The sequence below is a fragment of the Echiichthys vipera genome (genome assembly GCF_963691815.1).
Source record: "Echiichthys vipera genome assembly, chromosome: 11".
NCBI lineage: Eukaryota > Metazoa > Chordata > Actinopteri > Perciformes > Trachinidae > Echiichthys > Echiichthys vipera.
In genome coordinates this window covers 21,045,296-21,189,474 of record NC_139836.1, presented here as the reverse complement: position 1 = coordinate 21,189,474, position 144,179 = coordinate 21,045,296, and the positions used below count along the sequence as shown (strand labels likewise).

At 41.0% G+C, this 144,179-nt stretch overlaps 3 protein-coding genes across 3 annotated transcripts; 1 reads left to right on the top strand and 2 right to left on the bottom strand.

Moving 5' to 3' along the window:
* Positions 1-57,537: 57,537 nt before the first annotated feature.
* LOC310954006 (G-protein coupled receptor 26-like) lies at positions 57,538-60,448 on the top strand (the record flags this gene model as incomplete). The annotated part of the gene is made up of 3 exons (XM_083923280.1): positions 57,538-58,208; positions 58,989-59,102; positions 60,169-60,448. The coding sequence occupies 3 exons, from the start codon at positions 57,538-57,540 to the stop codon at positions 60,446-60,448; spliced, it is 1,065 nt and encodes a 354-aa protein (XP_083779406.1).
* Positions 60,449-69,043: 8,595 nt separating this feature from the next.
* On the bottom strand, positions 69,044-84,679 carry LOC310954005 (carbohydrate sulfotransferase 15-like; the record flags this gene model as incomplete). The annotated part of the gene is made up of 8 exons (XM_083923279.1): positions 69,044-69,264; positions 77,553-77,732; positions 77,853-78,000; positions 80,173-80,323; positions 80,516-80,685; positions 81,423-81,520; positions 82,692-83,025; positions 84,299-84,679. The coding sequence occupies 8 exons, from the start codon at positions 84,677-84,679 to the stop codon at positions 69,044-69,046; spliced, it is 1,683 nt and encodes a 560-aa protein (XP_083779405.1).
* Positions 84,680-117,269: 32,590 nt separating this feature from the next.
* On the bottom strand, positions 117,270-119,892 carry nkx1.2la (NK1 transcription factor related 2-like,a; the record flags this gene model as incomplete). Its single annotated transcript, XM_083922501.1, is given in 2 exon segments — positions 117,270-117,863; positions 119,665-119,892. Coding segments are annotated over 2 exon segments (822 nt in total).
* Positions 119,893-144,179: the final 24,287 nt, after the last annotated feature.

Genomic DNA, 144,179 nt, shown 5'->3' with positions numbered 1-144,179 from the left:
CATTTCAATAAGTCTGCCAACCAGACACCATTAAAAAGAGTATTCATGGCAAGATATCAGATAAAGAAACAAAGAAGACACAATATTTTGTGTCGTTCTGCATGTGAATCTGAAGGGTTAGAGGTGAGGTGTACAGCCACAGGTCGGACAGGACCCTGAGGCCTCTTACAGTGATAGACATGCTAATACCCTCCATTCACTCCACTTCACTCCCTTTATTCCCCCCAATTAAAGCAAACGCCAGTGAAACTGTAATTAAGCCATGTCCGGGCAGAAGACTGCCTGCTGCTTTTAATGAAGCCCCATTGATTCTCTCTTTATTTGCTATTGGTCTCCCTATAACATCCACAGGCCTGAAATAAACCGAAGTTAAAAGTGCAGCTTTTTCCGTCTAGGTTGTGCATTGTACTGGACTGTTTAATTAAAAAACGAAGAGACGATTGCTCTAAGCACAAAGCATTAAGATTAATCATAGGTAAGTTTGTGCCGCTCTTGTACATGTGCACATGTGGCTGTGTGTGTGCGTGCATATGTTTGCAAATCACTACCCAGCTGGTCTGAGGGCTAATGAGTAGAACTACGGTTCCTTTCTCACAAATATGAATGGGTGAGAGCTATACAAGTTTCCAAACAAAAGCAAGGCAAACTCTTGTATTTGTGAAACAGAGATGACCTTGTTTAATCAATACCTCACAATTTAACAAAATGCTGAAACAATTAGCCCGATTGAGCCATTGCTAAGGGCAAATTGGTCTGATTGGAAGTCCAATGTGAGCACAATTAAAGATAAAAGGTTTGGTCAGGCAGAAGGGCAGAGACAAACTGTCAATTGACTGATCACAGCTGGAGATACTCAGATACAGCCATTGTTTAACTAAACTGTACATTTAATTTAAATAATTTAAAAAATAAGGCGAAACTAGTATCTGCAACCTTTTATTGTAGTTTAATTGCACAATAATCACACATTTAGCTATCACTTTCAGTCATTTCATTTCCATTTTTCAGAATGTAGCACATGTTGAGCAGCTAAGTTAAGCATCTTACATCAAACAACAAACAGTCAGTCGTTTCTCCATCTCTACCAATAAAACATTGCCTTGTCTACCTTCTGCTTGCTTCCACATGACAGCCTCTGAGACAGCCTTTTGTTGCAGCAGGTAATGGTGTCAACTTGACTTGAAAAATGTAAGTGTAAGACAGGTGTCACAGTGAACTTCAAGCTTAATTTTTTTTTTGTGTGTGAAATTAGATCAGCTTTGCATAGTTCAATTCAATTCAATTCAGTTCAATTTTATTTATAGTGCCAAATCATAACAATATAGTTATTATACTAACACCATCATCATATATATATATATATATATATATATATATATATATATATATATTATAGTGATATAATTAAATGTGTGGATTGATTTGAAGAGCTTGCTCACGCCTAATGCTGCAGTCAAGGGCAGGTGGGAGAATCAGTCAACAGCCAACAAGGTACTGTATATGTTAAATACATGGATTAAATAGGTTAAATAGCAACCTATTTAATACAAGCTACCAAATTCACATAATGTTGTGCTTGCCTATTGTCTAGTGGTTTGGGCAAACAGAAGTGTATTCAAGAACTTTCAACCACCTGGTTTTTATATTGGTCAATTTTTTATTTAAATGACCTTTATTTATGTGGGTATTCTCATTGAGAAACGGGGTCTTATTTTCAAGAGAGATCTGATTAAATAAATAAAATAAACATACACTTACAGTAACTTGCAATGCAGCTCCTGTGTAAAACTCATTTCAGTGTTGAAAAATGGTTTCACTGCAAATATTTATATCACTTTCATTGACATCTTATCATAAATCCCTCCCTCGGCATACATTTGGATATGCAAATCACCCATACAGATTTGCAAATTACCACAACATGTCGTGTCTTTCTATTACTGCCACAGTGTCCGCTGCATGTCTTTGGTGATATTATTATGGGGACATGCTGCTGCATTCAGTTTAAAACTTCACCTAATACTTCTCACCAAAAGAGACTTTCCTCCCAAGAAAAATTACAGCATAAGTAATTTCAGAAAAATGTGATGAGTGACAAAGCCCTGCAGGAATTTTGACTGTTGTCCATCACAAGCAAAGGAGGAAATTGCTGGACATTGTTATAGAGCCACAAAAAAGGAAGGTCTGTCAAACCTAAAGAAGAGGAAGGAAGGTAGGGTGGTTGGTCAGCAAAACGTTGGGACTTTGAACCCAGTAAACCAGTGCTCAATGTCTGTGTCCTACCAACAGTCAATGATGTTTTTCTTAACCATGAGCCATTAGTTTGTAACCTTAACCAAGCCATTAATTTAATGACAACTAAATGGCTAAAACTATGTTGAATATTCACTCACATTCACTCTAAAACACACATGTTCAAATTATGTTTGGATATCTATTTTTGCACATTATGTCCATAAGAGTGCAAACCAATACGAGAGACATAACAACTCATATACATATTTATGTCAACATAAACATGTCTTTTACAAGATCTATATGCCTATATATTACAGATGCTTCTTTTTTTTCTTCTTCTTCTTCTTCTTCTTCTTCTTCTTCTTCTTCTTCTTCTTCTTCTTCATATTTGATATTTGATGATACTTGAGCCCTGGTGACAAAATTCCTGTTAACTTTAGTAAAGTAGTGTTTTAATCCAAATTCATTTTCCCTATACCTTAAAATTAAATTCCAGGGAAAAAAACATTCCAGGGTCTTTTCCGGCAAATACACTCAAACATCAAACATCAAAAAAGCCATCCAGATTTCTTTTTCGTGAAAAAACTATTGCTAACAGCCGAATGTGGCTAACACTGATTTGCTCGTGGCAGCATGGTGACCGCATTAAAACTGTTCATGATAACACCAAACCTCTGCAGTAGCATGATAAGAGTCCCTTTACAATAACCAAAGCATCAATGGGCTCCTTCCTTTTGGATTACATTTCGTAATTGACTTGACTTGAATGGACTTTACTATGAGAGAAGCTTCTACCGGTGCCAGTTGGTAAGTCTTTCAAAACACTCTTTTAAAAAAACTCTGGGTTCACTAACTACATTGTTGGTGCTTCGGTTAATGTGTCAACACTCTTATCATGCTACTGCAGAGGTTTGGTGTTATCATGAGCCGTATTAGTGGTTAAAAAAAAGCAGCTTTAATGCACTCGCCGTGCTGCCTCCAACTGTGATAGTCCCATTACATGACATTTTACTACTGTTAGCATCTGTTAGCGACTGTCTGGGATATCTCAGTTAATAGTTGTTACATGGAAAAAGTTGTCTCGATGGCTTTTTTGATGAGTGTATTTGCCGAAAAAGACCCTGGGATGATTTTATGCCGGAATTTCACTTTATGCAAGTCCTCTTTCTGCTCAAACCTAACCAGACCTTAGGAAAAGCTGTGTAGGATCAGAAAATGTTTTTTTAAGCCAGCTGGATATGAGTTTACTGCGTTGTTTTGGATTTTAATGCATCAGAGACACAGGACCCATACCTAGCAGGGACAGAGCAGACTGTTGTTCCTTTTAGATTTGGATCCTTCAGTGTGTGCAACAGGCCGCTGCAGATATTCTATCAATCTGTAGTAGGCAGTGCTTTGTTTTCGTGGTGGTGTTCTGAGGTGGTGGCATCTAGGTCAGCTAGGCAATCAGGTTGGAACTGGACACTGTGGAGGCAGAACATTGTGATGTTACAAGTTTACCTTTGACCTTTTGGATATAAAATGTCAACACTTCATCATTTTATGCTAATAAACATTTGTGTAAAATTGTCATAATTAGGGTAGGGATTCTTGAGTAATAGCTGAAAAAATGTGTTTTGTGAGGTCACGGTGATGTTAGTCTTACGCTGCCAGACCATGCTCCAGCATTGGAGTGTCTGGCTTGATTGTTCAGTATTCCTTTAAACCAATCACAATCACCTTTGGCGGAGCTAAGCAGACCCACTGTACATCCGGTAAGAAAGACTATAAATCCCAAATTTGAAGAAATTCCCTCAAGGCTTCCCTGAGCTATTGTCTTCACAAGAATGGGAAAGACTGATGACCCGAAAACATAATAAGTGACCAGATTATACACCACACAACTCATTGATGCAGAAACACTCACTGAAGCCCTCCAAAGTTCAGATCTTGCAAGCCAATTACTTTTTTGAATCAAAAGACCACTCTCAATTTTTCTCTGCTTGTACAAAAGTAATGCAGTGTGAATGTGGAAGATACATGCAAAAAGTGCTTTCACCATTCTTTTTCTTCTTTCTTTCATTCAGTCAACTGGCATGTTAACGAGGCCAATATTAAAAACACATTTCTCAATATGCCAGCCTGTGTGTAGCATTGTAATGGGTATCACATCAGAATTGAAGGCACATTAGTTTAAATGCAGTGCAGAAGCTTCTTGCTCATGCCTTGTATGCCTGAAATGTGCACTGAAATTACCCCAAACGAATATCACCCTCTAATGGATTAATAGCAAGATTTGATAAAAAGCTATTATGAAGAGTAAACCAACAACAAAGGAATATCAGGATGGTGGACAGACAGGGAGAAAAACAGATTGGTGCACCAAGCTTAATGGTTTTTCTGGGGGAAAGAGTAATTTAAACACATATATTCTAGTCTTATTGAGTACATTTTATCTCGCTCACCACAGAAAATGGTCCCAACCTTCTCTCTTTTTACCTTAATAAACAAAAGAAACCACACAAAGGAACTGAAGCATCTTAAAACCTGGCATCATATCTACATCTCTCACCTCCTTTTTCACCATTTCCCCAGCTCCTTGTCTCCCCTATCTCTCCACTAAGTAACCACTCTCGTTATATAATTAAAAGCACAAGTAGTTGATGTAACTGTTGTCCTGTAAGCATGTCTGCCTTTACAACACAGTAAACTGGTTTGGGTGCTGGCCAATGTGAAAAATAAGTAAATTAACAAGCTTAATCCAAATGCAAACCCTTGGAGACAGATATGAAATGCATTTTCATAACAAGAGGCTGATAATGTACGTCTATCTCTTGCCAACCCACCCCTCCTCCTCTTCTGTTTTTTCCTCCTTCCCCCGTTTTCATCCTCCCAAACAGATCTTCCGATAAATTAACTGCTTTTTAGTTTGCAGCTCCGGTCCCCATTAATCCATATGGAGAGAAGTGTAGTCAAGTTACACTAGAGAGAAGAGAACTGGTACATTTTAGCGATGCAATTAGGGCCCATTAGTCTTGGCTTTAATTAGAAGACTGGAGCGTTGATATTTCAAGTGCTGGTTTGTGCTGGTGTTGTGTTTCCCTGCAGAGTCGCTCGTCTCCATCCTGGAGTAGGGGTCTGTCTGGCGTGTGTGCCGTTTTCTTCTTTTGTGCCTCTATTTCTATTCTGTATCTTACTTATTGAAGTTTGGACTTTTCAGCTGCCTTTCCTGTGTAATAAGCAGACAGATAACATGTGGGGGAGAAGGCACGGAAAAAGAAAAGGGGAAAAGATGGTTAAGTGTGTGGTGCATTAGAGGAAATTCAATGTGTTATGCACTAAAAGTGAGAATTAAAAAAACTGCAGCAGAGAGGGAGAGATCTGGAGAGGAAAAGAACGTGAGTGAGAGATGAGTGAGGAGTTAAAACCTGAAGCCTCAAAGTCAAATTGATCTGCTTGAGGTGCCACATTTAATTGTTAGCCAACAGACAGACATGACATCTTAGCTCCGCTGCTCTCTCCCCGGCCACATTAGCCGACCGCACCGCTTCATGTTCACAGAGTGGAGGCAGACTGTCTGGAGGAGGAGCAACACTCACTGTCCTTCCATCCTCCTTCCTGACTCATCACTGACTCTCAGCCCACAACAGGAAAGGTCACAGAAGACCAAAATCATGGGGCGGAATTGACATTTCTCCCTTGGTGAATAATTCATGTCAAATTCATATAAGAAAACGTAAAATCTTACTGTACAAATTCAAGGCAGAAAATGCAGTTGCCCTCTACATGATGAAAGATGATATGAAGGCATTTAAACATCAACACGGTTTCTCAACTCAGACTCTGTGCTGTCGTGAAACTCCCAGCACTCCATCCGTTCACTCTGCCAGGAATAGTTTATTAAAAACAACTGAGCTCATTACAGCAAATTACGTCATGATTCATCTGCCTGGAAGAACAAGTGGTGGCATGGTATTAATGTGATAAATAGTTTGTTTGGACTGCATACGCACTTGTTGGCACACAAATACACACACACGCACACTCACACACACACACACACACACGCACACGCACACTACAAACACATTTAACAGTGCATAGTTTCATGATGGCACTTTTCAGTAATAGTTAAAGGTACTAACAGCTTCATTCATATCTCTGGTGTGTGGGTCAGTTAGTCTCCTTACTGCAAGTAAATTGTTTTAAATAGAAGGGTCATAATAGGAGAATGACACATTATAGCTTGTATTAGAATAGTCTGATATTGCAACTGCATAGGCTGTAATAAATTATAACTAAGCATGAGTTACATTGTAGGGGCCAAATGTTTTTTTAAATTAAATAATAAGAACAGTAAATTTATGTATTTTATCTGTAACTACACTTTAGCTGCTATATTTCACTAAAGAGGTATCCTTAAATATAGTTAATTCATTAATTAATATTCATTATGCTAATTAATATAAATGAACTGTGGCTAGCCTACTTCTTTGTTATAAATTAACTGCAATATTAATCTCTTTAAACTCTACTTATACATTGCTATTTATTATCGTCAGGGTTACATTACACTAGTGGTCAATAATGAAATAATAACTCCTACTTTCATTCTTACACTTGGAGTAATCAATACAAATGCCAACTACTGAATAATTAACCACACTATAGGACTTTTGAGCGCTTTTATGTATTTTCTTACATTTTTTGAGAGTTGTTAAGATCCTATAAAAGTACTCAGCAGTCCTTACAAAGCTGTATTGTACTATATATGACATCTCATCACACTGCAGAACCTGTTCAGTCAGCTCAAGGCACCAACTGTAACAGAAGTTATTAGATCCTGCACTCAGACAACAAATCTGTAACCTTTCTAGATTACAACATACCCTTGACACTTCGCTATCGCCCCATCTAAAGCTAACCATTTTCCCATAGTGGTTTTACCTTTCCTCCTGAATATGTTATACAATCTAATCAGACTTCCACTGGTGGCCCAGGCAGCCCCCAGCAATAGGCTGTCAGTCTGTTCACGAACCTGTTGTGGCCCTTGTGTTGACAGGCCAAGAGGAGGCCCCAGGGGATGAGGGAACCCAAACAACAAGAATATATGGTGTCGTAGTGTCTGTGCGTATGACTGTCTGTTTTTTAACCTATGAGGAGAAAAACAGGCTTGTCATTGTGACAGTGACACTAGTGAAGATCATCTGAACACTGTTGATAAGACAACTGGCATTTATGACAATATTCCCTGAATAATAACGACTGTTTTCACAAAGTTTTTGATAACACTTGCAAAACCACCATTTCATTAGCAATCAAATATGGCTATGTAGTGTAAAAAAAAATGTGTCAAGACTCAGGAGGGTGACCATGTCCATTTTTCAGCCGGCGAGTCTTTGGCAGCTCTGACCGAGGCTGAGACCAGAGCTCCTTCATGTCTCTGTCTGTTTACAGGGCAAGCAAATCAAAGATGCGTCTCATTTCAGAGGCTGTAAAAGTGCGCCTGGGGATGGATCAGGTGTCTCTGATACACCCAATCCTCCCTGAGCAGCCTCTACTTACAGGCTACCAATCCATGTATCCTCCAAATGAACACTGCAAACAAGCAGTATAATTAAGTGTTCTCTGGAACAAAGCGTGTTATCTTTTCAACTAATCTTAAGAAATGACTTCACAACTGGATAGTCTGCTTGGAAGAGTGTTGCATTCCTGTCTTATTAAAATCTTAGCTAAATCAGGCTCAACACCAATTTAGATTTTTCAACCAACAACCCTAAACACTGCAAAATCGTAATCGACTGAACCGGGAAGATTTCCGGGTTTACCAGCTATGACATTTTAAACTACAGTAACACAAACAGGGCATATCAGTTTATCATATGCAGCTCTTTTAGTCCTCTCAGTACATCATAGCTATGGGCTTTTTCCCCTCATTCTAAAATCAATGGAGGTTTTCTGTTGAGTTTTCCCTTTCAATATTTTGTTTCTTGTGGTGTATTTGTTTCCTGAGTGGTCACGAATACAGCCCATCTAATCGAAACATCAATTTATTATCTGAAAGTGCTTTGTAAAAAAAAAAAAAATTGTTACACATTTTACTGGAAATTTCACAGTTTCACATCCGCTGCGCCGCTGCTGTACCAGACTGCCTGAAATAAAAATATGACTTAATGTTTTCAATGCACTTTCACTCATCAAAGTTCTCTGGGATTTCATTTCTGTGGCGGTAAGTGAAGGAGCAGTAAGCATGTCTCTAGTTGAGTGATCGAGTGAAGTCGTCGAGTGGACGTGTTGGCTGACTGGATGAGACAGTAGCAGTCCGGGCCAGGCGTCTGGGGCATACTATACACCTCCTGACATTTATCCCTTCTGGTTTGCATTTCTAGCCCTTCAAAGATGGCAGGGTGGGAAACAGCAGCATGGACAGGCCCATTACGGACAGCCGAACGGCCTCCATTTACAAATATTTTTTTGTAAATACCATATCATGTTCTTAACACAGCAGGTCCCCTGGGCTGTGCAAAGAGCCCTGTGAGAGTATGGGTGGATGTCAGTCTTGGGGACTGTATCGAACTGCAAGCATCTGGAGGCTGAAGGTGTCTGTCCCATGTTCATGGGGACAGAGAGCCACCGTGGATAACGTCCTGGGGGATCCTGCCTTCTGCTGCTTTAAGAGATTAAGAGATGCAAGCAAGGCCTCTACTTCCCCCAACACACACACAAACACACACACACACACACACACACACACACACACACACACACACACACACACACACACACACACACACACACACACACACACACACACACATACACACACACACACACACACACACACCCCTGCCACCACATGGACCACTACACACAACACGTGGCGGCCCTGTCTTTTTCCATCCTTTCCTCCCCCTTCTCAATACATACATGGACACACATGGTCACATGCACACAGCCACACACTCCCCCTCCTGATTAGCTCATAATGGACGACTGATGTCCCTGAGACCCTCAGGACCTCCCTAGGGAGCCCTCCAACTCTGACCCCTATCTCCACCCTGCACTCCGCCTTCTTAAAACACACTAAATAATCTTTCATTTGACAGGAGCTTGAATGAAATTCAACTTAGAGCTGCATCATTTGCCCAGGACCATAGAATATTTATAAATGAATCATTGTCATGTTAGATTTCTTTTTTTTCTTTCCTTTTTTATGTATTTAAGAAGACGCAGGCTATTTCGGGCAGATCATGGGATTATTTAACACTTATTATTGCATTTTGGCCCATGATTATGTTGCTGCTGCCTTATTGAGAATTCTAGTGACTAATTATTTCATCATTCTTGGCCATATCGTAACTTGTGCATTAGGCACCAGCTCAGAGTAAAATACTTGAATACCAGTTAAAATTGTGGGCTAAGTCCAACACATTCCATGTTGTTATCGTCCACAAAGGGAGATAATCATGTATTCATAAACCATGTGTGATTGGGCCTGTGCCACCGTGGAGACAACATTCATCAGAGCAGGCAGTTAATCACCTCACTCTAAAATAAACAAAACAGGGATCCTAAACATGTGCCTATTAAATCAGTAAGCGGGGCTGGATGGCTGCTTTTAGATGCAACGTTTACATGTAATTATCTTCTTATATAATTAAGTGCATTCAGTTAACAAGCATCTTGCGTACGGGCCACATTGCTTACCCAAACGAGCGGCGGGCAGCCCAGAACGCTGAGTGAGTGAGTGAGTAATTAGAGCTCAGCATGCCGGTGTTAATGGAAGAGATCTAAAAAAAATCATCGCCAGAGAGAGGGAGGGAAGGGAAGAGGAGGGAAGGAGGAACAGATCAGGAAAGGTGAGGCAGAAAGGAAGCTTCAAAATGTATGATATTAATTGAACTGAGTGGGTGTAGTATAGTCATTGAATTTTTGGTTTGATGACCCCAAATTTCAACACCACTGAAATTAATATCACTCAACATGAAGCTACATTTTTGCAATTAAGTTGTAATACGCTGCACCAACTGCTTCAGAATGGGCAAACATACTGAACCTTAACACTTAATCTCAACTTGCAACACAAACAGACTTTGAGTAGAGATGCCTTTAGCTACATTCACTGTTTGAGTACAAAGTGCTGAAAATAAAACAAATACAAATAAAGACCTAATATGAAGACATGATTTAAGAAGGCATGAGATTGTCTGCCTCAGTCTACTCCTTCAAGAAATAGAAATTACGTGAATTATGTCCCCAATTATGTTGTGGTGACAAACTGAATTGGTTTTCATTTGGTACAGTAGGTGGCTTATTCAAATCGTCAGACAGAGCCACACTACTGTAGCACTGTTTTCCCCTGATTTCAGTTTTTATGCTAAGATAACCATCTCCTGACTCCAGCATTATATTCAGGCTGTTCTCACTCACTGTTCTTATACCTTTGAAAAGCAATGCAATATTTCATTTGTATATGACCCATGTAATTATGTGCAGGGGTGTGCCTAAGGAGGGAGTCAGGTGACGCAGTATAAAAAGTGACAAAGTCTGCCTATAGGGAGGAGGTCGGGGTGGGTGGAAAGGTCAAACAAACACAGGACTTTCACCCAAGAGAAAGTCAAAAGTCAATGTTGACTTATTTTGAGTTATTATTCTTACGCAACTTACTACTTAACTGAGGCCACGTTCACAAGTTATGTAACAAACGTACTTATTTTAACCTAAATCCCGATCATTTCTAAAATCAAGTAGTTTTCTTGTCCAGGCACACTAATTGCTCGTGTTGCTGGACATTCGTAGGATACCACATGAAAAATTGTCCACAATTTTTCTTAAGATATTGCTATTGTATGAGGACACAATATAGTTAAAAGACCGATATGAGAGTAGTATCAAATTTCTCATCTGACTCTCAGTGTGAAAACGAACATGCATATTTTCCCAAAATGTTGAACTATTCCTCTAAGAATTTTAGTGAGCCAGAGGTGTGCTTTACATCGGCTGTTATAGCAATCCAGCCATTCAAAAAAACAATGATGAGTGACGAGTGTGTGCATTTCACTGATGATAGTCGTGACACTGTGACACCGAGGTCCTCCCTCAGTTCAACCAAACACTTTTCTTTGATTCTATACTGCACAGCCATGAGCTCATCCAGCCTGGGGCAACATGGGGGACAAGAGAGTGAACTTTGTCACACTCTACTCTGATATATCACTTACTTATCTGTCTTGGAGAGAAATGTATGGACATGTTTGATTCCAGGTGCATTCCTGATCAACAAAACCCTAGCAGTGCAGGTACATACAGAGTTGAAGATATGGATGCCTGATAATGTTTTATTCAATTCTATTGGCACTATCTACAATGAGTTGGAAATGGTTATATACTAATGCATGCATTATAGTTCAACAGATCAACTTTACAACTATACATATAACTATAAAATCTGTATACTAAAGATTTTTGGTGGCACACAATCTTAATAAATCCAAAACAATCTCTCTAGTTATAGCCTGCAGCTTCAAACCCGTCAAACCCACAACCCTTTCAGTGCTCTGCTCTGTCACAACCCCATCACATTACCTCCTAATTCCACACGTAAAATCCCAAATACCCTCAAAGTCAACACATTGGTTTGGGTTAATATCGGTCTATAAGAGTAACCAGGTGGAACAGACAATACAACCGGGCCAGCTAGGGTTCAAAGAGCCACACTGAATGGCTGCCAGAATTCCTCACACAACACCAATTGCAAGAGCTTATAGTGAAATTATGATACAAACTATGCAGCAAGTGAGTAAGTAATATCAGGTCCCTTTGTCCCGGCGCTTTCTATTGAGTTCAATAAACACTTATGCGCTCTAAAGGACTCAAGCTCAAGAAGGGACAATGGCTCCCTTCAGAACTCGACACCAGACCTTTAACAATACAAAAATACTCTATCCTCCAAAGACTAATTGATGTTATTCGCCTTTTGATAAGTCAGAGGTAGGCAGACGTAATAGTAAAGAATATACGCACTGCTTTTGATGGCCCGTAACCTGAGTAACTGGAGTACAAAAAGCGGGAGACAACAAAAATGCTCCGTTTTTAGTTGCTTATCACTGAAGCCGTGATCATTTGTGTTTTCAAGGCAACAAGAGTGTAATTTGAATAGGGACAGACTTTAAAAGGGGAATCGCCGCTGTGTGCTTATAGGACTTGGAACTGTCCACCATTGGCCTGTGAGCATATTGGGTATTGATATTCTCTCTCTGTTTCACACACACTGCATCTGGCCTCTGAACACAAGGGCTGAAAAAGCCCTCAGAGCCAGAGTGAAACAAATACATTTGCACTTTTTTCTTTGGCAGCTGGAGCTGGCAGGTGAAATTGTTGGCTGTGTAGCCTGATAACTTGGCCGCAGTGCCATCTACTGGAGACAGACGACCGCACTTGGGAAGCAGGAGGTGGATGGAAACAAGAGAAGAAATGGACTTGTACTTTAGGTGAACAAATTTTTATATTTTACAAATGTCTGGCTTTTTTCCCTCTCATTGTCAACCTGCATAAAAAAGTACCACTCATTCAAAAGCAAAAAGCATTTTCTAATGCAAAAATGTCATTTTAGAGTTGTGTGGGCAAGACCATATCTCACCCACACAACTGTGGTTTATTTGCTGAAATAGTGCATATGCCATCAGGGACTAAAAGGAGGGTTTTGGTGGAGACAGGATTACAAAGAGATATAAACTTTGACTTAACCAATAGTTATCCCTCAAGGGAACCAGATGAGTTGATACCTCACCAAACCACAAGACACGGGGAACTTTCACACAAAAGCACCTTTAAAAAGGCCTTTCACTGCGGATGACAAGTCTAATTGAGGCCAGTGATGCACCTGGCAGTAAAAACATCCTTCAGTCATGTGACAGCCCCACTGACACAATTCATGCTCTGTGTATGTGTAATACAACATCTATCACTCAAAGAAAACCCTCACACTTAGCTTCATAGGAAGACTGATGACATATTCCTTGTGCTAAATTAATTAAAATCATCAAGCAAAAGACTCCATGGCTCTGTGTTTGATCTTATTCCTGTATATGCATTTAAAAAAAAAACTTACATCAGTATCTTTATCATCCATCGGCTAAAAAGCCCCAAGAATTTTCTACACAGCGCGCAAAGATCTGCAATACATCACTGACCACCACAATGAAATGGGATTTAAAGACTGCGATGACATCATTCAGCGAGCCTCCAGGACAAATATAGATCATGTTTATCTTTAACAGATGATTCATTCGAGACATGGTAAAATATCTTCACTGACTCTGAAGGAAATGTGCTGGCGTTCAACTGATCTACTATGTTACAGTTAGTTTAAAAAGTATAAAAATTCAACATTAAATGATTCTTTCTTTTTCCGAATATTTCAAATAAATGTTTGCACATGTTCTCCCCCGAGTTGTTGGCAAGGCAAAATTGCGCATTGATTAACAATTAAACAACCGAGCTGAGAAAAGAGATTATTATGAAACTTAAACTACAAAAATAGATGAGGGACAAAAACAAAAGGCATAATGCAATCCCTTTATACTTCAGTTTTTTTTCACATCATGCCTCTCTCCACATCCCCCCAAACCCTTGGGAAGCAGCAGTCCAAGGTCTTTCATTTGAGCTTGTATTATGCCCCTGTATCTCTGCTCATTTTTCATCCGCATTGCATTAAGTATTGATATTGATTTCTTGTAAATGGTGGCGAAATGGATGGCTCGCACTTTTTTGTGTTATTGTTCTGCAGCACTTGTAGGTAATTTATTATGGCTGAGGGTCCAGTGAGGCCTCCCAGTTCTGTGTCCCTCCTCCTGATGGAGCGTGCCAACCTGACTAACAAAACACACTGTGCACTGAAAGGCCACTCATGAGGAGAATGAAGCATGAAGAAAATGTGTAAGCACACTAACACCGGCGTGCACATGCATGCGCATTGTGTCCCTCTCACCCTCAACATCGCTCGCATTCATGGTCCACCATAAACCAGCACACATAAGAGGGTCCCTTGGAAAACACATGGCAATAAACTGAAAAACGCTAACTTTACAGGCATTTCTCAATCTTAACATGAGAGTTGTGCAGTGGGCAACTATTTTATTTCTCCTTTCCTCCTATTTTTGAATATTATTCTTTTTAGTGCTGTAGCAGCACTTGTACTGAAATCCATTCCCAGTTTTGTGACAAAGCGTGGCCTTCTTGACAAACTGGAGTGGTTTACTTGCATTGTCATCCTGGCCAATTTCTTTTCCCTGCTGCCGCGGCCCCAGCAGTCTATTTGCATTTCAATAGCCTCTCTGTCTGCCTCTATATTGCCTGATATTATGTCTGCCTTGTATGAATTCGAATTCAATGTCTGCATCTGCTGTTCCACTCCCAAACAGTCCTCGTAAAAGGTGAAACATGAAATAAGGCTTGCAAGCTAAAGACATTGATGGTGTGAGATGATGTAAACCAAGACAAACACATTACGTGGGGGTGGGGGGTTGTATATGGATTTCCTTTAATAAAAAATCTGTTTACATGCATGTTCTGCCTTTACATAAAACTGCAACAGAACCTTATAGCAAGATGATTGTGTGATTTCCATGATCCTTAATAGAACTATTATTTCCTCCACACCTAGCAATAAGTTTTCACTTTCTCATCTCTTAGCTATAGCTGCAATGTACAGCATGCACTCACAATACAGAGAGTAAGATCTGCTCTGAGGTAAAGACAGGCACTGCGGTAAAACCGATACGTCCTGTTTACCGTCTCTGTCACCACAACACCAGCACTTGGCCACAAACCCTGGCTGGTGCCACGGAGTCGGACACCATGGGTCACATGACCCACACCAGAGTCTCACAGAGGTCCCTCAGGTATCCCAGAATCCCCTCTTCTCTGGCTGGGCTCTCTCTCTCCTACAGGATGGGATACATGGGATATCAGAAGGCCAAAGGCAGCCACTGTTAAAGCTGAGAGGATTTACTGGAATCTCTGTTTTTAAAATACCATATAAAGCACCAATGCCCTGCTGGTATAGAAGGTTTTCCACTATGTGCTGTTTTTTTTACTCTGAATGTGTGTGTGTGTGTGTGTGTGTGTGTGTGTGTGTACACACTAAATAATCTTTGTTCATAGGATATTGGAGAGAAGATGTAAAGAAGAGTATCACTTGAGCTGCACATCCTGTACTCCTTCTAGCAAATTGTGTTTTAGATTTCACCTTGGGACCACAGTGCTGCAAACAATCCTCTCCCAGAACTACAAGATTTTTTGTTGCCCTCTGATAACATTCTCAGTTTTTTGATAAAAAAAGTAAAACAACGTACACATGCTTCATTTTTAGATACAGACATAAAGGCATGTTTCTGCCCCTCCTCTTAATGTTAACCTCTGCCAAATGTAGCTTCTGTTCAGAAACAATTAATGCCAACCAGTGTTCGGGTGCGCAGGCAGGCTAACAGCTGTGTTTGGGCCACTTGTTGTGCCTCCAACACAGATAATTACAGCAATCCAAAAGCAGAGCAGCCGCTCGGGAGTTTAATAATGTACAAGTAGTCGCTATCTCTTTATAGATCATGTTACTGCAGCACTCACTGACGTGTAATTTAGATCAATCAAAAAATATGGCAGGGCTATGAAACCAGTGCCTTTGATAATAGTTGGCAGGTAGTAGTCACCCCCTGTTGTCGAAGCATCTGATATAAAAGGCTTCATTCCGCCCTCCATCAAGGGGCCTGGTGTGCTAGGATGTGTAACCCAGGCAACAGATACATAAAGCATTACGGGATTTGATTTAATTTGTCTAAATGGGAGCTGGAGTATCTTGGTTCTCAGTTCCAATGTCCCTGTTAACCACCACTACAATGTAATGGGCTCCTCAACTTGGAGCTGCTGATTGTGCCCTGCTGGTATAGAAGGTTTCCCACTATATGCTGTTTTGTGTGTGTGTGTGTGTGTGTGTGTGTGTGCGCGTGTGTGCATGTGTGTGTGCGTGTTTGTGTGTGTGTGCGTGTGTGTGTGTGTACACTGTGGCTACAAACAAATGCATGCTGCATGCTTGCACTGTATATGCAATTTTGATTAAAAAAAAAGGTATACTTCAACAAATAACTAAACTTAAATCTTGGCCAAATGTTTCGCTTGGTAACAAATATGTAAGCCATAAGAGTAGCACCATTAACATGCGATAATGTGCCCACCATCAGCCTTTAAAGTATTTTGGGATCAGTAATGTAACTGGAGGCCAAAGCTTTAGTCAACATTATTTAGCTTTCTTTGTACATAAAAGCGATGGAAGTTATCATAGGTCAGGCTTTGTTGTGAGGCATTAGCTCCTGTGCTCAATTTGCTGCATTATGTATTTCCATACCTATGAGCTCCCTGTTTCCAGCCATTTTGAAGAACTATTTCAAGACAATACAATTTAGCCGGTAATACCTGGGTATCATTTTCCACATTTGCAACGGACTCTCCTTGCCTCTGGCTTGTTTTAAACTCTCAGAACAGTTCAAGTAGCTTCCTCTCCTTGTCCTACTTCTAACTTCCCCTTTTCTCCCTCCTCCCTTGCTTTCAACCCATGGGTCTTTGTTTTAAATGGCAATTCATCCCATTCGTCCGCTCAGCCACATTAAACATCAATTTCCTCACCGAGCACACATTACGACCCAATAGAAGAAATAAAATCTCAGCCATTTATTGTGAAACTCCCTCCTCCCTTTTTTGGCACCGCTGTCTACCACTGGCACCCTCATCAAAGCAGCCCACATCCAACAACACGAGAGCAGCTACACAACAATGCCGATGCCATTTGACTTCCTCTTAAGTCGTTTTATACTTACTGCAAAACAGTAACGATTTCAAGGGCCTTTGAATTCCTCCAAGAGCCACCGGGTTTATAAAACATGCATGAGGTGTTCAGTAAACAATGCCCAATGGTCTTATTCCTTTTAAATAAAACTATTTCCATGAGATGTAAGAGAGACTTTAATATTGCCTTAAATATTAAAAGAGAGAACTGAGCCTCATCAATTTTTCATTTATTGGGCCCGCGTGTAAGGAGTCATCAATCTCAAAAGAAATTACTGACATTTTCATTTCAAATAAAAAAGGGTACACTTTATCCAGCAGTAATAGGGATTGCCACTCTTACACAGGGAGCATTAAATGGCTTCTGGAGTGCTGAAAATGAGAAAATTTCTTCTTTTTTTTTTTTTGTCTCAGAACAGATTGTGGATTTTAACCTTGTGAAGCAAACATGCATGAAATTGCTAAATAAAATGCAACATATTACCCTGCCAACACTCTAGCTTTTAAGGGGGGAATGTACTTCATTACAAATCAATAATAGTCTACCTTAACAAGTGCATATTCCCATTTCCAACAAGCCCTGACTCACTGTGAAGTAATAACCACCTGGTTGTTTTGCAGCTCGTTGATATTGATATCCTGTGACATAAATTCATTGTTTGATTCCATTGCTGTTATGATATATTGTTATAAATGTCTCCATCATTAGAGCGCCTCTCTGCCTCTTTGCCGTAAGGCTTGAAGGTTTGTAATTACTGCACAATAAACAAATGGTTTGGGTAATGGGGGGGAAAGGGTCCGGGCCCACAGGCACTGGGAGAGGATTACAAGGAAAGGAGCCCACTTTTCTCCCCCAAAAACCCCTCAACCCTCACAACAAGGCCCGTCCCACGTCCCACCACAACTCCCCCTGTGGAATCACTCTTGTTGAATTATTAATCACTGAGTGCTGTTGATATATCATCAACCGTGTACATACAACGTATGGGGGGGAAAATAAGGGTTACAGTGGGCCAGGATTTATAACAATAGCTTGACATATGCTGTAAATTCACCTTGACATCACTGTCACTTCCTGCTCAGTGAGTAATTATCCAACAGAAGAAGAGTTTGTATGCAGCCTCACTGCCAGGCACTTCCCGACGCACACTACTTCACCCATAATGGATGAATATTTGTTTATAATTTCTGTACACAAGTCTGATTGTCAGTCCCCTGCTCACACCGCATGCTGCTGTCTCATTTGCATAGGTAGATTGAGACGCCGCAAGCGTAACGAGGTCGGCCTGCATGTTGGTGATGGAGGACGCTGATAAATAGAGCTCTCTCCCCATCATGGCACCTTTGTAAATGTTTGATTAGTTTTGAATGGATTACTGTTAGATTATCGGGTTTGGGGCCCAAACCTAGACACAGCTCTGCTACTCTGAGACAGTCCCTTACGGGTGTCCCGTGACAGAATGGCGGCTGCGTGTTGACAAAGAGCAAGAAGGGAGGAGGGCGGAGGCCATGCTCGTTTTACACAGAGTTGTCAAAATGTTTGATAATGCTGTTGTTCATCATTGTTAGAACTTCAATTTCTGGAACACCTTGGGTCTGAAAATTAGGGGTTGACGCATCACAAGGTGGGAAATATCACACATTGAGGGTAGAGTTGACACAGTATAGAAAGACACATTTAAAAAAAAAAGAAGAAAGACATAGAGAAATGCTCACAGTTTTCAAATCTGCAAACTTTTATTGAGTCTTATTCAATATTTCTGGAACCATCCTTGTTCCATTGCTCCCATATCGGCTCAGCATTCCAGGGATATTTAACGGGTTGGTGGGAATCTCATCGTCAGACAGCTATAAATTTCCTGAGGCTGCTGTAAGACGCTCTTATATTGCTTGTGTGGCAATCAGACTGGTGATTATATGGGTAATGAAACATGTGCCTCTTCCCGGTGTCTGCCCCTTCCATTGCTTGTCACTTTCCATCTCTTTCTCTAACTTTTTTTTCTCTCTTTGGTTAAAGCTGATGATAGATGGGCCGCAACTATTAGAGGGAGCAGTAACCCATCAGTTCCAGCTCCTATTATGCACAGTTGGATGCTGGGTAAAGGGGGTATGAGCCGTGAACAGTGACACTGTAGCGGGGCTGCCTCACGGGTTAACGCTAACCCCGCCACCCACCCCTGACGCCCCCCGTTCCAATCCTTTTGCTCGAAAAACCTGTCTTGCATCTTGACAGCGCCGCCGCCATTGTGCTCCCTCTCTCTCAATCTGTTTAGCTTCCTGTTGTGACCTTTCATACAGTCAAATATATTAGCGAGTGGTGCACTCTCATTAAAACAGTGCATTAACCAAAAGACTCTTTGGAGTCTAAATGACAGCCGAAGGAACTGAAAGCTAATAGCCGTGGGCAGTTGGGGAAACTTAACTCATGAATCAATGCGCTAATGCCAGAGCCACAAGCCTGGAGCGCTGTAAGCGTATGGCACAATCTCCATTGCCCCCCTTCACTCTCTCTCTTGCTTCCCTGATCTCCTTCATTTCCTCAGTGACTCCCTTGTTACTCTCACTTTCTCCTTTTCTCTCTAACTGCTACTTATGTCTCATATTCACTTTCACCGCTATATTCACATTCCACTTTTCTCTGACACATTTATTCTTTTCTCTCACTCTTTTACTCGATCATCCCTCCCGTCCTGTTATCTTATTTTTTCATTTTGTTCTGTGTTCCCCTGTTCTCCCGCATTCGTTGGTGCCATCATTTCTACTTTCATCAACCCTGCTCCTATAGTTCTTTCCCCTGAGCTCTCCGTAACTCTTTACCCCCTCTTATTGTTTTCGAAGAGGGGAAAAGACAAGAAAAAAAGAGTATTGAAAAAAAGAAAGAGGTGCAGATAGAGGAAAGAAAAAAAAAGAGCTAAAATACGAGAGAGGAGAGGGAGACGAGTAAAGGAGGAGAGACTAAAAGCTCATTACTTTCGTCCTGATGGGAGAAAATGAGTGAGGGGGCAATAATAAAGCTTGAATTTTTCAATACTGTTAAAAATGGGGCTCTGACAGCTCACCGCCAGTGCAAGGGACAGGCGCCGACAACGCATGGTGAGCCACCGAATTAGCAATACCATACATCATAAAATCTAATTAAATCAAGGAGCAGAATCAAATTAGTTTTCTGTGACTCAAACCGCCCGCCAAAAGGGCTCTATTAAATGAACTGTGGAGAGGGAATTAAATAATTCACAGTGAGGGATTTTGCATTTATACAAAAATTGTGCACTTAATTGTCCGTGCTATATTACAGATTTGGCCTTATGTTAACAATGAGCCTAAAGCACACTTACTTGTGCACTGGGCACACATTAGGGCCTACATGGTCGACAAGGCTTTAAACTAAGGGGATATTAGAGTAACCATTGGCTCGATGGCACTAGCATAGTAGAGCAAAGGGGTCTAGAGCAGGCAAAGGGTATACTGATTATACTCCAATGAGCTATGATAGAATGAAAGACAGTAGTTATAGAAAACAGCGACTGAGATGTCTATATAAGCGAGATATCACATGTCATGATTCAAAACCTGTGTTTGGATCTACAGTATGATGGACTTAATGAGAAATCCACAGGTAGACCATCAAGGTAAACAGGTCAGATGAAGTTCTGTCATGAAAATGGAGCACTTTTGTTACAGTAGCCTGTGAGATTTCAACCATCACAGCTATTCTTTTCGTCTCTCACCCCCATATAGACCATTTCTTTCAATCTCTCCCTCTCCCGTGATTCCCTCCCTGGCATCAAAACAGCACAACTTTATTATAGTTGCTGTCAATACCGTAATAATAAAAGAACGCGGAGGGGAGAGACTACCATATTACACTTTTAACGAGAATATAGCAGATGCACATTGACTGAATATTGAGTTTTAAAACTTGTCGGCATGTGATTTGTGGCCTTGTCAGTACAAATATTTTTCAATGTCATGGCAGCAAGCCGGGGCTGTCACTTCGGCGGTCAGCTGGGATGGGGGGAGGCAAAACACAATGATCTGGCCCTTAATGGAGAACCGCTGGGACTGGCATGGAGGTGATGAAGCACTGTTTAGTTTGCGGCTGCCATATTTCTGCTTGGGGACGCTATTATAAAACACAGTGTTATTTTGTCAGATTTCAATCATGAGCCAGGTTATTTGTCACCTGCTGTCACATTGTTGGGGCAAGTCAGGCTGACGGTGAAATATGACATGTCCCAGCCCAACCCCCCGCTCTGGAGAAGACCAGAGTTTTCTTAAGTCTAGAGGTAAAACTAAAAAAACAACTCTATAGATCTGTTGTTCCACTTCATTGTCTCATTACATCAGTAAAGAGGCGAAAAAATGCTATGAAAATTATACACAACAAGGAATTTTTGTGGTTGTTTTTAGACTGTCCTCTTCTTTCTCTCCATCATTGTCCAATCACTCCTTTCTTCCTTTCTTGTTATTTTCAATTCAGTTATACTGTCATGGGGAGCCATCTTCTAGAGTAATCACAGGTCTTGGTGTGTCTTTGTTTAGCAGGACTGACAGTGTCAAGCATCCTCATGGAGGAAGCCCAGGGAGCCATGGTTTAATTTCCTCCGATAAAAAGTGCTATTTAGTTTGGCTTTAATAAAATATGACCTTATTGTGCTTCCGTATAGGCTGGGAATTAAGATAATAACAGTGTTAGTTCTTTCTTAACACCCCCTGTTGATTATAAGAAGTCATAAATGGCCAGTTGGACCAAAAAAAAAAAGATGCGGGTCAAATTCAAAGGCCCATCTGCCCTCACAATGCACTTCTATTTCCATTCCTAATCTTGAGAGACTCCTTTTTTGCTCATCTCATTTGTACCATACTGTGATCAAACAACACCTTGCTAAATTTTCAGGGAATGCATTCATTTTTGTTTGAGTGGGGATCAAACAGGGATTTAATTAAGTTCAAGCATGCAGTTCAGTGACATATGATGAATATTATGCCCATGCACGCTTATCCCTGACAGACACAATGTAGAATGCCATTTCATTTGCTATTTAATTTTCCTTCTCAGCAGTTACATCTTCTTGGTTTGAGACACAGAAGAAAACAAGAACCTGGCTCCTCAATTTGCTTATTGACATTGAAATCTGCTTTTCAGTTCACTGTACATGTCAGCTACTCAGACACCCATCGGTAACTTCATTTCTAAATGATATCAGTTTTATTTCCTTATCGCCCTTGTGTGTGAACGTCATGGCCTCTACCCAAACATAGAAAAGGTATAATCCCCACTCTTTAAAATCAGCCATTGCCTCGAATTTATGCCGAATGAACTTCCCGTATGCACCATTACGTTAGAGTGTTTGTAAATGCTGTTGAAACCAAACTATCAGACGATAGAAACAGATGCAAATATAATTTGATTTCTAACACTGCCTTCTCTGGGTTGAAAGACAGGGGTGACATTGTGTGCCTTCCCTGAATAAAGCTGTTATTGCCTCTGAAGGTGGGGCTGCTCTTTCTGCATATCTAGTCTACATTATGGGAACATTTAACAAACCGCTTTTATGAATTAACCAAAATATGCAAAGTTAGAGAAACTTTTTCCTTATTGCCTGCTTTCCATTTCTTTCTCCATTTTAAATCATCCATGAATTCATGGATATGGTGGTTCTGACTAAGTACATTTCGCTATCCCATGCACAGGCATGTATAATAAGGTACAAAACACATACACATGAAGCGCAGCACACACATAAGCAAACACACACAACAACCATTAGCTTTGGCTGACACAATAGCCATTAGCACACTGTTTCTAGTTGTGTGTGTTCCATTCCAAAAGAAGAATCATTTACATAATGTGTGTTTTCCCCAAACGGTGTGAACAACCGGCACTCTGTGTAGGTTTCCTGCTGGCAAATGTTTCAATCTGACCTTGGGAAGCGGTCCACCTGCAAACGCTACGCAGTCACATCCATAATAGGCCTTTTACTTGTTTTTTTGTGTATATGTGTGTGTCCAAAAGCATGCAGATGTGTGTTTGAGAGAGTGTGTGTATCTGCATTTGCACACTTATGCATGCCTGTGTGTGTCTGTGTGTGTCTACAGCTGATGACTCTGTGCCAGCCGGACGGCTTTTATACGTATTAATATTAATATGTGCCTGAGCTTCAGCCCATCACGTCCCTGCCCCCTGGTGCAGAGTGTCCAAGGGCGGCCATTATCATCCCGTTCTGACTGTCAGTGAACCTGGAGGAAAGCAAGATAGGCAGGTGGATTACCGTGCCGGGGTCAAACAGTCAGGCCAATACGGCTCAAACCACCGGTAGTGTGGAGGATACTGTAAAATGCGCTTTGAGGACGTGAATCTATTTGTTCTGAAATTTCATATAAAATGCTGCCCCCATATGGATTCGTGCTTAAGGCCTACACACTGCCTTACACATGCATTCACATGCTCAGAAATATACACACCTGCCCTCATATACACACACACTAACATAAAAAGGTACAGCATATGTGTACTGTAATAAAAATTCCTTCATGCTGATGTTTATCAGTATGATAAGTACTATTCTAAGTTGGTGTCTTGGTCCCGAGGGCAGTATTGATGATAATGTTAACCATGTCCCATAAAATCAATCAATCAATGGAATATTAAATGTATATGTCTGCGAGGTTGTCAGTGGAGCGCTCAGGGGTGAATCTCCAATAGCCTGTCAAGGTTTATTGCCTTTTATGGGGGCTCCACCAATGCACTGTTTCCGTGAAAATACACCTGTACAGTATATCAAAAAAGGCTGTGACATCAGAGCTGCAGACAGAAAGGGAAGACAACCAAACACTCCCCATCCCTCTCTCTTTTCCCCCTTTCTTTTATACACACAGAAACACACCCTACCACTACACACCAAAATAGATGAATTTTACTCCAACAAAGGCAGTATGGTAATTAAATGTAAGATAAGGCCATTCAGAATGCCCAAGACTGTGCCCGGCAAATATCCTGATCAGCTTAAAATCAACCAAGTGGGACAGAATAACAAAAATCCAAATTGGTTGGTCTAGATCAGCTTGATAGGGCTTTCAATATAATACACAACAATGGCCAAAATGAATAGGAATCAAATTACAAGAGCTGTGATATGGCATGAAACTGCATGGGGGAATTCAAGCACAATCACTTTTCAATGTGGCTTCCAATATTGCAGCCAATCCTCGCACGATTCATATCCGATCACAAATAATGTTTATCACCCTCATATCTCTCTCCCTAATGGAAAAGGCCTAGTGTTGGGGTTTAAGGAGTGCATTCATTTTTAATGAGGTCTGGGCAATGGCCAGAATGAAATGAACAGGCAGAGAGTTTTGGGCCACAGTAAAGTAACGACTGGTGGTAAAAGGTTGATGCATTCCTTCTAATTTGACAAGGTTATGTGTGACTATAAGTTGCTAAGCTGTTTATTAGAGCCAAGCAGCATTTTCAATATAACGTTACAGAACTATTTAGAAAAAGGTGTAAAAGCTCAGTTGCTCTTGAAGAAGAGTTTTTTTTGCTGTTGTAGGAACTTTCAAAGGGTTGCGCCATGTTAAGATGGAATACTACAACACACAGCGCAGTGGTGTTTTGAAGTGGTTTCAAATCCATAGTGGTTGCTGTGTGCGTTTTTGATTTGTTGTTCGTCGTGAGACTACATATCGTCTTAGAGTTTGGATATCGTATTATAGCAGGTGTTTTCTTTTCCTTGTTTTAAATGCTGCATTACATTTTATTATTATAACCATATAACTGATTTTTACAGTATTTTGCAAATTATTACAGTACTTTTGTATATACTACTATTGTACATTTGATATTATATGTATATATATATATATATATATATATATATATATATAGTTATAGTTATTGTTCACCCACTAATAGGGAACGTGAGCTGGGTTTAGACCGTCGTGAGACAGGTTATATATAGGTTATATATGTATATATATGTATATATTGTTTTATATTTCAGTTTTTCCAAATATATAGTATATTGTATGTATATATTGTTGTTGTTAATATGTTGTTTGCATAGCTGGAGTTTACAACGAATATAATTTACCCCTGGGATTATTAAAGTATTTCTGATTCTGATTCTGTTAATTAATCAAAAATCTCACTGCATAAATATCTTGTGAAAGCACCAATAGTCAACCCTACAATACCGTTGCTATGATATCTAGGTATTTGGTCTAAAATATCTTGATATTTGATTGTCTCCATGTCACCAAGCCCTACTTAAAAGACTTTCATATTCTATATGTTCACCGGATTTTCAACCAACAAAAGTATGTACTTGCAGTCCTAAAAAGGGAAGCTATATCACTTTAACCAAGTCATTCTCTATAGTGTTTATGAGTTCAGAAGGACCATCAAATTTCATGTAAAATAAGCTCTCATGCAGGAGGAGACACTCATATTTTATGTCTAATTCTGGAGGAGAAGATGTATTTCCTGCTTCCCCAGGAAGCATGATTGGTGTGTGACTGCGTGTCGTGACGAGATCACTTGATGGGGCTAAGGATAAAATGTCGCTTAGGATAATGTGATTGCCCTTAAGGTACAAGAAGGTGAATTATATTCCCTGATTTATAATCTGAAAATTAAAGACTCACTCATTTTCTAATTTAATTCCACCTTCAATGGAACAATGTTCACTCTGAGCCAAATTGGCGAATAATGTTACTAATTCAGATGCAGATGTAATTTCTATTCGGGGGGCTGCGGCGCAGGGTGATGAACGAGTCCCGGATGGATCGTTGCCACTCCTATCTCCCCGTCTCGACAATTCCCCAGCAGTTGTGATAATAACCTGAGCAATAAAGGAGGGAGAGGCAGTGTTACCCTGTTCCACTCCTCATACCCCAAGTCATCTGATACTTCATCTAATAGTATTTCTGTCCTTTCCCGTGTCACTCTATCTTAAGGCAGCTGAAAATGCGCTCTTCCACATTGGAAAACAGGGTATGCTGAATATTATCGATGTAAAACTGCATTAACATGAAGACTCTTAATAACCTGCATAATTACTGCTGCCTTCTGCAATACAAAAAAGTCATTGCAATAAATCCGCTGTTAAAAACTTGATTGAATGCAGGGTAAATGTCAAGGTAATTATGAGGCGGTGAGGGTTAAAAGCAACGTTAAATCCTCCCACAGAGTGGTGACATTCAAGCGAAGGAGGAAGAGATAGCGAGGAAGGTAGGAGGAGAGCAACCGAGAGAGGGCCGAGTTTGTAAATGTAGCAGCCAATACGAATCTAACAGTTCCTCCCTTGTCACTGCCCTTTTATTTATGACTGCGAACCATTTGAGATATGACCCCTGTATGACTGGTTTCTTCCTGCACGCTAATGGGTCCATTAAGGACAGAATTGATAATGACACAAACACGTTCAGTCTCCATGTGAGTGTTGAATTACCGATTCCTGACATAGCTATTTCCATGTTAGCTCACTTGACCTGGCTCGGGAGCATTCATCCCTCGACACAAAACTCTCTCCAATCCCAAGAAGGTCGCCAAGAAAAGATGAACGGGGATAAAAGGAAATGTGTACACCCAGTTCTACACGCGTTCTGCACCCTATCCCACCCTGTGCTAGGGATTAGAAAGGAAGTGTGATGCAACTGTTCATCCATCTCAGCATCAAGCAGCCATACAGATGCCATAATACAAGTATTTAACAGAGGGGCTGGTTAGGTCATTTACTCACCGTTCAGGCTTGGTGAGGAGTGGGGGGTTGGGGGTAGCAGCACAGCTGAGAGGTTGTAGCTGCTGTGTCGTGTGCCTCCTCTTCAGAGCCTAATGATCTGCCAAGCATAATGACCCCAAGACGACAGGGCCTCTACAAGCCTTGACTAGGCCTCCTCCAGCCCCTGCTCACACTCACTTCACTTCAGAAATAATGTGAAAGAAGGGATTTTCTTTCTTGCTGTTTTGTTCTCCTCCGATCTCTCCCCCTCTGCCATCCACCCCCGGCCACTGTACAAGCCAAGGCTGCATGACAAAAAGCCAATAGAGTTAGCTGCCAAGGCTTGGAGCTCTGAGAGGGATAACTGGCGCAGAAGGTTAAAGCAACAATGTGCTCAGCCCCATTGAGCTGCTCCTTCTGTGTTGCTGTTGAATGTCTGTGTGTGAGTGTGCCCATCTCAAAATCAGTGTGTATATAAGGTGTCAAGGGTTGTTAAAATGTATATACCCTGATATATCTAAAAGAACACCTGTTCACTTGTGTGTTTTGCAGCTACCTGAATAAAAAGGGGCCTCGTTTGATTTCAATCAAACCTTAGTTATGAGTTTAAGAGTTTAGGAGAAACTCAATGCATGCATTGTGTAAAATGAAAGAACATGGAGAGTAAAGCCTCATAATTGTCTCAGTTGAAATGCTAATTATTTGCTTCTTTCATTTCAAAATCAACCACAATGCAGTCATTTGACAGACTGAAGTGAAAAGCAAATGTCTGGGTTTTCAGATTACAAATGGCTTTCTCTCACAGGTAACAATTTCAAGGCTACTGCTTTTCCACAGAAGGGACACAGCTACAATGAAAGGTGTGATATCCCCTCTCTGCAAACCATAATGGTGCCTTGTTTGAAAATGACAGGTGTACGAATGAGGCCCTCTCTTTTCCTAAGTACGGCAAACCGCGGTCATTCACTCTGCTTTGTTTTTAGCGTAATAGCCCCATTTACAAAATGTCGGTGAAATTAATGTGGGACAAACGCGGCGGTAACTGAGCCAACTAATTTTTGCTCATTCAACTTGAATTATTAATAGGTGAGAAATATACCATATGCTTTCAGAGGAACGGCATACATTCATTTTATACAGAATTGCTGCTGTTTTGTGAAAAGTATAAGTAGCTTAACTGCTCTTTTCAAAAGGGGTGACTTATATGGAGGCCTTAATGATGTATAAATCAGCCCGTGTAATTACGCTTCCAGCTGCTGCCTTGGGCCGGGCTGAAACTATAGGCCCTCAGCTCCAAGACTGAGCCTTCATCACCTGAATCTGTTTTAATCAACCAGCACTAGTTTTCTCTCCACAGATCACATTATTATGAGTTATTGAGAGAGAGGGTGGGGGGTGGGGTGGTGGGGCAGAGAGAGTGTTCAGAGCCGTATATACTTATATTTGAGTGTGTTAGTCTGCGTATGTATGTATTAGGGCTGCAGACACTGATTATTTTAGTAATGGAGTAATTGTGAAATACTTTTACTTAATTAAAGTGTGATAGTAAAAAAAAAGGAAATATGAAAATAAGGCCGGTCTCTTAAAATCAACAACTAACTGGCAACGTTATCATTGCTCAAATTGCATACAATATCTATTCGTCTAAAAAATGTGCCAATTTAGTACATTTAAGTGGCATATTCAACTAATATACAAGTGCCGTATACAAGTCCACCGCGTTCGACTTTCAGTGAGTGGAGCTTTGTGTGTGCCGTATCCTCTGCATGCGCTGCCAGGCTGCAGTGAGGGGGAGCCGGTTGATGCTGCTCAGTGTCTGCTGAGATGCTGATGCATTCACATTGTGCTGTTGTGGTAAACTAGTTGGGTCTTACATAACACACTGTACAGAGTTTTCATTTAGTTTCAGCTTGAAAGGAAACTTTGAACACTGTCATTTTTTTCTGACCTGTGTCCTCTCTTCCACCCTGGCTATTTTCTATCTCTTCCTCCAATTTGTAATCTGAGCCATCACATCTTCTTTACAACACATACTGTATATACCATGGATGTGGATCAAAAGTGTAAGCCCACTGTGTGAACGTATATACTGTACATCCGTGCAGAAACAGTGCGCTGTATATAGTAGTTACATTAAATTAATTAAATGAACAAAGTTTCAGTAATCGAATTTCTCAAGGAATCATTTCAGCCCAAATGTGTATAAAATAAGCATGAAAGTGTGTGTTTATTTGTACGAAGCTCTGCTCGTGTGCTCACATGTGGCATATATGTAAACTACTTTTTTATACTGTCACATCAGTCGCCTATTGTACATATTTACTTTACTTACAAACTGACAGACAAACATCATCCATCAGTTGATATTCTGTCACTCGTAACTAAAGCTTTATCCCTACTTGCATGCACAGCTCAGTCATTACAGGTTTAGTGTTGGGTTTAGCAGAAAAGTACCACCATCTGGTTTTGTCTTGGTGAAGAGATGGGGCACCACCTAGTGCATAGTCACTGCCACAGCTTCAAGCCATCTTTCTTTACACTGAAGCATTTTTACACACAATACATTCAACATACATGTAGATACCTGCAACAAATTTACTTTTTGAAGACTTTTTGTGTGCCTCTCTGTTCATGCAAGCTGTAACACACCCAGGTCTGCTGTGACTGTGCTATAGATGATGGAGTGTGTGTTAAACATCTGCATTAAACAGGAATTAAACCCTCCAAACTGATCTACTTCCCTGTCTCTCCCCTCACATCCAAAAGTGGTGAAAATTCTTAGAGATGCTTTTCTTCATGTCAGGGATTTCAGCTGTCAAAATCTGTTCAAGAATCAGATTAAAAAAAGAATTGCAGGAACAATACTGATGTTGAGGAAAATGAGTGATGTCTTTGTGTGAGTTCTTTGGAAAGCCCTATGCTTTGCATGTATACACTCTATTTGTTTGGCAGAGCTGAGGAAGATGCAAAGTGCTGTGGTGACACTGACCTGCTGTCAAAAACAAAATGTCAACCAATGATTTACTGGAAATGTACAACAATGTGTTTTGGAATGATCCCCTTGTTGTGTCACACACTGCATCAGTTATCATTTACATGAGGTCCTCATTCTGAGGTCACTAAGGACATTTTCATGCAAATGAGTTCTGTATAACCCTGTCACACAGTCACCACTGTTCCAGTAATTGAAAACAATGCTTATGAGTCTATGAGCAAATATCAAGAACTTATGACCGCCCTGAGTTCGGATCATAATTTGTGACTAACAAGTGTCTGTCTAAACAAAGCGTACAGCTCTATTTACATATATATGCAGGGCTCATGTTCAATAAAACTACTAATTTGCTCATTTTGAGGAAGTAAACAATTCAAAACAAATAATCTAAATACTCACAAAGAGAAGCTACCACAAGGTAAGCTAATGGAAAATAGCATCTCCTCTTACCTTAAACATACTAGACGTTTGTAACAAAGGTGGACATCGTAATAGTGAGCGGAGTGAAACCATATTGGGATTAATGACCAAGCGCCTCCTTGTTAATTGGCACATCAAACAAACAGGTCCTAATTGGCAAAGGTTCCAGCTTGGTGCTAAGTGGACACAGAGTGGGCGCTGCCTCTAGATCGGTCTCTTTGTCCGCTTTCATTAGTTGGTCAAGCCGCTACATTAAGAAGCCCACACTGGAGTCGTGTTTTCTTTGGTGGGTAATGAAACACACACCTGCTACTCTCAGCCAATGAATAGAAACTTGAATCTAATATCACCGTCATGTGGCTTCTATTAGTGCTTACAATGCCTATGTTTTGTGTTGAGTTTGTGTTTGCCTGTGTTGTTTTGTGCTTGCTTGTTCCTCTACTGGTGCTGCAGTTTTAAGAGGAGAAAAATAGAGACAGAAAAGTGAGCTATGTAGTGAGAGAGAGAGGGATGAAAGTGCAAAAAGGACTGGAGGGAGACCAAGGGAGGAAACTTACATTCAAGCAGAGAGGTCAGTCCTCAGTTCAACTTTTCTCACAGTCTGCGGTGCATCCCCTCTGGCCTGCAGCTGCCTGAGGGAAAATAACATTGAGAGCAACTTTTTGAGTTTAACATTTTATATCAGAAACATTCAAACAGTTTGGGATCTTTAGACTTCAGTGAATACATTTGCTCAACAAAATCATTGGATTGATTGTAGTTTATAACTGCAAGAATGTGACATGATCAGAAAAAAAAAGGCTATATGATTATTTGTCTTCTGATACTCTGAAATTAAATTTAGATTGGTTCTATTTACTTTGCCACCTTGATACACGCACACACACACACACACACACACACACACACACACACACACACAAACACACACACACACACACACACACAAGCAGCTCCATCTTGAAATGCTAATTTATGATTAGCATCATTATGCAGTAGTGTAATTTCACAAAAGCCTTCCCACAGTGGTGCACAAAAGACTCATTCACCGCCAGAGCTGCTCTGTGTAGAGAAGAATTATGGCACGCAGATGAATTCATTCATGTGGGAAAGGATTTATTCGATAATTATAGACCTTCACAGTTTTAATGCCACTTAATGAGGAGCTTGCATAGTGTGATTCCTACTTGGGCTGACGAATGGGTGTTGGTTTTTATTCTGGTGTTTTTTGTTTTGCTCCGTGCAACATCTGTTAGCCTTTCTATGCTGAGAGCTAACTGAGGCAGTGCTTGAGGGGTCGGATTTTTCTCTCTATGTATTCCACAATAAGTCACATTAAGTGGGCAATTAATTAATATGCTGGTGGTCAGGTATGAATACATATTGTAATAACACTGTTAATACAAATAAATACACACCCACTTCCTTTCGACCTTCCCCTACTATATAACCTATATATTCACTATTATAAATGTAATACTAATAATTCAGACTTTTTTTTAACCTTATTAAATTAATGTAACATAAAAGTAACATTACTCTGTTAGTTTTCACCTGACATAAATGTGCTTTGTTTACCTCTGCTGGCAGCTGGCGATAAACACAGACTCATATATCATCCAGTTCAAGGCTGTCGCTCTCTGACAATGTTTACCATAAAGCCTGTCTTAATGCCTCATAGCCATGTTGTTGTGGAGAGGTAATTAAGTTGCCAAAGTTGAATTGCTCTATCACCAGCAGTTAACAAAGAGGCGTCAGCCCCCCCCCTATACTTTTAACATACTATATTTATAATGGCTAACAATTATAGCAAGGGCCCTTTAGCTGGGATAGCACTAGTAATAGCTGCCGGCACTAATGAAAAGCTATAATCACTCCGCCCACAGCAGTTATTAGTAGCAAATTATGGGTCAGTTGAAGGGCTAGCAGTTATATGCATTAAGATAAATAACGCTGCTGCTTGTAGCAAGTGCAGAAAATGAATGAGTAGCATATGTACCTCTACTTCTAGCCATGATGTGTATAATGACTTTTATTCTTAGGTTTTAAACTAGTGTCACTTGTTCATATTGCTTTCTCTTAATGCTCGTAATTTAATGTGTTTTTTGCATGAACAAAAATCTGTTTACGGGTTAAATTTAGCCGAAAAACCTTAAGACATGGTCACTGACGCTTTTCAAAAGAAAAAAAATAAATACACACGTTCAAATAAGAAAAGGAATCCACATGCATTCTGTATTCACCCTTGCCCAGTCTATGACCATTAAAACACCAACCTTTTTTCTCAAGCACTTTTTAAATTCTGATGGCCAGACTTCCGAATCAATGGATTTTCTTTTGCCAGAGGAAATATGCTTTGAAAACTCTCTAATTGCAGCATTACTATGCAGAGTGGACTATAACCCATATCTCCTATCGCCACATCTCTCTTTCTACTCCTTTCTCTCCTTGTCTTTCTTTCAGTCCTTCTCTCTGCCCTGCTCCCTCATCCTGTCCGGTTGCTCAGCCAGGCCCAGTGGAATGCTACGTGTCTTTGATCATTTCTTCATTATCAGTGACTCTGTGATGCTCAGGCTGTCTGAGGCTACAGAGGCTAGATGAGGGAGAAGCGTGGCCTCCATGTGCAGGAGGCCTCTCCACACAAGACTGAACAATCGCCAGGCATCTCGCCTCCATTAATGAGAAGCATCCCCATCCACCGCAGTCCCCAGGCAGCCTCCACCAGGTGGAATGCTTGGCCCCTGTCACTCATTGCATTGCTGAGGGCTATTAGCAATTCATTAAGTGACTGACTGACTGCCTAGTTGTATCAATTAGGAGATAGTTGATATGTCTGTTATTGTCAGACTCTGCTAGCGATTGCACTGCATTTCATTCAATGTCTACTTTTGGTTTTGTGCTGAGGCAGAGCTGTTACATTTGTCATTTGTGTGTGTGTGTGTGTGTGTGTGTGTGTGTGTGTGTGTGTGTGTGTGTGTGTGTGTGTGTGTGTGTGTGTGTGTGTGTGTGTGTGGTCTTGGCATGGCAATAGTGGGCAATAACCCCAAGATAATACGGCCTCAAATGAAAGAATAAACACTGATTAACAGATTATATTATGTTATGAATCAAGATATTTGCTGCATAGATACAATCTTAAAAAAACAACAACAAAGCTGTGTTTGTCCTATTTGCTTTGGTCTCTGAAATCATGCTCTCAAAAACTGGAAAAAGGAAAATTGTTGCCATCTGGAGGTAAAATGAAGTATTGTCAGAATCAAAAGTCTTTGGCATCATGGAGCCTCGGTTGATGCAGATGAGCAATGGTTGCATTTGTTTTAATCTCAAACTGCCTTTGTCTTGTTAAAAAACAAGCCTATCCCTGTAACTGACCATTTCAACTGTCATTTGAGGTAAACAAGTAAATTGGGCCTTCCATGGTATCAACTGACACCCTCCTGCCAGTAAATCGGTTCTTTCATTTATTCATGGTTTAACAGGAACAAAAAAACACAAAGTATGCCAACACCTAAATCATTACTGTTAATATTTTAACAAGGAGTACCAGTAATACAGTATATATAAAAATTTGTTTAACAGCCAACATCCTCGGAGCTAAAATGTCCCCAAAGAGTCGACCGTTGTTTAGAGCCAGCTAGGCAAATATCAGGCAAATTTCCCTTGTTGTTCACAAACACGATTCCTCATTTCACTCCATGCATTAAGATAAGAACATCCTTTTTTGCATGCATATCTGATCATTCCTTATTAAGATTAAACCTTTGATGACCTACATCACTGTTGTTACACACGTACAGAGGCACTTCATAAAACAAGTAATATAAAAGCAATGTATGAAACTAGCCCTGCACATGTCTATTTACTCACCTAGGCCTTATTTGCATTAAAAACTGCAGAGTCTCATTTACGCTTGGTTGACACCGCCTCACAATTATTCTCCTTTATGTCACTATCAGCTCTGACTGCAGCTTTCAGCGTTCAGTGTCAACCTGCCTCTGACTTTGCATGTTGTGAACTCTGGCAGTAAGACCTTGTGTAACCCTTGCTCAATGACTAACACTCATGTAAAAAGTACACCAATGAATGCTTTTAAACTTGGAATATGTGCTAAATGTACTATTAAATGCTATACACACACACACACACACACACACACACACACACACACACACACACATATATATATATACAGTATATATATATATATATATATATGTGTGTGTGTGTGTGTGTTTATAAGTGTTTTCCCTGAATTGTAGCTAGTTTTTGAAAGTTGTTCCTCATCTTATGGTGATGATGCTACTGGATATACATTAATACTTTAGATTATAAGTGTGCAATGTGAGGGAAAATCAAGTTCCATAATCTTTTGAATTTGTTGAAACAACTTAGAAGATTATAGATAGTCATGCAGTCCTCTGCATACCAATAAAAGATGCAGACAAAGCATGCCACACTCCTTTGGGTCTGCAGTGTAAAAAACACTTAGGTAGGTGACAACAGTACACAATCAAATACTGCAATCTGACCACAATGATACATGAAAAAGCCACAAAAGATATGCTGATGAAAAAAAAACCGCCAATTATCACATTTTGCTCAGGGTTCAGAAGCAACAGCATTAAACCAAGTCACCATTACATGATGACTGGCTGAACAAAACTCTTTTCTCTCCTGTGAAATTGTTTGGCAGCCATTAGCAATGCAGTGTAATGCCAATGATTGACGTTGCTGTCTACTTAGCATTGACAAGGGATGTAGGCTGGTGGGGGGCAGTGCAGGGGATTGATCGGGGTCTGCATTGTTGCCAAACGGGGGGTGAGGGTGTATTGGCGCGTAGACAATGAGCCTGGGCCAGCGTTGAAAGGCCCATTCTGCGGATCCCTGTTAGCTGTCTATTATACGCGGTCTCCAGGGGGCTGCTAAATAGAGGGCATGTGTTAGGCAGACATTTATCATGTAATTACAGCACTAGGATCCGTTTCTGATGGTGTGTGATGATTACTAATAATTACTGTGCATTTCACGCCTCCGAAGGGCCCAGATGGGGTCCCAGGGCGTCAATACAAAGGGAGGGAGGGGAGCAGGAAAAAAAGAGGGCTGAGTGAGGAAAATGTGAAGAAATGGAAAGATAGATGAAGAGAAAGTGAGGAGGGATAGTGTCTCGCGTTAACCATTTAGAGGTGCTCATTAGCTAAATGAATTGAACCATATGTGTCCGATTCCTAATTAACTGGACGAAAAGAAAGGAAAATAACGGAAACAGAAAAAAAATCTAACTGAACACACTTTATATACGTATATGATTGTTTCACACCACAATCTCAATATGCACAATGTCCTAACCACAATCCTTAGTAATCTTGATCTCTTTCAAAGCAGTTATATCGTTATATTATATTATCTAGTTATATCTATTTTTATATTGTATTGTGCAAATTGTAAAAATGTGCAGGAAATCAAATCAAACAGAAAACTCAGCAACAATAACGGAGCTAACAGCATTGTTTGATATGTGATTTCCAATAGGCACCCACCTAAAACCATGTCATTTTGTTTCATAAGCAGTATACACATTTACACTGCACAAAAATAATAGCAAGGTTTCGCGTCGCTTGATTTGTAGTATCATGACAGATATACAATCATACTGAAAATGTTTCATATCTGTAGCAGGGACTAAACGAATGGGTTGGGGCTGGGGTTTAAATAAAAAAGAGAAACACCCTCTTGTGAAAGCAGCCATCTTGCCTCTGTCAAGGAGGGGGAATGGATCTGTGTGGTATTGGAACCAATGCAGGTGAAATACAGTGGCTCACTGTTGTATTTCTGCCCTCTACAGGAATCCGGATAAATCAAAGAGGTCAAGTTGTCACTGATATGATGTAGTAAGGAACCATAGGGAGGGTTTATGCTGTGGAGTGTGTGTGCACTTTGTGTGTGTGCACAAGGGCCCTGCAGAGACATGCAGCCACGAACTGGAAAGGACAGATAAACAGCAGTATGACATACCCCTGAATGCTGCAGTCAAGTTTCCGTTCCCTGAAAACCTTTCATGTTCATTTTACCAGAAGCCCCATGTGTCCCACATAAATACTTAACCTGAACAACAAAATAGGGGGACCTCTTTTGCTCTTTCAGGGGGGGCCCTAGTAAAGACTACAAAGTCTCCACCTGGTCAAGGTGAGCTCGAATGAAACCCACTGACTGGCAGCACAAAAGTCATCCGAATCAATCTGGGAAGGGAGGGGTGGGGTTGGGGTCGATTGGGGAAGATGAGGACCGTCCTGTTTAATAGAAACAAATTGCTCTCCACTTCCCGGTGACACAGATAGCAGACCATTTGTGCTTGCTGGCCTTTGTTGGGAACAACAGAAAGGAAATGTACTCATCCTGGCCAGGGATAAAGTTCGGGGCTTTTTGTTACACGCCAGTTACCTTAGCCTCCATGCCCACCCCCTTGAACAAGCACAGCGGTTAAGTAGTTCAGGTGCCTGCTACATTCTGTTAGATTAAAGGTCCCTGCTTCTGGCCTGAGTTGAATTGCCTCAGCTGGAGTTGAAGGGGGGGAGAGGGGGAGGCGGGGATGGAGCGGCGAAGTTGTAGGACCATGGGGCATGAATGGACATCTTGTGCATGCTCACAGAGGCAAAACGCTTTGGGACTGCCGGGCGGCCTCTCTCTACACCAAGAACCTGAAAGAAAGTCTGTAGGGGGGGTTGTGTGTGTGTGTGTGTGTGTGTGTGTGTGTGTTGGTATGTTTGTGTGTGTGTGTGTGTGTGTGTGTGTGGGGGGGGGGGGGTTAACTGCTCGCTCTGTATCCTCACCCAGATTTTCCCCAGGTTAGTAGAAAGCTGAACATTTGTTTGCAACAAGGAGTTGCACAGGTGGGTTGTGAGTGGGATCTCAAAGGCCTTTTTGAAAGCTGAAAACACACTGTTGCCCCTATAGAACATGGACTTAAAGAAAATGGACACAATGAACACAGGACATGAGGGAGGGTCTATGTAACTGTGCGCCAAAGCGCACCTGTGCTATCCATTCACTCATACAGAGTGGCAGTGGATGCCGGGTCCGGAGGAGAGTGGGTTAAGCCCCTGGTGACCCAGAAGAAAAGGTGATTGACATCTGACACGTAGCAGGTTTAATTCACTCACCAGTTGTTGATTGGCAGTGTTTGACACCTTTAAATTCAACAGCTGTGTTGAGAAACAGGCCGTTGGAGATTCCTGTTTGACTTTCAAGAGCAGAATCAAATCTACTATCTAAATCAAATAATGTGTACTGCAAGGGTGTGTCACCAGTCACTTATTATAATTCCTGTCACGCACACACACCTCTGTTACTTTCTCTCTCCAGCCAGAACTCCCAGATCAACCAGAGATTGGTCAAGCAGAAATGCATGACAGCGTCAGAACATGTCTGACGTCCACAAACTCATTCCCGAGACATGGGGTCAAGTACAAGAGTCAAAGGTGAAGTCTGCCCCACAGGTTTAGATTGCAGTCCGTGGGGAAATTTAGTGAGTGTGCATAGACAGCAGTACTCTTTAAATGATCCAAGAAGTCATGTGTATACATTCATGCTTAAATATATTTGGTATTGTTAAGTCAATCATAGAAAAACTGCACCATTCACACACTGCAACTGCTACCAACCTCCAAAGCCAGTAACAATCAGATGCACAGAAATTACAGGTCTATCCCTTTTGGATAATTTTATCAAATGACAGGATTGCAAGAAGGTCAGGGTGCTGTATCACTTTATGGAACAAACCACATGCCTCTCTCTGTGTGACATGAAGTAAATGTTCAGTAATCCACATCTTAATCTTGTGCGGCGCTCAGTGCAGCTTAAAGAAACTGATACTCCTGTGACTACTTTAGCGGCTGATTGTGTTACCTTTACAATTCGGCTTCCCCTCCTTCCTTTTTTGTACCCTTGGAATGCCCGATAAAAGTATCCCCACTGTGGCTTTCCACCTGCAGAGGAGAGGATATGGCAGTGGTCTGGGGTCAGAATTAATATGCAGCCCCATGGGGAATCTACACAATATTACTCTCTAACACAGGTTAGGAGGTATTATCAATGCAATTTAAAAAATGACCCTAAAAAGTATGAAAAATATGGCAAATATAACGGAAATCAATATATTATAACTTAAATGGTCAAACCCTTTATAGCTGCAATAGTCAATAGTTCAAGGCATTGTTTTTCAGCCCCCAAATTTACTGTTTTGGTTCACTCTTTCTGCTCTTATTCAGCAAAAAAGTTTTCAAGAAACGAGCAGCAGCTGAAGAGCCAGCTATCTCATCCAAGAGTTTGTAGAGACCAAAAACACAGGTAAAGGAAAAGTGAATATTGAAATTATTTTCACCAGGCGGCCGAAACACAACTCCAAATGATTGCTAATATTGTGTAATATCAACTACAAGTCCACCAGACCAACCTAATGTGATAATATGTCAATGCTGTGTTACCAGATTGTTTCTTGTTTGGAACTAATTCGTCAGTATAAAACTGGCCCAATGAAACCTAATCACAAAGTAACATGAAGCCCTGTGGTTTGGATACTATATTTTGACACAGTGCTATCCAATGTAACTATATTTTGTACCTGGATGTAAATGTGTAAATACAGACCCGGATTGGCTATCAGGAGTATTTGGGGAATCCAGGGTGGTCTCGCTGACTAAATGAAATCAAAACAAAGTAATACATGCTTATGCTATTAATAAATCCTAGAGAATTTTGGAATAAGTGAATAAAACACAAAGTGCTTTGAGTTCTGTTATCAACTATGTTAAGCTAGAAACATACAAACAAATCACTGGTTTTGTTGAGATGTGTAGTACATGTTGTTTGTTACTGTCTATACAATAACAAGTATTCATAAGCAAAGACTGGTTGTGATTGTCAGCAGACAGTAACATTTTTCTTTTCTTCCTCTAAATTCTGTTTCATTCTGGACGGGGGGGGGGGGGCGCGCGCAATTTATCTGTCATGGCTTCTAAAAGAGGCAGCTCACTTTGCCTCTCTCCGCCCCCATTATACTGACAGCAGCCTTATTAGCCACAGGGGAAACCAGCCGCCACATGAATTTGGCTACTGTTCACCTCTGGGGCCAGGGCAAGCCTCTTTTTACAATAGCGCCAATGACGCAGAGATTTTCTTTTCAGTTATTAATTTGATAAATATATTAATTATGACCTGGGGATGACAGTCCAATCAGATTGTCAGGCGCCCAGTCGTGGGCCCCCACCCTCCACTTTGGTGATAAGTTCTCTCAGGTTTCCAGAGCTGTCATCCAGTGGACTTGGACTTCTTATCAGCACTGGGCCCATTCTAGGGATAATTTCCTGTGTGTCGTAATTAAATGGTGATTCTCTGATGGCGAGGAACCTCTTAACATTTGTTTCTGTGGGGATGAGTTAGGATGGGGCACACCCTTGATGAAGTCAATGATAAAAGTTTAAAATACCATATACCAATACCCTAAAACAAGTTTGAGAAAGAGATATTGGTGATGTCTATGCCTTTATATAGGTTGGTTGATATCAGAACAATATAAATACCGTTTTAGTACTCTGTCTGATGTGATTGCCTCATTTCAGGTAGTTCTCGAGATATTTCTTGACATGACTCGGCACACACACACACACACACACACACACACACACACACACACACACACACACACACACACACACACACACACACACACACACACACACACACACACACACACACACACACACACACACACACAATATTAAAGCACTAGCAAGTTCTGACACCAATGATAATGTGTTAGCAGCTGTGTGAAACTCAAAGAAAACACTTATGGACTAGCTATCTGCCTATTGCACCAGTATACCGCCTTTAATTTAATTTAAGTGTTTTAAGAAAGGCACAGCAATCATGGTAATGGTGTACTAGTTTGCAAGCTACAGTTACTACATTTATATGCTTCTATATCAGCATGAACCTGTTAACTCATGTAATATTATTTTCAACATTTTTTTTTTATCTAGAAATTTATAGGGAGTGACAAATCAAAGGTATCTACTTTTGAAAAAGCACTCTGCCTTGCAACACTGTTGGCAAAGTACAGCCCTATCGAAAATTTAAAGTTTAGTGAATTTTGTGAAATCAAACTTCTTTTTAAAAGGTAGTTTGTGTGACTGAACCTGAAGAAGCTAACTTGGGTACAACCAAACCCATTGCCCAATGAGGTAAGGTGAGTCTTGGGCGCGGTGAATGTCCTGTACACTGAAGAAGCAGGGTGAACTACCTCAGGGGGATGTCAAAGGACTGGAGAACCAGAGGGAACCACTTAAGAATAAGCCCAGGAGGGAGAGTGGTGGAACAGTTCAGAAGAGCAGCACAGGTGCTGAAAGGTGACTGAAAAAAACGTGTTCACTGGACCAAAAAAATAATTTTGCTGTATGAAGGCTCAGAAAACTGAACCCTAGGCCCCTAGTAATGTGACATGCTTGGGCCTGGACATTCAAGGTCAACACTTGCTATAGAAGATAATAAACCAAGGTGAGATAGCTCTCTAACAGATGCACTGGGGGTTTAGAGACCAAGCTCAAGTATCTGAGACAAGGACTGCAGAGGCTGATTGGAATTGGGATACAAGGAGAGGAACTCCTTCAGCTGTTCTGGGAGTGTTTGGACGCTCCAAAGAAGCTCTAGTGGGAATCTGGCAGCAAGAAATTAGGGCATCAGAAGGTAGCACTTACAGTACAGAAGCTGGACGTTAGGTTAGACAAGGCAACCTCTATTCAGCTCAGTCACCATCTTAATGCAAAATACAGGCTCTGGTGGGTCTGTTTTGGACAGATTATACTGTAACCGCATCAGTGGCCAGCAACAAGAAGTAGGACTGAAATGCAGACACACAGGCTGGTGAGTAAATTAGGTAATCACTAAAAGGAGGCATGTTTATTGAGGATGACAAGAGGACAGATGAAGCAAGGAAGGATATTGATGGCATCACCATGCCAATAAATATCAGTTACAAATATTTTATTTTATATTGAAATGAATCAGGAGACAATAAATAAAAACTCATACAGCCACTAAATATTCTTGTGGTCCAAAAATTTAAACACAAGACCCACTGCGATGTTTATTCAAAAATATCAGTGAACAATAAACTATTGCTCATACACATGTATGAAGTAGGCATGAGATGCAGTGCACTTTGAGTGGAAAATGAGATGTGAGACTGATGTAAGAGCTTTCCATGTAAAGTAGCCCGCTGCTGGAACCTTCAAATCTTCCCCCGTGCCACTGGGCCTTGTCTGACAGCCGTCTGGACTTTAAAAAGGGGTGATAACTTAATTTCTACTCATGTCAACACTGCTGAAGGGGCCAAGAGGAAACTGTGGATCTATTGTGCGTCTGTCATATCATCCTGCATTTTGTGGCCCCAAGAATGAAAAATATTTAAGTGGCTTTGATGTCCTGGATCTTGTTGAACTGGTCCAATGGTCTGAAAGCATTTGGGTTTCCTTGATGCTCATCTTCCTTGTGTCTTTATCCTTTTATCCTTAGCATGTAAATGATCAGACATTGTTTGTGTCTGTACATGCACTGTTTGTTTGTTGTGTGTGAAAGTTTTAGGGCTAATTGCAAACAGCCAGCAATAGTGCCACATACCCTAGTTGAAGCAAACACAAGTGCAGGGCTTATACTGGAACAACCCTGAGCTTGAGGGCGTTGACAGCAGCTTCTATCTGCCAATCTCCCTGTGGATATTGTTGCAGTACTGGCAGACAGACAGCCAGAGCTTGTGGGCTGACAGATCCCCTCTGTCTGCAGGTTATCATTTCCAATTAAACCCTTTCATCTAAACGTACAGTCAACTCCTTGGCAAGCCAAAAAAATGACCCAAATAAGACGTTATTAGTCTATTTCAACAGTTCCCCATTTTTTTCAACCTCCGCCCTGTAACCGGAGGGGTTGGGCAATCTTTTAAAGCATTACGGTTCTAGATTCTTCAGTTATCTTGATCCAAATAGCTCAGAACTTCAGCCGACTGCATTGGTCACGTTCTGTTTAGAGATAAACTTTCGAAATTGCACTGGATTGACACACCGGCATGTCCTCTCTAACATGTGTACCAGCACAAGGGCCTTTTTGTCTAGCTTTGTTCTGTCGGGACCCACTGTGGAAAGCACTCTTCATATCCACTATGCAGGAGACATGAAGGAATGCATACAGAGCTCAGTAACTGTCTGTTGAAAAAGGCCTCACAATGTCTCATTTCCTTTAATAAGATGGCCTCTAAGGCATCCGGATGGACCAGCTAAATACAGATTAACCCTCAGCATCATCAGCAGCCACTCAATCAACATGACTGACTCACTCGTGCATGTGTTTGTGCAAGAGAACTTATACACACACAACTTGCACTTCATAGGACTATTCAGTCATCAGTAGTGACAAATACTTCTTTTAAAAAGGGGTTTTCTATTTGGTTTAATACAAGAAATCATGTGTTCTTAATTTGTCTAAGTGACCACAGGACACCCTAGTTTAAGAACATCCTTTTAAGGCCTCATTTTTCTTCATTTGAATAGTTAATGTTCAAGTTTAAATGAATAACTTTCACTAATGGCCACATGATGTCAAAAAAACCCAATAAAGCAACTTAATCACCTGACAATAATGTAAATACTGGGCGATTCTGTGAAACCGATTATATTTTTATTACATTATTATTATATCCAATACCCCCATTTTTACAATATCTGGGTATGGCAACTATGGTATGATTAAAGTTAGGGAAAGGTGGTTATGGTTGATGGAAATACAAAAATTAATGGCAGGTCTGTGACAGTACACACACCTCCCCGCTGCTACTTACCACCTTCCTATACAAAGGACACACAACTTCTCGCATTGGCACAACACTGGCATTTGATCTACTTTGTGAGGTGCAAATGTATTCAATATGAATTTCACAAAGTCCCACACACACAGTAACCACAAATTTTTTTTTTCCATAAGCACTATTTTGACCAAATCTCATGAGCAGAATATGTTGTTCTGACCTCAAAAGATCTGACCCCAGTTGGTCGTCTGCTGGTTGAAGTAAGTAAAAGTAAAAGCATGCTCCCACAGCTTCAGGGCAAAACAGGATGCAGTGCAGCTTGGCTATAACCTATACACCCACCTGTTGATCCTAGCCAACAGCTCTGGCATGCAAGTTTGCCTTGCACTTCGTCTAGTTTTACAAAGAGGGGTTTTAAGTGCAATTCAATTCACAATTTCCTCTTTTAGGTCTACAGTAAGATACACTCTACGAAATGTAGCCCCTCTAAGCTACACCGGCCTTCTGCTCAAAGACACAAAAGTATACACTATGAAAGCAGTCAAGAATTCAGATAAGTGCAGAATTAAACCCAATTTAAGATTGACCCTGTTTCCTTCTTCTTAATCTGCTTTAATCGGACAATAATACTTTTTTTATCCAGAGCGGTAGGTAGAGTTGTCCATTGGTGAGATGGAGAGGTTATACTTTTAAGCATTAAGATCACGTAGAAAGTAATCCTTGAAGAGAAAGGAAAGTTGAGAAAGGGAAAGAAAGTGAAAACAGGAAAAAGAAAGATAAAGGTTGAAAGACTGAAGAGAGGAAAGGAGGTAGAGGAGAGAGGGAGCAAAAGAGGGGGAGTGTTATTGGGGCACCTGTACCTGAGGTAAAGAAACACCGTCAGAAATACTAGGATAATCCTCTTGGTTTTAATGGTTTTGAAATGCTATGAAAGATTAGGTAAACAGTGCATTTGATTAATGGGAAAAGAAGTCAATTGGCCATGGAGCGTGAAGCAGCACACAATACTCCTTTCATATCCTCAGTGCTGCTGAGAGCAGAGATGGTCATAGGGATGTCTTGGCACGGACAAGATTTTGTGCATACCTCCCTGGAGAGAGTACAGTCTCACCCTTTTTCCAAGATTTAGAAACTTGAGAGAGCATGAAGAAGTATTAATGCGTGGCACACAGAGAAGTTTAAGTGGATAAGGAAATGGACACAGAGTGATTAGGGATGATACCATTCTGGTTCTGATGACAGGATTTTATGCGATGCTACATGCTTTATTTACTCATCCATGAAATTTTGAAACAGCCTCTTAACAAACTGGATCTTTGCAGACTCCCCTTCTGATCCCTCTCCCTTTTCTCTCTGCAGGTAAAGGTCATCTAGCCCAGGTGCTTGCCCTCCACTTGACTCCTTTCCAGCAGACTGTGGCTAAAGCAGAATCTGCAGTGACCCATTCTCACTCAATGTCATCTATGCATGATCAAATCCCCCGAAAACAGCTTAGCTTGGCCAAGCCAAAAGCCTCGGGTCTAGGGCATTAGTCATATGGCAGTTAGAACGGTGGAGGAGGATAGGAGCAGATTACTGTAGACTGAGAAGCTCATTCAGAAGTGTTTGCCAGCTGTAAAGTATTGAGCAGGAACCATAAATGGTTGCTTGAACTCACTTTATCCAAATAATAGTAAAAAAAACAATAAAAACATCCTGTTAATAAGTTAATTAATCCGATTGGCAGTTTCATACATCCGTATTTCATTCTGCAGTCAGTCCATGAATTAGGGAATTGCTTGTGGTTACCTCATGTCTGCAATAACTGCAGACAGGAAAGTGTCTATCTAAACTGCTAAAAGCATGTGAAAAGGGCATGATTATAACGGTAGTGCAGTTACAGACTCGGTAGTGAACGTCAAGCGAATGTTCTGACGGATTCAGTGTTTTGGTATTTTAGGTGAGCTAGAACAGAGAATATTTGGTTAAAACAGATGCCTTTTTGCCCTCATTGTTCTCCATGAAGTTAGCTGGAAGTGATTGAGTGTTTTAAGTGGATGAGCACTGCACTAAAGCACAAAAGTAGCCTTTTAAATGTGTCATTGTTTGTTAGTAACTGGTCATATTGTAACTTTGGAGGCAATTTGGACTTGTGAGTGCCCTGATTAATTTGGCCTGCAGTTAACACACCTGTCATAATTTGTTTTAAGAAAACTTAACTCCTGGCTTTCGCTCATTTTCACCACTGCTTTGGAAGAACGAAATAACAGGAGAAACACTCCAAAAAAAGAATACTCCCAGTCACTTCCACACAGTGAGACAGATTTTTAATTAAACACTGGTATCGGTACTCGGTATCAGCCAATACCCAAAGCCCAGGTATCGGTATCAGGAGTGAAAAAATTGGATCGTGCATCCCCTAGCACACATGCATTCACTACCTTAAAGGTCACCTTACAGGTTGCAGTGCCTGTTTAAGAATGTATTTAAGTAAAAAGCAGGTTAATTGCTGAACACAGTAAACAAGATGATTTGTTTGGTTTGTCGGGATCCTTGACCTCGACCTACGGCACATTCTTGACTGGCTGACTGGGATCAGAAGGAAAAGTTCACCACAAGAAGACTGCCGTAAACCACTAACCACTTATTGCCCTTGACAACCGATTTCCTTAATTGTGTGTTTAAAAGAGATGACAATATTATGGGACAAACAGCTTCTTCATTGATCATATGTAAAAAAAGATTTTCGACATATATTTTGATATGCAAACAATTAAACAGCTATGACTTAACATGCTTCAGGATAACAGAGAGTCCACAATGGCTGCTAATCCCCCGACCATAGCCAGAGGCAGCACAAGGCAGCATAAGCTCTCCTGTCCTCCCCTGCTATCACCTCCCTATTTACTGCCATGCCATCCCTACGGCGCTTTCAGCCACTCTCCTTCTCTTTCTCCTTTCCTCTCTTTCCATCCGCTAATCCTCTTTAAGGACATTACCTGCTAATATATCCAGTCAGAAGGTATAAAAGCCCTGATATCTCTTTACTGCCGTCGGCGGTACGCTAAATAGGCCATTAATGGAGGAAGGCAAATGGGGGATATCGTGGTTTTGACCCCAAATACCATTCAGATCCTGGCCTAGTTGAGTGGCTGTCTGAGGTGTAGCATGTGTTGGGTCACAAGGAGCTAAGGGAGAGGAAGGAGATGATGGTAAATGAGCTAAAGTGTGGTTGGCCTTCAGTGTTTGAGTCGTTTCAAAAGATCAAATGTTTTCTGCGTCATTTGTGAGGGATTTGTTAAAAACACATACAATGCCAGGAACTAGTATCAACATTCTTTTAAAAACGTTTGTAAATCACATTTATACTTACACTAACATCCTAGATGTCAAAGTCAGATGAGGCAACTTCACATACTTACTCTATATCCAGAATTGATGTAAACTAATGAGTGAGTAAGCAACATATGGCACTCATGTGATTTATATATACAAATAAAGAGGGACAAAAGGGGTAACATAATGGTGATCCCCTCTCTCTCTAGACTGAAGTTGTTATGTTGCTGTTAAGAAAAATTGCATTTTGCTCTGAACTTACAAAAAAATCTCACACCCTTTATTTTATAGTGTATACACACTTATTATATTCTAGCAAATATATCAAATCGACAGCATCGTAATAAGATGGAAGGGATGATATTTTATTCTATAGAATTACACTATGATTCAGGCTGAGCAGTTTTGCAGACCAGTTAAGAAAGGAAAACAAGTAAGAGTGTGTTCTCTGTTCCTGCTTATAGTCGGTTAACCTGCAGACCTCTCTCACCAACAAAGTTCAGTCGTTGACTTGGCCCTGAGGCAGGGCAGCTTTTCATTTAACTGGAAAATGGAGTGCCACTGACATCACTTTAATGAGACAGCACTAATGAGTGCTGACAGCTCAGACAGCGCAACACAGCTCAGCTCAACTCCACATAGGTCCAGCTGGCAGAGTGTACAGAAGGGAGAGAGTGCCCTCCTCTGGATAAAACAGTAAATGACCACTACAGGGATCAGCTAGGTGCTTCAACAAATGCATTCCCCCCATCATTTCCTGTCTCCTGTAAAATGTAAACTGGAATATCCATGAAAATTCCCTAGTTGATTATTTTCATGAAGACAATTATATTTTGTATTATAGGTTTTCTCAAATGTTACATGTAAATGTGCAAATGAGGCATTATGTTATTAATACTGTGCCAATTTGTATATACTTCCAGAACATTTCAAAATACCTGAATAAATAATACATTTAGTTGACATTTTGAAATCAAAGGTTATTACAGACAGGACCTGGGATCTCCCTTTTTAACACTCCATAAATCCGAAATCACTTTCAATGGCCATGAAAAAAATTGCCATGTTATTAGGAATATAAATGTAGCTATAAATATTATCAACAAACCCCTCTGTAAAAACCTTCAGCATATAAATAGGAAAAGAACTGGAATGTGTATGTTAATGCTTCTGAAGTGAAGATTTCTGGCTCAAAGTATGAGAAAAAATGTTTCTAGAGAAAAGGGCCTTTACAGATATGGCTTTAAAAGGTTTATATATTTTGCAAGACACTAGGTGGACCAGGTAAACATAAAAAATATCACCATGATTACTTACATTAGGCAATTTTTTGTATTTTATAATATTATAAATATGCAAATGAGACATTTCCAACGCTAACTTTTGTGAATCTAGACAATTTATTAACAATTGAAAATAAAATCAGTTTTAAATAATTGTATTTGTAATAATAATATATTATGTCTATATGTATATAATGACTATTTCAAAGCAATCAGTTATTTATTTCACATCCCCATCCACTAGAGGGAAGCACTGTATCAAAAGTGTTAAGATATACAATACTTACAATAAAGAAAACAATACAAGAAGGTCAAAAATGCATGACAAGTGCATGTGTTAGAGTAAATGTCTAGTATTCTAACAACAAAAATGACCCATGTCTGTATTTCTTTCACAGTATCAGGAACTCTGAACCGCTGCTTGAAGGAATTTTGAAAAGATGTCAAAATCATTTAAAGCTCTTTTCCCCCTACTATCAGTGTGTGCTCAAACAGCCATTTATGATTGTAATGAATTGTAGCAGCAGCAGTCCCGACTGTCACGGAGGGACAGAGAAATCAGCACATCCATCCACCCACAGCCCAGACAGTGTGGGTGTAATGATTGGTGCCAGTGCTGTGTGGCAACAGTAGCTTTTTATCACAGTAAGTAGACAAAGAAACAGGACAGATCTCACTTTAATCATTCCCCGCAAAGGGGCGCAGTAACTTCCTCCACAAACACCATGCTGGGGCCTTAAACAGAGCTTTTAAGGTAAGATGAGTCAGTGAACCAGCAACATTCAGCCATTTAATCACATTTAGTCTCACACTGACTTCCCGTCTCTTTGGTAAAGCTTCAATGGTCAGAGGTAGGGAGGACACTGAGTTATGTTCTATTAAATTGCTTCGCTGTCTACACAACCACCACTAAAACATTTCAAGGTTTCATTCCTTTTGCCGTGTTTTTCTTTCTGTCAAAGACCATCACAGTTCACAACACTAAGACCAGAGCTACAGGGGGGACAATGGAAAGGGCGAACTAGCTGAATGACTTCTTCAACAGGTTTAACCAGAGCTTGTCCCCCCCACCCCATCCCTCACTGCAGCCATCTCTCCCTCTTCCCTCTACCCCCCCCCCCCCCCCCCCCTCCTCCACCTCAACGCAATCCTCACCTCACATCACCACAGACCAGGTCAGAGGACAGCTAAGGAAGCTCCGACCCAGGAAAGCAGCAGGCCCGAATAAAGTGTGTCCGGGACTATTGAAGACCTGCGCTGCAGAACTGGGGGAACCACTGCAACAGATCTTCAACCTTAGCCTGCAGCTAGGGAGAGTGCCTACCCTCTGTAAGACATCCTGCATCGTTCCAGTTCTGAAGAAGAACAGGTCCAGCAAGCTCAATGACTTCCAACCGGTGGCACTCACTTCACACCTGCTGAAGACGTTGGAGCGGCTTTTCCCTCAGCCTCCTCAGACCCCAGGTACAACACGCCCAGGACTGGCTGCAGTTTGCGTACCAGCCAGATGTTGGCACAGCCATCGAGGGATGTATCAGGGGTGACAGAGAGAAGGAGAATGGGAGTCTGGTGGGGCTCTCTGGTGCCACACTAACCACCTACATCTCAACACCTCCAAGACAAAGGAGCTGGTCATTGATTTTGGGAGGTCCAGACCAAGACAGCGACCAGTTCTGCTAGAGGGAGCTGAGGTGGAGGCTGTGGACTGACGGATACAAATGCACTCACTGTGCAATTAATAATCTATCCTTACATACCTTGACACTTTTGCCCTTTTGTGCAATTACTTTATCCACCACTTAAGTGCAATAATTACTGCTCATTTCTGTCATATACAGTAATACCTTATCTCATACATTTTCTCTCTATTTCTGATTTCATTTACCGGGACTCTTATTTTACCCATATTCTTATCCCTACTTCATATATATTTAACTAAGAGTTTATTGGTTACTGTTTATTGTTTTTTTATGCTTTCTGTATTTATTTAGCTAAGAGTTAATTGGTTATCTTATACTGTATTCTTTTTATACCTCCCTTGTGTTTTTGTAAGCTTCTGGAAATTAAATTTCCTTGCGGGAGTAATCCCAAAGAGATCAAAAGAGAAGTCTAAGTCTAAGTCTAAGTCTACACCTAAGAAGTACCAGCTGTACCTCTCTGAACAGAAATGTTGTATTGGGTTCCTGGAAAACATGACTCCTCTTTTCCTACTTAAACCCATTACTTTTAGTTCTGTGAACACTTGAAACCATCATCCAACATCTACAAGTGGAGTGTGTAAACAATTATTTCTCTGTACAACAGAGCTAGATTTACCTCTCACAAGACTTTTTGTGCCTTCAGCCGATATAGGGTAAAAACTTGTTGACAGGTACAAGTCATGGCTTTTTCTGTTAACTTTTAGAAGGTTGAGCATATTAACTATTCGACACCTTGTAATCAGAGATCTCACCTCCTGTGGAGAGGGCAGCCAGCTCAGCCAGGGATGGAAAGGTTATGTTCATTTAAGGCTCAGCTGCTGTCATTCTTGACTTCAGAGGTGTTGTATTTTATGTAACACGTACAAAAAACGCAACGCTACCCTAACATTATATCATCTTAGGAGCATACAATAGGGCTGGACGACATGGGCATAATCTTCTATCCAGTAAGTTCATATTTCTTAAACAATACAGTTTGTAGAATGATATAGCATGTTTATGGTAATTTAATAAATAAATAACCACATTAAATTACATTGAATACGTAACAAACAAAAAAATATTTAGTATATTCTCATTAAGTTTTGCGCAAAATCTCAGTAAGTATATGTGCTTATTATTGTCAATTTAGATGACATAAATGGTATCATGATATCTCCCTATGTGGTTTTATCACAATACGATTCGATTGAAAGACAATAAACGATCATATCAAATGATATTCCTTATACAATACAAGACACAAAATATGAAAAACTCAGAAAAATTAGGCTTGGAAAGGCTATAAACAGAGTAAGATACTATTTTGCAGAACTACTGTATTTCTCTGCACATGAGGGAAGCATTGTGTCTTTTTCCTCAGAGTAGCTTGCATGACATAAGTATAAATATCTGTATGATAGTGATCTATAAAATACAAAAAGGTCCCTCAGAGAGCCTGTGATCTATTTTTACTTAATCAGATAAGACATCACCAAAAAACACCATTTGAGACAAAAATGCAGAAACATTCTTGCATGCTCATGGTTTAGCTGATGCTCCTCTGTGTCATCAAACCGATGTATGGAAGTATGAATCATCACATGGACAAGCAGCTTGGCCATGCATGTGGATGTAAAGCTTACTTTACAGAAGTGAGATGGCTGTCCAAGCACTAAACAAACAAAGAATAATACAAAAAGACAGCCTCAGAAATTGTGCATGAGCCAGTTGGGGCTGCAGCCAGGCGTGTGCTTATTCGGCCACAGGCACAAGTCATCTATTGCTAGAACTGCTCTGCACCATGCATAGCCTACTGTATGGTAATTGCTTTACCATGCTTATGAGGACATCTCAATAACTGTGTTGTTCCTTTTGTAAATCAAGAGCTGACAGATAGAAAGATAGAAAGTTAGGGACATGCACACACACACACACACACGCACACACACACACACACACACACAGACACACACACACACACACACACTTACACTAATACACAGATTTAAAGCTACCAGAGGAATTCCGATAATAATGGGGAAGAAACAGTTAGTTTAAAGAACATGCTCCACATACACACACATTTAAAGACCAAACACACATGCCCAGTGTGAAGGTCTTGACATCTACCATCACAATCTGTCATTACGACTCACTGCTTCATTTATAGAACTACTGGGAGCTGCTTACTGTCATGCTTATGTACAGTGATGTCCCACTCATTACCAGAGAAAAGACATCAAAGCAGATGGGAGAGTACGATTAACTGAGCCTGGAATCACTGCGGGAATTTATGTACAGCCAAGATACAACCAGCCATTTGAGGTTCAGCCAATAGAAAAACCACAGCCTTTGGATTTACAGTACATACTAGATTATAGTTGTTCTGCATCTAATGAGGAATACACAGATAGCGCTTTTCAACTGTCAGGGAACAAGTTCTTGAACCGGTTCTGTTCAGAATTATTTGAACTTTGGTGCTATCTAGCGAACTAACCCGCATTTCCATCAGTTTCGTGTGGAACCATAGTACTGAAGGCTACGTCAGCAACTGAGGGTGTTGCACAATGCACAAAGGCAGTAAATGTAATATACTGTACAGTGAGCCTGATGTGTTGTGTGTGTTATTGGGGTGCATAGATGACCTGAATGTGCCATAATGCAGCAGCATTAATGTGGAGTGCTACTTATTATTTAGTTACATGTAAAAGTCATATTTTGAATGTTGGTGATTATCTCTCTCATCGACCAATCACATTGTGTTGTTTACTTTGGAGGATTATAAGACAACGCAGAGGTCTGCTGTGTGCAGGTGGAAAACTGTTTCTCTACATCAACTTTGACATAGGCATAGCAGATAGCTTCACTTCTTACGTTCTTACCTTTCACAATAAAAGCTCTAGACACACACTATGTAATTAACTGTTTACCAGAGAGAACTCAAATTCATTCAGATCATTTCACTAAAAGGAAACTCAATAAAATATCTGACAGTTGTTCAGTGTTAGCTTTTCTTGGCCAGGAATTACAGGAGAACACACTTTTATTTTGTCTCCTGGCCGGAGTCTCCAGACTCCGCAGGTCTTTAATTGTTCTCAAACTTATTTCTCCTCTGCTCTGATCGATCTCTCTCATCCACTCAGAACACATCTCCTTTCACTTTTTCATGTAATGTATATTTTGAATGACACAACCACTAATGTTGTCACGGTTGAACAGGTTCACACTGAAAGAAACAGCTACTCTCAGGTTCGGAATGAACTTTTCCGGTTATTCAAGTAAGTTATTTTTGGAACCTGTTACGTGTCAGTCGAAAAGCACTATGAGTGTACACAAGTCGTTGTGTGTTGTAAGTTGTGATTTACAGGTGTAGAAGAATGATAACATGATAACAAGAAAAGCACAGATAAAGATACAAACTTTACGATTTTGAGATTTTCTTTGAAAAACCTGAAAACCTAAATAAAAAAGTAAGCTGTACAAATATTACCATACAAGAAAATTTATCAGGAATCAGTAAGGGAATCGATAAACAATTGGAAAGATAAGGCTGTGTTTTCTTCTCTCTTCTGGGGCCCAATTGATAAGGGATTTATGAGACCAATACCAATGCTAGAGGGGGAAAATTCAGAGATAACCGATATCACTGCTGATATAGTGAATTTTTGAGCTGGAATGCAAATAGACCTTTTCCATGTGGATTGTCACTGATTTTGCACCCATATGACAATGCAAAGGTACTCAGAAGGAGCAGCTGCTGTCAGACACTGTAACGAAGGTTTTCATATCGGACAATAGAACGATAGATACCAATATGTCTGTGATAGGCCATATCCGCAAATAACATTGGCTAACATATCTATCAACCTGACTCTACTTTCTTATACCACATTTCCAAAAATCTAAAAACTCCATTGTACACTACCTAACCAGCATCAAACAACAGACAAGGTTAGCATAGCATCAATATAGTAATGTATCACCATGGACATGGTAAACAACGTTAACACTTGCTTGACAACACCACAATAAATTAGCTAAACTTTCTAAAACTAAACAGCCAGTAGCACTACATTACATCCATGCAGAAGCCATAAAGTACTGTATATGCCAATAATTCATGCACATCATTAATTAAAACCATACAGCAGCACAACTGTACCGAGAAACAACAAACAACATTGCAGGCATTGTCAAGCAAACACAACCTGTACTGTAGGCTTGGGCAGTATCTATTTTTCATACCTGCATACTGTACTGATATTTCACAGGGGTATACAGTAGGCTATATGAGGCTAAATCAGTTGCAAACGGTCTGTATTTTTTTGTATCTGTCATGTACAACTGTAGGGAAAAATAGTTTACCAAAGTGTTTAAAACAAGAATGCTTTTATAAGACATCATTTACAATCACTTCTGGGTTTATTGAAGAAGAAAAGATACATTTGCTATAAATGTGACTTTTTGCAGAGACCTTTAAGGGATTTAATGTATCTCCATGTGTAGTTGTAACCTTACATGTCTAAAAAGCAAATTAAGTTTCACTTTTTTGTTATGTGGAGCACTGCAGAGTTGGTGCTGTGTAAAAAGAAAAAAACCCTGTTCCTTCACTATGTGGAAAAGCTTCTCTCTCTCTATGGAATTAATTAGAAAAGCTGCGCAGCCATTATTGGCAATTTGTCATACTGATAATTTATAGTATGGCTAGACAGCTCCACATGTGACCACCGTTAGCAAATAGACTGGGGGGGGGGGGGGGTCTCATTGACCATGTTAATTGAAAATTTTAAAGAGCTGAAATGTATGGTGGTCTGTGACGGTGGTAAATGAGTCTGTTCTGTATTCAAAGAATAGGTGTAACGGCTATATTTATAATATAATATAATGGTCATATATCTCACTTAAAAGGCTTACTCTGCATGTTGTGTTCTGTTTACAGTGTAGATCACACCACCCACTACCACAGCACATCACAGTAACTAGAGGATGAAAGTGAATCATTGTCTTCTCCAATCAGCAGGACAATCAGCAGACTCTCTGCCTAAGACATGACACCAGACCTGGATCAAATAATATTTGTTCTAACCTACTGGAGCACTAGATCAATGAAGTTTACTGTATTGACAAGATTTAGATTGGGGCAATTTAACTGAAAACATTTTTACTTAATACACTATCCACTGCTTGCTTGTCAATAAAGGAACTTTATTCCACTGCCCTGACACTAAATATGGAAAGATTCAATTGAATAGCAACACTGAAGCTTTACTTGCTACTGCGCACAGGGCATGCTATTCAAAATAGGGATTTGTGTTATCTTTATAAAGCAGAGATATTTTAATATGCTTAAAGCATCCTGCATTAGAACAATTATTTAGCCCTCAGCAAGGTTACTGTTGAAGTTACATGTGCAGTGCAAGTGAACTGCAGTCACAGCCACAGAAAAGAAACATACATGTTTCATAAAAATGTAAATATAGAGAAGGTGCTTAAGTCCCATATGAAGAGGTGTGTCGTGTAGGCTAGTGATACATTTTGATATTGAATTTTACTCACCAAAAAATATTGAGAAATGTTCCATAAAGATATATATATATATATATATATATATATATAAATAGAAGAAGCATGCAAATCCCATATGAAGAGCCGTTTCCTGCGTCCACTGTAATGATGGCTACAAGTTGGTGTAAAATTTGAGTCTCTGGTTCACATGGAAGTTAGCATACGGAAGAAAACGGCCATTATTTTCTTAAATTTGTATCTAAAATAAGCTATTCTCACATCAGTAATGAAAATAACTGGGCAACATGGGACCAATTTGAGCTCCTCTTGTTGTTAACAGTTAAGGTTGGCACCATTCCCTCCAACACACACGTACTGTGACAAGCTGACAAGCTAGCAGTTAGCCATTTTTTCCGGAAGAACAACTCCGGACAGTGTGAGTGCGCCCTCAGAGAACTGCAGTTTTTGGCACCCTCATATTGGATCAACCAGGAAGTCGCTGTGGTGGGGGCTTGCATTTGGCTAGTAGGAGTAGTTTGCACAATAGAGCAATTCACATTGACCCTGATTTTCACAGCCTAATTAAACCTATATAAGGCCTGTTGCAAAAAAAACATTCTAGTCTGTATGTTTAGGTCATATCTCCATGACAACACTTTCTGTAGGAGGGTGATTTTTTTTGTACCAGGCTAGTTTTTTTTTTTATTGGAGGTTAAAGTTTATGAATGATTAGGGTCGCGGCTTCTTGAGTGACAGCTAGCCCTTGGCCCTTACTTCTCCTCAGAGGCTAGTTGTCAGCACGCTAACTCCGTCATCTCGGCATAATAATGCTTACGTTAACACACTCCCGGAGCCGGTGTAATCTTTGCTAGAGACAGGGGAGTGCCTTCACTCGACTTGCCAAGCCGGTGTACGGGACTCCCACTCCCACTCTCGTTTATTTAGTAGCATGTGCTGTTAGTCTAGCTCCGGGGCGGTGGAGCTAATGTGAGCTAATTTAGCTAATTCTGTAAACATATCTCCCTCCCCCAAACGTCACATCAATGCCCCCTTTGGTAAGAGGAAATTAGGAGAATTCAAAGTCCGACAAGATGGCTGCTCCCGGAGGCGAGTATGACTGGATCAAGTTGAGTGAACGGCCCACAGTGGAAAGACTATGTGCATTTTTTATAAAGTCTATGGTAAAATGTGTGCCATCCGCTTTAAATGCCAAAGGCTTTGGGTATGCGAATTGCTGTTTTTCAACAGAACACTTGACATCGCAGGTGAGGCTATTCACATATAGTGACCTCTCCATCCAAGCGTTTTAAAACACCATTATAGAACTATAAGGCTATAACCAGCCAATGACATATACAGGATATAGGCAATGATACATGTAAAAATAACAACATGACTGAGCCCATGTCAAGTATTAATCCAGAATTAATTTAAATGATTCAGTAGGCTACCCCTAAAATCACTTTATTCTGCTGCCAGCAGGTGGAGCTTTGCAGAGGCCATTTTTCTGGGATAATTATATCCTATATGCATAACCTTAGCCTTATTAGGCCCACTGTTATGCATGCTATGAAAGATGTTTTTTAGCCTACAGTACTTTTACTGAATAATGTTTCCCCCACTGATTATTTATGACCTTAGGACCCCTAGTCTACTGACCTGCAGAAATGACTTCAAAGTTGGTCACCATGGCCAATTCGACTGGCGCACCAACACAGATATTGTCGAGCATACACACACACACACATACACACACACACACGCACACACGCGCGCACACACACACACACACACACACACACACACACACACACACACACACACACACACAGGTCATGGGACAGAAACCACAGTATTCTCCCTCTGCTGGAGGCTGCACACACACAGTATTGCTGTAAACCAGAGGTACTGCTGTACTGTGGAGTTTTCCAGCTACACTGCGTCCATTTAGAGCGCCATATAAGGCTCTGAACACTGCAGTGATGAGGCTCTGGGTCTAACTGCTCTGTTAGACGATTTCCGAGCTGTTTTAAATTGTAAGTGTTTTCCGCTGGGAAATTGTATAAAATGGCGATGGTGAATCTAGTCAGACACTGACTTAGGATTTGCATACTCATGAACTTGATCTTTATATGTTGCTTATTTTCACAAATAGTCTAAAAACTGCTGTGTTCGACGTGATGCTGTGACATCATTCTTACCACCAGCCACGCAATCGTGCGTCGTACTTCTATTTTTGCACTGAGAGAAACTATTTTTGAACAAGGGTGCACCAACGTGCTTAAGACTCTGCACGAAGACAATATAAGTAGCTGCAGAGCTTGAAGTACTTTCATGTCCTTTTCAAAACTTCCATCGTGTCAGTGCGCAATTGCGCAGCCAGGAAACCCAGAGCTGAGACTAGAGGCAACAAGGGGGCTCGAAAACTACCGCAGCGCCTCACGAGACAAAAAAACCTCCAGTTGTGACCTCATTTCCATCAAAAGGATTTCCATTTTTCTTCATTATAGTCAGGTGAGCATCATCTATCTACCCGCGACGTAATAGTGGACGCTGTTGGAGGGACCGCTGCCTCTACTGAAGACATTTGGAGCATGCGGAGGGTAAGCATGACATTGGGCTCACATATGTTGTGACTGCAACTCACGATGACAGTTCGCATCAGGACTGTGGATGCACTCATCAAAAGTCTGGATATTTTAGAGGAAGCATCATGGACGCAGCGGACATAGTGGCTTCCGTTTTGGTTTTTGGGATTATTATCGTGTCACTGCTGTCCAACGTGGTGGTGCTGATCTGCTTTCTGTACAACCCGGAGATCCGCAAACAGGTACCCGGTCTTTTTATTCTTAACTTGACGTTTTGCAACCTGTTGCTAAGCGTGTCCAACATGCCACTAACTCTGGTCGGGCTCATCACCACGGGCCACCCCGGAGGCAGCGGCTTCTGCCAAATTGTGGGTTTCCTCGACACGTTTCTCACCACTAACTCCATGCTCAGCATGGCAGCTCTCAGCATCGATAGATGGGTGGCGGTGGTGTTCCCTCTGAGCTACCACTCAAGAATACGGCACCGGGATGCAGTGATAGCGCTGGCGTACACATGGACACACTCACTTTGCTTCTCCACAGTAGCCACCTGCCGCTCCTGGGTCGGGTACCATCAGATTTACGCATCGTGCACTCTCTGCAATATCAGGGCGAATGGAGCCGGGATGCAGTTCATCATTTTCACCGTGGCTTTGCACTCTCTCACTTTCTTCCTCACGCTGATCGTGTTGTGTGTAACGTATCTGAAAGTGCTGAAAGTTGCAAGGTTTCACTGCAAACGCATCGACGTGATCACTATGCAGACGTTGGTGCTGCTTGTGGATATTCACCCCAGGTAAACAACCAATAGAGAAGTATTCAGTCTTATCCATTTATCCTTTTAATGTGACCAACCTGCAATAAGTGGGTACATGCAGAACACCAACAGGAGATGACGGTGGTGGATTTTCTCTTTTTTATCCTGCAATCAGTGCTGAATAGATTATTTGAATGACACGAAAATAAAATCACTTGTGATTATCAACATATCAAAAACAAACGTTCTGCCTCTTTTTTGTAATTTGGATAGCTGGTTAGACAAAACTATTAATTTGAAAATGTCCCTTTGGATTCTGCCACTCCCACTTATTCTTCACTATACATTGTATTAACCAGTTAAACCGGATTTTGAAAAACAAAATTGTAAAATGAATGTATGATGAAAGTCTTGTATTAATGAAAACTTACTACAAAAATAAGTATTTCAACTAAAATACAATACCCAAAACTTTCTTGGGCATCCATGTGTGTACACATGAATAAAAAATCTCCTGCCTGCAGTCAGTGTTTACATGTCAGCCAAGGTCAGCCAGGCTTTCCTATTTTTTTATATTTCTATCATTTTCTGTCCATCCTGATTAAGCTAAATAATTCAACTTTGAACTGCTCCCCATTTACAGAATAAATTGACTGAACAGTGTGAAATTTGTCCAATGTAATCCTCGGAGCCAACAGGGCACAGTGCACTGCTTTCATCACATCATCCCACATGTTTCCTCTGTGGACTGTTTCTTTATGTCCGCATGTCTCTGATCATGCCTCCTGGGTAGATAATTGTGCCTGTGTGCTTTGGCAGTGTGCGACAGAAATGCTTGGATGAGCAGAGGCGGAGGAGGCAGAGGGCCACCAAGAAGATCAGTACTTTCATCGGTACATTTGTGGTGTGCTTCACTCCTTATGTCATTACAAGGTGAGCACTGTGTGTGTGTGTGTGTGTGTGTGTGTGTGTGTGTGTGTGTGTGTGTGTGTGTGTGTGTGTGTGTGTGTGTGTGTGTGTGTGTGTGTGTGTGTGTGTGTGTGTGTGTGTGTGTGTGTGTGTATGTGTGTGTGTGTGTTATATACAGTATAATCAAACATGCAAAGTTTTCCTCCATTTTCCCATCTTTTGAATCACAAAGACAAATTCAATCACATTCTGCATTTGCTCAGCAATTTTTTGAAAATCAAATTAAATTCCTTGTTCAACTTCATAAGTAGAACAACTCTCCCAGGACTTTTTATTTTAATTTCACAGAGTGATTCAGGGTTTTCACATACCTTGCAGTTGCTGCTAATGTGCTTATACGTGTCTTATCGTCTGAATACAGATGGTGATTATTATTTCCAATGCTGTCTTGTTATCTGGTAACATTTTAAACATTGTAATAGCTTCCATTTCATAATCTCTTATCTTATTGGTTTTACACAGATTGCTAATCCTTGTCAGTGATCTTCCACAACTGGGGAGATGAGAGGGAGAGAGACAAGGAGAGAGGGAGATAGCAAACGACTCAGTGATGGTATCACTGGCCCTCATTAGTATTTGCCTCAGTATTAGTCGTAGCAACCTGTCAGAAGCTGTTAGAGTTGTGGTGTGGAAATAGAAATGAAGCACACCAGGAGCTGTGTGGTGGTGGGACCGTCAATGCTAATTAAGAAGACAGTGAAAAAAATTCTCCTGTTCTTTTTCACTTTGTCATTAATTTGATTTATTAGTACAAAAGACGTGTTCGGCAACTGGATTTGTTGTAAAGCGATTTTAAGTAGCAAGAAGTCCAGAAGCTGCAAAACTGACACCCATCAGTTCACATTCCCCAACACAGTGATGACATTTCAGTGAAGTGAAATGATGACATTTTCACAATATTACAGCGCTGGGGGAGGGTCATTTGCTTTAAATGTTTTCCACTACACTTACACTGATGTAATATTTGGCTTGCATTTTGCTCAGGGATGGCGTGTGACCTTTTTTTCTGTTTTGGCTTTATTTGAGGTAGAATTGTGGAGCTGTTCTCCCCATGGCCCATAAGCCCTCATTGGGGTGTGCTGTCCAAATGTTTGGCCTACAGCAAGGCAGCCAGCGACCCGTTTGTCTACTCACTGCTACGTCATCAGTACAGGAAGACCTGCAACCTTCTGGCCAACAAAGTCCTCAAGAGGAGTCCGCTCAACTCCTCCTCCCTCAGGATGGAGAGCAGTGCAGGGAGAAGCGCCAACAACAACTCCAACACAACAAACAACATCCAACCAACTGCTAACAATCCACATGGCCAGTGAAGGCCATCGCTTTCAGAGACAATAAGGGTACTTTATAATGCTAAAGGTGTCTTGTGTCTGAGATCTTGTGGGGATATGACAGTAGATTGACCTCTGTGTAATGGTGTATCATCAGAGTGAGCTTTTTCAGCTAATTATTTGTTGAAGGACAAGGCTGGCAATGTTCTTATTGTCAACAAATCCCATGAAATGACCAAAATCAACACAATTTTTCCAGCATGCAATCCTACTGAGGGCATAAGTATTTAAAAAGAAAGGTCACAAATAAATACCTTCAATTAAATAAAAGGCTAAATAGTTTCCTCAGCCAGCTGATCATTGCAGTTTTCTTGCAACCATTTCTTTAACAGAAGTTTAAAAAGTGAGTTTGTAGAGGACTACTTTCAGCAGTATATTTGTTACTCTTCTGAATATTTACAGCAGCTGGACTGCGTATTTATGATTAACTTAAAATAAACTATAGTGCCCACGTTCAAAGTAATGAAGGAATAGTTTTTGGACAATGTGATAATGGAGGTCTAAAGCAAAGATGGATAATCTCTATAAGATGTTGGTTGCACAGATAATTATTGTAAGTAGGATCAAGTCATTCAAAAATATCACTTGCCTTATCCTGTAGGGAAGAATACATTGTAATGGCATTAAGTAACACAAATGTGAAACTGTCTTTGACAGACAGTTTCTAATGAAATCCTTTCGTAGCACACAGGTAAATATATGTCAAATACACTGTGTAACACAGTGGTGTGGTTAGCACTGTTGCATCACAGCAAGAGGCTTCCTGGTTTGAATCCCGGCTGGGGCCCTTCTGTGTGGAGTTTGCATGTTCTCCCCGTGTCTGTGTGGGTTTTCTCTCCGGATTCTCCGGTTTCCTTCCACAGTCCAAAGACAAGCATGTGTTAGGTTAATTGATTACTCTAAATTGCCCGTAGATGTGAATGTGAGTGTGAATGGTTGTCTCTCTTTGTTTGTCTCTATGAACCCTGGGATAGACTGGCGTCCTGTCCAGGGTGTACCCCGCCTCAAATCCGTTGTCAGCTGGGTTTGGCTCCCCGCAATCCCGATAGTGACAAGCGGTTAAAGATGGATGGATGGACTGTGTAACAAAGACTCTATGGTGCCAAATGTTAAATTTGTGTCAGTAAAGACACAAATTACAAGTGTTGACATGAGTGTTACCCTACCTGCAACCTGTTAACACTGTAAAATGGATGAGCAGGTTTTTATATGTGGACTAAAGACAACAACTAAATCTTACGTTTTTAACATTCTCTGAGGCTGTTAAAGGTTTGGTCAAATCAGTAACTTATTAACACACAAGAAACAAAGTATTTTAGTACCTCAAGTCAGTATAGTTTGTACATTACGTGATGTAAAAAAGTAAAAAAAAAAGAAGACTGATTTAAACGTTAGAAGTTTTACATCCCACCTGAAATAAATGGCTGAATTTCTAAAATCCAAGCATAACCTCTGTCTGTAGAAGATCATTTTGACAGTACAATCATGTTGTATGCACAGCACTGATGTTTTAATAGAAATGACTGTATATTGTAGCTCCGAGGCCTGAGTTCTAAAGTGCCTTTTAGACTACAAGCTCTCTGAATTAATCAAAACACAAACCTTCCCATACTGTCATTTTCTTGGTATTATGTGCTGTGGTGAAGCGTGATGATAGAGCCTGTTATGCAGTTTGGTCACATTGTAAGAAAGTTTTAAGTAATGTTTATTTTGTAATACCACCACAGTGTATTGTTGCATCGGGCAAAACAGGGTGATATATTATTGAATGTTGTAGCAACTATTCAGTGATGTGTAATTAACATTCCAGCTCATGCCGTATGAGCGGCTGTGTGACGTCTGGGTTGTAAAAAGGATTCATTTTGACAACACTGGCAAATCAGGATGTTGTGTTTTTACTTTACTGTGACAGTATGAAGCCTTTAAAAAGCTTAAAATCTATTTATTTTTTTCAAAACTGTGTCGGGTTTTTGCTAAATGCATTTGTGTTTTTAATTGCAATAAATGCTGTGCATTTTGAACTTCAACATTAAAACTTCAACATGTTTTTTTTTTAATGCTTGTATCACTGCTATATGACCTGAAACGATACAGAAGGGCAGTTCAGCTACTTTTTACTTGAACAATGCTTTACCAAAAGACAAATATGCCAAATCTTAACACCTTTATTCTCCCACGCTGATTAAGTCAAGGAGAAGGAATAATTCATTTGAAAAAATAATTTAAGATGTGTTCCGCCCACCACTGCTGCAGTTGATGTGGCAGCAGAACAAAGACTTTTTACAAAAGCATCGGGGCTGTGAGTTAAAGGCAGTTTTAATTGTAGAGCTGCTATAAGGAGTGGGAAAAGAAGAAAAGGAGCCCAGAAAAAGAGGAAAGTTGGCATTAACTCACCAAGTTTATGCAGCTGACAGTGCTAAAAGATTTCCTCATCTTCATTATAAACCAAATCTCGGTCTCTGATTAACCTCCTTCTGTCCATTTACCCACTTCGATAACTTTTTGAAACAATATGCATTCTGTCTCCATCAACAACACAAGACAATCATGACTTGTCACCCATCAAAACTGCCTCCACTGTTTTTTTTTATTATTTACCAAGGGGGGTCGTAAGTTGCATTTACCATATCGCTGTATGCTGTATTCAGTCATGCATGCCAATCAAGGACAATTAGTGGAAAGTACTCAGAAAGTTTGGAAGGATCCCCAGTCTGGAGGTGTGCGTACAGCCAATCTCCTTGGGAGACTCAGTGAGTGGGTGAGAGCCAGACACAGACCTGCCACACACAAAACGCTGTGCGCAGACCTTGTGATTAAGCCACAGCGCGTAGGAAGTACAAAAAAGCAGAGGGGGAAGGCAGGGAAGACGAGCGCAACAGTTGACTTCACACAACCCCAATGTCAGGGCAAGAATTTTTCTCCCAGACCCATAAATTAAAGCTTGTCCCTATAAAACATCATCACAGGATGGCTGTGGCTCAGGAGGTAGAGCGGGTCGGCTCCTCCAGTGTGCATATGGAGGTGTCCTTGGGCAAGACACTGAACCTCAAATTGCTTAGACCATATTTGAAATAAATATGTATCCTGACTAGAACTTTAAATAAGTACACTGAAATTTAAAACAGCTGGAATACATTTGGGAAAAAACATATGCCACATAGGTTTCTTGATGACTCAAGGGAGTAAAGAGAAGCAATAGATAGATTTAATATATGTATTTTTAACTGACTGTACCAGTAAAGGTAAGCGGCTGTCAAATTGTGCGGAACATCCAAAGTAACTGGACTCAACCATGCACAAAAACTTATTTTAATCAGTGGCAGCAGCAACACTGCACTGCATAAGTATTGAATTATCCACAACTCACTGAAAAAATTTAACTGATTGATCTTTTTAATTTCTTTATGCCAACAAAAGATCGAACAATGCGTTTCACTGCACGCTCTCTCAGGTTTGTTCATTAATCATTATAATATGTAGCAGGTGTTACACATCAGTCGGTGTTCAGACATCACAATCACTTGATCACAGCAGCAAAAAAATGAACATGAGATAAAGAATGCTGTAGATATGCCTTTCCATTATGTCGTATTGTCTCATTTAGTCTCTTCTTATCTTCGCCTTCAACATCTGACAGCCGTGTTCATAACTCTTCCTCTGGAGCTATCGGACTGACTACAGGCACAAAATGTGGATCATGGGAATGTTGGACCCAGATGTCACAGTATTCCCCATACCCCAAAGCAAAAAGCCTGCCCTGCTCACAGGACAAATAAAAAAAGACCATCTATTTCTGGCCAGGAATGCTGTATTTGTTTTTGCCTTGGGCTGTAAATGATATTTTTTGGGTTCAAATGTACTGTATTTGCATTAGTGTTTAAAGAGTACCCTTGGCTTCAAGTGAAAATCTCAAACCTCCAATATATAGTGTTTGTAATCTTTTTTTTATCAACAAAACCTGATTCAGAGGGTAATCCACCACAAGGGCAACATTTGCTCCACGTGTCCATGTCCACAGCAAAACTACTGCATCAAATGACATTTTAATCCATCCAATAGTGTAGAGACATTTCACTTTGAACCACAAATGTCAACCTGCTGATGATGCCACAGGAGAGATCAGTGGATCACCAAAGTCATGAGGATTCTTCCTACGCAACCATGGATATCTGCAGTACATTTCTTAGCAATCCACTCAATAGTTGTTGAGATTTCACAGAAAAACAGAAAATGTCAACCATAGGGTGGTCAGAGGAAAAGTCAGGGAATCATTTCAGTCAGTAGGCTTCATCCTCTGGAGACCACAAATGCATGTACAAGTTTTCATGGCAGTCCATCAAATAGTGTTTGAATTATTTCAGTCTGAACCAAAGTGGTGGATGACCCTACCTTCCTCAACCAAAAGAACGTAATGGTTGATTGTGCAAAAATAATATTATAATGACTAAACTGGTGTTCGTGTGTTACCTGTGTGTAAGACCAAAATTTGAAATTAACCAACCATCCATGACGTAGTTCCATGCATGTAGTAGTTACCTTCATGACTCATTTTAAGCCAATCCATTATCTTTTTTTTTTTTAACCCTAATCAAGTTTTTTATTGCGTTAACTTAACTGCGCAGCTTTGTTACCTTAACTTAAGCAGTGCCATTTCAAAACATTAAATAAAACTGTCACGCGTAACGGTCACATGGTCATTACGGTCACGTGTTACAAAATGCTGGATCATTTTTGGAGTCATTGGCAATCCCAATCCTATCCCTAGTTAGGTATGAGGACGTGCTGAACCTACAGACCAACCTCCCTAGAGCTGCACAGCAAACATGACTAAAAATCTAAATTATTAAATGGGGTTTTGATGACATTGGTTAAAAAATATGCTATCTTTTACTTCTCTATTAATTAATTGTAATTCCCTTTGGACTAAAGCATCTTCCAAATACATGTAATGTAATTTACACACAAGTAATATTATAACTTATTGCAATGAACCCCGGTCGCAACCATTTCTTGATTCTTCAGTTTCTTTCAGTGACAGAAATGTTAAAATAATGCACAGACTCATGAGTTAGACACATATTTATTGGTATGTTGATTAGTTTTTCTGTTCTCCATATAAGCGCCAATCAAAATGTGCGGGTTTCTCCTCTGCAATAATAGATTATCTCCTGGCAGCACTAAGCACCACATTGTTCCACATTCAAAGCAATGAAGGCACTTAAGAACTTAATCCAATCTGGCCTTTACATGATTAGACCAGAGATGATCTCTTCAGAATAATCAGCAGATGGGTTAACATATGTATTGAAATGATGTATGTGTGCTCCGTCTCAATGATGCTATATCAGGTTGTGTACATGATTTACATCTTGAAATTTAGTCAGTGTTTCTGAAAAAAAGAGAGACAGACACAAATTTGTACCATAAAGAAAAGTAGGCTGCACAGAGACACATTACTTACTAATACACGAACAAGTGTCTCTTGCAGCTGCATCATATATTTTAGTTGATGATAGATAGAGACACTAGCTGCTCCTACAAGTGTAGCTCTTCAGTTACATCCACAGCTGAGTAATGCTGCTCTGCATCAAACAACAGCCAAACTCCAGAGGAGGGAATTCTGCAACATGTGCTTAAAATAGATCAGAGGGTAACAAATGCTCCATATTTTCTTATTTCATTCCTAATCAAAATTCAGGACAGCAAACACATTAAAGCCACACAGCATTTATTTGCATGTTAATACAGAGTAAATGGATCTGCACTGGGATGCTTGCTACAGGTATCTTTTTAAAGAATACTCTAGTACTCAGGCCACATGCCTAGTTTGGATATAGTGGTGTTTTGATTTTAACTGAGCCTGCTGCTGACAGTTAATGAGAGTGTGACTTATGTGTGGTTAGAGTCTTCAGAGTGAGTCATTTCCATCTGTTTAATGAAGACACAGAGAAACTTTCAGTGAATACGTGATTTGGATGTAGCTACAACAGATGGTTCCCAGCAAAACTTTTGATTGGTATCAAATGATTGCAGTACCAGGATACATTTGAAGGACATTTTGAAGGGATGTTTCATTTATTTATGTGATTTCACTATTGAACGTGGGTTATCTCAAAGCAATTATTATACAAACTGACAATGAATATTTAAAATTATGGAGTATGTTATTTTTATTTTGTTATTCACACATGACTCTCCCTGGTGAAGTAATAGGTGTCATGTAGCATGTAGGGGGAAAAAAATCTTCACCGTTTAATTTATCTCAGTGAGTGTTTGCAGGGCTTACGTGGGTGGCAGAAAGATAAATATTCTAATGTAGCATGCACAGTAGGATGAATAAATGCACTATTTGAATTTATTAAGCTCAAATGAAAGATGAACAAAATTGGTTTGTTCTAGAGTGAGTTCCTTAAAACAAATCTCTCCTTGTGTACCGTACATCGGCTATGACACAGCTGCATTTGAACACCTTGTTAAAACAAAATCATACCAAGCTAAGTACCACAAATGCTGTCCGCTCTTTTCTGACCTTCTCGTTCCCAGTTAGCATGCTGCCCATGTTTACCAGTGCTGCCCAGTATACAAGGCACATATTCAGACAGCCGCCTCCTACTTCATTGACAGAGCGCCAATGCATCAACAATGTTTCACTTTAAATTAAGTCCATTACTTTTGCCCTACATCCATGAGACGTTCTAATGTAGATTGCTTTATTTGTGATCATTTATTAAGTACAGTAATCAGTATTTCAGTGGTACTATGAAAACTGTTGTTTTATCTCCCCTATCCATTCACACACAGTCACTTTACCTATTTCTCCAACATCAAATAAACACACGGTTGTACCTTTGCCATGTGTCATTTTGCTATAAAAACCCTTTGATAAACCTCAGGCTATACGTTGAAATGGATTTTTTCATTACTCTGCTGTCAGTTGCAGTGAAGGCTGTGCGTGATAAAAAAATGTGCCAAAAAGACCAACTCTGATATGAGGTATCATTAGAAATCCCATCAGACAGTAATTGAGACCAAAGGGAGGCACATCTAAACTGACACAGGGAGAACATAGCTTTTTTAAGGTGTGTTAGAGCTCAGAGAAGGTTAAGGGTAAAGGAGAAATGTATGTACCATTCGGGAGTTGAGTTATATTTTAACAGATAGCATTCACAGTTTCAAACACAATACTCTCTAATGTTGAGTGGCACACTGTGGAGGAGAGTGTGACGTTCAGATGCAACAGGATGTGACTGTAGCTCATTGACCATATATGTCTCTCTCCAGCCCTGTTCCTTTCAGTCAATACCCTCCACCACTAAGGGAAATCTAAAAGTGAAATGTAAGGAGGAGCTATTAAAAGGAACAGAGAAAACCCAATGAGAAGGGATTGAGAATCTATCAAAAGGACAGAGAACAAAACTGATCCATCCAATTATTGTTTCAGCCAGCCATGGCTTATGGAAAATCCATCAAGTTATTTCATTAGCAGAGACCTCAGCAGTAAAAAGGTCTGGAGACAATGGAGCTACTTTCTGATGAAAGCTTGTTGCCCGTGAATAAGCTGCTTCCACAGAGGTCAGATAAACACGCCGGCTTATATCCTGTGAAAAGGAGAATTACCGTCAAGTGAAAACACTTGATAACATTGACCTTGGAATTGCAGATGTGTTTCTTGTAATTAAAAAAGCACACAGAAAAAAAAAACCTTTGAATTGTCTCCTTAAAAAGGGAAATGATCCAATGAGAAAAGGAACGTTTCTTTACACTATACTTTGTTCCAGTGTGGAAAGTGTATTTTGAAAGTATGCATGAAATAAATGTATGTTTTTCATTGCATACTGTTGTCAAAAAATAATGCAATGCAAATGATTCTTCTGTAGCAGATGAGATGTGATGTTTTCAACCAAGCAGTAGAGTGCAAGAAGATAAACCAGTCTTGTGTTCTCATGTTCTCCCATGACTGCGTGGAGTTTCCTCTGAGTGTTTCAGTTTCCTCCCACAGTCCAAACACCTGCAGCTCAGGTGAACTGGAAACTGTAGGTGTGATTACTTTGTCTATGTGTCAGCCTTGTGAGACTGCCAACCTGTTCAGAGTATACGCTTCCTCCCGCCCATGCTGGGATAGGCTCCAAGACAAACAGGACACAGCTAATTGAGAGATGGATCCGAATTTTAAGTTTAAATCAACCAGTGCTAAAAAAGAAACCTTTTCCAGTGTGCTAATACTGTTTTTTGGTGCATGTCATCTTTTTCATATTTTGAACAGCCTGGTCAGCAGAAAAATGTTGGCATTCTATGTTCCGGCAAACCACAGAAATGTTGATATTTAACATTTTTGGCGCCTTTTTACGTCTGTATGCGACGACCGGGCTTTGAACTGACTCCAATGTAAAATTATAAACATTCATATTACACATTTTGAGCTAGTGCTCCCGAAGTCATGTCATCAACTCTAAACAAAACAAATTCATTTTGTTTTATGTAATTTGGAGTGAATTCAAATGAAAAGAATTAAACAAATCATACACAACATGAACAATTATTCGTACACTTTAGGAAACACGAGTGTGTGCAGGAGGGTTACGACATTGAACTCAGCTGTGTGGCAGCAGGTGTGGAGTCGATGGAGTCTAGACACTGGTGGTGGTGAAGAGGAGACGACTGAGATGGATGCAGTGGAGAAGGAGTCCTGATGATGGAGATGCCGCTGGATACTTGGGAGTGAATGACGTGGAGGTGTGTTTGCAGTCCTCTGACGCCTGGAATGACAGCTGGCAGCGCAGAGAGACCACTCTGATTGGCTGAGGACATCAAGGAGATCCCTGATAGGTTTAGAGAGATGTGGTGACCCGCCCCCAATGAGCGGCAGTGACACCCCCAATGAGCGGCAATGACGGTTTAACATCTTTGGATGAAGAGTGACAGAGCGAGAGATGTGAGATAGGATGAAGAGGGAGAGTCTTCCTCTCTGAACTTTCGCTAAGCTACATTTTTTGCCATGTAAGAATTTTATGATAAGGCACTGGATATTAGAAGTCTTTTACACATTCAGGACTTTTACATAAATCTTCTCAGGGACATTTTTAATATTCTTCACTTATTACAACATGATGCATTCTGATTTGACACACAACAACAAGCAGTGCTGTTATACTAAATGTCAAAATTGAAATGCAAAAGTGACATAATAAAAACAACAAAATACAAATCTGAGTAACATTTTGTCACATTATCACATAACAGTAGAAATTATCAGAAAAGAATTACTACTTGTGATGAATGAGAGGAATGAGTCAGAATTTAATCATTGCAGCGGCTTAGATAACAGATGCAAACTGATATTGACAGATACTCAGTTGACACACAGGGGCCATGTAACCTGTGTGTGTGTGTGTGTGTGTGTGTGTGCGCGTGTGTGTGCGTGTGCGTGTGCGTGCGTGCGTGTGTGTGTGTGTGTGTGTGTGTGTGTGTGTGTGTGTGTGTGTGTGTGTGTGTGTGTGTGTGTGTGTGTGTACATGTGGAGGCATATTTGTGGAAGTCATATTGTTTTCCTCACTCTGTTACCTGGTTACCTTACTCTTTTAGGTGACCTAAATTGACTGATTATGTCCTAATAAGGTGCTTTTTCTGTCACTATTCATTCCTCTAAATGCAGCAGATGTATTATATTTGTCCTTGAGTGACACATTTTCAAGGCACAATAACATGTCACATCCACCTTTAATAAAACATTTCCAGAGTCACAAGCTTATGTTCTCCTGTCAATGTCACAATATTGTCACTATGCATTGGCATAGTGTAGCATGAGTGTAATTTTTTGAAACACTGCCATGGGAATATAATAATTCCCAAAAAGATCAAATGTGTCAGCATTGTAACCTATTGCTTTACCTGAAGACAGCCTTAAATTGGCTGTGTTTCACTAACAGAGAAACAAAGACACAACTAGAGTGAAACATTTACATTGAATCACACAGAGCATAAAACAATTGGGTTTTAGACAGTTGGAATGTTTAATAATGCTTACATTTACTATGCAACGCTATTTTCCTTGCATTCACAATTAGGAGAATTTAAACATTACCGCTGTTTGAGTTGACTAAAAATCAGTCTCCAGTTTTCATTTTGACTCATTTTCATCAAGGTGATGATAAAAATAGAGTTGTCACAATTTAAACATACATCACAGGGATTCAAACATTTAAGGCATATGGACTTGGATCATTCGCCTTGATAAGCACAAACATATCACAAACATTTTCATTTGGTACTTAAGTAGTCCTAGAAATAAATCTTGGGTTTAAACGTTTCACTCAGTGATAACCTAATGCAGATTAAATGAAATATTGTACATTGTGAGGGGAAAATTGTCCTTCCATTAAACCGTCTTGGGGCCGAAACCTAAGTTAACCTAAGAAATTAAAATCTGATTTCAAGAGGTGAAAGTTAGGATCTCCATTTCATTTTCTTTGGGGATAAGCGGTTATTGCAGGTGTGTTTTTGGATCTCACTTGTTTCTTTGTTTCTTTGTTAAGCCATGGTGACTGTTTACTCCCAGTGCTAGCAGAGTACACTGCTTCACACAAGAAGGGCAAGTCTTTTGCGTTAGCTCTGCTTCCCAGCTCTGGTGGACCAACCGCTGCTGGGCACCGCTTGTGATGAATGTCATCACAGACACCCAGTTTGTTATACTGAAAAATGCGAGGGATTTAATTAGTGGGCTTTAGGCTCAATCACCTTTATGATAAATAGTGACTAAAAGACATTTATTCAAGTGAAAATCTTTGAAGTTATTACTTTAACCGAAACATTTCATAAATTAAACTTGTGTTCTCTTCTATGTACGCATTCAACCAATTTTGAATGCAGACAGAGATATTTTAGTTATACAACCAATGCGACGTGGTGAAACACATGTTCTAAAAGGATACACTATGTCAACGCTTTTTGTCTCTTCGTCCCTGTTTCTGTATTAATTATATATGTGCTATTGTTAATCTGCTTGCTTTTATTGTAATATTGAAAGGTAATAAATTAGGTTCTTTACCGTGTGTGTAGACATGTGTGGCTCTTTGCACATTGTCACTACTTTTTGTTACAAAAATCTTATTCTACCAGGGAGAAATAAAAAAAACAGCGTCCCAGCAGTGGGCCTATTGTGCAATCGAATGAGAGAGCAGGATGAGTTTCCTCTCATTGAAATTGAAGTCATAGCACAGTTCAACCATGACTGATTGCCTCTGCTCAGGCCCAGTAGTACACAGAGATTTATCTCTATCACTCTTTTACTCTCTCTGTCTCTGCAAGCATGAAACGAGACAAGCCTCCTTTAGATGTAGCGGACTATTGTTGCTGCTGATGGGTGGCCATGAGGAAACAGCCATTACACACAGTCAGGACACCTGCAACACATGGCTGCTTCAACAGGGTGTTAGATGTTTGTGTTACGTCCTAGATAAATGATGAAAGATGAAAACCCTACCTGATAATGAAATTTATATAAGTAAAATATAAGCCTCTATAATATTAACAACACAGAGACTGGTAATCCTTGAGCTGGTCCATGTACGGAACAACTCCAGGGACACAATAACAGCCTAGTGGTTACCACATTTCTGCTCACTGATTCCCTGCATTCAAATTAAATATCATGTATTATATTATGCATTATATATCAATATCAATATTTTGCCTTTTTCCGTTTTTCTCATTTTTTTTGCCTGACATCTCAAATATTCTGTGTTAGCTTCCAGCTTTTCATTGAAGCTATGTAATGTTTACATGTGCAAGGTGCATTGTCTGTGTGTTGTGCATCATTGGTATCTTTGGTTTCCATAGGGAGACAGGGGAAACGTCTGTTGAAACTGGAGAAAAGTGATGTCTGGCAACGTATAGTGGTGAAAATGTTCTAAATATTGCATACATTTAAAATGAAATAGATGAATGAAAGTGAAACAGATAGAACCCCTGTTCACAGCAGTACATCACTCATCTTCTGTGGCAGTACTCCTTTTCTTTTTCCAAACTAGTGGTGTGCGGACCATCATCTACTGTAGATAACACACCGACTATAAGTACCTCATACAATCCCACTTCAAAATGTCCGAACTATCCCTTTAATGTTAGCTATAGGTCTTGTTTTGGCTCACACTGTCCTTTGCTGCCTTTTGCGTTTGTCTTTTTTGTTCTTCTTTTTTTAGAGAAGTAAAAACAAAGTTGATGTTTTGTTTTAAAAAAAAAAGGACAAAGATTTAATAGAAATTTCTCTCTCTGTGTGAAAGTCCAATACTGTTAGCATTGTAGTTGGCACTGTACATGCATGGTACCCTGTATTCATGCATATACACACACAGGCAAACACTCTATGCTCAAACCAGCAGCAGCAAAAAACAATCTAATCCAACTACGGCATTCAACTCCAAGAGTCTTCCGTGTTCTTTGTCATACAGCAACATATTTTAACCTCAGCAGGATATTCAGTTCATATTCCACATGCCACACCTATGCCATATCTAATATGTTCCTTTAATAACGCCTCCTGCAAAAAATAATTTAAAAAAAACACTCAATATGTTACAATAATGAGAATGATTCAGAATCAGGTCTCTCTGTCTAATTAGAGCCGAGATGAACCGTCATATAATTGGATTAATTGGGCTGAGTGCTACCTGAATCATAGTGTCAGACATCTGCAATTTACTGTTCTCAGTACAGCTGACAACTAAATTGTAGATGCTTTATATTGGACGTCAATATGCTCGCCTCAAACCTTTTTTGCACATAGTGAATATAATTGTATTTTTTATTCACTTACTATTTTATATCACCGCCAGCAATGTCATTTCTGTCCTGCTGTCCAAAGTTTTGTTTTTACGGGATAAAGTTTTAGTTCAGTGGATGTTTTAAAATTTGTTCCTTACCATTTTCATTGAAGAACAGTATCGAGGACAGGAAAGAACACTAAAAAAATCACAGAAAATGAAAGTGCTTATAAGTAGATTGCGTTTTACTGCACTGATGTAGACTTGAAGTAGGCACATTAAGTTAACCCTGACCACACGCATTTTCAACCAATTGTAAAGCTTTTCACTAAGATTTGTTATTTCTATTACAGTTTGCTCTTTGAAACACAGTTTTCAAAGCTTTGCATTCCTCAGTGAACTACTGAGATTGGCAACAAAAAATTAAATAAGCACTGAATATGTAGACCTAAGAGTGATAGAATCACATGTAATTTCACAAGACAGCTAATGTAACACTGATGCGTTTTTGAAACATTCACACAACAACTTAATCTTTGCAACATTGTCATCAAAATCAAAACAAAAAACATGAAAGGAACAGTTTAGCATTTCAGCTTTGAGCTTCTGGTGATAGGTCTATGATTTTTATATTGTCTCTATTGATTCACTTATCTATAAGTGGAGGATGCTCCAAAGCTGGGTTAGAGATATTACACATTACCAGTGAATACATGGACTGGCTGGGCAATTGTTGAAAGAAATAATGTTTAAACACAGATACAATCCGTATGTGTAAATACTGCTGTATTATATCATTATCATGAAACTTCAACCATTCAGTTCAGTTAATTATGACCTTTCATACAAATGTCTGGTAGGATTAAAATGATGAAGTGATGGTGTTTTATATCCCAAAGGTCAAAAGACAACTTCACTGTGACATCATGATGTCTCTGTTCATTATTCAACGCCATAACTCAGATAACAGACGGGGAGACATTTGGTCAGATACTGAATTGGTGACACTAAGCTTCAAACGGTGGTGGCTGTCTAAATCTTCTGTGCTGCCAGGTTGAAGATGTGTGGGAATCATTCATGTTTCACCAAAATATACACTTAATACCTTTCATTAAATTCCTTCAAAATCTTTACTACATATATCATGTCTGGACTGGACAATTTGGATGTAAACTACAACTTCCATTGTTGGCGGAGGCATTAAACCGTGATGCTCCCAGGTGTGAATGAGCTGAAACTGTGTGTGAAGATGAATGATGGTTGCTAAATTGATCCTAACGTCATTCTAATCCCCTGAAATACAGTCACACTCACACACACACACACACACACACACACACACACACACAATGACGTACGTCCTTGACAAAATGAAGGAATGTCAAAAGAAACCTTATCGGTTTCTTCTGCCTTTGAAAATCCTGGAGAGGATTACCATCAATATCACATGAAGAGGGCAATCAGCCAAGCCTGAATATCTTTCTCTCTTCTCTCCCTGAGCTCTGTCGTCATCCACGAGAGCAATCACATTGTAAATGCACATAATCAAAGAGCTGAACAAAGTGATTCCCTGCCACTGAGCCCTCCTCAATCTCTTATCTTTGATTTTCTTCCCTCAATAAGTGCATGTTTACAACTACAAAGGGAAAATGTCACCTGCAGTCCAAATGGTGTTGAATGCAACAGGTAGTCAGTTAAGTGTCTGCTTAAGCAAGAACATTGTATTTTAAAACTAAGGGAATGTGAAAGCAGTTCATTATGTAAGGCACAGTATTGTTTCTCCACGACCGAAAAAGAGCGCTCAGGATCACACGCTAGAGGATGAAGCTAAAATAGTTTTATTTTCTCCGTCTTTATCACATAGCTTTGAAATTACCCGAGTAGCCTGAGCGCAGTGGCCAACCACCTGCGGACCTGGGTCCAATGCTACTAGCATCCGAGTGACTCCTTTTACCTGCATACACCTGTAACCTCCTTCTGTTTGGCTTCTGTTTTGTTTTCACACTTTACAACACCGGACACTAAATTATCCACATACATCCACACGTACACAGGTCATAGACAAGCACATCTCACATGCAAATGTATCTCTTGGTTTATTTCCTGTATTGCAATAAATCATTTAAAAATGCTACCAGTTGCAAAAAGTTTGTATATTGAACATTTCTCAAGAAAATAACTATCTCTGTAGCATAGCAGCATAACAGCTCTTTACAAGCAATACTTGAATAAGCATGACATCATAACGTATCGTACAAATTATGATAAAATGTGTAGAAATTAATTTAAGGACAGCATTTGTTTTGCTCTTTAGGGAAATGAGAGACATCTCTGCTTAGAAAATGTTCCACTTTGAAAAACAAGTTAATCTTTATTGAACACAGCTATGCATCTCATTTGATTAATCAGACAGTCCAGGCTAATGCCATTTTTGTATACCTATGTATGTAATTATCTGTGCAGGTATTTGATTATAAATATATATAAACATTATGATCACATGGAGGAATTAGATTGTGGAGTTCAGTCTGGTGCCCAGAGGTTGGGGTCAGGTCACCAGGTCTGATGCCTGCTATCTTATTAAACTCCCTCACCCTCCTGGATTCAATCCTTTTGGTTTGATTATATGGTTATGTTTGATGAACAATACAGAATTTTTATGTTTTAGTATCACAATGATGGAAGAGCCTAAAGCTCCTGATGATGTGCACATTTTATATGAAATCGTCTAAACTGAAAAAGGAAAAATAATTCATGATTCATGATTTGATTATAAATATATATATAAACATTATGATCAACTGGAGGTGCCCGGAGGTTCGGTATAGGGGCTGAATTAACCTATATTGCATTCTACATATAACTCTGGGATTAACACAGCAGGTATGTGGAGCAGTGTTAGGATTTGGCGCCCTCTTGTGGATGTATCTATTTCAAAATGTTCCTTAACGACCTACTTTGTGCACAAACCGGTGCTATAAAATCATCATATGTATACCTTTCATGGGAGGACTCTTAGCTTTCTCTTAAATGCTCTGAAGTATAATGTCTCAAGTAGAATAATTTTTTTAATGTATATATTTTTTGGAGGGTAAATGGACTATAAAAATAGGACGGGGTGTGTTTATTTATTCAGCTTATTTTATTGAGTCCCTCACATTATTAAAAAACACAAATAAACCCATACACTCAGACCTTCATGTAAGTCTATATACAACAAAACACCTGTGTATCGAATGAAAAAATTAATGAGCAATTGTCTGGCCCTTTCGAAGACCCATCCCTCATGGGGTTATTCAGACACATAATTTTAGTAAAAAATAAAACATCTCATTTCTGACCTTTTGCACCGGCAAACAACACAATGAAGAAAATCAAACACATAAACATGAACAGAAACAGAAATCAAAAGTCAAGGCCAAAAGTGAACAGTAACTAAATAACTAAAAAAAACAAGATACAGGGCGTCTGGTGGCTCAGTGGTTAGAGCAGTCACCCCATGTAAAGAGGCTGAAGGTCCTCGAGGCAGCGAATGGCCGCAGGTCGAGGGTCGAACGTGGCCGTTTTGCTGCATCTCCCCCTCGCTCTCATCCAATTTCCTACCATAATCTTTTAAAAAAAAAAAAATTGTATTGTATTTTTTTACCCCCATATAAAACATAACCTGTGGTGTACATGAGTACAGATCAAAAAACAACACCCACCAGAATATCCCACACATCACACTCCCTTTACAAACCCTGGACAGTAAACCACTGACCACTCTATTTGGGACACAGACAAAAACTCCACCTGCTATAATTTAAACAAAAATAAACTCATTCATTATTTTTTCATTTTTCATATGTTGCTCTTCTTCTACTACCCCACGCTTTGTGTAAAGATTCAGAGAAGGCAAATATAACTGAGTCTAGGGACATAGAGCTGACCTGTCCCAGATGATCTGAAAGGTCTGGATGTTCATAGTTAAGCAGGAAATAGCTTGATAAAATTTACCATTGACCCCTATTCTAAAAAGAATGTACTTAAGAAAAACAATCAACAAAATCGAATGGCTTTAAAAAATCAATAAAACAGGAAAAAGCAGATTTATTATGATTCATTCTAATTCTAGCCACGGTGGATAGTGTAAAAACATGATCTCTGCAGGCTCTTCCTTTGCAAACAGGCATTTTGTTCCTCCTCTAATAAACCATTTTTCTCCCAAAACTGTATCAGTTCTCACAATGGTTATTACTCATACCAATAGGCCATCTAGCTTTAGCTTCTGTCTTTGGTTGTTCATTCACATCCCTCCATATTTTCATCCATGCCCCTTCAGGTTTCACTCCAGAGAAAGGCTTTGTTGTCCAATACACTGGCCAGTTTATTGTTGAAGGGCTGGTAAAATTCCCTGAGGAGGTCTCTGGTGGATGGAAGCATAGGACCCACTGCCCTGCCTGTGTGAGTGCGAGTGTTAGCCTTGGATTTTTTTATCATTGCTTTCTCCGTCTTCGCTGACATAGGACCTAAAGGGAGGATTGGAGGTTGATGTCAGATACTTTAAAAATACAAAAGTGAAGGCTTGAGGCAGAAACAACCACACTAATCCTCAGCCAGGAAGATACAGTCGGTTTTTGGATACATACCTACAGTCAGAAAATCTAAAATGTTCTGTATTGTCACTTTGAGGTTGGCTGAGTAGTCCTCAAGACGAATAACTAGAATCTGGTCCCTATGGAAAACTGTCAGCCAGTCCAGCAAGAAGACGATGTACATCCCCAAAGTTAGCCTCACCTGTGGGGGAACATCAAAATAAATCAACACAATAAGCTTCTTCAGTGACTACAATGGCCAGCTTGGACATTTTTAGAAGATTTACATCTTCACGACAAAGGATGTGCTTCGACTGCGTGCCACAGTCATGGCTGGGCATTGCTGGTTTCGTAAAAAGAAAAATATTGAATGAAGCATGTAGCATTTTTATACTTTAAAGTCACTTAACCACAACAGCAAGCAATGTTACAATGATTGGGTTAAATGTCAGTAGAAATTGGTCAGCTATAAAAGAGCTCTGCAATAAATGCTTTGATATATGAGCACATCAATAAAGTTAATTATACACAGTCGTTGAAATGTGAAGAGAATATGATACAGGGTATATGATGGGCAGTAAAAGGACCGAAATACCTTGTGACTCGCACTGTAACACTGTGTATTAAATCAGTAAAGGTATTGATCATGTTATGCCTTTACAGTCCCTTATAAAGTTCCTTCCAAGTCCTCAAGAGGGCACCACAGTGCAACACCAAACTAAGAGACGATGCTGCTATTCACAAGCAGAGTGGCACAAACAGATTTTGAAAGCCTTCTTCTTCATCTCATCCATAATAGAAGTGTCACAACAGCCTAATGGTGTTTTTCTGAATGTTAGATTTTAAACAGCTTCTGTTTCTGTTCCAGTTGTTGTAGGTCAAGCTGATAGCTGCTTTCACTGTAGTGAATCTCCCTGGATAACAGTGCTGTCACTGACATGTTGTGATTAGAGGTGACAACCGACAGTCTCATAACTCAGCTTACTCCTGAGGGAGAGCTGCCTGTTGGGATATGAATCTGGTCAGCTAGTTGGTTGTATTTTTCCCTGCATAGTACGAAACTAGGAGGTTAGGTAGTAGTGATAGACCGATACAACGGCCGGCTGATATTATCGACCGATATTTGTGTTTTTTAGGTGTTTTGGTATCAGCTGATGCGGGCTGCTGCGTTTGATGATAGTTTTTTCCAGCATTATTTACAGACAGGTGTCCACAGGCAGCTCTCTGTTACTGGAGAAGCCTTTTTTTAGTTCAATAAATGTTCCCTTTTTTTAAATTGAGACTTTGTGTAGATTTTATAATGTAAATTGAGGGAGCCAAAGTAGTATTGGCGCCAAATACCGGTATCGGCATTGGCCTTAAAATATCCATATTGGTTGATCCCTAATAGATAAAACATCACAAAGAAGGAATTAGGTGTTCGTCATTAAATATAGTTATAAAGGCTATAGTTTGTTTTTGAAAACTGATAATTCCAAAGTGATCTCTAGGAAGGCGTATAGGCAAAGGACATTTCACTGGTCATGTCTACCCATCTTAAAGAAATAACCCGTAAGATTTCATGTAGTTCATGTTTTTTTTAACTTACTATCTATCAAAGAGTAAGTTAAAACAATGATGATTGCTTATATGACCCACTAATGAAAGCCTTTCTAATTGTCTTTTTGCTAAGTATTCCAATATGTGTCTGTGGCTACATTCCCTCCCTAAATGGAACCACACCAGCATGTTAGTGACGCTGCTGACAGCATCCCATGGTCTTTTTCGGCAATTACATCAATACATCAAATAAGCCATCAAGACAGTCTTTTTCGTCTATAAACTATTAACGGAGAAATCCGGGACAGTCGGGTACAGTTGCCAACAGCCGGATATGACTAACACTGAAACCGCTACCAGATACTCTTGTAGTAAGGTCCATTCAATTCGATTACCAAATGCAATCCAAACGGAGACTAGGAATGACAAGCTTGTCATTAAACGCTCTGTTCTCATTCCCAACTGGTCAGTTTCCAGCATTTTGTTGTGAAAACGAACAAAAGTACATTCCTAAGTTTAGGAAAGATCATGGTGTGGGTTAAAATAAGTATGTTTGTTATGTAAGTAAACTAACATATGCAAGTTAAGTAGTCAGCGTAAATGAAAACAAGTTAACGTTGACTTTTGGTTTCACACAGGACACAAATACCAGTCCATCCACCTGATCCCTCCTACCAAAGCAGACTTCCTGTCTCCTTTATGGCTTAACGGCGTGAAATAATATGAGTAAAGCAAAAAATATAAAGTGATAACATGCAAAATTAAGTAAGAAATTGTTATTCATATGCATTTTGGTGATAACAGGCTAGAGAAAAATCATATCATTTCAGCTCACCCCACTCCCATGTAATGCCTTGCTGTAGACGCAGGCACGTGTTGAAGTCTCGGACAGGCAGGACTGAAAGGCCAGTATAGACATCACGACCCTCTGATGGAAGTCCTCTACAGTACAGGCCTCTTTAAAGTACAGGTAGTCAGAATAAAGTCTGGTAACAGAAAGAAACACAAGTTGTATGCCAGTTGGAAGTAAGAAAGGACATTTTGCTGGATGAACAATAGGAGTTAAACAAATATGCTCTGTAGGAAAATCCTTTGAAAAGGGAAAATAAATCTTTAAAAACTGAAAATAACATCTGTATCTTTAAAGACAGATGTGTGGATGTATTTCTCTACAGTACCTCTCAACTGGATCTCTAAGTATGACGAGGATTTTGGCTCTTGGCTGGACAATGTGGATGAAGTCCTGGGCCAGGAAAGGAGGCTCTATCCACTTCTGGCTGCGACGTAGAACGACTTTGGCGTCCCACATAGTGGATGGACTGCCATCACCTGTCAAGACAATGACTGTCTGAAGATGAAATGGCAGCAAGAAGTGCAAACCCTCAGAGCACTTACCTTATCTGGAAACATTTGTCCTCCCAACACTTGAAGAGATTTGTGATAGTGCAGTTGCAACTTTTTAGATTTCATAAATGAAAAGTGTAATTTATCACCAGTAACACGCAAAGATGGTTTGTTTCACCTCAGCAACCATAGCCAAGTAGCGTATTTTCATAGAAGGAAACCCTCAAAACAAAGTTAATAAAAATAATTGAACTTTAAAGATCCTGCTTTACTCTAAAAATGTTTTTTATTTTTTTGGGCAGTATTCTCTACTGACTCCAAGGGCCAGGCCCAAAGTTTGAGTCTCATTTATAATCACAGAGGCATGGAGAACAAATGAATCAGGGCGGTTATAACAGCGCCCAGAAGGATTTGACATTCTGTGTACACTTCTAAAGACACCATGTTGTTCTCTTAGACAGCAGAATATCTAGATTCTAGAATATGTGTGCGTCACTGTAGTGTTCTTGAGATCAGAGCCACTGAAAAGAACGAGGCTTGACAATAAAGGACAGGAAAACAAAAGAGACCTGTGATTTGAATCATGGTCAGAATTCAATTGTTCCTCAAAAAAGAACAAATGTAAACTATTAAGGCAACAGATTATTCCATTTAGTGCACAATGAATGGTAACAATGCCAAACCATACCCACAGGCACGCACACGCACACACTTTCACATGTGTTCACCTGTTATCAGTACCCGTTCGTCTCCAGTTGAATTTTCATTGATCGCTTTTTGGATGTTTAAGGCTGTCAGGTCAAATAGGTCCAGGTAATCTTCCACAGTATTCGTTTCCTCTGCACAACGAGTAAAATAACACACTCATCATCATGTGCACTTTTATAGACTTCTTCACCAGAAAATGAATTTAATGCATTGTATAAGCTTTGAATCGGGTTGCCCTAGTAACTGGAAAGTAATCAGAAGTGTTTTGGTCAGGTCTACCTGCACAGTACAATACTTATATATGCAACCTACATCCATACAGCTACTGCACACAGGGAATATTATAATGGAGACAGCAGGCAGCAAACAGACACATAGTATAAATAGTTACACAATATATCAGATCTTTCTTTTTTTTTGATATATGCACAAGCTGTTAATACACCCCACTTCCTGCAAGTGTCTCCCATAGCGTTTTTCAACTGACGGTGAACAGAGTTTAGGTGTAGACACCAGATTTTGAAACATCCACAGCATTTTGACCAAAAATAAATTGGTTCTGAACCTGAAAAGTATTTTTCAATCTGGAATGGAAAAATAGCTTCTTTTTTTTTGCAAACTGGTTCTGGTCCTTTATATGTCATTAGAAGTGTATCAGCAGCAAGTAAGTTGGGGCAGATTTCAGCGAGCTTGAACATAAATTAAGAGTTAATGGGTTAACCACCGAAGACTCCAGTGTTAATTTTCACTAACTATCACTAACTCATCCTGTTTAACTAGGTCCTGAAGATCCTACGCTATTTTCAAGAGAAGTACTAGTCAAGATAAAGCCAAAAGTTCACATAAAAGTATCTTCAATAAACCATAGAATTTCAACACATCGACTCTAAATTAGGGCAACTAACAATTGTATTTAATTTTCATTAATCTGCCTTACTTTCTTGATTATATGATTAAATCATTTGCTTCATTTATCATAAAAAAAATGTTAAAATGCCCAAAACTATATTCTAGAGCACAAGGTGACATCAACAAATGTCTTGTTTAATTCCGCCTACAATCCAGAACCCGAAAATATTAATTTACTTTAATGTAAGACTGGGGATAGCAGCTAATTGATTAGCAAAATAGTTGTTTCTTTCAATCACCGAATCATTGCAGCTCTATTCTCAATCAGCAGATTTTCTGTTATCTTTTTTGAATGAATTCAATCCTCATTTAAGTATCCTTCAGTCATATTAGCTAGCTTCCACCTCCATCATCAAAACATTCAGCGACAACATCCATCTCCTGATGACTTACCAAATCGTTTCCTGGTCCACCAGTGCGGCTCCTTCATCAGGCTGAAGTTGATCTCTGGATGCAGCTTCAGCCTGTCGAACAAGTCAGTTGTGCCGCACTTCGGCTGGCCGATGATGTAGAAGAACGGCAAACAGCGTAGACGAAACAGCTTGCCACCTTGGTGGTATAAGTGCTCGTGGAAGTTGGCCCTCATGTGGTCATACATAGTCTTGAATTTTTCAAGAAGTAAGAGGTTGCTCTTGTAGAGGTCAGTGCTGAGTTCACTGGAGAACTCCTCATACCAGCAAGGGTTCTTGATGCTGGGCAGGAAATGGTGAGGTATTACAGAGAACAACTACAGAGAGGAACAAAATTAAACCAGGACATTATGTTTTTAGTGAAACTGTCAGATGTTACATTTGTCATTCTTGTCATTCTTGTGAAGATTGCAGCTTGTGGTGTTGTTCAAGGTGGTGGCTGCTAAAGGACGGTAGAGTCTACTTTCATGGAGAGAGCAGCTACTTTGAATCATTTTTGTCATCTACACTGTACACCAGCAATTCAAAAATTTCATGACATAAAAAGTATCTAGTCATCTTTAATTAAGAGCCACATGACATGAAGCTCTATGATTTATGCATCTGTCAGGATTCTGGTCCTGTCAGTCTCTTCCCTCTTCCTTTTGTGTGAGTTTGTCTCCCTCTGTCTGTTTCTCTCTGCTTGTGTCTTTCCCTTTGTGTTTGTCTGTTGTTGCTGGTAGGCGTGGTCCCGCCCAGCTGTGGCTCATCAGCTCGTCAGCACTGAAGGGATATAGGCCGGATGTGGCTCACATTCGGCGCCAGACCGTTGTTGCATTTACATGGTATCGTGTCTCTCTTGGATGGCTACCGTTTCTTTATGACTGTGTTCTCTTTCTGTGTCCCATTGTTCTTTATTAATTTTTTCTATTGTTTAAGTTTCCCGAGTTCCTGTTTTTTACACCACCTGTTCGTGTTTGTCTCCTCATCCCCGCGTTGGTTCTTTCTCGTCTTCACCCAGATGCTGAACCTACTTTCCTCGTTCCCTGGATTCTGTTTGTTTCTCATATTTTTTCATTAAATATTTGTTTAAATCTTTCTCGGCATTCGTGTCTGCATTTGGGTCCTGCTCCTCTGAGTTATTCCCCTCACTGTTAATGACAGAATCACTATCTACAGTATTCGCAACTTTTTTATTACACTGCCACAAAGCATTGATTGGAAATGCAACTTACTGACTCACTTCTGTTGCCATCGGTGTAATTTCGAATTTGAGTGTAAGTGTATGCCTCAGCCATAAACACCTTAAAATGATGATGGCCATTGTGTGGACGCATTATGAGAATATACACCAAACGCGAGAGAATTACAGTATAACAGCACATAGTAACAGCAGCCAGTAGGTCCTTATTAACACATAGCGAAACATGTGAACAGCCCAATGAACTCTGGCTGTAAGTTGAATCAACACCTCTCAACAAACACTGGTCATTATAAGCAACTGGAGCGTTGATTCTAAGGTGTTAGTTTATTGTTTCTCCTACTATTCACTTTTGTAACTACTTCTGTAACTATAACAAACACAGTCAGACCAATTTTCCGCAGACTTACATGGGAGTTTGTTGCAATGACATCTTTTTCATCAGGCACCTTCCTTGGTGTGTATTCCAGTTTGGAGCTGATGATCTTCACCAGCTGTTTCATGTCTATTACATTATTTTCAGAGGAAACCTCTACTGTTGTGTTAGTAGAGACGATGCCAGGTCTCGGAAAAAGTCCTGTCCTGTTCGATGTCAGGGTGTAGGATGCCACAATGAGGAATGTCAGTGTCAAGCCGATCAGGAAGTAAGCCCCTTTAGCTTTTGGGATGCGCGGCAGGTTAGTCACTGAAGGCAGGAGACACCACTGGACATACAGATTTGTGCGCCTGAAGTCAAACAATGTCCTGACCAGCCTTTTCCCATAGTTCCTCTCATCTTTGGAGTCTGACATACTGAAGCGGAGTAGGCCTCCTGGAAAACAGAAATACTTGTTAAAACATGCATTTTTTTTCTATATGACTTGAGTTTTCTTTTCACCATAAGGGAAAGCTGCAGTATAGCTTTCTTTGAAGTATTTAAGTCATCCCCTGTAATTCCAAGAAAGATGAACATTTTTAATATTAGGGTATTTGAGGGAGCTTTATCCCACTGTGAGGCATGTGAATGTCAAACTGTACTCCCTTTCTATTGCACGGGTCACCTCTAAAAATGTTTGAGGTCAGCTGCAGACTGTGTGTGGTCTGCTGCATGAAGATCCCTTGCTTTACAATGAGAGCAATAAAGCACATGCAAAGACAAGCTCTACTAAGAGACCTTCGGAGTTAGAATAATAGTTACTCTGTAATTCAAAACTAAAAACACACGGTTATTCTCTCTCTGTGAGCTACAAATCCCACTGAGAGTTTTATTTTGTTAACCTGGAAGTATTGCTTTCAAGATCAAGGTTTTTCACAGAGAAAACCAAGTTATTGATATAAGTGGATACGCAGTGTGGCAAATGCAAGCTTTTTCTTTTCTTTTCCCAGTACATGAATAATGAGAAAGTAGGCATTATTATTCATAGGTGCTTCATTCCAGTGCTAATGAATTACCGACATCACAGTGTACAGAGCTTTTAAAATACTACTCTGAAACTTTCTCAGCCTGAACACTCTTCTTTTTTGCTGCAAAGGTTAGACAAGAAATGTAATCCTGCACCAGTTCTAATGAACAACATGGAGGTTTGTTCTTACTGAAAAAGATGGGTTAAAATGCAGTCAACATTCAGTATAAAGAGTATGAAGAAAAGCCACTCCGCATCTGTCATCTCATCAGGTGAGTCTGGTTTGAGTCTAATGAAATACATTATCAAGTTTTATTATGGAAAGTACTGCATATGATCCAGTGTTTTTGTAGCTTAAATTTACTAAGCATTAAAAGTCGGGATATCTCAGCCTCTGCTGCATGATTTGGACCGTTATTTTTTTTACAATCCCATCTCTTGTGAGTCCCTCGACTTAATGGAAGTGCAATACTATGCTTCTGGAGTACAAGCCACTACCTCCAGGGCTGAAAAAAGGTAGATGTGGGCCCTATCGTTTACTGGACAGGAGGACACATAATGACCACCCTGTCCACAGTACATACAGCAGTTCCCTCTTTGGGGCCGCTGTCGTTCGGCAGCTGACAGTCTGGTCCTGCCAAGTTGCATGGGCTCGACTGGGTCACGAGGGGCACCCAGGGAGTACTTCTCAGCGCTCTCTCTCTTCTCCTTTCCTGAAGACGTCAAGCAAAAAGAAACAAGAGGGAAGAGGAGGGCTGCCATGATGCCATTATGAAGTTTCTAGCTGTTTAGAAATCAATATCATAGTAACGAATGCTAATGTTTAATAGTTTTATTTTGTTCGTGCTTCTTCTGCAAATGTATATTTCTAAAAATCCAGGTAATTGTTGCCCTATCTGTCCTCTGTAATAATCCATCTCATATCCCCATTAAAGATTAATGTCTGGTTAGAGCAAGAAGTGGTAAAGCAAGGAAAGCATCAGAGATGAGAAAAAACAGTGTGAGAAAGAGCAGGAAAGACAGCCTTTAGACCTCTTTGGTCTAAAAATCGATCTGCGGCGGGAAGAAAAAAGCAAGTGGGATTGTCTGTGTTGAATCTCTACATCAGAATCCTGCTGACTCAAAATAAAAGCTTGTTGATTGCATTAGATTCCTTGTTGTCTGAAGTGCAAAAAATGTCCAGACTTGTCTGGTATCAAAGACAGAATGAGAAATTACTGTACTGTGTTGAGTTGTTTAAGCTGTAAATGTCTTAGATTATCTAGAAGCTGGACTCAAGGCTGTTTTTTTCTGAATTGGTCAAATCTGAGCTGACCATGACACTTCATGGAAAGCCAGTTATTACATTTTTTTCCTGAGGGTGACACAGGTGTGTGGACCACATTTCATGGTAATGCATGCAATAGTTGTTGAGAGAATCCACTAAAAACCACAAATGTCAACCTCATTGTGATACTAGAGAAAAAGGTTAGGTGATCACCAAAGTTATAAAGATGAATCATCTAGGCCAGTGGTTCTAAAATGGGGGTACGCATACCCCTGGGGGTACGTGAAAGCACTCCAGGGGGTACTTGAGATTTCCAAATATATTTTAAAAGTTGCATCCATTCAAAAATCCTTTAAAATGTATCAGCTAATACATTTTCAAAAAATACAAGTAAAAGTTCTTAAAAGGAATTTTTAATATTCAGTAAGCTATTCAGTTTCACTATCCTAAAAACCAGAGTCTCCCCCATACCAGGATGGTTCGACCCAACCTGTCATATGCCACCTAGCTACCTGTCAATCACTGTCAAAACTCAAACAATGGAGTCATGGTTGAAGCGTAAAAGCAATTCATCTGAGAACACGGAGGGACAAGTGGCAAAGAAGGCCAAACCAGAGCCGGCAAAATTCCGGCTGTATCATGAAGATTATGTTTTGATTGGATTTACGTCCACAAGTGTCAACCCACCCAAGGCACTGTGTTGTTTCTGTGGAGAGGAACTAGTTAACAGTAGCACATCTGCAGCGTCATCTCAATACAAAACATGGATGTCACGTCGATAAGCCACCTGACTTTTTTAAGAGAAAACTGTCTGAATTCAGATCTTCTCAAGACACGATGCGGAAAGCCTCCACAACATCAGCCAAAGCCCTGGATGCCTCTTCCGCAGTGTCTTTGCTCGTAGCTAAAGCCAAGAAGCCATTCACTATCGCTGAAGACCTGCTCCTTCCAGCGGCTGTAGTGCTGGCTGAGAATATGCTGGACAAATTAAAGACTGTTCCTTTGTCAAATTACTCTATTTGCCGCAAAGTAGATAGAATGGGAGCAGACATTGTCGAACAAGTTGTGGGTAAACTTGGCGACTCTTTTTCACTCCAGCTGGATGAATCCACAGATGTCAGTGGAAATGCGCAACTTGTTGCTTTTGTGACGTACGTTGATACTGACGATATTTATGAGCAGATACTATTCTGCAAAAGTTTGGAGGGGAAAACAACAGGAGAGGATATATTTGATGTTGTCAATGCCGCTTTCTGTGAAAACGGTTTGAGCTGGAAATCCTGCAGCAGCATCTGTACAGACGCAGCAGCATCAATGACGGGCAGCGCAAAAGGACTAAAAGCGCACATTAAAAAAGAAAACCCCGATGTGATGTGGACTCACTGTGTCATACACAGGGAGGCATTGACATCCAAGAAAATTAGTCCTGTGTTACATGATGTTTTGAACAGCAGCATCAAAGTGATTAACTTCATTAAGTCACGGCCACTTAATGCAAGCCTGTTTCGCCGCCGCTGCGAAAATATGGGAGCTGAACACACACAACTGCCGCTTTACACGGAAGTGCGCTGGCTCTCTCGAGGGAGAATCCTCAACCGGCTGTTGGAATTGAGATCCGAAGTCAACGCCTTTCTTATTGAGCACAGATCTCCCAATGCCACCTTGTTCCAGGACACCGACTGGGTGGCAAAGCTGTGCTGGCAGATATATTCAGCAAACTGAATGAACTGAATATGGCTCTGCAGGGCAAGGACACCAGCCCTGACCAGACCACCATTTTAAACCTGTATGACAAGGTGGGTGGCTTCTTGAAGAAAGCAGAGCTGTGGAGAAGTGCCTGTGCACAGGAGGATTTCACCTGCTTTCATCAGCTGGATGATTTTCTCTCTAGTGAGGTGTGGACAGAGCTCCAGTCAAGCTGGTCATAGTGGGAAATTTGACCAAGTTGATTCAGGATTGTAATTCCTACTTTCCTGACATTGAGGATAAAGCTGCACAGCTGGATTGGGTGAGAAACCTGTTTCTCTTGTGTGAAGCAAACCGGAGCAAGTGTCATCTGATCGTGGCCTCCAGATGAAGTTTGCCATGTTCACACTAACTCAGTTTTGGGTGTGTGTGAGCGGGAGCACCCTGACCTGGGACAGAAGGCTTTGGAGCAGCTACTACCCTTTGCCTCCACATATTTATGTGAGGCCTCCTTCTCTGCAATGACTGTGATCTAAACAAAGCAGAGAAACAGACATTCCCTGGAGAAAAGCTTGATCACAGCAGTTGCCTCTCTGCCACCAAGAATAAACAAGATCCTCAGTGAAGCACAGGTGTCTCACTAAAATGTCTCAGTTCAGTGCAATATTCACTGTTGACAGTTGGTAATGTTAAAATGTCAGTCTTCTTTTTGATTCTTAAAAAGATATTTTAAGATAATAAACATTTTTATTTTTTTAATTTGAGCAATTTCTGCTTTTATTTAAAATTAAGTTAATCATTTATTTTTGAGAGCAGATCTTAGCTATGACCCCAAAAGAGAACACCATACGTTGAATATTGTTTTTATGTTTATCAGTTCCAAAGTTTAATAAATCAGACACTGATGGCACAGCACTCTGTTTTAAGTAAAGAAAAATCAACCAAAAATGTTTTGGCTGGTTGGGGGGTACTTGGCTGAAAAAATATTTCTCAGGGGTTACCCCACTGAAAAAAGTTTGAGAACCACTGATCTAGACAACATGAATGTTTGTACAACATTTCATGACAATCCATCATATAGTTGTTGAGATATTTTGGTCTGGGTCGAAGTGGTGGACTGTGAGGGATAATGATTGTGGCATTGGTCACATACTATAGTTCAGTCTGTTCAAATCATATCAAAACAACTGCCAGCTGGATTTATTGATGTTGTTGATGTTGACAATTAGCACAATTAGTCCTAATCTGTTTGTTAAATCCCTGAACTTCCCGCCAAAATGTCCTATTTATTAATGGGCAGATTGCCATGGAATAGCATAACTATTATCCCACAGGAAGAACTTTTTTCATTTTGGGAATTGACTGTCTCTGGTCTCCATCCTCAGGTCAAAAGATAGATAGATATCCCATTAGATATTGTGCATGCCATGAAATTGTTCAGTCCATTCAGGCTGAGTGGGTAAAACCATTTAATTTTTTTATCCTTTTTATTTCTAACACCACCCACAAGGCCAAGAATGTTAGAGCTATTTCATACATTTCATTGAGATTAATATAAACCCATGAGTCTTCTCTAGATAATTATTAGATTAACTTTAATTATTTACTGACAGACCAAAAATCTAAATTGTAATAAACTGGGGGCAAAAGTTCAACTGGGGTTTAGTTAATAAATGATGCTTAAGGCATTCTTCAAGCTAGACACTTTTCTTCTTGAGTAGAAACCAGGAGAAGATTTCACGACCAATTAGTCTAATGAGAAACACTTGAAGACAGAACCTGACTGCACTGTTCCACTGCCACTGCTTTTTATTGTGTGTGGGATTACTTACTATTGTAAATCGTGTTTGCACTCACAAATCACACACAATGTGACATGTAGCAGCTTGATCCTACTTGTTGGATTTCTTTATGAACTCTTGTGAGCCAAAATCTGTTGAAACACTCAATATGTATCTAAAGGTGTGAGAGGTAAAACTCATATCGTCTGGATGAGGCGGGTTGTGTAGATGTCCTAAAGGGAGGGGAGGGTTTCCCCTATGATTTTTCCAGCTGCATTTGCTATGCGCTGGAGTGACTTTTTGTTGTAGTCAGTGCAGCTTCCACCCCACACAGTAATGCAGCTGGTGAGAATGCTCTCAATTGTGCCCCTGTAGAATGTTATCATGATGGGTGGAGGGGCCCCTGCCCGCTTGAGTTTCCGCAAGAAGTAGAAATCTTTCCTAATGTTTCAGTTAATTTTAGGCTATTATGAGATGTTGCTGCCTGCATGCAAGCTATACTGGCTGTCCGTGGATTATGCAGCCCTGTTCACTTGTTCCATTGCTAATGTTTCACCTCATTCTCAAATTTTCGCGCATTGTCACTTCAGTTAGCCCTGTATAGTTTAAATTATGTTTTATTTCTAAAACAGTACTACAACACCCTCAAAATTTGATGACTGAGACTGTTTTTGATTCACTGATTTATAGTAAAACTCAGCACTCAGTCTTTCACATACAGTGTTTTTAAGCAGACTCAGGTTCAGTGACGTCAGTATAACAAACCGCTCCTGCAACTCTACCAAGAACACGCCTCAAGCCATTTGAGTCTGCTGATGTTAAAAAGAAGAAATCAACACATACAGTAGTGTACAGTAAATTACAACACCTTTAATATAGCATTTAAAAAAAGCTATATAAATTACTAACAACAAAAACAATATGTTAAGTGCTGTACAAAAGAAAACATAAAATAAAGAAAGTGTGATAACATTTGACAAAGATTAAGAGCTATTTGTCCTCAAGCAGGTTTTGCCAGAATGGAGTGCAACATCAACATAAATTCTTAACATACTGTAACGAAAGAGGGGCGCAGCTATGCATGAGAAGCCACGCACAAACCGTCTCATCAGTTCTCGCAAGTTGGTGGGAACCGGCCAGTCCCTCACTGCCTGCACTTTCCCCTTCACCGTGCTATTGCCCTCTCCTCCAATCCTGGGCCCCAGAAACTCCAGCTCTTTTCTCATGAAGCAGCACTTATCTGGGTGCAGTTTCAGACCAGCTGTCAATATCCTACGTCATCTAAGTAGACCAGACATTTCTGTCGGGGGATGTCACTTAGCACCTTCTCATCCGTTCAAACGTGGCTGGGGCGTTGCATAGGCCGAAACTGAGAACTCGAAACTGGTACAGAAAGCGGTCTTTGGTCTCACCCTAAAGTTCACTGACAGCCCCCCAAGCCACAGCCTCCACCCGTCTACCAAGCATAGGGGCCAACTCACCAGTCACTGTTTGCAGCTCTACCACAGTAGGTTCCAACTGTATCCCTGCTGGGACCACGTCAGGTCTCATCAGCGTTGCTGTGGAGCCGGTTTCCTCTGGGGCTATGCATGGAGCGCCTGCCAGGGTGATAGGGACATGCCAAAAACCTCCCACGTGGGTCCAGCCCACCACTCTCTCAGACTCAGCGATTGCATTTGCTTCTGGGAGGAGTGGAGCCTCGCTCCCCTGTCTGTACAGCTGGGCTCCGTCCAGAGGAGGTGAGGCATGGGCAAGGGTCTGCGTTGTCCCCTTTACACAGACCCTGGGGTGTTTGCCTGAACTCCAGCCTGCTTGGGGCACCGCATGCTGATATGGCGAGGCTCTCCACATGTCAAACACACAGGTGGGCCTTGGTGAGGACAGGTGCTGTTGTGCTGTGATTGCAGTGACACAGCACGGATGAGTTCAGTCAACTCATCCGCCAATGCCAACTCATCCGCCCATGATTCTCTTGGCCTGGGCCCGCCTGCACCACAGTTGTCACAACAGGGCTGCCCCCGACGTGGTCGCTCTGTGAAGCCTCACCTACGACCTCCCTCTCCAAGGCCTACTCCAGTGCCTCCTGCAGATTACGGGGTGCGCTAGTTGTGTCTGTATGCGCAGTTCCCTTTTCCCAATTTCATTAGCCAACCCACGAAGCGGCTCCCCGGCTTGCCTCTGCTTGTTCAATAGCTCTGAGCGTAGAACGCCGGGTTGGTTACATTGTCCAAAACGCTGCCGCAGCGCACCAACTAAAGCCCCATAGTCATCTCTTTTAGCTGGGCAAAGCAGAAGCAAGCATGTCAAAGCTTTATCTGTAAGTCACAGGGCCAGCTGGAGTGCTTTACTGTCCTCTGACCAGCCTACAGCCCTTGCTAAGAGTTCAAATTGGGCATGGAAGGCCTCCCAGTCTGCCTCACCAGAGTATTGCGGCGTCTTTACTTGGCTGTGGCTATAGCAGATGCCACTATCTTTGTTTACATCCGGCCCCGCGTTGTCCTTAGTGAGCATTCTCCGCCGGCGCTCTTCCCGGTGCTCGAGCCAAAGCCGGCATCGGCAGCCAGCCTCCTGGCTATCTGTCTCAGGCGAGCAACATGCTTTGGAGAAGCACAGTCAAACTCTGCCTCACGTCCCGACCACACACCATAAGCACCATCCATCACCTCTTCCATGACTCTCGGACGAGCGTCTGCCTCTTCCCGCCGCGCAGCCATAGTGCAAGCTGACCGCAGAATTAGCCAGGAGAGGGCTAGCCGCGGAGAACAGTAGCAAGTCAAACCTCGGCGGTTTTTACTTCTGACAGCAACGTAACTAAGCCAAAAAAACAGCGTTGCGTTTGTCTTACAGCTCTCTCTCCTCCAGAGCTCCTCTCTCTTCACATGCAGTCAAACACTCACTTCCTACACTTACCCTGCTCCCTTGCCTACTCATCCAACCACCTATCTACCCTAAACACGTTCACAGACAGTCAGAAATCACAGAACTTTAGAACATAGTACGTATTATACCAGTAACATTACTGCAGGGTCGCTACCCTGCCCCCCCTAACAAAGACCCCACAAAAAAAGTCCCTGAGGTAGCTTGGGGGCCATCTCTGTCTCTGAGGCTGCTTTGGAATTAACGAAAGGTTCTGGAACAACCTGCTGATGAGCAGGAGGTGATTTTATGGGCTGGGGAAAATAGGGGCCTAAACACGTTCACTGACAGTCAAAAATCACAGAACTTTAGAACACAGAGCGCATTATAACAGGAACATAACTGCAGGGGCGCTACAATACCGTAAATCCACCATTCACTAACAATAATAAATCAACAAATACAGTAGTGCTTTTAATAACAATATTGATAATGTAAATAAATAAATAAATATTATGTCAGCTGGGATCGGCTCCTGCCCCCCGCCACCCCGACAGGGACAAACGGTTGGAGATGAAGATGAAGATGAAGAATACAAATAGCATTATTAAATACTATAGAATATAGGCTACTACTCTGCTGTCAAATTGTCTGATAACAGATTACCACAACATTTTCCTTAAAGATTAAAGTAATTTAGAGGAGGTTAGGATAATAGAAATTTTACATAACTGAACAAAAACGTAATTTCTCTGGGCCATAATCTCTAATTACATAATAATTCCTTCAATCTTTTTGTGATTATCTTGTCACTTAAAGATACTTACACTGGAGTTGAGTCTGTGTAATCCACGCGTTTCTTGTGTAGCCGCTTAATGATTAAAACCACTTGACGGGCGTCTGAACTAGACGATAAATAATAGTAATGTTAATGCGTCCTCGGAGGTGTTCGCGTTGACAATCGCCCGCTGTGTTTTGACGCGGAGATGCGAGACGTTCCGTAGTCTTCATGTGACTGAGCTCCCCTGCGTAGCACAGAGTAAAGGGGGGGGGGCGTGAGGTAGGAGCTGCAGCACCAATCGCATCAACATCGAAATCATTTTATTGATTAGGTTTGACGTGACACGGTGAATGGTAAAATACTTAAAAGCAAATACATAAATGCAGCCTCTGGCAGCTACCCTCGGGGGTCCCGGGTATCATATATACTGGTCACATACTGGTCGCTGTGTGCCCGCATAATGAAAACAAGTTCACCTACCTTACATGTAGTCTGTTTTCACCCGAATGGGGGCTTGGCCTCATGTGTTGCTCTCTTCTATTGAATGGATACCATTGGTACACACATTAATGTCCTCCAAAGAATGAATTGTAAAATAATCAGAGGTGTCCTGGTTCTAAAATTTGCCCCGGAGCAAGATTTTGAAATACTATAGAAATTACAGGCTATGGCATTTCTGCTTCTGAACAGACTCTTTGTCAGAGCCCTGTGCTGCTCCGCAGGGGGTGGGTGGGATCTCACATCAACACTGTCTGTCAATAGTTCTCACTAAACGTGTTAAACAAGCTCTTAAATATGTTTAGCCTTCAGAAACAGATAAATGCCCTGTGCATTCCTAATGTGTTTCAGAGGGAGGTAGTATCGACACAAAGAGGTTGCCTTCTGCCCAAACCTGCCACACACACTCACACAAGGACAGAAACACGATGAACCTTTTCAACCACATAAAGAGACAGCATCCTAAACAGTTTGCTGAGAGTGAAACAGCGAGGAGTCCAGCCACACCAAGGCCAGTAGAGGCAACAGGTGCTTTGCGAAGAGATGTGTTAAATGTCCACCTAAGTTGATACTTCGACTTCTACAGAAGTATTTTTAAACCCTATACTTCTACTTGAGCAATGAACTTGAATACTTTTGACACCTCTGCTTAAACAGTACTACAATACCCTCAAAATCTCAGAACATGAGACTGTTTTTGATTCACTGATTTATAGTAAAACTCAGCACTCAGTGTTTCACATACAGTGTATTTGAGCAGACTCAGGTTCAATGACGACAGTATAACAAACCGCTCCTGCAGGTCTAACAAGACCATAGGCCATGTGAATCTGCTGATGGTAAAAAGAAGAAATCAACCCATACAGTAGTGTTAATTACAATAACTTTAGTACAGCATTTAAAAATAACCACATAAATTACTTACACCAAAACATGTTAAGTGGTGTACAAAACAAATCATAAAATAAAGTTTAATAACATTTGACAAAGATCAAGAGCTGTGATTTGTCAAATACTCTGGTTTATGACCAAATGCCTGCAAAACTAATGACATTCCAATTTCCTCACTTTACTAACATATTAAATTAAGGTGATGGTGAACATTATAACAGCTCAACAGGAGTATGTTAGCATATTCATCGTAAGCATGAGACATTTTGCCCAAACACACAAAACAGGCCTGCACACATTCTCTGTCATCTCTGGAAAGTCGATGCATTCTTCAAAGTGGTGCAGAAGAAAACCACAAGGTAGAGAGGTTTTTTAATATATTGTTAAAAGCAAGGCTCATTAAAAAGCCAAAATATTATTTTCTGCATGCTGCCACCTTCTCTACCACAGAAATGGGGGTCTTCTTGCTCTGAAATGCTTACTATCCGTCATACCAGGATTTCAACAGCAAACAGAGCTCTCTTAACTCCTGATTAAGAAATTCTGCTTTGCAGAATGAGAAAGGTAGACAGGCAGAAACTCTTTTTTTCCAAATCCGATGGCAGCAACCGAGTTCATTACACTGCCATTAGTTCGCTCGGCAGCCGTTGCGAGTTAATGTCCTCTAATGAGCGTGCGTGTGAGGGAGGATGACTTCTCTTCCAGCACTGTGGTCTTTGACTTTGAGACAGACTTTAATTAACAGTGCTCTGTCCTCTTCTGTGTTATTAGCACAGCTGCCCTTTGAATGCATCAGATGAGTGAAACAACACATCTGGTAAAACTGCAGTGTTTGGGAAGTGGATAGGTGAATAGAATATTAAACAGTGATTGTCAGTGAGATGAAGTTTCACAGATATTGCAGGACTTTTGACTAAAGGACGTACACTCTAAAAATGAAAACTTAAAGTTGTTGGTCTACCCATATTTTTTCAGCTAACAAAACAAAAAAGGTTGAGTTGTGTTTTAAACTAATCAACCTATGTATTTCCAACTATCCTTTTCGAGTTTTTCGGCTAAAGTTGGTCTCACATAATAATTTGAGTTAGCAAACCTCAAAACTGTGTATTTGAGGTCAGGACAAAACTAGCGAACAAGAACTGGGGGTTTCCAACGCATATCTGCAGGGGTTCCATCACAACCACACTGTGTCCATGTGCTGCCGATAACTCTTCGAGATGTTTTACTGTCAAGGTGAGTATTTTGCTCAATATGGTACTAAAAGTTGGGGTTCACGCGTCAAGATTATACTTTATTATATATACTTTATTGTTATTATATATTTATTGGCCTTTTAACATTGCTATCCGGAGAAATATCCCTCTCAGGGCTAAAGAGAGTTCTTTCAATGCACAAATCATGTATAAATTAAATGTGAAGGACTTGTTTAAACATGCCGGTAACTTAACCATTGTTAAATAAACAAATGGGTGCACAGCCTAGTACGAGCGGGCACTGTGGAGCACACAGACACACTGAGCTACTTGTGGTGAGGCCTGTGTACACGTTCTGTATGTCGTGTTAGCAAGGTAGGTTGTTAGCAACTCAAAACGTGTTACCAAGTTAAAATTAAACAGCCAGAGATCAAGATATAACACTGGACCGAACTAGAGTTGTTCCGATTCCAATACCGGTATCAGATATGCCTCCCAAACTGCCGAAAATGTCCGTCTGTTTACCAGTTAGCTACGTTGGCCTCGTTAGCCACGTTAGCTCTGTCGGCTCCGTTAGTGGGCTACAGTCTAACTGGAGCTCATTTATTAAACAAAATAAGCAACCGGTATACTGCGCACGTATGTCTTTGATGTTAAAGTCTAGTGTTACTTTAGAGACTCTTTTTTCCAAACGACAGTCATGTAAACATGAAATACTCGTCTTGTTACGGTCGGTCGTCATGGAAACATGACACTCTGTCAGTGATGCGGTTTGCACCAGAGTGAAAAGTGTAGGAGATGAAAAATGAAACCATGTATCTAATCAGGTTATACCACCAGTATGTATGACAACACATACTATACATACTATGAGACTGCACCAACAGAGAAACAATCTATATATTTAATTAAATGATAAGTTTGAGGGTCTTTTATGCTGCACATTGTTTGAGTGTATATTTTGTTATTTATATGTTTATTTTATCAAGTAACTGGACTTGTATTTCTTGTTGCAGTTGTCCTATGAGGTGCAAATTTTGTGATTTTGCCTGCACAAACCAAGAGGGTCTCTTCTAGCACTATCGTCTAAGGCATGGAGGAGGAGCTAACTGGCCCTGTATTTACAGCGAGTGCGTGTGCACTTTCCGGACCCACGGGGCACTGAAAACACATCTTACAAGATCACATTGCAGGACAAGGAGAAGGGAGGAGACGTGCACTTTTTTTTGTGAGTCTTGTGAATTCAGAGAAAATTGCACTCAACGCACATTTTTCATCCATCTTGCACATCATTTAAGAAATAGACAGACTGTGCATTGCCCCTTTTTGCGGTGTGAGTTTAAAACTAACAATTTAAAAACATTCACTTCTCACAGAAGCAGAAAACACAAACATCAACAGGACATTAGAACTTGTGTTAGAGAAAATGTAGCATGTGCAATTGAACCTGAAAATGTGAACCAGACGTCAGATATCTGTGGCAAAAGTGAAAGATCACAAACTGATGAGGATTCAAATGACAGGGCTGAGGAAGAGTATATAGACACTGACACTATAGAACATAAAATTGCATCACTTTTTCTGCGTATGCAAACTGTATTACATGTTTCAAAAAGTGCTTTACAGACAATTGTTGAGGAATTGAACGACATCCTCCATTTCACTAAATGTCATTCTCTACAAACAATCAAAGAGGTGCTAACTAAACATGACATTCAAGTAGATGATTGTGTTGTTAAAGAAATGAATGCTGCAATTGTAAAAAAAAATCCACTTATTGTAAGCACTGAAGCAAAAGGTGCTCTCTCCACTAATTACAGGAGGAATATCTATTTTAACGAGCACTTCCCTGTGATTGCACCAACTGAATACACATATAAATATACCCAAAAAAACAATTTTGTTTATGTTCCACTTATTCAAGTTCTAGAGAGTTTATTGAGAGAGTCATATTTTACAGAGAAGTTAGTTTTTGATCAAGAAAGCAAACCAGGTCAATACGGGTCATTTCAAGACGGCCAGTACTACAAAGAAAATACACTTTTGGGTGTGCAAGAGACAAGTTTTTCTATTGGACTGTATATAGACAATTTTGAAGTATGTAACCCTTTGGGGACATCTAGAACAATACATAAAATAACTGCTGTTTACTGGATTTTGCTGAATTTACCAGCCAAGTTTCGCTCTACTCTGCCCTTAATACAACTGGCTCTTCTTGGAAAGAGTGTTGATGTGAAACAGTTTGGGTATGATGCATTTCTTCATCCACTGATTAAGGATTTACAATTTTTGGAAACGACTGGGGTGTTTGTGGAGGCACTAGATACATTTGTGAAGGGGACAGTATTTTGTGTGTGCGCAGATAATCTTGGGGCACATAGCCTAGCAGGTTTCCAGGAATCATTCAATGTTGAACATTTTTGCCGATTTTGTTGTATTAATCGGGATCAAATTAATACTGTTGAAGCAAGAGATTGTCAACTAAGAACTGTGGAACAGCACAACACCTTTGTGGAGGAACTTGAATCTGGTGATAAACAAACTGAATGGTGTGAAAAAGGCCTGTGTACTTCATAAGCATTTGTCCCATTTCCATCCTGTTACTGGTTTTCCCCCAGATATTTTACACGACTTCTTTGAAGGTGTTATCCCAGTAGAGTTATGTTTGTGTCTTAAAGATTTGGTAAGAAAAGGTTTCATTACATTTGATGGGCTGAATAGCCGCATAAAACTGTTTCCATATAAACATTCTGATAAGGTTAACAAGCCAAAACAAATTACAAAAGCCAGTTTTGGAAAGAGAAGAATCAGTGGAAACGGTCACGAAAACTGGACACTGTTACGTTTACTTCCTCTTTTGATTGGGAGCAGTATTCCAGAAAAGGAGCCGTCATGGGAAATATTAATGGACCTCAAAGAGATTGTGGAGATTATTGTCTCTACTAATATATCAGAGGAAATACTGTGTTATCTGGAGACTAAAATATATGACCATCGCAAGCTGCTTCTTGACACTTTTCCTGACTTCAAGTGTTTGCCAAAACATCACTATATTGAACATTATGTACACCTTATACGTTGCTTTGGACCTCTAGTGGGCTTGTGGACCATGCGCTTTGAGTCCAAACACAACTTCTTTAAAAATGTGGTGCATGATGTTCACAATTTCAAGAACATCCTTCTTACGCTCTCTACTAAACATCAACAAATGATGGCATATTACCTTGATGGCAAAAGTCTGTTTAAACCAAAGCTGTACACAGCCAGTGTTGATAGGGTTAACACAGCATCATTGGAGGAAAAACTCAGGATAGCAATTCAAAACAAGTTTCCACAGCAAGATAATGTATCCCTTACCAAAGATGTTCATTTACATGGAACCCACTATGCAAAAGGCATGATCATTTCTGCTGGGCAATGCAGTGGACTGCCTGAATTTTACAAACTTCTGAGCATTGTCATCAACTTTGAAAAAGTGTTTTTTGTAACCACAAAGCTCTCTTCCTGGTTTATGGAACACTACAGATCTTACGAAGTTATTGACACTAGCTATGTGGATGTTGAAATCCTGGATCCTGAGGACTTGAATGACTACCAGCCCCTAACTGTATACCAAGTCGCTGGAAAGTCGATGGTAACCCCGAGGGCGTGTCTACTGCATTGAATGTAATGGTATCTACTATAGATGTGTATGATCCAAGAATTATTGTTTGATCATGCTTGTGTATAAAATGTTTTTCTTTGTCTTCACAGGCTTTGTTGTTACGTGTAAACATCAACCCCAAACTCATTAGGAAAGTTCAACTGACTAAACACCCTGAATCTGTGGAGCAACTACTTGATGAGCTACGGGTAAAACTTGAACTAGAAGGTGATTTCTCTGTACAATATGAGGATCCAGACTTTGAGAATGCACTCTGCAACTTAATAGACATGGTAGAGTTGCCTGCAGAAAAGGCTGTCTTGCACATTGTTTGGAATAGTGGTGATGAATCACAAACACCAAGTCAAGCGTCCATCTCTTCTCTTGATACAGCCAGTGTCAGTTCGCATAATTCTTCCCACAGCACATCCTCCATTATTCAGACCATTTTGCGAAGTGCTTCAGAGTGGCCTTCTCCTTTTCCAGTTCCTTCATTTGCATATGATGTAGAGTTAAAGCTGCGTAAGGGAAACGAGACATTTCAAAAAACTGGAAAAGGTCTGACTCTAACAAGAGATGTTAAAATGGAAATTCTAGACAAGCTGGCACAAGAAATGTTTGGTCTGAAAGCGTACCCTGATAAAAGTCAAATTGAATCAGTTGCTTCTGAACTTGTCTGCAAACATCCATGCCTCAAGGAGCCTGGTAGTGGAACAGGATATGATGGCTGGACAACAAGCATCAAGTACAAGCTTGGAAATTACCGAGCAAAGCTCCGACAGGCTGGTTGTATTGAGGTCAGTGTGAACAAGAGAAGAGGGCGGTCTGAAGATCCGAAAGGAAGGTGGCTTTTCCTTGAAAAAACCAAAGCGAGGCGAAGTCAATAATTTGCCTGATCATCCAGAAAACTTTGATGATGACACTCTAGAAGATGAAAGATGTGTTCTGGTGGATGAAACCAAAAAGAAGTGGAAAGACATGGAACTTATCAGTCAGAAGATGGAACTCACATTTTCCCTCAGGAGAAAGGAGATTATTGAGGTGCAGCACATGGTCACGGAAATCCAGGAGAGATGGCCTGCCCTGTTTCTTAAGGAACAGGTAAGTAAATGTGTGTGTGAAAAAGTTGTTAACTATTTGATATCACTATGCTATGCTTTGACTGGTTGCATTTATGTGTGCGTTTTTGTTTGTTTTTGTTTCTTTCATGCTCCACAGATTTGCCGCGAGTTCTACCGTGTAATGACCAAGGACCTGTTGGGGACATTTAGAGCAGCCCTAGACACCTATTGTCCTCGACTACTCAAGCTGTATCGTGCCAGGAAAGGGGCCTTTGGACAAGACATGGAGAGCCTCTTGGATGTTCTTGATGATCAGGTGAATTTGTGTAATAAACATAATTTATTTTTGGTTATGGTTCAGGGTTACCTGAGCCAGCCTTTATGAAAAGCTCATAGAGGAAGGTTATGAGCCGGTTCTGAAAAGTGGAGAGAGTGTCTTCGGCCCAGGGTGAGAGCTGGTTCCAAAAGAAAAGGGAGGGAATTAGTAGAGTTAGGTTTGAACCCAAGTATTGATTACAGTTTAGTGGTTGACGTTTCTTTAGCTAATTTAATAAAAGCTTAACAGAGTGATGTTGAATCATTTTATTAACACGTCATTGTTCTATGTAATTGTAACAGAACCTGATTTAAGTGTGATTATAAAGACATGTTAAACTAGTATCAAATAAATCGTAGCTGCACTGTTTTTAACCAAATGTCCTATGTCTTTCCTTTGTCCAATTTCCAGACATCTGACATCACAATGCATCGAAGCAGAGCATGTCTAGAAGGTCTACCTCTTTTTCTCCGTGACACTTCAGAGAAGCTTTTCCTGAAATGCCTGGTGAGTCTTTTGAGTTTTTGGTCAGTGCACATTAATTATCATGCACAAACTATGTATTATTCTCTATGCCATATTGCTTTAGAACATTGAAAAGATGAGATATCCACACCTTGGATTGTAGCTCCAAAAAAACTGTACTCATCAACAACGTTCCATATATTTTAGCCATTTAGCTGAGTTACATGGCCCAGTAGCACCATCTGCTAACAGAGCATTTAACAAGCGCTCTGCCTGCTCTGAGCAATTCTCACCTGAATGGCAGTGGTGCTGCTGACCATCATCTGAGCAGTAGCAGAAATCAAATTGTACTTGATTAACAGTGTTAAAAAAAAATATATGTAGCTTTTAATAAACATTCTCCATATTCAACCTTTTAAGGTAAAAATGAAACAAAGTTTAGTGAAAAATCATAATTCCTCTTTAACACTTGTAGTCTCACAACTACAGCACATCTACAAAGGAATAGCAATCAGGATCACAGGCAAAAAACTGTATAGTACAGTAACTGTAAACTACAGGTTTACTCAGGCTGAGACACTGGACTGTCTCCTACTGTAGGCTATGGCTAAAGTTGCTCCAGGGGTTGATTTACATCACTTCCAGCAGGAAGGAATATCCTTTTACACATACACAAATTTTAAATTACACCCTGACATGGGTGTTTAATTAAAGTGTTATTTTAACAATATTAAATTTGACCTAATTTCTGCTTTTAACAGGAAAATGATCCAGAAGACGGACAAACAAAAGGGGTCCAAATGGCAGTGCTCACCGTGTTCGTGGATGATGGTGCACCGCCCTCGCTTCAAACTGTTAACAGCATTGCTGTGGTGTTGGAGGAGACTATTGTGCTCGAAGACATTCCAGACCTTCCCACTGCCTTTGCTTACCTGTTTGGCCTACTTTATGCATTGAACATAGAGTTCCCAAGACATTTCAGATACACGTTTGAAACAGTGCAGCACATCTTTATGGAGCTTACACCCTCTTGTTCACAGCGTGTGCGGAGCCTGAAAACAAAGCTTTTGCTGTAAGAAGCCTGACAACAACAAGGCCTCACTCTTAGCCACAAGCCCATCTGTTTATTTACATTACATTTGATTTTTTGTTATTTTTTAGTTGTGTTGGCTGGCTTTTAGGCCTGTTTTGCAAGCAAAGGACTCATCTATGTCAGGGTTATGTTCCTACAGTTCTACAGAGATGGGATTTTTTTATTTTTTTTTAAAGAAAATAACTTCTTTGTCACTGGATTAAAAATGTTAACATTAGGGCGAAAAAAGCAATCATCTGAAGCTAAAACTGCCAACTGCCTAGTGTTGCGAAGCTCAGGATTTTTATTTCAGTGCTTGTGAACTGTGTTGTGGTTTGGACGCTTTTAACGCTTCCACACCACTCTGCATCTTTTTGTTTGCGTGCAGTCTGGTACTTGCACTATTGGTAGATGCTAAGAGATAGCATCCCCTGCACATTTGCTGGAATGTTGTTGTGAGCCTCACTGCTCACAGGACAGACGGGAAATGAGGGAGAGACAGCGTTGTCGGTGGTTAACCGTTTATTCCGGGCTTTCCCCAACGTTCCTCAACATAAAACAAACTACACAAACGAGCAGCCGTCCCTCTGACGGCCGTGGTCAGGTGTCCGCTGCCTCTTTCTGGGTCGTCGCCGCTCGGGTCCTCTCACAGGACCCAGCCTACTGCAAGAGGCAGAACCAGGTTACAAACATGCTTATGTAGCTGACTGATTACCTGATTCTGCCCAGCTGTCTGATCACCGGCTGAGCCACTCCTCCCTCTCCTCCAGCAGTCGACACCTTAACCACACCCCACTGCCACATACCCCCACCGCCCGACTTAGGCCGGGATCCCACCGGCCGCAAGCCCACTCCCCCCCCCCTCCGCGGAGCGGGAGAGAAAGTCAGCCACGACCATGCGGTTACCCGGCCTATGGATCACCTTGAACCGGAAAGGCTGTAATGCCAGATACCAGCGAGTGATCCGCGCGTTGGCATCTTTCATGCGGTGGAGCCATTGGAGCGGGGCATGGTCCGACCAGAGGGTGAATGAGCGCCCCAGGAGGTAGTAGCGGAGGGCCCCGACCGCCCACCGTATGGCGAGGCACTCCTTTTCCACCGTACTGTAGTTCACCTCCCGCTGAGCCAGCTTTCGGCTAATGTACAGTACGGGGCGGTCGATCCCCTCCACCTCCTGGGACAAAACGGCCCCCAGCCCACTGTTCGAGGCATCGGTCTGCAGGATGAAAGGGAGAGAAAAGTTAGGAGTGTATAAGAGTGGCTTCCCACAGAGGGCTCGCTTCACCCTCTCAAACGCCAGCTGACACGGCTCCGTCCACTGGACCGGATCTGAGGCACCCTTTCGGGTCAGGTCGGTGAGGGGGCTGGTCAGCTCTGAAAAGGCCGGAATGAACCTCCTATAGTAACCAGCCAGCCCCAGAAACCTCCTGACCTCTTTTTTTGTCTTGGGTGTTGGGCAGGCCGCAACTGCTGCGGTCTTTTGCACCTGTGGCCGCACCTGCCCGCCCCCCAAGTGGTACCCCAAATACCGTACCTCCCTCCGTCCAACCGCACACTTCTTCGGGTTGGCCGTGAGCCCCACCTTCCTCAGAGACTCGAGCACCGCCCCCACCTGCTGCATATGCTGCTCCCAGGACTCACTATGAATGATTACATCATCCAAGTAGGCCGCAGCATATGCAGAGTGAGGCCGCAGTACCCGGTCCATGAGGCGCTGGAAAGTAGCTGGGGCCCCGAACAGCCCGAACGGAAGTGTGACAAACTGGTACAAACCGTACGGAGTGGAGAAGGCCGTCTTTTCCCTGGACTCCAGCGACAGGGGAATCTGCCAGTAGCCCTTGGTCAAATCCAGTGTCGTGAAAAAGCGAGCCGTGCCCAGCCGATCCAGGAGTTCGTCGACCCGGGGCATTGGATAGGCATCGAATTTGGACACCTCATTGACCCTGCGATAGTCCACACAGAACCGTATTGACCCATCAGACTTGCGAACCAGCACAATGGGGAAACACCAGTCACTGTTGGACTCTTCTATTACCCCCATCTCCAACATGGCCTGAAGCTCCGCCAGAACAATTTTCCTCTTGTGTTCTGGCAGCCGATAGGGTCGTGAACGCACGGTCACCCCTGGGGGTGTTTCTATGTGGTGGTATATGAGGCCTGTGCGTCCTGGCAGGGGCGAGAACACATCAGCAAAACGCTGCTGCAACGAGGCCACATCTGCTCTCTGGCTCGGTGAGAGATGGTCATCAAAGGGGACCGGTGCTGAATAGTTTGATTTTGCCACCTCCGGCCCCAACTCATCTCTCTCGATCACCGTAGTAGCCAGAGAAACAGCAGTCACCTCCCTCCAGGCTTTAAGGAGGTTGAGGTGGTAAACCTGTGTTGCTCCGCCCCTGTCTGAACGCACAACCTCATAGTCAACATCCCCCACTCGCCGTGTGACCACAAAGGGCCCTTGCCACTTGGCGAGCAATTTGGAGCTAGATGATGGTAGCAATACAAGCACTTTATCTCCCGGTGAAAACTGTCTAAGTTTTGCCCCTCTGTTGTACAGACGCTGCTGACGTTCCTGGGCCTGGAGCAAATTCTCCCGTGATAACTGACCCAGTGAGTGGAGTTTTGCTCGCAGGTCCAGGACGTGCTGCACCTCGTTCTTGCTGGTGCTTGGACCCGCCTCCCAGTTTTCCTTGACCAGGTCCAAGACACCCCGTGGTTTTCGGCCGAACAGGAGTTCGAAGGGAGAAAATCCCGTGGAGGCCTGGGGAACCTCCCGCACTGCAAACAACAGAGGGTCCAACCATTTATCCCAATTACGGCTATCCTCGTGCACGAACTTACGAATCATGTTCTTTAGCGTTTTGTTAAACCGCTCCACCAGGCCGTCGGTCTGGGGATGGTACACACTAGTCCGGATTGAACGGATGCCCAGTAATTCGTATAGTTCGCGTAGTGTACGTGACATAAAGGATGTGCCCTGATCAGTCAGGATCTCTTTCGGGATCCCAACTCGGGAGATAACTTGAAACAGTGCCTGTGCAACACTCTTTGCAGAGATATTGCGCAGAGGCACCGCCTCGGGATATCGGGTTGCATAGTCCACTAGGACTAACACAAAGCGATATCCCCGTGCACTCCGGTCTAATGGCCCGATGAGGTCCATGGCAATTCTATCAAATGGGACCTCCATTAGTGGTAGTGGGCGCAACGGCGCTTTTGGGGTGGCCGGCGGATTGACTAACTGACATTCGCGGCATGATGCACACCAGCGACTTACATCTGCGCGAATGCCCGGCCAATAAAATCGGGCCATGATCCGGTTCAGTGTTTTGTCATAGCCTAGGTGGCCCGCCATGGGGTTATGATGAGCCGCCTGGAAAATTGTTTCCCGACGGCTTTTGGGCACCAACAACTGGGTGAGTTCTTCGCCTGTTCGAGCGTCACGACTCGCTCTGTATAACCTGTCCCTAATGACAATAAAATATGGGTGAGTGAGTGCTGTGTTAGGGTGGACCTGGCAACCATCAATTTTCATCACTTGGTTAAAGGCATGACGGAGGGTCTCATCCCGAGACTGCTCAAGTGGAAAATCTTCCATGGGGGCTATCTGCAGGGCCCCCGGAGCCAGCCGTGCTGGCCCCGCCGGCCCCACGCCCCCCCCGACGGCGTCGGGATGCGGCACCCCCGTCTCACCACTAAGCACGGCACACCACCCGCATTTCCCTGACGTACGTGACCGCACCCTCATAGTTTCCCCCGCTAGGCTAGCAAACCCCGGCCAATTCGTGCCCAAGATTAGAGGGTGCGTGAGGCGAGTGCTAACTCCAGCCCTAACTCTATGCTTTTTCCCTCTAAAAAGAATTTCTAGAGCCACCACCGGATAATCGTGAATATCCCCATGCACACACCTCACCTTCACCCACGATGCCTCTAGCAAAGCCCCCGGTCGAACCAAGCGCTGGTGGATCATGGTCTGTTCACAACCAGAGTCTAGCAGAGCTTGGTGTGTACCCCCCTGTATACATACCGGTATACGGTACGTCCCTTCCGAACCGGGGGAGGGAGCTGGCGGTCCCGCAACCCGCACCACTTGCCCCACCTCCATGAGGGGGCACTCCGCCCGGAGATGGCCGGGCTGCCCACACCGCCAGCACCCCTGCCCTGGCGTCTGAGGAACCCCCCGGGGTGCCGGTCGATCAGACACGTAGGCTGGGCCCTGCGGAACAGAAGGCAGTGTGTTATTAGTGGGCCAGAGCGGACCGGGCTCCGGGTGTGTGTGTGTGTGCGGGGCAGGGTGCGGTGCAGCGGCCGCCGGGAATCTCCTCCTCCGGCCACCCGCACGCCTCCGCCGTGCCCTCGAAGATGTCCAGGAACGCCTCCGGATCATCCTCTGCTGTCATCCGTTGAAGGGCAACAGGCGGAGGCCGGCCGCGACTGGGCTCCGGGTCGGGCTGGGTGGCCGGGCGCTGCAGCAGCTCCTGCAGGAGAGCACGATCTTCCCTCTGGGCCGCCACGATGTCGGCCAGGGCACGGGACTGCTGCTGCTGGAGAGCGGTGGTGCTCTCCTGCATCGCGGCGAGGTGCTGGAGGGCCAGCGACAGCGGACTTTGGGCTTCCGTCATGTCCCTGTTCAGGCGCCAGATGTGAGCCTCACTGCTCACAGGACAGACGGGAAATGAGGGAGAGACAGCGTTGTCGGTGGTTAACCGTTTATTCCGGGCTTTCCCCAACGTTCCTCAACATAAAACAAACTACACAAACGAGCAGCCGTCCCTCTGACGGCCGTGGTCAGGTGTCCGCTGCCTCTTTCTGGGTCGTCGCCGCTCGGGTCCTCTCACAGGACCCAGCCTACTGCAAGAGGCAGAACCAGGTTACAAACATGCTTATGTAGCTGACTGATTACCTGATTCTGCCCAGCTGTCTGATCACCGGCTGAGCCACTCCTCCCTCTCCTCCAGCAGTCGACACCTTAACCACACCCCACTGCCACAGTTGTATTTAATGTTTAAATAAACATGTTTTACTGAACTAGTATTATTTGTATTGTATTTGTAGGCATAATAGAAAAGTTTTAGTTGCCATAACTTATCATGTTTGAGAGTATTTATAAGTACAACTCAAAATGTTGAGTTTTGATGCATTTCAAAGGTAACTTATCTGAAACTAAAATAATTAGTTGAGACTACTGAATTTTAAGTGTTTAAAAAATCTAAATTTGAAGTTATGTCAAAGTTAATTTATAAGTTATCTCAACAAAAGATCATTTGTTGTCTTAACTTTATGTAGTTTTATTCAAAACTTGAGAGTTTTAGTTGGACTCAAAACGCAAAAATCTATTGCAGCCAGTTACCTAGAATTTTTGAGTTTTCATAGCCCTTTATTTTTTACGGTGTAGCTTATCGTCAAAACAATGCTACCCAGATTCTGCTTAAATATCCATTTAGGATTTTCAACATTTTTTCACTCAGAAAACTGTTATATAAGACTTCATACAAAATTCATTGTATAACTGGCCCAAGCTGATCAGACGGTGAAATGGTTTTACACTAAAGGGGCCAGTCAAAAACAGCTTCTTGTAGAGTGACGATGGGAAACAGACTCGTCAGCAATGAGTTCGGCCCAGAGTTCGAGTTGATTCAATGATCTGGAATCCACCCTCATTTTACTCACCCTGAAATCACATTACATTCATTTCCCAAACCAGAAAGCCTTTCCTTGGAAAAATCGTTTTGCATCCACTGCTTGACTCGTGCCAGTAGTCTTGTAATCACATCAGTGTGTCTACGCTGGCCTGTGTACAAATTAGATCACATGGTTAAAAAGACGTGTGAGAGAGGGGGAAAGATGGACGAGGCGAGCTTAATCGTGATTGCCTCCCAGCAGTGGTGGAATGTAACTAAGTACATTTACTCAAGCACTGTAGATCTACTGTAAATTCAAGATACTTGACTTTACTTGAGTACTCTCATTTTTAGGCTATCTTATATGTGTAATCCACTACATCTCCGCAATATATTATACTTTTTACTCTAGTACATTGGCCTGACAGCTTGTGTTGTGTTAATTAACTATGCATGAAGTGAGTTTTATTTTGAGAAAATTCTCCTGAAGCTAAATCTCTTATAAAAGATTTTTTGCATCAGCTGGAAAATGCATCATTACAAAGCTGAAAACAGGACTATCTCTCTGACCCCATGAAAAGTTGACTTTTTAGGGATGTGGTTCTCACAGGGCAGCCACGCTACAAACATATCAAAATCTACAGCACTAAAATGCAACATACACATTATTGCAGCGGTAATATGAATCCTAAAGCACTCCAGCAAGGAAATAGCAGACGTACAGTATGTAGCCTAGTAGGAATATGTCCATGGCAGAGACTCTGGAGTGAAATACCCCAACCAAGCACCAGCGAAGAGGTTGGTAGCCAGGAAGACCAGCCAACTCTTCTTGATCACAGGCCGTACCTTGAAGAATTTTTTGGTGGTGGTTTGACGGAAAAGAACAGTTCCTTTTTGAATGTGCCACAAGCTCTGTGCACCCAAGAACTGCGAGCTAATGGCTTTCAAAAACTCAACAACTTTAACATTAAAATTTTAACATAACATGATAGTCATTATGGTCTTTAGAAAAACATTATTTTGGGCAGGTAGGGGAGTGCCGTGGTCTAAGCATTTGTACTTAATGGCATTTTTCCCCCTTACATTACTTTTACATTTATACCTAAGCAGTTTTGAAATCAGTACTTTATTACTTTTACTTGAGTAATAAACTTGAGTTGATACTTCTACTTCTACAGAAGTATTTTTAAACCCTATACTTCTACTTGAGCAATGAACTTGAATACTTTTGACACCTCTGCTTAAACAGTACTACAACACCCTCAAAATCTCAGAACATGAGACTGTTTTTGATTCACTGATTTATAGTTAAACTCAGCACTCAGTGTTTCACATACAGTGTATTTGAGCAGACTCAGGTTCAATGACGACAGTATAACAAACCGCTCCTGCAGGTCTAACAAGAACACACCTCAGGCCATATGAAGTGGACAGGGTGAGTCCTCAGGGCGCACTCACACTGTCCTTCCGCAACGCGCCCCGTGCTTTAGGGTACTTAAAAATAACCACATAAATTACTTACACCAAAACATGTTAAGTGGTGTACAAAACAAATCATAAAATAAAGTGTAAGAACATTTGACAAAGATCAAGAGCTATTTGTCCTCGAGCAGGTTTTTCCAGAATCGACGGCAACATCGACATACTGCAAATCCTTATCACATAATCCACCGTTCACTAAAAATTGTAAATCAACAAATACAGTTGTGCTTATAAAAATGATATTAATAAATATATACAGAATACAGTGGGCTTGCTCCTTGAGATGTAAGTGGACAGCAGAGTCCAGGCCTGAGGAGTTAGCTCTCCTGTGTTGGGCCGTGCGTTTATGCAGTGGTTGTTTTGTTTCTCCAATGTAGAGATCTCTGCATTCCTCGTTGCATTGGACAGCATAAACCAGGTTGCTTTTGTGGTGGTGTGGTGTTCTGTCCTTGGAATGTACTAGTCTCTGTCTGAGTGTGTTACTGGGTTTGAAATACAAAGGGATGCAGTGTTTGTTGAAGATCCTCCTGAGTTTCTCATATGTTTGGTAAAAGTTTGCACCTCTTTGGATTTGATTTTAACCCATGTGTCGTCCACATATCAGAACCAATGCCTCTGGTTTACCTCCTCCTTGTATAGATTTGCCACAACAGGGGATACTGGTGAACGCATGGCATAGCCGTGTTTCTGTCCGTAAAAAGTGCCATTAAACTGGAAATATGTGGTGTTCAGTCCAGAATTTGGCAAATGTGGTCTGGTTTGAGATTTGTTCGGTTGTGTAAGGAGTTGTCCTGTGTGAGCCGCTCTCTTTCTGTGGCCAAAGCCTCCATGGTTGGAATATAGGTGAACTGATTCTAAAGTGTAGCCTCACAGAGCTGCAAGCATTGCTGTAGTGTCATATTTTCAGTTGATTGTTTAGATGTCCGGACAGTATAACAAACCGCTCCTGTAGCTCTACCAAGAACACTCCTCAGGGATCTGAGTCTGGTGATATTAAAAATTCCATCTTATGCAACAGCAAAAAACACTGGCAGGGAACATTTTCACTGCACAGTGACTACTTTTACTTTTTGTCAATTTTCGCCGACAATACTAATGCATGTACTTGTGAATGTACTGTGTAGACTGTGCTTTTATTTGTAGTGGAATATTTTCACAGTGTGGTATTAGAATACATCTAAATACTTCCACCTTTGCCTGCCAGAGATTTTACCAATACCACTTTCAGACAGTCTTAAGCAAAAGCCTATCTGGGAAGTTATCCAAATGATCAGGCCTGGAGTCTCACTCTAAATCCTAATCAGTCTTACTGTAGGTCAACTGGGCTGCTTTAATTGTCTTGCCACCTGTTATGCTCTTGTGGGGCACTTCTATATCTATAGACATCGCTTTATCAATACCCAACTTGTTTATCAGAGTAGAAATAAATCAATGAAGGAGGGCAGGGCCAGACTGAATGAGACAAAATATTGACTTTCTCTGAAAATCTGAACACACTCTAAATTCTCAGGCATATCCAAAGATAAATTGTATTGACTACACCAAGCTCTGATTTAATAATGAATATGGGAAAGATGACGCTTACTGTGAACAGTTACTTTAAACACAATTCATTGTTTCCTAGTGGCTGTTAACTGCTGGAGAAGAGTTAACATGATGGCATACTGCACGCAAACAGAGGGAAATATTTGGGATTTTCACGCATTTGGCACAGTAGCTGTATGACTTCTGGATAAATTGTGTATAAGCTTCGAGGATTTATTCAGAATTAAAGTGAAGGCAACAGCTGGTGTTACAGTCATAATGTAAATATTATCCATGTATAAACAACTGGTGTTCAATTCAACACATCGTGTTCTTGGTAATGGTGCTGTTTAAGTTTTATGACCTCTACAGTTTGTCATTGAACTAACCCAGAGATGAGGTCGAACAGTGAAGCTCAAATCTGAATTCCCAAACAGGCAAGTTAAACCTCTGAGCACACGCCCCTAAACCTCAACCGGACTTTCATTTTCTACAACTGATTAAAACATCATTACAAGTTGGCCCCTTCTGCCTGCTGACTGCCGCTTAGTACTGAAGAAACCTCCTCCTGCCTTGACTGGGATCCCTTCTGCACGGAAGGATGCAGTTAAAATAAAAGTCTAAGAAGGATTTCAAGAAAAACGTACAATTCAAGCAAAAGCAGGATGTCTGCAAACTATTCAAGACCAGCTTTTGCTTTCTTTTCATGTTTTCATGTTTACATGTTTCGTGGCCTGCACGTACATATAGTAAATGCATCAAGCCATCCTTGATTCTATGATTCATAAAGGTGGTAAGATGTGATACAATTTACAAGAGCCATAGCTCATAGAGAATGGGCTGCAGTTAAACATTAATAGTGAAAACCTGTGGAAATTTCATTCTCCAATACCCTACTTTGGATGTTAGAAATTAAGTGAGAGGGGTATAAATGTATTAAGGCAAAAAAATATCCATTCCTAACTGATGGTCCAACTACTTTCAGGGCTTTTAATCACAGCTTGTGGTCTTCCTCAGTGGATGAAGTCATTGTCAAGGTTGTGAGTACAAATGAGCTGTTTCAATGACAGAAATCCATCTCCTGAAGAAAGCTGTGAGTTGCAGTTAAACGCCCCGGATCAAGAATGAACTTTCACACTCCATTTAAATGCTGTTATGTAATTAGCACAAGTTCAGTGTGGACCACTACAGTCAAAGTGGCTATAATTAGTTATTTGTATATAGTAAAAAAATAGATCACATGACCACTTTGATGTGAATGGGGAAGATCGTATTGATCACAGACATTATCCCCGGACTCTGCAGCTCCCCTCAGCTCTATGAGTTTTTCAGCTCACTGTATTAGTTTTTACAGCCTGCAACTTTAATATCTTGTTTCAGTCTCACTGCCCTTATTGGTTTCATTTCTGGCAGACAGAAACTCTAATGAACCCACTCTACACAACCTGCTCACCATGAAACTGCAAACAAATCTTGCTTTTCCACTGCATGCTTTGGCACAGCTCTACACACGTCAACTCATCCTTTTTTGGTTTTCCATTAGAAAAAGGTTTTGGATAGAACCTGCTTTGGTTAGCCCTTGGTTTCATGTGAGCTGAGCCAAAACAGTAATGATCACTGACTGGTTAAAAAAAAAATGTTAAAACTGCAGACATTCCTCTGCTTGGTTGGAAAGGATTCAGTTTAGCATTTAAGGATTTGTCACGGCAGTTTCAATGACAATCAGCTAACAATCCCGCCTACACTGAGGGGGTACTATCTGCAGTGAAAAACGAAAATAAAGGAAAGCACCTGGTAACAAAAGTGAGTTGAGTCGAGCCGAACCACACACTGGAAATGAAAGGCAATCGACTAGTTGGTGAACATAGTGGAACATTTAACCGCTAAAGAGCAAGACATTTTTCTCTGGAGAACAAAGAGGGAGCTTGAGAATGAATGCTGGACTTGCGTTCATCAGGCAGACACACATATACAACTTAAAATAAACACTACTGTTGCTCTGGTTCAGCTAGATGTATAAATAGGACATAGTGTTTGCTCACAAGTTCAACATATCAACTTTATAAGGTGATAAGGTGTTAATGCAGGTTTAAGATGTTTTAGATATACAATTAAAATACTTAAACAGGTATTTGACCTTCTAAATATTAATTCAGCATGAATGAGTCAAGGACTAATTTCTAATTAAGGTAAGCTAGTAATAAATAAATAGACAGAAAAAACATATCCTTCCACTTTCTTCAAGCAATCTCCACCATGCTCTCTCCCCATCTGACCTGTTAACCTCAGTGGATATGATGCCGGTCCCTGTAGACCACCATGGCTGAAGATAGCGCACACACGCATACCAGGAAATCCTCAGCTCTATTTTATTTATTCAAGCCTCCTACACGTTTCTTTGCAAAAGACAAGTACGGCAAAAAGGGGCTTTAGATGGAATTTTCTCCCCATACCACCGTGCACACACACACACACACACACACACACACACACACACACACACACACACACACACACACACACACACACACACACACACACACAGACACATGAAAGCCCACTGTTGTTATTGACATCTGACCTTGTCCCAGAGCAGTTCCCAACATGAATTTTAAACATGTGCCCTCTTCACCTCGACCAAAATGACCCCCCCTCAGATAACTTGCAAAATTATTCATCACATTGTCATGGGACAGTTGCCTCCAGCCAAAATAAGGGATGGGTTCCTTAATCTGTGTTTCCAAGAGTATTAATCAAAACTGTCAAATTCTTCAGCTGCATGCCAGGCTTTGTTGGAATGAAACATATCACTGAACCAAAGCGGGGATATTCATATGCACCAGTCAGAACAATCAAATCAACATGGAAAGATTCCAAGGTTTTTTATTAATGTGCATTGTGCTTGTTTGTAAGCATATGTGTGCAAATGGATGTGAAAGTGGGTGAAATTGCAGCTACACTACACAACACCAGCACGACAGGTTGACATTGGTTTGGTTTTGACAGAAGTGAGAAATCCCATCTAATTGAAGGATGCCTGTCAGCCCTCTAACCATCAAACTGATATCAGGAGGAAAAGTGCCTACCAGCCATTCTCAGTCTGCTCTCCTCCTGTCTCTTTCCACAGCATCCAACTCACGCAGATAGACAGAAATCTCTTATTAAACCTGTGTATTGTAGATCAAAGTAGTTAAAGTACAACACAACCTTGAAAGATGTCAACTAATGTCACTGTCTTGACAATGGGTTTGAAGCTCTCCTCTTCCTGGCCTCTGCTGTACTGCATATATCATCTTGGCAACCTATAGCTGTTGGATCTTTTCTTGACTGTCGTTTTCTGCTGGATGGCTTCTCTCAGTTCAGCTGCTGATATATTACATCAGCCATGCACACCTGCTACACATGGAAATGGAGCTAAATGAAGTGGAATAGAAGAGTGTAGTGCACTGAATTAACAGGCTGTCTGCAATTAACTGTGGCTGCATAGCTCTATTTTTTTCTGATTTATTTCTGTGTAAATAATATATGTGCTTAAATACACCTGAAAATGCTCCTTCCTTGTCTCCTTTATATACTGTCTTGCCCAAAGCAGGGGTGAGTAAATTTATATCTATTGCACCAGGAAAAGGCCTCACTGACTTACAGTACATGAGACAGGATATGAAGAGAATGATCAAGGTTCATAATACACCTAACAGCAGAGTGATGAAGTATAACATTACTAAATGAACAGCAACATAACATAAAATGTATAAAGCATAAAAATATGTACTTAAACAGATGACACTGTATTTTGTTTCACTAGGTTCTGCATTTAAACTTTAGTATACGGGATGATTAAAACTGAGATTATGTTGAAAGGAAGAGGGAGAAAAAGACAGACAGGCAGAAAAAAAAGAAAATGGTGACACTGTGTGGTTGTAATATGTAAGTGAAGGCTCAGTATAGAAGTATTCAGAGTAAATAATTCAAGTGAAAGTCCTGCGTCCAATAGTTTAGTAAAGTAAAAGAACACAAGTATTTTCAGCAAAGTGTTTTAAAAAGCATTAAAGTATTAAAAGCAAACTCATCACTGATTATGGCCCCATTGGTACCACTTCTAATTCAGCACTATTTATTAAGGGTTTGTAAAATGTCTTGGTTATGTTCTGTACTGATCAAATGTAAGCAATTGATAAGATGAACATTTGGCTTGCCTGGTTGTGCAGAATCCTCTTCCAGCTTAACACTGAGCTCTGCAACCAATCAAACTTGAATTTCTCAATTTCCAATGAGTGCATAAGCAATAATATATAATATATAATATATCAATAATCAGTTGTGGCTTCTCAATTTCCAATAAGCTGTCAGGAAGTTGCTCAGTCACTATAGCTATTAATAAATCTTTGGAAGGTCCTTCTTGTAATAATCCATCGAGTATGCAGTTGTAAATGAATTGGTAATAAATTGATGGATTTTGGTCCAGATGTTGCACCGTGTCTGTAGGCTACTCGTTACTTATAAGTTCACAATATCTTACAGTAAACTGTGATTATATGTGAACAGTGTGTTCACAGATGGTTTCTGCTGCCCCCAACTGGTAATAATTCAGTAACTGAAAGTTTAAAAGCTTAAAAAAAGAAACGAAAACAAAGGCAAAGGCAAAAGCAAATGTCAAATGTCTGGAGGAGGATTTGAAAGTTGTCCTAAATAATGGCTTACAATTGCTCTATAAAGCATTATTTATAAATATACTTTTCATTAATTAAGCCATTCATTGCAGCGTATAACCTCTTTAAGATAATGCCTTATTAGAAGGTGGTGCACATACTGTATATCATTGGATTACTGTAATTCACAGTTATTTTGATATATATATACAGCATATACAGCATATAATATAAACTCATGTTTTGTGTATAAGATCTTTATCTACAAAGTAACTTCAGCTGCGACAAAGTACAAAAATATAGTATTTTAATGAAAGAATGTGCTGTCTTGCGCTTTAAGATTTATATATTAGGTTTGCTCATAGATGTTTCTGGTCATAACGTAATTACGAGCCCTCTTGCACCTTGTTGCCCAGGAGATGGCAGCATATACGTAAGTTATTTCCGCGAGTACCTTTAACGGGGCCATGATCTACCACTATTAAAAACCTATTACTGATGTCACATTTCAAACAAATGAATGTTGAATGAGGAATGCAAAATGTCCTGCAATTTATCCTCATTGGAAATGTTTTACTTTGTAATACAAGAGCCACACACAGATGTTTTACGTGTTTTTTATTTATTTATTAAGTTACATTGATAATGGCAACAGGCGTCAGGTGTGTAAGCCTTGGAGAGGTACCCACACCGCTGGATGGTTGCAATATGCCACAGTTTGAGATGTAAGACAGCATATCGATGCAGAAAATGATACTTATGAGCTGTCAAATATACAGCGTGAGCAGGTATTTCAGCGAACACGACAGACAATCAGTGCATGATGGTGCAGTCTTTTCACAGAGCTATTTAAAGAACATGTAATTTGGAAGAATTGTTGGGCTCAGTCACAGATTTGGCCTTTTGCTTTGTTGTTCAAGTTTTGGAAAAGGTCCATCACAAAATATTAAAGATATTAATATAAAGCCTACATGGAGTTTCATAAAGAAGTCATAATTGTCTTTAAAGGTAACCCAGTTGAGGAAAATGGTAACAGTACAGGGGAAAAGCCGGGACAAACAGGTGCTTCTTTTTCTCCTCAGAGAATGATGTGGCATTAATACAACAGTTTCAACGATTCTGGTCAGTAAAAGTTCAGCTTTGAAGAGTTATTTTGATTCCCGTAAAGATTTGCCCAAAAGCATTACCAGCTGCAACATGACAGTCTTAGCTTCTCTCATAGATGTGGATTAAAATAAGTTGGCTGGACGAAACCACTGGACATAAAGGGATGCAAGAGCCCCCCAGTGGATGAAAGCGGAACACCACCCGCTGTGTGGAAGATCACATTCCCAGAGCTGAAGTTGGGGAAAGTTTGGTGGAAGCTGGCAGGGCTTGCCCCACAGGTTGGCGGATTTGGGCTGACATTGACCAGGGGGTTTGAGCCTGGCTGCAAGGTGCTGTCCGCCCCAGGGTTCTGCTTTTTCCATTTGGTCCTCCTGTTCTGAAACCAGATTTTCACTTGTGTTTCAGTTAGACTCAAGGACAAGGCCAGGTTTAGTCTCTCACACACAGACAGGTACCGAGTCGCGCGGAACTTGTTTTCCAGAGCCACCAGTTGCTCGTACGTGAAAGCTGTTCTGGCCCGTCGTGGTTTGGCACAGGCTTGGTCCGGGCGCCGCCGCTTTTGCGGTGAGGGGTCCTGCAGGGTGGCCTCTGACTCCCTGTCGTCCTGCTCTCCAGTGATACAGGGCTCTGTTTCAGCAGGTGGTGAAAGCAGAAGGGGGTCGCCAATAACCGCAAGATGCCTGGAATCTGCAGAGTGTTCATCTCCTGTGTCTTCACCTGTAAATAAAAAAGCAGTGTTAGTTCACATTAAGGGGGCAGAACCGATAAATAAACAAATGAACTGTTCACTACAGAAACCGCAGCCTGTTTTGCACATGTGAGCTACAAGATTTCAGCTTTATAGGGGAACAAAAGTTGTTTGGTTGTGTGCAGCCAGGATTCTCCCTTCTTTCCCTCTAACAGGAGCGAAGTGTCAAGAATACAGTTTGGAGATCAGTGGAGGCAAAAATGTAACATTTGAGCTGTCCCATCATGTTTAAAGCCAGGTTGAAATAGGCTGAGTAACACTTTTGCTTTTGAAAGAATATGTGTTGGTTTCATATATTATCAGATCTCTTGATTGAATAAATATGTCTCCTCTCCCTAATGTGCAAAACAAAACAAACAGGAACTGAAGCCGAAACCCAAAATCTGCAATACAAACCAAACCATGGGCAACCTGCAAACATCTGCAGCAAATGTAAGCATCTAAGGGATAGTGTAAGGAATGACCAGATTTGAGCCACATCCATTCATTTTCCATTTGTATGAGAAACTTTAGGCCTTATACATCTTTTATATGTTGAAGGTGCAAAATCCTTCTGAAGGTGTTTTCATTTTAAAAGGTGACAATTTTATACATATCCTACATGGCTTCTCTAGCGGTTCTTAACAATATAACTGATTAGTTGAAGGTATTTTCAAGATCATTAAAAATATGTAACTATTTTTCTGAAGATTTGATCTTAAACAAAAGGTGGTTTAAAATATAGGCAGTTTGACTAATAATGTGTTTAAGTTAAAATCCTAAAAGCTGGCTAAACGGGCTAAATTGGCCTGTGGTGCTGCAACGACAGCTCATGACAAGACAGAAATCAATCTCAAAGCTGAAGTCCCACACCTGCCTAATGTATCTTTGATGTGCTAAATATGTTCCTCTTTGTCCTCATTGTCCACCCGCAGTTTAAATACCAAACACAGGAGGCCTGAAGTGTACATCTGTAAAGGTCCTGAGCTCGCTCCAGCGGAACGGAGCATAAATTCAGAGGAGAGGGGGAGACTTGGCCACTAATCCTTAAATAATTTATAAACCACACGGCGCCTCAAATGTCATGTTGCGGAAAGAAATCCCGTCTAAATCCAGCTCCGCCACCTCAGCCGTGACGTGCTAATGGAGTTTCATATTTGCGGGTGGGTCGATAAATGTCATCTATTTAAAGGGAAGTTTTAATCGAACGATATTTAGGATCAGACATGGATGGGGTGTGAAGTTTGTACCTGCAAGGTGCTGGAGGGAGATATGCAGGATGCAGTAATGGGATATCGATCAAAGCGCGCAGAGGCATCCTCAATGGGACGATTTAAACAATTATCTAGCCTGCCTGTCCCAGTGCCAATCACACGCTGGGGCTCTGGGAGCAAGCCTTTGTGGCTTCTCTGAAAGGAAACGCAGCCTTGGAAATTAAGGGAAGGTCATACAGAGATGACAATAACTCGGATAGAAAATAGCGTCTCACTTGTTGGTGTTTAGTCCAGACCCAGAGCAGAAAAAGTTTTTATTGTAAGATTGCATTAGAACGATGTATTTTATGCATGCGCTCTTATTTTGCAGTGTTTAGATGTGACAGCGTATGTATGCATATTTGTTGATACGTCTGGTCGTTTGAAATCCTAAGCTACAAAAATTCAAAACAAAATATTACACGTAATAAATATGTATATATATATGTGTGTGTGTGTGTGTGTGTGTGTGTGTGTGTGTGTGTGTGTGTGTGTGTGTGTGTGTGTGTGTGTAATAATTTACAATTGTCCTGACCTGCTTTCGTGCACTCAACTCTTAAGTCTCCGCCTGCAGTGCTGTCCGACTCCAAACTTGTTCCCTCTTCATGTGGCACGGGGAACTTCTCCTTGACGATGCAAAGTTCGTTTCCCCTTTTGCTGTTGAATTTGTTCGGATCCAATATATCAATTATAGAAAAGGAAATCTTATGAGTGGACGTCATTGTCACTCCACAGTCCTTGGGATCCAGCATCCTTTATGGAGAAACACCTTCAAAGAAGTAAATGGACTGACGTGCGTAATTACGCGTGTGGAGAGGAACTTCTCATAGTTTAGCCTACTTCTTGTCTTCGAGCTTCATCAAACGGGATTAGTGGTGATGATCCCTTGCAGTGTGGACTTCCCTCTGCTCCTGTCTGTCAGTCTCGCAGCGTGAATGAGATGACCGGCGCGCGGTCTTTAAAGCGTCTCTCAACCAGACACGTGACACAAACACTATTAGTGTTTCACACGACCGGCTAATGGGCTCAAAGCATTCGTCGATAATCACCCATATAATTAAATTCAATAATCCACGACCCGAGAGTAAATTGGTCACAAATGGCACTTGATCTATATCAGCGATCGCCCTATCTTCTCAAATTGAACTCTTTTAGAGACGTTTCTGTCAGAACGGAGATTTTCGTCTGCAGAAAAAAATCACTCTCTTGACCGAAACCAAACTGTTTGTCTTTACTCGGAGAGTCACGTCTCTTATCAGTACAAATAATATTGTTAAATGTACAAATATAAACACATTGCAATGAGTTATTCAAGTTATTCAATATTGGAGGTAATTAACATCAGCACAGTTAATAGTAGATGTGCAATGTCTGAAAAAGAAAAGCAAACACCTTGATATCTATTCATAATGTATCCAGGTGATATAGGTGTTAATATTCAGCACACAGGTGATGATTATTTACAGGTATTGTGGAAATATTATGTTTCAACACTTAGGATGCTATGGCAACTTAAACAGGCTTAAATTAAAAGATGGATATTGAAGGTATTAGTTATAGCATCCTCAAGGTCCAAGGTCATCACATCACAAGAATTACAGGGTTGCAGTGGCAATGGAAATCTTAGGCTCAGGCTCTAACAATGCAGAAACAAAGGGACGATACACAAACAACAAAATGAGAATCTAAACACAAAGTAGTATATGTTACAATAGGGACTTAAATATGGCATAATAAGTATGAAATAATTTGATGGATAAACTGAGTTTAAACAGGAATATAGTGAATGTGTGTTCATAATGATAAGTATAAATATATATCGTCTTTCCATCCTATATCAATTAGAAGTTTTCTGCTTAATTGCAGGACAGGTGCGTCCTGTTGTTAATTTTACATTGTTATTATTGGGGGTTTTTTTTTAATGAAAAAAGTGATGATAATAATGACAGTATTGTATTTCCAATACCATTTTTCTGCATTACACTGCACTGCAGCAACTCGTACAATTTACAGAAAATAACACTGTATGCTTTGTTTGCTTGTATTAGTATGATGGCAATCTATGCCCAAATGACAGTAACTTATACTCACTCATTACAGAAAACTAAATAAGGATGTGTGTTCTGGACAGACTGATGAATCACTATTCTAGACCCTTCTTTAACACATTCAAAGCTAAATTCCAATGCTTACGGCTGATTGTTTTCTCACCTCAGCTGATAGATTTATATTCACAATCAGTTTGCCTGCTACTCTTTGCTATTAGTATTCGATATAAAGTGACATAAGGTAGTTTAAAGCGTGATGCCTGGCGATGGCTAAAATGGTGAAACCAGCACAGGATCAATATTCTCAGCAGGTGTCCAATATAGATAAAACCTGATGGCGACAGACAGTCATTTAGGATACTGGAAGGCCAAACCACTTACTGCAACAGCACATGAGCTTCCTCCAACTCCTCAGTCCTAAATGACCTACTTGCGTTTTCAGTGAATGTTTTTACCATAATTAAATAAAAGTAATTTGCTTTCTTGTAGGATTAGAATAAATTCAAAATGGTGGTATGGTTTTTACTCTTTTAACATATTAACATTTTACCATGTAAGCCTGTGAGGTCTACATTGTGTGTGGATGAGACAGATGTCATTTCTCTGTTTGTGGTTCTGTCTAGTGTTAGTGACATGGGGGATCCAATGATGTTTACACGCTGTTAAAAGGTCTCTCAAATTCCTCCCTACACAATTTCCTGTGTTACTTCTACAGTTCAGGGTGATTACTCTGCTACATGGAGGTTTCATTGCTACCAAGTCCTAGTCTGGTGCACTGGCATGGTGTGCAGTAGTTACATAGTCAAACATTTGTTAAAGCCGCCCCTACAGGGTGTCTGCATGTCTGCATTTGCATGTGTATGACACTTGCATGGCCATTACTGTAGGCCTTCCATATGAATAGATCCCGGTGCACACTGGAGGTTTACAACTTCCTACGAGAAAGCCCAGTGGCTGGACATCTGTTTGTGTGGGTCAGCAGCACAAAGGGACGCGCCTTGAAGACAAAGAGGCCCACAGGTAGACTTCAGAGAACAGGAACAGCAGCTGGCTCAGCTCTGAACGGGCTGTACGGGCCAGAGCGAGACTTCAGAGAGGAGTGTTCCACCGCAGGGAGCCAAAGAGACACACTTCCATCCAAGACCCCCCTCAAGGGTCAATAAAGTAATCACTTCACAGGGAGACTGCCCCAGGTCTGCTAAATGTCAGATAATTTGTCTAATGGCAGGAGCAGCATTATGAGCTGAGGTTCTACTTGCAGACTGTAGTGTCTATTGTTTTCTCTAAAGTCCTCCACTGTCTCCCCGGCTCTCATGTAAAGTAGTACTCTAACAAAGGGTCAGCAAGTGTCCGGTGAATCATTAAGTGGAGCCGTTAGATCCTCCGTGCCAGATTCCTAAAGGTTGAAGTTGCTGTTGCTTTTAAGTAATGTTACATTAATATCACTGAAGAACGTATTAATTGTTTCGCATGTTTTTGCCCATAACTGTACACTTTCCAGGACTGTTCTGTTCCAAACGCATACCAAACTACGCTTTTTTCACACTGAAACATGAAATTATCTAGACGTGTCAAAAGTCGGGATCACTTGGATAAGACATTAAACAGACTTTACCCTAACATCTCCCTTGCACAAAGTCTGAGTAATGTCTGATTGTCTGGAGATATCACAGTGAGCCAGTTGACGTGTTGATGTCTATCATGAAGCATCTGCAAAACCAAAAAATTAGAAAAATCTGAGGATGACGAAGGGTAATTTAACCCAGGACGCCAACAAAAATGTCTAACTGGAGAGATGACAAGATTTAAACTTCTGTCAGTAAGTGATGACACTGAAGTCTCCAGACAAATTCAAGGAAAGGCAAGAGACTTGGTTGTTAAAGACCGGATTGCACACTCTGATCAGGCACCACTCTTCTCCTAAACCAAACAGAGTACTTCCAGTCATGGACTATTTCCTCTTGTATGCTGCATGTGTGAAAGGGAAACTTTGTCCGAACCTAATTGATCGGACATTGTCTGGAGATTATATGAAAAAAATGTCTCTAAATAGATTTTCTATCCTCCTGTCTGTCCCCATTCATTGCTGCATGATATGTGTGCCGACTTCCAGTAACCTAGTTGATTTTTTGAAAAAGAAAAAATATGTAATTCACCAAACCCAGATTATTGTCTTCACATCATCCTGTTTGCTTACTTTTTTATAATCTGGGATTGATGACAACATAGCTTGTTTTTGGCTGCAAATCTTGGATGCAGCACTTGCCACTAATCAATATGCATAACTAATAATACACAGCTTTGTGTTTTGCAAGTTGATTTTCACACATTCCTTACATTAAACAAAGCTCATAACCTATAGCATTATTTGGAGCTATGTTTCATCTTTATTTGCACTCAGAGGCAGTTGGCATCCATGTGTGCCACTCTTGATCACTACAGTACAATCTTCCTTAGGCTTCCCTCATTTCGCCATTTCTGCACCAAATGCCTGCAGATTTTGCTGCTAGGCCTCCTTTTAGTTAGACCTCTGTGTTTGTTTGACTCTCTCTAACAACAAGGTCAGTGGCATTGCCCAGTAATTGTCCTAACGGCCTGTATACCTGTTGGGTGGAGGCGAGTAATGAGAGTTTTTCATTATGGGTGGGACGGGTGAGTGCGCCTGGCAGATGCTGACAGGCAGCAGATGTGTAAAGTTGGGGGTGATTTGTAAAGGGGTCAACTGCATCACAGAGGAGATGGAGGGAGATGTGGGGTGGGGGTAAATTATGCTGAGGGACACTGTCAGTCATACTGTGCCCCTGTCACAACAAGGTAAAGGTCAGTTCAAGCGTTGACGTTGTCGACTAACGACCAGCACAGTGTGGTCATGTCCACAAAGTGTGCAAACATAGTGACCAGAGACGTTTGCATTTCAAAGCCTTGTTCCAATTTGTTTTCATGTGAACCCCCTCCTTATAGCCGGATGTATTTTTTTTGTTTGTTTTATTTGTATGTGATTGTTCTGATGTTCTTTAGCATTTGAAACTAAACAGGATCAGTTTTTCTTGCAGCTCAGAAAACCACTTGTGCCCCTTAAATACTTAAAACTTCAGCTTTGCATCAATGCATCTAATATTATGAGAGGAAAACAGGGCAAAAGGGGTAAAGCTTTAGTGATTTTCTGTTTTAAAGTGATCGCGAAAACGGATCTGTGCTGAATCGTGTCTCATTAATGACACGTACAATATGCATTAGTTTCCTCTGGCATTCACATGGCTTTGCAGGTATACATGGATTCAGAAATCAATGAAAAATAATGATCCTCAGTTATGAGATGGCTGTGGATGATGAACCAAAGGATCAGAGCACTTGATCCCATCTCCATTCCTTTATCTCGGGCTCACTTTTAATTGTATGACAGCAGACAGCACTGATTTGATACAAGTAAAAATCATGAAGGCCATTAAATACTAATACTGAAGAACAAAACAAACAGGTGACACAGCAGAATTTTGTCTCCCCGGGGCACAAAACTAAGCTATCTTGGCCTAATGCCCTGATCTAGATCTGGCTAGACCTTCAGAATTTCTATATTGTCTATAAATTAGGCTACACAGATATTTTGGCCAGGCTGTTCTCTCCACAAACACACAAAAACAAAAATGCAGTAGAAGCGACATGGAGGTGGGTGTAGAGGAGAGTGTAGATATCTAAAGGACCAAGAGAAAACACAGGTGCAGCTGCCTGTTTTCCACAGGAGTGAGGCCTGCTTTAAGGCTCTGTGGTCCCTGGCATCTGCACAGAGCGCACTGTCACTCAACGTGAGCATTGATTAGCCATTGTTCTGAGAAGGTCACATCATAATTCATCAACAATAATTAGTCCCGCGGTGCCACCTGCACTCCTTCTCTCGATTGCCCTGTTAAATTACGAGCAACCATCACGGTTCACGCGTGGAACAATGAAGATGTATCCGCAACGCAAAGGCAAGAGCTATTAGTTACATTATTTAAATGGACCCGTTTAAACCTGGGGAGCTGTCTTTATGAAGGGCAATTAGGCACTAACCGTAATTGATAATTCGTGCTAATTACAATTAGGAAATATAAATAGTGGGTGTAGGATTAATCATCATTGCGGTAAAGTGGGGAGCAGCCACAGTGCAGGCGGGTAGGTGTGATGGAAGGCAGTGGATTATGCCCCATTCATCTCAATCTAGTGCAGAAACAGATTGTGTTTGTCCCTTTATATTTCTCCATTGACCATTATCTCTTTTTTGTTTCTGTGCCCTTGCCAAATGGTCCACTAGGGTGTGAAACTGTGAGACTATAGTTAGTGAGCTACAGAATGTCAGCACAGTGGCTCTGTAATGGTAAATGTTACTGGGAGGACTGGTTTCTTTTTGATCCATCCCCAGTCTGAGGACATTAAAGCCTAACAGTGAAGCTCTTTTTATTAGCAACATTTCTCTTTTTTTTCAGTTCAGGTTTGGTCAATCATCAGCTTGAGTTTAGTAGTTTTAATATAGATATTAAGTTATTTGTTTCTAGATCAGTAGAGAAGGCATTCATACATTAAGGGCGCACTCACACTGTCCGTCCGTACCGTGCCCCGTGCTTTAGGGTACTTGTCGCCCCCCCCCAATGCGTCTTGCCTGCCTATATGTCATCACGCCGTAACACGTCACACGCATTGATGGACGTCATCGCGATGCGTTGCTTTGTTGACACATCTTTCCATAGGAGTTTTTGTGCGTCTTGTCTAACTGTTTTTGAATATTTTCATCTGACCAAATCTCCAACAAACACTCCACCTCCGCATCACACCAACATGAACCTTTCGCCGCCATTGTTTTAAATGTCCGTGCATGGTCAGTCCTTCTTCTTTCTATGTCCAAACAGGCGCGCATAAAATGACGTGAGAGCCGCCGTAGGCCTCATGCTCGCGCTCTTACACGTGCGCACACTCATGCTCTTACATGTGCAAACGCGCTTTACAAAAGCCCACCTCTTCCAAGCGGTCCTTGGCCTGCAAGCGTGAGGTACGGTTGCACTCACACTGGTCAAACGAACTAGACGTATAACCTGTTTGGGCAAGGTACGGATGGACAGTGTGAGTGCGCCCTAAAAGAGAGTACAAAAAAGAGCCAGAAATGCTCACATAGAGAAATCAGAAGTATTGAACATATTTTTTTCTTGACTTTATTTTTTAGATTATTTTACAAGCATGTGGTATCAGTTAACATCTAGTTTTATCATTATGTATTTAAGTCTATAACGATAAAATCACCATTATTTTCAGTTGAATTGACTATCTTGTGTTTCAGACTACCAGGTCACATTTCCGATTAAATCTTTGCCCTTCACCTTTAATTAAATGACGGTTCTCCCAAGGTCACCTCCTTCGACCTTTGACCCTGGTCTAGATCTATATTCTAATCCAGGACATGCACTTGCTTTTCAGTGCAGGGTGACGATATCAAGCGTCACAATAAGATGTAACACGTTCCCTCTCATAAATATATTTAAAATACGTCTTGCTGGTATGCAACTGTCAAATTTCAACATGCACACAATTTAAACTAAGAGAGGACGCCATTTCAAGCCACTCATGCACGCAAGCGTCTTTAAAAATGAAAAACGGCGGTGATAAGTCAACATACACATCAATTGCCTGACGGCGTCTTTGGTCTAAGGAGAGACAACAGTGTGATTTCAATACAAATACAAAGCTGTCTTAGCTGAGCAAACAAATGAATGGAAATTCTCGGACTGGCCTCTGTGGTAGGTATGTAGACTCAGATGTGCCCCTATAAGACTTTATTGCTTTATTCATGAGGGATTTGAATGAATCATTGGTGTTAGTTTGTATGTCTGTAGGAGAGGGACAAAAACAGGAAGATGGTGCTGTATTCTGCAGACCCCAGCATGCTCCACTGCATGTGTATAATATGCAAGTCAAAGTTTTTGTAGGTGTGGAGGAACAAAGGGACAGGGAATTATTTATGATAATGAGGAGTAGATCCTACACAGTAAACTCATGCTATCCTCCATTCAGCAGACCAGGAATCAACTTAAACTCCAATCCTGAGCCTAGAGGTGTGTTCATCACCTGTTTATAAGAAAAATGATGTAAAACTAAAACAGCAGATTATTCAATCTAAAGATCATGTAATTCTGCTATATACTATATATATTTTAAGGGCTAATGGCGTTGCTTTCTGTCAAATATACTCCAAAAATGCTTCCTCTCTGCTCGTCTTTCACATCGTGGTCTTTAAATGGGGCCCTGCAACCATAAGGCCCCCACTAGCGGCAGGCGGCTGGTGGTAATTGCTACAGTGAGAGCTAGATCAGTGGAGCTGCTCTAATCAATAAAGTCTTCATCAGCCATTTCCCCTGATGGTTCTCCCTCATTTCTCCCTTAATTGTTCTTTTTCATCAAACAAGGTCTGTGCCATGAGCATGTGTGTGTCTTTGTATGTTTGTGTGCTCCCAGGAGCTCGTGCCGCCGTCCTACCTCTCAATGGACTGTGGCTAACAGATTGCTAATGGAAGCTGGGCTGAAAACAGTGAAGGGAGCCTTTGCCTCCCATGACTAGACTGTGACCTCCATGGGAGGAGGATTACTGTTGATCCAGGCTCAAGCTTCCCCAAAGCAGCTTCACTTCTGACATGAGTGGGACCACCGTCTCCAATAAAGACCTAAATATGCTGAGACGGCAGCTCAGCTGTGTTTTACTTTAATCCTGCACCATAAACAGGAATGTAGTTTCCGCCTTGAGGATGCAGAGATCCAACATGTTCTTAAAAGTTCAATGTAATTAGCTACACTGATATTTCTATAAATGCATTGGCAGATGTGGAGAGCAGTGAAGTTAATTCCTATGAACCCCCTAAAATGATTTATTTAAAAAGGGTCAGTTCGCCCAAATTATGGAAAGAAAAAATATACTCGCCTACCCCAATTATTATTTAGCTGTGCAAACACTTTTGGTTTTACTTGGATGGTAATTTGGGGAAAGGGAACAGACTCCCAAACATAATATGTCATATATATTATACATTTAACTTTCTAAAAAGAAAAATCATATCAGCCATTTTATTTAAAACCTTTTTTGCGCTTAATTATTTTTGCTGGATATTTCTGCTTGTAGGTTCTGTTTTTAAGGCCTCTTGAACGCATTTGTCCGTGTTCATAGCGGCCCTCCGTTGCTCTGTAACCTTCACCATCAAGACAGTTTTGGCCCATGACTGCACAAGATTCGGAAATGATAGGGGGATAATTGTTTTCCTTTAGCACTTACTACCCTTCTGTGCTAGTAAAACGGTGTGGGTCCTCTCCTTCCCCGAGGGGGAGGAGTTGCTGGCTTTCATAAGGCGTCCGTCCTGATCGTCTGGCTCTGCAGGCATCACTGCCCATGTGGAGCACCCAGCAGTCAAAGGACCAACTCTGATGCAGAGGAGGGGGAAAAAGGGGCAGTGTCTTTCAGGTAAATACAGTTCACGGCAGAATTCCTGGTAGTTGTGACAATCCACATTTATATCTTTTTGTATGTAATGTAGTCCCTGTAGATCACACAGTTCTGATTCATTAAAAATAAATAATCCATAATATTGAAATATTAAATAAGGGTCTAGCTGTCAAAAAGGTTAAAGATTTTTACAGAATTTCAGAAGTCAATGCACATTAAAAATTCTTCATTAAATACTCAAAATGACATCTCGTAAAATCACCAATAATTCTGGCAAGTTGAACTGGGGATCATCTGCCAGAGGGACCATGGGTCATTAACTGCTCTTAATAAGATATGACTGGACATTCCCTGAAATTAAAACCAACTACAGTGACTCCAACCTTATTGATGTCACACCTGCGGTACAGAATAGGGAATAAAGCATCAAGAAAAGGTCACTGCTGAAATACTTTTTTTGATTTCACTGTGTATGACTGATATCAACAACTCTTATTCCGTCATCAGCATCATAATTCCCCCACATTATATTTACTTAATGCACAAGAGCCAACTTCTGAGGGAGGAGGAAAGTTGTTAGAATTGAGGTTTAATTATGATTTTTAATATAACAGTAAAATCCATTCTCTATGGACATAATCTCAATTAAAAGGTACACTCACAACATCGGTGCCCATAGACACAGGTGAATAGAGTAAACACATTAAAAATGAATCTAATCTAATTACCATTAAACTTCCCCAGTTCATTACTTATATTAAGACAATCATCTTTTGTATTAAAAGGTTCCTGAAATTTACAAGTAGTAAAATAAACACCTTAATATATAGTTTGGATCTGAAAGAAGACTATTCTGAGAGAAAATTGCCCAAAATCTCAAAATTGACCAATGAGAGAAAAGTTCTTTCCCGTAGTGTCTCGCCTTAAATGATAAAATAATTGCCCTGACTGATCTTGTCATGTAGGCCTTTTCTCCCTAAAACACACAATGAAAACTATATGCCTTCATTGAGACATGATTTTTTTCTTTTAATCATCATAATTCAGAATTAACTGTGATATTGTTAAGATATTAAAACGTGTATAAAGCCTGAAGTCAATAATTGCAGAGCTAGAACAGCTCTGTATGAGATGGTACACATTACACAAGGAAAACAGGTAATTTTGTCATCAGAGTACACATAGTGATAGGCTTAGTGTTGCACTGGCACTCTTCCAAAACAATAAATACGGGCTTGATTAATCTGTCCTGTATTGTGATTTGTGGAAGCTTTAGAGTTGTTGACTTACAGGGCTTTATAGAGAAAATTAGATTTGAGTTGTCTAACTGCCGGGCCACTCATCTCCTCAGTAAACTGCCGTAGATTGTGCCACCGTGGGTTTTATCGACATATCCCATTACTGAAGTCTTCACGTTTTATGACTATTTCCATAAATTCACTCTGGCACAATCTCCGCTCTCTATGGGGCTGATGGAAAGATCATCTCAGGGCTGTCGTTTGACGCTCCAGCACCCTCTCGCTTACGCTTACGCACACACACACACACACACACATACACACACACACACACACACACACACGCGCTATATATATATACTATGACTTCTCTCTCCCTCCATCGCATGATCAGAGATCCCCCTCCCGCTCAGTGATGGGAATGATTCAGACATCAAAGGAGAGAGGACGCAGAGTGTTGAATGAGTTTACAGATGATGAGAGTCTTTCTTCAGGTCAATCTGTATTTACAGCTCAATCACTTAACAGAGCACGGGCCTCTCTATTAGACCTCTATCTATCTGGCTGGATGACAGTCAGCAGCAAATAGGTCCTTATAAGGGACAAGGAGGGCAACTGATAAGACCTCTGGGACACGGAGAGCACTCTCAGGGGGGTTCGCTCCATTCTCCTCCCATCCCCTCTCCACTATTAATCCATTAATGGCAAACATTGAGTTATTCATCAATTATAGGCCATGCACTTAATCAAAATGGTTTGGTAAGGACAAATTGGCTCTAACGTTTTCACCAGTAGTTTCCTGTTTAAAGTCTCCGGGGAATAATTTTATTTTTGTTTTTATAGAAAAACTGCTTAGTCTGAAAGGAGCAGTGTGTAGTATTTAGTGCCATCTAGTGGTGAGGTTGCAGATTGCAACCAACTTAATACCCCTCCTCTCAACCCTCCCTTTCCAAGCGTAGGAGAACCTATGATGACCTTCAACAAAAGAGTGAAATGCCCTCGTCAGTATTTGGTCTGTCTGTTCTGGGCTACTGCAATCTCAAAACCCATCAGCTATCTGTCTGATGGCAAATGTATTAACGGCTAATATTTAAGTCTTTCGGTGTACCCAGCGGGTATCCGGGCCAAGTATTCCTCTTCTGACTAGCAGTCATTGTTTGGCATTCCGATTAGCAACTTGAGCTGTGAGGATGGCGTTGGAGTTGAGAGAAGGCATCTCTATAAACAGATATCTGCATATGAATAATAAGAAAAAGCTAATAGAAAAGCAAATTCTTCATCAGACGGTAGCCAGTGGGATAGTGATGCAGGCGCATGATGTCAAGCACCACCACCCCCCCCCCCCCCCCCCCCCTTCTGCTGTCTCCACCACTGTCACGACAGGGGCGAGGTGGTGTGGTGGTTAGCAATGTTGCCTCACAATGTCGCTTCACAGCAAGAGGGTTACAGGTTACAGGTTCGAATCTGGGCTTGGGCCCTTCTGTGTTGAGTTTGCATGTTCTCCCCGTGTGGGTTCTCCCTGTGTGGGTTGTCTCCGGGTTCTCCGGCTTCCTCCCACAGTCCAAAGACATGCAGGTGTTAGGTTAATTGATTGCTCTAAATTGCCCGTGGATGTGAGTGTGAATGGTTGTCCATCTGTGTTTGTCTCTATGTGCCAGGCGTCCTGTCCAGGGGGTACCTCGCCTCACGCCCAATGTCAGCTGGGATCGGCTCCAGCCCCCCTGTGACCTCGATAGGGATCGAAGTGGCTGAAGATGGATGGGTGGATAGACTGTTACTACATCCGGAGTTTAGCGCCGCCCAATACGATTGTGATTGGTTTGAAGAAGTGTATTTTTCCCCTATACCAGAATGATATGCGGTGAAGCACTCTGGAGAGAGGTGAGATGTGAAACTAGGGTTACTTTAAAAACATGGCAATGCAACATGGCAGGCTTTGTGGGAGAGGACCTGCTCCCTGCCCCATATTTGAGCAAGGACCACAGAGGACCACAGAGGACCACAGATGACAATTCAGTCCAAATTTACCACTTTAAAAAGATTCATTCCGATAGAAACCTGCTTTTCCTCTAATGGTTTTCATGCAGACCTAAAAATGATCCATTTTTTTAAAAAGTCATCAAACTGGACCGGAGGCCATGTCCAAGATATTTATCTCAAAACCTGAACAAAGAAAACCATCTGTGTGGCTAGATACCAGCAGATGTGAGTTAGAAGATGATCAATGATTTGCAGCCTGAAGTACTGTTTAGTGTCATGTCGTGTAAACCAGAACATATTTTTGACAGATGTCAGATGCTTTTTTTATGCAGGGTTGAAAAAAGGTAAAAGTACTGTCACTTTAGAGAATGTTTCCTCAGATAGATAGATAGATAGAAGTACTGTTGTAAAACTATACATAGTTAACAGTTCAAAGTAGGTCAGTGAAAATTAACTTAGAGTAGACATTACAGGGTTATATTTATATTATATTAGATATTATAACATATTAGACATCACATCACAGAGCCCAAACAACACAGAGGTGGAGAAACAAACTTGAGCCACAAACACACACACACACACATTAAAGCAAAAAGAGTGATGCACAGTTTTTACAGTTTGTAGGGTACACACATGTTTCCCCTCTGGAGTTAGGGTTACAACCATCACAGTAAAGTGTGTTATTGCAGGATCACCTGTACATGACCTCAATCTTCTCCAGGTTCAACTTCACTGCTCATTCATGGTCAGTGCATGATATAACAAGTCCACTTAGCCTCTCTGTTCTAATGAGACACATTTTGAGCTGAATGAGGCTCTGCATTCACACCAGTCCTCACACTCACTGAAGGTTAAAGTTCCTCAGCGTAGCAGAAGTCACCTGGAAGATCCACTATGATGAGCATGTTAGCATTTAGCATGTTAGCTAGATCCAGCATGCACCAGGTGCCTGTCATGGCATGTCAAAGTCGTGAGTGTGTTTTAATTTGGGTTACTTAAAGCGGAACACCACCTAAATTCACAATTAAAATAACTTATTTCCATGGCCAAGGAAAGTTAGGTCAATAGTTGTGAACATAGGCTGCTCTCCCTCTCAAAGTCATAAACCAGAGAAGTAAGTCTCAAACTTTATTCTATTGTAGTGTTTTCAGTTCTAAAACAGTAAAATGCACTCATATAGTCCCCTGGGTGCTCTCAGTGTCATCTATTACATCTTCCCATATTCTTTGTCTATGGAGCAACAAATCAAAGCAACAAATATGCTTCAGGAAATGACAGTGTAATCGTTAATAATAGTAACGTTAATGATAGCTTCATTCGTATAACAGCTTCCATACAAGAAATGCCGCTCAATGTGATTTACAATCAGGAAATTACATGACATAGAAAGAACATAAAATAACATAAGTTTGAAAGTTGGGGATGGAAAATAAAACCCCGTAAATAATAATAATAATAAAAAATGTTGTAAACCGTAGTTGTAGTAGTAATTGTGTCATTTATAGTAGGCATAATAGCAGAAGGCAGACAAGACTTAGAAGAATATGTGCAAAATTAAACACTTGATGGTAGGAGTATTATTTTAGAGAGAGATACATTTTGTGACATACTGAAAATTGCGGAAAATACAGTCTGAAAAAAGATGTATTGCCCTATAACTTTTGGTAGGGCAGAAGAAACTTCTCCATATTTACCAACTTTACTATTTATGATCTGAAATAATGCAAAATTAACGACTTGATGGTAGGAAATCAGTCAGTGTGTTTTAAAGAGGAGATACATTTTGTAGTAGACCAAAAACTGCAGAAAACACTGCCTGTAAGAATGCGCTTGTGTGTGTGTGTGTGTGTGTGTGTGTGTGTGTGTGTGTGTGTGTGTGTGTGTGTGTGTGTGTGTGTGTGTGTGTGTGTGTGTGTGTGTGTGTGTGTGTGTGTGTGTGTGTGTGTGTGTTCCTGTAATTTTTGATAGGAAAGAAAAATCTTCTCCATATTAAATTATTATTAATTGTTATTATTATGATCCTGAATATTAAACACTGGGTGGTTGGACATCATCTTTTGCATTATAGAGAGGGGGTATATTTGGTAGCAGACCAAAAACTCTGAAACATACTTTCTGGAAGAATGTGTGTGTCCCTGTAACTTTTGCTAGGAAAGGAAAATCCACTCCATATAAAACGTAATAAAACCATGCAGACAAGAGATATTTAAACCAGGTAGACAAGTAGATATGCAAACGGTTAAATTTGCTAAATATATGTTGACAATATATGTTGGTGAAACTCTGAACTGAACCTCTGTTTGAGTTCTTGCTTTGGATAATGGCACAGGACAGTGTCATTACATAATGTGTGTCGTTTAATGTCAAATAAGCAATGTCAAACACCACTCTAGTATATATATTATCTATGTCCCATTATCTACATGGTGGAGTGATGTGATATTTTCTGTGTCAGAAGAGGGAGCAGTGACCTCAGAGATCGCATCCTCAACATTCATCAGAGGAATTTCTCTGGAGGTCTGCATGTGTATTGTGCTTAATAAAAAATAGAATGTATAAAATGCTAAACAGTGTGAGGTTCATCCAATTACAGTATATTGTCATGCTTGGGGCATCCAGGCAGTTGCAACAATGCAATACACTGAAATACCAAAAAAGAACCTTTTATTTTAATACACAAAAACTCTCCCTCACACTAAACCCACTTCGGGAGAGTCATAGTCACAGTGTAACGTAACTGCAGTCTGGCGAAAAATGAGTATTTAACTGAGACTTCTGGACTGAAGGTTGAACTTATCATTGACTCTGCACAAACAAGAGAAAAATGGCGCCACCTGCTGTCTCTGCACTGTAACGAGGTGCTACAGAGAGAGCTGGCTTAAGTGTTTACCACAAATTACATGATTTCTTTATGAAGGGGTTTATTATTTGGTCACTGGATTTAGCTTGTGCATGTTCAGTGTTACTCACAGTTATAAAACTCTCCAGGCTCAAAAATTGGCCAAAACATGTTTTGGCTTGTATACTTGATTATTTTTATTCGTGTATACTATACAATTACGAGTGTTATTGGCAGCACAGTTTGTTCCCTGGAGCCAGTGAAAGGTGTTGTGCAACGGTCTGTGAAATGATTAGTGGGCCTGACAAGGACTATTAGAAGATGAGCACCTGATACAAAGGTCAGTAAGGGGTTATCAAAGGATATAAACATACACAGACATATATACTCTCTGTCATCTGTCTCTGTGAAACAGCGTTATTGTGGGTCATTTCAGCAAGTCGAGGAAGGGGAAGGTTAACTGCCATATTGTCATCTATGATCTGTGTTCAGGGACGCACTCACACATACAGCTGCCATGCTGAAGTCAGAGCCATGTATCTCTCTTTCCACCCATCTTCGTCTATCTTCTCCCACGAAGGCTCAGCTCAGGTTCAAAGCCGTAGGGAGTGTTTGACTACGCATCCCTGACAGCTGCCTCTCGGCAAGGGTGTTGAATAATCATCGCTGGGCTTATTGGTTTGGTTATGGCTTCTCAAATTTCCTGTCCTTCTGCCAGACAGGCATGGATGTGTGGCTTTTTACTGGAGCACAGTGCAATAGAATGGCATTTCAGAAAAGGGGATGATATTGTCTTTCTGTGTACATTAACATTGCACTTGAACGCAATTTGTAATGTATGTTTTTGATTGTTCAGAGCCAGATGCGACAGCTTCGGTTCACTGCGTAAATAGCGTGTGTGATGTCTACCCAAACCTGTTTATGCCTCACTGTGTTTACAGTGTGTATACAAACCCGGCAGGGGCGGACCAGCTGATTAGCTGAGATTATTTTACCAAGTCAGGAATTTAAAAGCAACCTGCCTGTTCTGTTTCATTCTCTTTCTCTCTGTCTCTCTCTCTCTCTGTCTCTCTCTTTCTCTTTTTTTTTTTTTTAGCTTGTATGAGCACCTTTACATAGCTTTTGCAAGTAAATGATGTCACCAATTTATTCAGTGAAAGCACATTTCGGGAGATTATTGAGGAGTTCTTAAATTTGCTGTTCCATCTTCCAGGAACATGTGAACCCTGCTGACTCTCTCTCTCTCTCTCTCTCTCTCTCTCTCTCTCTCTCTCTCTCTCTCCCCCCCCTCTCTCTCTCTCGCTCGCTCTCTCTCTTCTACCTCTTTCTCACCCTCCTTATTCAATCCAAATAAATGTAACTGCCATGGATTTTCAAGTTATATTGCTGCCAAAGCTAAATTACATTTTATTGGATCATTATGTTTTACACAATATAACTATAAAGATGATCCCAAGATAACAAATACACTTTAATTAAACACACAATTTTACAGATGTGATCAATCAGAAACATTTATTACAAGGCTTGTTTTTCTTAGTGTAAGGCAGGGTAAGCCCCCCATAAATATGGCAGTTTTTGATAAACTCAGGATAAATAGTATCTATTTTTTCAAAGAAAACCTCTCTCTGGGGCATAGTTAGGTGAAGTAGGTGACTTTTATGAAAATTAGTTTTTGTTATTAGCTGCAAGTGTCACACTATCCTGACAGTTTTACGTGAGACCGACGATCTGTGAAAAAAAAAAACATTCCTCTGCCTCCACCTGGTGCTATTAACGGCATCAGACTCCACCACGACCAACCGAAAACAGCCAATCAGAGCCGAACAGTCTCTAATGCAGTGTTAATGACTGCTCTTGAACTGCAATCAAACTGTCTGATTGAATATGAATCAAGATCCTGTTGCTGTATTGCCTATTTCTCCCATAAAGTCTTTTAGAAAAATATTTTAGTATACTTTTTAGCTGTAAAATGAGAACGTTTGTTCAGCTGGTCAGTTGGTGGATGGGGCTTAGTTTTGGCTCAACTTGGTCACCAACTTTCTTATTGTTTATGCTGAAAATTACTTAATTAAGAACCGTATGAATGGCTGGTTGGATAGCCACAACGGCCTGATATATTACAATCACTCATCATATTTTATGATGATCTTGTCCATGGCTTAATAGGAAACCTGTTTCTTTATATTCATTGTTCAGACTGAATCAATCTGGATGTGGATGTTTGCCAGACTCATCTTCAAAAAGTTGCACAAGTCAAAGCAATTCAACATGTTTTCTTGTCTCCGACGAGTGGCCAGAGTGAAACAGTGTCATTCACCTTGATTCACAGTGCTAAAGGTAGAACCATGGGCCAGCCTTCATGTGATGCACCAAAACAGCAGGTCTGGTTGTGAATAATCTTCTAAAAAGCATCTCACAAATATTTAAAGAAGAATTACAAGCTATATCAGTTGCATACCTAACAATTTATTCCACAAGTTAAAGATTATACCAGTGGGGTTTATAGCCTCGTAAATGATTTCCAGTAATTCTTGTTTAGCCATCTTTCCCAGAGCAGACCCTGTGGGACACAGCAGAGATAAGAGAGAGAAGAGTTACATCCACATTAACAAATCAAATGATTCATTTCATGCTTTTAGAGCCTCTTGCCCCAGAGTCATATCAACTCTGCGAGTGGGCAAATCATCAATCAATTCTGAACAACAAATACATTTTAACTGAAACTCATTTACGGTGTAAAATGTACTGTGCTGATCCTGAGCAAATGCTCACTATGCTTTGCTGGTGTATATGGTGTTATCACACTTTTGTTAAAAATGTAGCCATAAAATGATTACTATTAAGAATGCAGTCAACTTGTTTTTTTAGCATTTTCAAGTTCACATTGTCACATTAGATTCAGCTGTACTGTAAACCATGTGACTGTCATCACCAGGAAAACAAACACAAATCAGTAAACTGTGGTCAGTGTAAACTCCAAACATCCTCTGGACCTCTGCTGCCTCTCTCTCAGTTTCCCACGTGCTGCACTATCCTGCACAAAGATTGTCTTCGTTCCAGAATTATAATTGAACAGAGATCACCTTAATTTGAATACATGTTATTAGAAATCCTGCACAGTTCTCAACTTGTCTGCTGTGTCCTTCTTCTCTTCCCTTCCAGATACATGCAAGCTTCCTGTATTTTTGCGCCAGTCTTCCAGGCAGGCAGCCGCAGGGTCCCAGACCAATCTCCCAATTAGACTGCACACACGCAACCACATGGAGCAGAGAAAAGGGAGTGAGGAATGTTAAAAAAGACCCAGAATGCAAAATAACATAATTGTTTCTACAATCATCATCATCTTCATAAAAGATTTGTCTAGAGGTGCATGTCTTGATATATTTCAATACATGTAAACGCACAACAATATGGACAAGAACAGGTACACAAGGGAGACTCAAAAGGGAGGTCTGTCTCATTTCCCTGAGTGAACAGGTCCCTCCGTGCCCAAATGTTTTGTTCGGTTGGCGTTCACCCTTCTACTAGATAGATAAAAGCTCAGAATAAAAAAATAAATGGTGATAATGAAAGCCCTATGGTGAGTGAACCCAGACAGACAGTGGAAGAATTCTGTGGCAGAGATTCTTGATGGCTGTTATCGCGGTCTGCCAAAAGTTGAGCATAATGTACGTATGCACAAACGGATAGAAAAACACACACATTGTCCTGCAATCATACATATATTATATATTAACAGGATCTTAGATGTGTGTAATGTGATAGAAGGATCACAGCACATGATACTAACATAGTAAACATTCACAGAAGGTGTAATGTCTCTCATGAATACAAGTAGTGAAGGCAATGTTACCACAGGGGTTTACGTATGTCTCCTCTGTCAGTATTCTTTTTGTTGCTCTAACACAGAACAGGGTGTCCCTTCAGGGTACCTGTCAGTGCTTGAGTTCAGTGACTGCTGCTGTCAGACTTTAGCAAATTCCACTTCAATCACCATTTTGAGTCAGTTTGAAACATTATGTAAGTGAAAGCTTGACTGTCTTCACTCCTTAGAATGCTCTTATCTCTGGCCAGGTTATTCAGAGGTGGCATCCTTTATACCGTCCTGTTCTCATAACGCAACTCTTCCCTCTGACCCCTTCAGCTCTTGCCTATAAACACCAATTTCCCCCTCCCTTCACCCCTCCTCCCACAGCAAAACCTTGACTCATGCACCCCAGGGGCCACCCAATGTGAAAAGGCAGACACCCCACCCCCACATCTACTCGCCCATGACCCCCTAAGACCACAACAGGAACCACATTCTTTCCTTTGTGGCTGGTCTTTCATCCTTTTCCACCACCGGGGCACCAGAAATTGTGCATGGAGAATTGTGTGGCAAAAAAAGAAGACTTTTGTTCCAGTGGTGCCACGACGAGATGATAAAGTGAACACACCACACTCAGCTTTCTAACTTTCTTTCTGTGTGTCTCAAATGTTTCTTTGTGTTACTGCACTTTATGTGTGTAGTGACAGGTAAAGCTGACCTATAATGCATGCAGAAATCATAATGTAATGTGTTCATAGGTATGAGTACGCTTAAGGAGTGTCTGCAGCTTTCACCTGTGAACACAAGTTGAAAATAAGATACTTGTGCTTTCAACACACCAACTTTTCCTTAGAAGTTTGCACATAGATATCGTATTCCCTTCAAAAACGAGCGCTGCAAGGGATTTGATGCTTTCAGGACAATAAAAGCTAAGCCTAGTAGCAATCTAATAAGTCAGGTATATGCAAATGCCACTCCTGTTGACCCAGAGGCAGCAACAGCATTCAGGCAGAGTGGGACAGGATCTGACAGGACAAGACATTACGAGGTGTGGTGTGTTTATCTTTTAGTTAGGCTTCCTTCATTACACACGCACTTCCTGCATTACAGATAACCCCTTGGAATTGTGGTAAACATCACCCTATTTTTGCACTGTGTATTCATGTGCGTCTATAAGGATGTGTCCTTGGAAGTATGTGTTCGTTTGCATAAATTCAAAGGAACGGTTAGACATTTCAGGAAATATGCTTATTCGCTTTTTAGTAGAGAGATAGATAAGAAGATTGATCCCACCCTCTGTTAAATATAAAGCTATAGCCAGCAGCTGGTTAGCTTAGCATAGCAAAATGACTTGGGAGAACAGCTAGCTGTCCATCCAATAGAACCTTTTAAAAAAAACAACAGTTTGTTGGAGGAAGACTTGGACTTGGACTTGTACCAGGCATGGTCTGATACGGTTTAGACATTGTCTCCATCTTTCAAAGGTCAAGCTTTCTGTTTTGGCTATATATGCCCAAAATGATCCATTTTTTGGTACTCAATATTTAAAACTGTGTTTGTTGTCCTGGGACACATCACGTTCGGATTAAGACACGTTCGGATTAAGTGAGGGGATGTGCCTTGATAGAGCGTGCAGGAGGCAGGACTTAACATGGATTACTGTACACAGCGTTCACGTAGCTATTCCTTGAATTTGTTTGATATTTTTGGCATCTGCCCTTCCCGACAGAAGTTCCGGAATTTCATTTTCTCTATAGTGTTGTTGCTGTCATGCCCATGCATGCTTCATGGCAAAGTCTAGTTCGTTTGACTAGTGTGAGCAGAACTGTTCCACTCCCAGGCACGGGGATATTTGCGGTGGTTTGATGCGGAGGTGGAGGGTCTACTACAGATTTGGTCAGGTGAAAATATTAATTCATATTGACAGTCTGACAAAATACAATCTCTGAGGGGTTATGACACATTAGCAAGACCCATTCGCGCCTCGGCTCGGATCATTTCAAATAATGTGAGTGTAAGCCTGGGCCGCGGGGGAAGGAACAATCACCCTAAAGCACGGGACACGGTACGAATGGACAGTGTGTCCTCAGATGCTTTTTTTTGGTTTTGCACAAGCTGCAGGATAGAAACATCATCACCATGCCCACTTGCTTGCCGTGAATTACCGACACAACGACCTGCTCAATTCACACATGGGCTCAATCGGACATAACACAGACTTTGTTCTAGGAAGCTGGTAGGGTAAAGTTTGTTGATGTCTGTTCCAACTGACTTGGACATTTGCGTTCTCACATACAGCTCTGCCGGGTAATGTTTAGATCATTTCAGGTTTGCAGTGCTGAAAGGAGCTTTTGTAACCAACCCGCCACGAAAGAGGCCAAAAGTGATCTGAGGTCACAAGACTTCCAAACAGGGATGTCATACAATCACTATAAGATTAAGCAAATACATTAACTGACCAGAAGATTTCAAGATAAGCCATCAAAAAAGTCTGAAACAGATGTCTGATACAGGAGAAGAGAGTGATGATGCCAAATATTCATAATGGCCATTACACTCTTATTTAACCATCAGAGAAAGTTAGGCATCTTAAATGTGTTACTCATGATAAAGTATTAGCTTAAATTGGTTAGTCTAACGTAGTTTGCATGTGTCAAACTAGGTTACTTGAGTGCAGGAGTTAGAAAGACTTCTCTGTGCTTTCTTTTATTGAACACAACCATTAGTGGGGAAAAAAGACAGAGGGACAGGGGAGGCAGCCTGACAGATGGAAAGAAGAAACCTAACACCAATCTGTGGATGAGGGGGCAGGAACTGTCTGAAATGTTAAAAGTAAAGTAAAAAGAAGAACTTGCCCGATCAATAGGGATTCAACATGTTTACTTTCAATCCCTCATCCTCAGCTCTGTGTTTATCAGAGAAACAAATTTATGATTTCCTTCATAAGAACTTTGACCCGGACCAATGACAGTTTGAGGTTAGCACACTGCAGGGAAACCTCCCTTCAGGATTTCACAAAAGAAGGAAGAGTGCTGTTTGTTTTGCATGTCAGTTCACTCCCTCTTTCACAAACCCACAATTTCCATGTCAGCGTTGAGAGCTTTCCCCTGTCTGACACTCTCTGTTGGACAAACACCTTCAGTAATCCAAAGGGCTTCATGCCCGTAACAAGACGGTGTCAGGTAATCCCAAACAAAACATACAGTGCAGTGTTAGCAACAGGCCTCCAAGGAAAAGTAAGAGTCATCCGCAACAACAAGTTATGTCACAAGTCTGGAGTCCATCCAGTTAAGGAATCATAGAAACTGACAAAGGAAAACACAGAAACTCGATGTTCATAATGAAAATTGTAAAAGAAAATGTATAAATCCATCAACAATATCATTCCTCTGTGGATTCAATTTACACTTGCACCAATCAATATTTGTACATTAACAAAGGCTCAGATCATGACTACATATGTGAAAGGTGACAGCCTTCCTGAAGAACACAGAGAAAATTATCACCTTGATGGCCTCAACTCAACAGGTTGTTTTGGCACCTTTTAGCTGATTGTTTTGGTACAACTTTACATGGTTCAGTATCACTGCTCTCATCAACCTTGTTTCTAACTGTAGCAGCTGTTTTCAACAACAAATGCTCTGACAAAGTCGTTGTATGCTACCTGCCCAGCACCAGACAGAGGCACTGTCAGATGAGTTCTCACTTACTTGAAATACTCCGTTTGGTTTAGGCGAGGGATGGCACCTGGGTAGAGCTTGTTGGAGACAGGACATGACGCAGACTACACCGTGGGCATGCAGTCGTTCATGTAGTCGGTTCACAGACAACTGACTCTCCTGCCGTTTCTTAAATTTGTCTGACTATTTCTGCATCAGCCATTACAGACAGAAGTTTTCAAATCTCCTTGTCTCACTGAGTTGAGACACACATCATCATCACTACCGGGTGCTGTAGTTATTTTTGTTGCTTCTATCTGTACATCAACTCAGTTTTGAGGGCTAACATCCTCACTGGATCATCTGCCAGAGCGACGGTTTCAATGATTGGCCGCCCTCCAAAAACTGATGAATTGGAGGGATTTTTGCCTCACGTCCTGAGCATGAAATCTTCTGAATAGCAGGAAGCTTTCAGTAAATATTTACACACAACTAAATTACAGATATGTACAGATCAGACGGCAGATCAACTATGTTTACACATATGAACAAAACATGTATAGGCTGCTGTTGAACATCCAGTGCATTCTGACTTTATGTCACAGTGGCTGCAGTTTTTAAGTGGTGAGGCCGTAGGGAGAGCAAAGCACAGACAGGCCACCAATGACACAGATTTAAAAGTACTTTGTGGCTGGTTTTGGCAGCTGGAAACACCACTATAGCTTCCATGGTATGCATCAGGGAAAGATAAAATGTAGCGAAGAAAATGAGAGTAAAGAAGGAAATTGCTTTAAATGACCCCTCCCTTTTCTCTATCGGGAGTCTCTTTGTCTGCCCAGAGCTGTAGATGGCTCCATGTGGGCTTAGATTGGTGAATATATGTTTGCCATTATTCCCCAGTGGAGGATATTGGAGAACAGGAAGGCACAATCTGATAATCTCCACAAAGAGTCAAGCAGAACGTCTGGGATTGTGTAGAAAAAAATGTGAAAACCCAATTATGGCACACTTCATGTGAAAAGTGAAACCATTTTGAAACAAACTCAAAGTCTACTCTGATGCTGAAAAAGATTTGGACTGCACAGATACTTTGCACGTGAGGTTTGGTCAATCGCCACTGAGAACGTCCTTGGTCTTATCACTAAACTCACTAAAAATGAAAAAAAAGAAGTGACTTAGATGCAGAAAGAGTTAATAGTGACTATTGCTGAAAACGAAACTGGAGCCTCAAGCTCATAAAGCTCCTTCCTCCTGCTCTCCTGACACCCAATCAATCTGTCCCTGATGTCCTGTTCTCTGCTCAGGTCCACCCACGAACACGGGCCTTTTCACATGGTACGATTTTGTTTTGCACGGGTTATGTGATAGTTTGTTATAACACAGAGCCTGAAAGTCATAAGCTGTCCTTGGCTGACAATAACTTTCATTGTTAACAGTGTACACATATGATGTCAGTGTGATTTTACATCAGCGTGATTAGCTGGTATAGAAGTATTCGTCAGACGCCCATGTATTAGCAACTATGATTTAGCTGTCCTCCCTAGAAAAGCAGTTCACCTCATGATTATTCCTTGAGATTTATTATGATGCTATGATGCGATGCTAACAGGCATAGAAGCTGTGCAAATACAAGCAGGGACCATTGAAATCCCTCCCTTGTTGGTGCATTCAAGTGCTTGAGGGGAAACTTCAGCATCAGATGCTCGAGAGCCAGGGGCTTCACAAGTAACTTCAAATCGTTCACTTTTTTAAGAACGTGTTCAAATCTATCTTTATCCAATACTTGCATGTCCTTATGTAAATTGAAAGGGTTATTGGTTCCTGTGATTGTTCTTGTTGTCCATACTGGCCACAAAATGATATTTTCCCACTCCGCTCATGGATAGGCCGATCGGCTTGCTCCTCCCTCACTGTGAGGGACACATAGTCACTCGACTAAGTCATGACCGTTTACTGTCCTGGCTCCCAAATGTTGGAACGAGCTCACCATTGACATCCGGACAGC